This window comes from Natator depressus, chromosome 10 (genome assembly GCF_965152275.1).
Source record: "Natator depressus isolate rNatDep1 chromosome 10, rNatDep2.hap1, whole genome shotgun sequence".
In the NCBI taxonomy this organism is placed as follows: domain Eukaryota; kingdom Metazoa; phylum Chordata; order Testudines; family Cheloniidae; genus Natator; species Natator depressus.
The window spans coordinates 61,606,730-61,728,625 of record NC_134243.1 but is presented as its reverse complement, the minus strand read 5'-3'; the positions used below and the strand labels follow the sequence as shown (position 1 = coordinate 61,728,625).

Genomic DNA, 121,896 nt, shown 5'->3' with positions numbered 1-121,896 from the left:
CTCCAGAACTATCCTGGAGGGCTGGCAAACCTAATTTTGCAGGTATGTGCAGCATCTCCACTGTGAAAGTTTCTGGGTAGGGCTATACCAGGAAACCCTTTCTAGTGTAGACAGAGCCTGAGCGTGTCCATACAGAGGGGACTGCACCGCTTTAAATCTACCAGTAGAATCAAAGCTATTCCAATCACCCAGGACTACAACTCCCATCATGCCTGGGGCTGCCCTGGGCTCAGAGAGAGGGTGCGCAGGCGCAGTGACGGGGGGGGAGAGGAACCGCTTCGCTGGGGAGAGGTGGAGGACGCTGGGCGCCTGCTGGTGCCGGGGTGAGTCTGTGAGGGCAGGTGGCGGCGGGCGCGCGGGCTGCCTGTGGGCTGGGCCCGGCCGTGGTGCAGCTCGCGGTGGGGAGAGGTCCGGCTGGGGGCAGCGGGCAGAGCCCCTGCGCTCCCCGGAGACAGGGCGTGGGGGGCGCCGAGCCGGGTCTTTGGGGGGGAGCCGCGCGCCCCGCAAGCCGGGCGCGAGGCTGCTCTGCTCGGGGTGTCCCCAGAAGCAGGGGCAGGTTTGGTCCAAGGGTCTCTAGCAGCGTCACAGTTCCACGCCCTGGGAAACTTCCTCCTTTCTTTGTCGCTGCGCTCCGCGCCCCCCCCCCACCCTCCCGCGGGATTCCCTGCCGCGCTGCCTTATCTGCCCCCCCCCCCCCCCGGCTTGAAATGCTCCTTAGCGTCCCTCCACGGGCACTCTCCCCACCCCCCCCCCCACCCCCGAAACTTGATGTCCTCTGGCAATGGGAACGCAGCAACTTTCCCACTCTCTCCTCCCACCCCTACCCATTGCTCTGTGGCTTGCACTGTAATTTGCTCTGTTAGAACATGCAGCCTTCAAGAGCCTTAGGGTGTTTTCTCGTTTCTTAAGCCATTCTGTCCATCTCCCGGCCCCTGATATGTTCTGGCTTGCTGCCTTGGTCTGTTGCCTTGAGATCTCCAGCCGAGTTTTGTTAAGTACAGGAAAATAAATGCCCTGTCTGAAAACTTTCTTCATTCATGTTGATGATTAAGTATTCGATAATAAATCATGATATGTGCAAAGCGAGGTTTGGTGTTACAGGAATCATGATGTTCGTGTGTCACCCACACCTGCATTCTAAATCAGCAGATTGGAAGTGTAATGCTTTTCTGTGTTAGTCTTGGAAGCATATGTTTGTAAAACCGCTTTACTTAAAAATGTAATAGAATAATCATCACAGGTCACCGGCAAAGGGAGAAAAAATTAGGCTAGTACCCTGTTTAGCATTTTTCTGAGGTGTAAAGAAGGCCTTGAAAGGGTTTTTGTGCCCTCCCCCCCCCCCCCCCCAAAAAAAAGTCTGTGGGGTGACTTTTTAAACTTTTTTTTTACATTAGAAATGTTTAGCTTGATTCCTTTTTCATTATGTTCTAAAATTCTTTTAAAATAATACCTATTTAGCTTAGTAACATTTTGGAGAAAGAAAGCCTTTGTTAAAAATTCAGGTGTCCCTCCTCCTCTCCCCACCCCTTCAAGTGAAGCATGCAAGCTAACAATGTACATCTTCTGAAACCCTGAGCCACTCTTTCATCAAAACCATGAAAAGGGCCCATCACAATTTTTTAATAATGTTCTTCAGATCATCTTTAATATATGTGAATATATTGTTTTGAAGACATGAATTCAAACACTTATTTTTCTATCTTCCCACATAGCAGGTATGTGCTAACCTTTCTATCAGCAGTCCAACTGATCAAATAAAATAGCTACAATTTATACTTTAAAAAGTTGGCCTGCAGAATCAGAGCTCTCTCTTTTTCTCCTCATCTTTGACACAACTTTATAAATTTGTTTTGTACGTGTTCTACAACTTAAAAACTGTGCTTGTAAATAATTTTTAGAAGGCTATTTGCCAAGGAATGCTTTTCTGGCATACCTATGTTTAACAAAAGGATATGTATTATATGGAGTGTTTAATGTAGAAATCTTCCGGTAATGAAAACTGAATGTCTCATGAGGCTGTGTTCAAACAGGAAATAGAGATATGTTTACGTCAAGACATGTAACTTGAATGACAAGGCTCAGTGGGCCCCTTTGCAGTGTAAATGTGCATATACTTGTCTGTTTCCGTGTGCTCTGAGATTCTCATGAACAAGTTTGCTGTGTTGGTCTCTGAAAGGTAAAATGTGACCTAATGTATTCTAAAAAATGGTGTTCTTCAAGCTAGAAAAATAACGCTAGAGGAAGGCAGAAACAAATATTTTAAAAATATTTTTAAATAATTGCCATGTTATCAGCAGTGGCAAAGTTAGAAGATATTTGGGTAATCCCGGAATGTAATTTAAAACAGGAAAATAGAGAGCAGGCTATTTTCAGTTTAAAAAAAAAAAAAAATTCAGGTAATAGATATTCAAACAGCTGTTTTTACAATGCCCTGTTGCAGTAGAGACAAGAAAAGAAATCTGGGGAAACAAAAATTATTGTAGCAGGTGTAATTTCACATTATTGCCTTAAAGCAAACTTACTTTAACATAACTAATGTATCCTATACAATTACATTTTGCTAACTGATTGTGTATATAGATTTTTGATACACAAAGCTTTACTGGGATGAATGATTTGGCATGACTAGTCCTTCAGAATTTGGAAGGCTTGGTCTTTTGCTTTTCTTTCCATTGTTAGACTAAGAAGTATGTAGGATGAATTTAAAATAGTTTGGTAACTCCTGAAACTTGTTTTGATATTCTAGATGAAAAGATAAGAGGAGCATCTTAAAGTGAATTTCCTTTCCCCTTTTTGTTTCAGGCCCATGAGTGGGTCATCACTGCTAAATAAGCAAAAGAGGGAGAAATTATGTTGCATTCTATCTGGAGCATTAAAACTAAAGCATACTTGGTTTTTTCTGTTTTTGTTAGAGGATAGCAAATCGCTTTTGAAAATGCTACATGTGTGCAGTATGTGAGCAGGAAGTCCTTAAGTGTACACATACCTGTAACCTTAGCAAGGGATTTCTTCCCCAGCCGCTCTTACCTCCCCAGGGCAGTTGATAACTGCAGGATTTTAGCTAGTGTGTGTTGAGGCTTTTTTATTATTATTCTGGTATGCTTATCTTTCTATTCTCCAGTTCAAGGTCTGGCATTTAGCTCTGATCATAATACCTGCCCTTTGGCTAGCAAGGCTTACAAATCTGGAAATGCCTTTAAGCTGGTTGTGCTGAAGAGCACAGCTCATTCACCTGCTGTCCCCAGAAGCTCTGTGTCATTGCTACAGTGCTTTCAGCCCAGTAAATGAAAAATGCAGTGTTCTTGAATCAGTCTCCTGTGGGAAATTTCATAATGTTCTCTACTAGGTTATTTTGCTGTTCAGTCCTATTTGTCTGATTCTATAGAATGGGTGATTGCATTTTTAAGAAATAAGCATCCAGGTATAGGATCTTACTGGACAAGATTATCTGGATTAATGTAGCCATCTCTTAAAACAGCCCAGTATTGTGCTCACTCTGCATCTTTATTAATGCTATGTATTTATGGACTAAAAGCACAAGCACAAAAAGTAAACACTGCTTTGCTGAAAAGAGTCAATACCTCTTACTGATGTAGAGGGGAAAAAATAGCAGGTATTGAGCAATATAGATGCTTCCAAATGTAATCTTTGGTGGAAACATTTTTTTTTTCTTTGCAGGTATGTGGAGGTGCAAAACTGTAACATCTGAGTCTGATTACGTGTTAGGGATTCCAATTGCCCACAAAGGCATCTGTTAGTTCGAACAGAAAAATGCTCTTGGATGATTGAGGTCATTTGGCAGGACAAGTGGCATAATGTATGTACATTTCATTATAAGGTGAACTGCATTTTCTCCAACTATATCAGAATTTACAGTGAGAAAAATCTACAACTTGCACTGTAGAAAAATTAGAGTGGTATAACCCAAGATGGGAATCCATCTAATGGATATATAACTCTTTAGACCTCTAAGTGATTCTGAACTGGATTGGTTATGAAGAGAAAATGGTTGCCATTTCGGGGCCAGGCACATGAAACAAGTTGGTGGTGTAGGCTTAGTTCTTAGTAATAGGTGGCCCTATCCCAAAATTACTATAACTCTCCAAAAATGGTACTCTGATTGGATGATTCAGCAGAAATGCCAAGTTTTGGTTGGCTGTAAATCAGTGGTCACCAGCCAGTAGATTGCAATCAACTGGTTGATCCTGGAGCCCCTGCCAGTCGATTGCAATCTCCAGCTGCTAAAAGTCCAGTGGTGCAGCAGAGCTAAGGCAGGGGCCCCATGCTGTTCCTGGAAGCAGCCAGCACACCCTGAGGCCCCGGGGGAGGGGCAGGGGTCTCTGCATGCTGCTCCTCCCTGCAAGCACCACCCCCGCAGCTCCCTTTGGCTGGGAACAGGGACCTGCAGATAGGGGCAATGCATGGAGCCATGTGCACCCCCCCCCCCCATCCCTCCCCAGAGGTTGCAGGGGTATGCTGGCTGCTTCCAGGAGTGGTGTGGGGCCGGGGCAGGCAGGGAGCCTGCCTTAGCCCTGCTGCATCGTCGCCCAAGGTAAGTGCCAGCTGGTGGAAGCCCACAACCCAGCCCTGAATCCCCTCCCGGAGCCAGCATTCTGAACCCCCTCCTGCACCCCTTCCCCAGCCTGGAGCTCTCACCCCCTCCTACACCCCTGCCTCAGCCCGGAGCCCCCTTCCACACGCCAAACCCCCCAGCCCAGAGCCCACACGCCCTCCCGCACCATGACCACCTGCCCCAGCCTGATAAAAGTGAGTGAGGGTGGGGGAAGGTGAGTGACAGAGAGTGGGGGGATGGAGTGAGTGGAGCAGGGTCTCAGGGAAGGGGTGGGGTAGATCCTGGGTTGCACTTAAATTCAAAAAGTGATCTTGTGTGAGTAAAAAGGTTGGAGACCACTGCTCTAAGTAGTAGTACACAGTAATATTAATGAGGGATCCCACAACGAGAATCTTAAGCTAAGAATGTGCTGGTATTCATGTTGCCTTTATGTCACTTTAAAATAGACTTCTTATTTCTTCTAGTTTTGGTAAATGAAGATAAGTTAATAAGTCTTCATTAAAGAGAATGTGGTGTTCATAAACGGTTACGTGTGTTCTTGGATGTTAAAGTTGCTGGCATTGTGAGACTTCCTTTGGGGAAAACTTTAGATTAGGCTCCATTAAGCAGCTGGAACTGTTTCAGTCTCTGATTGATGGTGGAATGCTGATAAAATCTGCCTGTGGACCCTATTCTCCCTGCCAATTTAGATTCATCCAGGGGCTGATTGGAAGAAGATTCTGGAGTAACAAATGAGGGTAAAGTGAACTCTGTAAGCTTGCTGGCCAAAACCAGCTCCATTTGTTTTTATGATGTCACTTCTATTTTTAAAATCTGACCTAAAAAAAACACAACCAGTTTAGTGACTTCAGTAAAGTTTAAGATTTCAGTTTCAACTCTCCCCCACAAAAGTATGACTAGAGAAATATTAGGGCCCTGAGAAACTGTCCTTAAAGGTACCTGAGGTAAATTTTTCAGGGTTGTCTTTTAAGGAAAAATAAAAAATTAGGTCTTTTGAAGCATTCAGTTCCAATTCACACTTTAAGAGAACACATTTACAGAATAATTCAGGTGTTGAGGTGAGATGTATGAAAGTGGCTGAAGAGTCCTTCCGAGGCTATTAGCAGAGGTCCCTCAGCTAATAAAAGCAGTATAACATAAGAATATTTCTCTCCAGTGCTTATTTCTGTTGTTGCTCATCATTTTCCCAGGCAGCAGCAGAGTGACCTGATTCTTGTGTCTTTCTCTCCTGTCCATAGTGTTCTAACTAGTCTCATGTTTTAACTCTCCTGATGCTTAATAAACCTAGGAATAGCAGAGGAGACATTGGAGTTGTCTGAACGCAGACTGGGGCAGCACTGCATTAATTCACATTTGGAATGTAATACTCGTAGTGATGATGACTGCTAAAAACTATTTTTAAATGAAAGGTCAAATTTGTCAAAAAATCATGGCTTTATCCTCTTCCATCTCTTGTCTCCCTCCCCCCAACTTAATAAAGTTTCCTACTTGACTGGCAAATGGGAGAATAAATTCCTCAAGCCCAGCTATATTGTTCTAGTATCTTAGTTATATACTCTGAGGAAAGTGACCTTTCAGACTTCTACATGCAAAGTTTTTAAGCTGTAAACTATAAAGTTAGATCAGTGAAAAACACCGGATCCTAGATTGACAAGGGAACTTTGAGATGTGGTCTGGAATGATTAAGTCAAATAACAATGGCATTAACATAGGCTGTAGTTAAAGCTTTTGTGAAAATGAATTGTTTAGTGTAGTAAGTTTTGATGTTGCTTTGCAGAAAAAGGCACTATGTGCCCCAAAGAGCTTACAATCTAAATACTACTTCCTGCCTCCTGTGATGGAATGGGAATTTTCTGTAACATTTTGCACGAATATTGTGTGTACCTCAGTTTCCCCTATATACTATATTGTTAACTAGGTGGCAGGAAAAGATTGTTTACTCTCTGCAGAGACCCAGAGATACAGGTGTGATCTACGCCTACTGTCTGGGGCCTGGGCCCCGTGTGACAATGGTTGCCTGGGAACAAGAACAAAGGACTGGGGAAGGACAAAGTGGGGGGGTTGTTAAGTGTGAGCTGCTGGAAGCTGGACACTCTCCTGAGCTAGCACAAAAGAGAGGCTCTGGGCTAACCAGGATGGACCATGCTGTAACTTTCTGTTCTGTATGCTAACCAAGGACTTTCTATGCTGTGTTCCAGACAGCTAATAAACCCTACTGTTTTTATGATGCTAGCTGAGAGTCACTGCAGTGTCTGAAGTTGGGGGTACATTGCTCCCTTTGGGTGTTCAGTTCTCTCTCAGGTGGATTAGCTGAAGGGAGCTCATGGTGTGAAGCGGGGGTGCTGAAGGCACTGAGGTTTGGTCTAAGAAGGCAGTGAAGCCAAGTGTCTTAACAAGTGAAAGAGTGAGACCCTGAGGGAGCCTGGCACAGTGAAGGAGTTCTCCAGGGACTGTTCCAGAGCTGTTCCAAAGCACTGGACCTATGGATCTGTGACACCAATATTTTGTAGTGAATCAAATAGTGCACAAACACATTTTCAAAAACTAGCTGTTTGTATTGAATGATGGAAAGCAAATAAATGCCAAATTAAACAGTAAATTATAGCACCTTAATATAGTTAATGGGAGGTGAAGGGTTCTAGCTTAACAGGCATAACTGCATAGAGCTGCTGTTTGTCCCATGCTAAGACTACTGGAGACCCTGACAGCTTTTTGCAGCTGAGCATATGTTTCATATGGATCTTAATCTTCTTTTGCAGACCACATTCTGCAGATAATCATGATGGTCAGGGACTCTTTTTGTTCTGTTTGTACAGTGCCTAACACAGCGGAGTCCTGTTTCATGACTAGGGCTCCTAGACATTACAGTAGTACATATAATTGTCACAACATGATACATGGTAATCTTTTTTGGAAGATGCCTTTTTATTAAAAATGAAAAGTGTACTTTTAAAACTAGTTTAATACTGATCCACAGGTATTTCCTTATGGACCCAGGAATGATTTTAAATGGTAGGCTCATCCCAAATCTTAAAAGAAGTGAGAGTCCCCTTTCAAGTAAGAGTCTGTGTCGGGATGTTTAACTTGCTAAGGAGAAGATTCAGGATATTACGCAAGTGTTCTGTTAGTTTCCAATTTTAATTGAAAAGCTTAAAAAAAAAAAAAAAGTATTCTATCCCATATCCTGTATACCCACAATTGCAACTGTCACTAAGTCTGCAGTGGGTAGGGCTGGCGGTTTCCCCCTGTATTCTCTAACAGGTGTCTGTAGGTTTTGCAAATGGATGGGAAGCTTAAAATCTCCATACCCTGGAAACCTGTAGGCCTCTCAGATGACGTAATCACTTGGGAGCCTTGATTGGTTTATGATGTGCTATCAATAGAACTCTCGGGCAAGCTCGAACAGCTTCTGAGATCAATATAGTGATTATATGGCATCATATATAAGACAAATGAGGTCCATGGACTGCAAGTGGAATCTTAATATATTACCAATATTTGTCTTGTGTAACTTCCAGAGAACTTTCTCAAGGTGGACATGCTACAGACAGTAAGTGGAAGGGAGTTGTGGGAGTTCGAGTTGTTTGAAAAGTAGCACAGAGCCTGGTTGAAGAAGGCATATGGTACTGAAGCTGATCATATTGTTTTGGTGGAGGGATTAGTTACTGAGCCACATCAGGGAGGTTTTTTTTATAGATTCGAATCACTGACAGCATTGCAAATTGTTTCAAATTATAAATCTCTTGTGAGTGTGTGCATTCAAATATCACAAAGTTGAAAAACAGCTTAACTTGGCACTCAGAGTATGCAGCTTGGTGGTGACAATGCTGTGTAATTAGCTGCAGGAAATGTTTTCCTTTAAGATAGTATACTGAATGGCTTAAATTGAAAGGAAGGGGAAAAACTTCTCTGTTCTAGAGTCAGAAGTTAGTTTGTATGCATATTGTGTGGGATCCACTGTAGTTAAGTTTAATTACTCTGCAGATACTGTGAATCCTTAACAAAACATTTCAGAAATACCATCAGCCTATGGCAACTGTAGCAGTCTGTGCTAGACTATAAGGTACAGAATTTAAGTTGATGGTGTCCTTTGTTAATTTTGAGTCACCACTTTTAAGCACATACTTACATAAACCTGAACTTTCATAGAATCCTAGAAATGTAGGGCTGGAAGAGACCTCAAGAAATCAAGTTTCAGAGCAGCAGCCGTGTTAGTCTGTATCCGCAAAAAGAAAAGGAGGACTTGTGGCACCTTAGAGACTAACACATTTATTTGAGCATAAGCTTTCGTGAGCTACAGCTCACTTCATCGGATGCATGCAGTGGAAAATACAGTGGGGAGATTTTATATACACAGAGAACATGAAACAATGGGTGTTACCATACACACTGTAATGAGAGTGATCAGGTAAGGTAAGCTATTACCAGCAGGAGAGGGGGGAAAAAAAAACCTTTTGTAGTGATAATCAAGGTGGGTCATTTCCAGCAGTTGACAAGAACATCTGAGGAACAGTAGGGGCCGGGGGAGGGGGGGGGAACATGGGGAAATATTTTTCCTTTGTGTAATGACCCATCCACTCCCAGTCTTTATTCAAGCCTAAGTTAATGGTGTCGAGTTTGCAAATTAATTCCAATTCAGGAGTCTCTCATTGGAGTCTGTTTTTGAAGTTTTTTTGTTGAAGAATTGCCACCTTTAGGTCTGTAATCGAGTGACCAAAGAGATTGAAGTGTTCTCTGGCTGGCTTTTGAATGTTATAATTCTTGACGTCTGATTTGTGTCCATTTAGTCTTTTACTTAGAGACTGTCCAGTTTGGCCAATGTCCGTGGCAGAGAGGCATTGCTGGCACATGATGGCATATATCACATTGGTAGATGTGCAGGTGAACGAGCCTCTGATAGTGTGGCTGATGTGATTAGGCCTTATGATGGTGTCCCCTGAATAGATATGTGGAAGTGAGCTGTAGCTCACGAAAGCTTATGCTCAAATAAATCTGTTAGTCTCTAAGGTGCCACAAGTCCTCCTTTTCAAGAAATCAAGTCCATCCCCCTGCTCTGAGGCAGGACCAAGTAAACTTAGATCATCCCTGACAGGCGTTTGTCCAACCTGGTCTTAAACCCCCCCACAACCTCCATTGGAAGCCTACTGCAGAGCTTGACTACCCTTATAGTTAGGAAGTTTTTCCTAATATCTAACCTAAATCTGCTTTGCAGTAGATGAAGCCCATTACTTCTTGACCTACCTTCAGTGGATATGGAAAACAATTGATCACAGTCCTCTTTATAACAGCCCTTAATGAAGACTGTTATCAGGTTCTCTCCCCCCTGCCCCCCAGTCATCTTTTCTCAAGACTAAACATTCCCAGTTTTTTTTAAACCTTTCGAAACCCTTTATTATTGTTGCTGCTCTCCCAATTGTCCACACCTTTTCTAAAGTGTGGCGCCCAGAATTGGATACAGTATTTCAGCTGACACCTTACCAGTGCCAGGTAGAGTGGGACAATTACCTCCTGTGTCTTACATCCAACACTCCTATTAATACACCCTAGAACATTACCCATGTGATGCAGCTGTGAAAAAGGCTGACTCATACCCAATTTGTGATCCACTCTAATCCCCAGATCCTTTTCAGCAGTACGACCACCTCGGCAGTTATTCCCCATTTTGTAGTTGTACGTTTTTTATTTTTTACTTCCTAAGTGAAGTACTTTGTACTTGTCTTTTTTGAATTTCATCTTGTTTAATTCAGACCAGTTCACTGATTTGTGGTGATTGTTTTGAATTCTAATCCTGTCTTCCAAAGTGCTTGCAACCCCTCCCAGCTTGGTGTCATCTGCAGATTTTTATAAGCATATTTTTCACTCCATTATCCAAGTCATTAATTAAAATATTGAAGAGGTACGGGAACCTATTTCCCTGTCTAGTTCATCCATTTCCTAGTGTTTTCACAGAATATTAACACTCCCCCCTCTGGCCAACTGTCAGACTAAGGCTGTTCCTTTAAGCTAGTGGGAGACCTGGCAGAAGTCACTTAATTTAACTTTAACTTTGACATTTTTGCAGTCTCTTGAGAATTTAGCCTGTGTTTGATCATAGTAGCTCAGCATCTGGATGTCCTAGTAATACCAAACATGCAGTCACAGAAGTATCAGTGTTACAACTGGTAATAGTTTTCTTTAGTAAAATACTAAGTTTTAATATAGTGAGATCACCCGGAGAATAGTTGTAACTATTTGAAGCACTATGTACCTGTAGCCTTTATTAGTCTCTTCTAGGTTGGCAGAAATCAAAAACTGTCATTCTTGTTAGAACAATTGACAAGAAAATCTGGCTTAACAGAACTTGCTTGTAGTACTGTTATCTATAACAGAGGTTCTCAATTAGGGGTCTGGGGTCCCCTGCGGGGCTGCAAGCGGGTTTCAGGGGGTTAAACTTGCTACATCCCAGGCTAGAAAGCCAAAGGCCTGCAGCCTGGGGCCCTGAGCCCTACCATCTGGGGTTGAAGTGAAGCCTGAGCATGGGACCGGGCAATTGCTCTGCTTGCTACCCCTTAATGCCGGCCCTGGCTTTTATATGGAGAAAAACAGTTGTTGTGGCACAGCTGGGCCATGGAGCTTTTATAGCATGTTGGGGGCGGGGGTCCTCAGAAAGAAAACAGTTGAGAACCTCTGATCTATAAAGTATATTTAGTGTGCACCATAGAAATCTTAGCCTACATTCCCACTGTTTGCTCAGTCTGAGAGTGTAAAACAGCATGCTGACTAACAGTGACACATGCAGTGAACAAATAATCAGCAGGACACTTCCCTTACTGTACACAAATAAGATGAAGGAATTCAGTAAACAGAGCTGTAGACTAGCCAGGAGATAGGGTTGTTTTTTTAATTTATTTTTAATTTTGTTTGTTATGTGTGTGGGGAAACAATGACTTATTGGCCTGACAAAGATCATGTGGCCTGGAATCAATTAAAATTGCAGAAATTAAATAATGAATACAGTGTGTTATGTAAGCATCTGCAATGGCACTTTGTGCATGCATTGGACAAATAAAACCAACGTTCCTTTTGACTCTGGCTGCATGCACAGCCTCTCTGTAGATTATTCCTGCCGGAAGCAGCAGTGGGGTTCAAGTCAGGCCAGTAGTCTTGGCCCTGTTCCCAAAGTCTGCTGTGGGATACATCTCCATGACTTTACTCTTTTGGAAAAAATCAAGTAGAATATCCCTCTCTCCTTCCACCTTCAGCTGTGGTGTTTTGCATATACGTGTGTGCATATGGCTTCTGCCGCTCATTGAGGTGGAGTACAGAAATCAATGGGAGAGCGGTCTCCCATCAATTGAGCGTGTCTTCAGTAGGCCCGCTAAATCAATGCCACTGCACTGATTGTGGCAGCACCAATTTAGCGCCATAGTGAAGACAAGCCCACAGTGGTGGAAGGGGGTTCTTCTGTCACTGTAGTAAATCCACCTCTGCAAAAGGCAGTAGCTTACACCCAACCTAGCAGTGTCTACACTGGGAATTAGGTTGGCTTTATATTGCATAGGGCATGAAATTTCCACAGCCCTGAGCGATGTAGCTAAGCTGACCTAACTTTGTCATGTAGACCAGGCCTGTATCGTATACACAAGCTTCATAAGAATCGATAGCTCCTGATTGTATGAGGTAGTAAGTAACTTCTGCTAGTTATAATGGAAGTCTCTAAGTTATGTAGGTTGCTTAAAAAAATCTTGTTTTCAGAGTATGAAATTGAGAATAAATTATGTCTCTGGTATGCAGTTTGTTCAACCGTCAGATTATGTAGTATATTCCTGAACATTTTAACTGTTTTGCTGGGCAGATGCTTTTTTATAACTATCTGCTCTATTTAAACCTTTTACATTAATTTTGAGTTAGGACTTGTTGTATTAAGTCAGTCCAAGGGATTTTTTTAAATTCACAACTAACACATACTTGAGTCAAAATGAAGTGAGAGATATTGCAATGTTAGTCACTGGGCTTTAACTGGCCTCTTTCAAGTTATAGAAAGGAAAAAAGCTGACCCAGGGAATTCTTAATTCCTGATTCTCTATATATTTGGCCTCCAGCAGGCATCCAGAAAGTAAAAATTGAATAGGTATCTCTTGATCATCTGGCTACTAGTGTATTTAAGAAACTTAAAAAGAAAGAGTTGCTAAGCATTTTGACTATGTATTTGTCTTTAATCTGACACAGTCAAATGTTACTTATCAGTATACAACTCACTCAGCAGAAGTAGATGGCTAATTTCCTTTGCCGTTATTGCTGACTCATGTCTTTGTTTATTACCTAATTAGTTTGTCTCCTTTACTGTGCCTTTTCTAATCAAGCTGTAAATATGACCTCCAACAAGAAAAATATAAAAGATCATTCTTAACTACCTACGGAAACTTTTGACGTCAGTTGCTTGCAAAAACTAATGACAATAGGAGGGCTTAGACTCGAGAAATACTGTTTAGAACTATTTTTGTCTTTTTCCAATCCTTTAGTATTGTAGCTTTGAGCGTCCTATTGATATCAGTAGAATAAGTAAAATTGGCACTATCAACATTATAAGCCAAAACTTGAGTTTTTCATGATGCAGAGTGATTTGGTCTGGGGGGTTGGAGATTTTCAAATTCCTACTAGGAGCCTAGCAGTGCTTAGATAGCTTGGTAATGGACATTTTATAAAAACCAGAGGGCACTTATGATATGTGCTACTGTATAATGGCAAAAATTGATGTATACATGTGATGGAGGGGGAAACTTTTCTGGAGGAAATGCACTTGTACACTTGGAAGCAACACAGTGATTTTGAGAAAATGTCCTGAATTGTGCTCTTTTTATTCTTTCTATAGCTCCATTTAACAACAGAACTCAGTCTCTATTAGAAGTTTGAAAAGCTTAGTGACTTTCTGCTACTCAAGACATGACACTTCCATTCCGAAAAGATTTGGACAAGTACAAGGATCTTGATGAGGATGACATTCTTGGCAAGCTATCAGAAGAAGAGCTGAAGCAACTGGAAACTGTTCTGGATGACCTTGACCCTGAGGTGGGTATTGGGCAGCAAACAGCCCCTTTTGGTGGCACTGGTTAAGAAACTATGCTGACAAACTAGTGCCTCTTTCTTGAATTCATTTTATATGTACAGAACAGGTTTTCTAACCTGCTAAAGAAACACTACTAAAAATAAAGACTCATATCTCAAAGCTGTTTGGTTGTTTTCATGTTGCAAACAGGAAACAATGTAAAGCAAAATGACCATGAAGACGTTTTTGGGAATAATATATAATTATAGAAAGAAAAATTTACAGTTGGTGGTGTTCCTGAAGGAAATTTTGTTTGAAAATGTTTCTAGCTTTATTATCCTGTTTCCAACATGTATTGATCACCATCTTTTTGTACTCTGGGTGGCCTCCTCTGTTGCATGTACTGATGAGGGAAGGGTGGACTTCTTCTGCCTCCCAGTCCTGTTCTTTAGCTAGATTTGGGTTCTAGTGCCAGCTGCTAATTTAGGTTTAAGATTGATATAATCTCTGTAGACTTGTGACATTCAATCGTATTGTAATACACTAGTCAGTGTTGAATAACTTGATTTGTAGCAGAGTATTCTTGTGGGATGCCAGTAGTTACGTATGGTTGCTTACGTCTCATGTTGGTGACATGCATAATTTTTAACTGTGGGGAAACTGTCAAAATGTGTTGTTTTTTTTTGTTTGTTTTTTTTTTAAAAATGACCATCTTAAATCTCCCCCCTTACTTATGTACTGCTCCCTCCTTTCTATCCACATTTTTTCCTCCATTTTTTCTATGACTTTCTCCTTTAATTCACATCATACCAGCAGTTGCAGAGGGCCTTGAGTAAGATCAAGTCTCCTGCACAAAAGTGCTTCCCCATGTTGTTGGTTGCTGGCTGAGCTGGCTAGAATAGACAGTTGTCTTGTGAATTTGAAAGTTGTAGATAGCGTCCTGACTGAGCATCCAATGTGCAAATGGGGTGAGTGGTTTTTATTCACTCCTCCCCATGCAAGTGAAGGGCGCATGCGTATTGAAAAGGAAATGTGAAATAACTACTGTGTGAGTCTAGAACAGGGATCGGCAACTTTTGGCATGCGGCCCGCCAGGGTAAGCCCCGTGGCAGACTGGGCCAGTTTGTTTACCTGCTGCATCCACAGGTTCGGCTGATTGCAGCTCCCACTGTCCGCGGTTTGCCGTCCCAGGCCAGTGGGGGCTACGGGAAGTGGCACGGGCCAAGGGATGTGCTGGCTGCCGCTTCCCACAGCCCCTATTGGCCTGGAGCGATTGGCTGAACCTGCGAACGCGGCAGGTAAACAAACCGGCCCGGCCCGCCAGGGGGCTTACCCTGGCAGGCTGCGGGCCAAAGGTTGCCGATCCGTGGTCTAGAAGCTCTGCTACTCCTCAATCTAACTGTTTCAGTTCTTTAAAACACTAATAATGCACAATATGCAATCCATTGTATGTAGACCTGGACTCCAAAAATAAATATTGGAGGGAGGTTCAAGATTTTCTGAAAAGTAGAATAGAATGAATTTGATTTTCAAAAAGACTGAATTGAAGCTGACAGCTTGTATACCAGGACTTTTGAAGCTTTGTCATAGTTCTTCCTTTTGTTTTGTAGAATGCACTTTTGCCAGCAGGCTTCCGACAGAAAGACCAGACTACTAAAAAGGCCTCAGGTGCTTTTGACAGAGAGGGACTCCTTGCTTATTTGGAGAAGGAAGCACTGGAACAAGAAGACAGGGAGGATTTTGTTCCTTTTACAGGGGAAAAGAAAGGTAAGAATGTCCTTAGCCAGCATGTTGACACCCATTCAGGAATGAACTTTACTGGTGTGATGCGTGGGCTGTTTTGACATTCTTCTTTGGGTAGAATAGCCAGCAACTCCCCTCAGCCAGTTTATTTGAAGTGTCTTCTCCCTGTCAGTAGTTGGAAATGCTCCGGTAGCTTACACCACCAGTGCTCCAGAGAATTGCTTATGGACAATCCCATTAATAATTTGATATTACGTTGAAATATAACAAGAAAATTCTATTGAAACAACATGATCTAGTGGACTAAGCACAATACCAGGAGCCAGAAAGTCCTGAATTCAGGTTCCAGGCCTCCCACTTATCTGCTGGGAACTGCTTTCTGCTTCCCCTATCTCTAAAACAGGAATTCTTACCTTGGAAAGGTGTCATTATCATTAGTTATTATTTGTATAGTGGTTTGAAAATGTACACGTATTGTAGAGTAATAAACTGTATATATTACAAATAAAGCCACCCTTATAACACTGGAGAAGTAGTAGAGGGGTCCATCATGGTGGTGGGGAAAGAGAAGAAAGACTGTAAATAGGAGGGCCGCTAGTGGTCTTACTAAAAGCCACCTGGCATTGAAGAGATTGGATAGCAGTAAAAATGAGGGATGGCTGTGACTGATCTAAAAGGCAAAGCTTTTCTACAGCTTGGAGCCCAGTACAGCAAAAGGCATTATTGCCTTCCAATCCCAGATGATATGGTAGGATTCCTAGTAGAAAAATGGCCCAGAGCAAATTTAAACTTTTTACCCATGAAATTGTATTATGAGAAGGTTCATGCCCCATTTGTAATCTATTAGTGATTCAAGTTTCTGGTTTAAAAATATTTTTAGTACTTGCTGTTACTCTGCATTTTAGGAAAGTGTGTTGGGTTGGAATTTTATTGGGAATGCTTTAAAAAAAGACACAACACAAGACATGCTTACACCACAAAGAAAATGTTGCAGATGAAAACACGTATCTGGAGTCCATATAATAAGAGTGTATATGATTTTATATGCATACACATGCTCAAAGCTGATTCTGGTATCTAATCATTCCTACTCGCATAATTATGTGTGTACAGTTCAAATAGGATGTAACATTTGGAGATAGTGAAGAAAATTTCACTGTAAATCAACTCTGCTTCGCAATTTAAGAAAATGTCCAAGTGTCTGTGTCCTGGAGTATGATTTAGAATCAAAGTAAGTTTTCAAGTGTTTCTGACACTTCTAAAGCTTGGCTACAAATCACTACTGTAATCAAATTACACTAAACAAATGTAAGCGCAGAAAAAACATAACGGCTAATGTGAAAGTATATTCAGCAATGCTACTTACCCATAAAGCCTCTGGAACTGAAATAATAATTAGGATTTTTTTTTAAAAAAAAACAAGATTTTGATTAACAGCTCTGTGGTTCTGTCCTTATGGAACAGTTTCTTACCTGGCCCAGATTTAAAATTGAGCCTGTCAATCTGTCCCCATTCATACATTATAAATTATGATTATGTTGGAAGGAATCAATGGACTTCAATTAATTCAGTATTTTCCTTTCTGGGGGTGGGGGAGTTCCTGTCCTACTATTTGGTGCCTTCAGGCTCTGTTTTTCAACTGTATCTTGTACTCATTGGTTCAAAACACCTAGATTCTAGCTTATCTGTTGGTGAATGAACAGCTGGTTCTGGATTTTCAGACTTTTCTGTACATTAATCTGCTTAATTTGCATATGCAATTATTGATTGCGCATAGCAATTAGATGCAGATGTTTGGGTGAATATTTTCATATATAATGCCTGCAACTACAACAACCACAACCTCTTCTGCGTCTACTGGCTTGTATTTGGGTCTTCAGTATGCTACTTAACCTACCTCGTTCTGTGTGTCTAATCTTATAAGGTTTCCCAGCACACAGTGCAAACAGTTTAAGGGTAAAAGGTGACTGTGAGAGAAGTCCTCTGGGTTTCCTTACCCTAAAGGCCTTGTTTCTAGTCTAGCTGAGAAAGGTTAGACATGGCTCCCTCTAGACCTCGTGGAAGCAGTCCTTAGATTGGCTGGAAGGATCTAAGAGAGTAATAAAAGTAATGCTCGATTCTCCTTACTCCACTTACCACCCAGCCTGATAACTCTGCCTTCTCAGATTTCCCAGCTCTTGCTGGTCTGGAGAAGATGATGTTTTAAATATGGTTTCACTCAGCTAGGGGAATGCCTTCTAAAGTTCCTCTGGCTTTCTTGTTATCAGCTTTGTAGACCAAAGCTATGCGATTAATTCTGGAAAATAGAAGGATCCAGCTGTAGTATAAATCATAGTGAATAAAGATCAAATGTCACTTCCTTTATGTAATGAAGTATTACTAGTGGCAACAAGCTGTTCGGATACAGCAGTGTCATGCCAGCGTAGCCATTAAAGATCCCTTCACTCCTAAAAAGAGTGGTGTTATTTAATAACCTTCCTTATCTTTTTCCTTGAATACTAAAGGAAAAGATAAGTTTAATTTAAAAAAGGAGTAAATGGAAAGAATATATTAAAAATATTGTAAAAAGTGAAACTAGGTACTTTTCAACAAAATGAGAGCTATGAAAACAATTTTTGCAGTGTATAGTAGTGAGGAATTTTATGCACGTCTTAGACAGCATAATTCTTTGTTACTCCTTTCTCCAGACCCCCACCCTCCAGCTCTGGTTTTATGGGGAGGGAGGGAGGGAGGGGGGATTTTTTTTTTCTTGCATGGGAGAGTGATGCTGACTGTCAATATTCAACCTTAGCTTGCTGCCCCACTTAGTCTGAGATTTTCAAAAAGTTGACTGACTTCAGATACATTAATTTTTGGGTGCACAGTCTGAGACTTTAAGGGAACCTGATTTTCAGAAACTCTTCCCTTATCTTCCCAGCACTCTAAAAAAACCCCACCTTCACGAGGTATAGCTTCCAGCGCTGGGAGCACAGCTTCCAGCGCTGGGAGCACAGCTTCCAGCGCTGGGAGCACAGCTTCCAGCGCTGGGAGCACAGCTTCCAGCGCTGGGAGCACAGCTTCCAGCGCTGGGAGCACAGCTTCCAGCGCTGGGAGCACAGCTTCCAGCGCTGGGAGCACAGCTTCCAGCGCTGGGAGCACAGCTTCCAGCGCTGGGAGCACAGCTTCCAGCGCTGGGAGCACAGCTTCCAGCGCTGGGAGCACAGCTTCCAGCGCTGGGAGCACAGCTTCCAGCGCTGGGAGCACAGCTTCCAGCGCTGGGAGCACAGCTTCCAGCGCTGGGAGCACAGCTTCCAGCGCTGGGAGCACAGCTTCCAGCGCTGGGAGCACAGCTTCCAGCGCTGGGAGCACAGCTTCCAGCGCTGGGAGCACAGCTTCCAGCGCTGGGAGCACAGTCTATACTTGCGCTTTACAGTGCTAAAACTTGCTGCACTCAGAGGGGTGTGTTTTCACACCCCAGAGCGAGAAAGTTGCAGTGCTGTAAAGTGCCAGTATAGACAAGCCCTCAGTGTAACAGACAAACTTAAAACTTGAGTGAACTCAGTCTGAATAGGTGGAGTGGTGAGGAACGGGAATCTTGCTTAGCTGTTCAGTTAACCTAGCTTGACAATGTTTCCCACTCATCTTGTGACAAATCATTCTTGTCTAATGTGTGTTCAAGCTTATATTTTTACCAGGAATCTAAACTAGCTAGAATAAATTCTGATTTGGGCTGCTTCTGCTTCCCTATGTGCCGTTTTGTTGGGACAGAGACTTTACTATCAAATACAGTAGAATAGAAACTGGTCTGAGTCTTATGTCTAACTCTCTGAATTTTTACTTAATTAGATGGGAAATCTATCCAGTTCTCTCTCCTCCCAAAAATACAAACCACACCTATCCTGTTTTACAGGGGCGGGCAAACTTTTTGGCCTGAGGACCGCATTGGGTTTCGGAAATTGTATGGAGGGCCGGTTAGGGGAGGGGGTCGTGACCTGGCCCCCACCTCCTATCCGCCCCCCACCCTCGGACCCCTGCCCCATCCACACACCCCCACTCCCTGTCCCCTGACCGCCCCTGGACCCCCACCCCTAACTGCCCCCCGCTGCCCCATCCAACCTCTCCTCTCATTCCTAACTGCCCCCCGGGACCCCTGCCCCATCCAACCACCCCTGCTGCCCCATCCAACCTCCCCTGCCCCCATTCAACCCCCTGTTCCCGCCCTGACCCCTATCCACACTCGCGCCCTCTGACCACCACCCTGAACTCCCCTACCCTCTATCCAACCCCCCTGCTCCGTGCCCCCTTACCGCACTGCCTGGAGCATTGGTGGCTGGCGGTGCTACAGCCGCGCCGCCCGGCTGGAGCCGGGCCACGCTGCCACCGCACAGCACTGAGCACCGGGTCAGGCCGGGCTCTGCAGCTGCCCTGCCCCAGGAGCTCACATCCCCACCACCCAGAGCATTGTGCCAGCGGCGGAGCGAGCTGAGGCTGCAGGGGAGAGGGGACAGCGGGGTGGGGGCCAGGGGCAAGCCTCCCGGGCCAGGAGCTCAGGGGCCGGGCAGGAGGGTCCTGCGAGCCGGATGTGGCCCACGGGCCATAGTTTGCCCACCTCCTGCTATTTTATATAAATCTTCTTTACCTTCGCCAATCAGCTACCTTGATTATAGGAAGCTTTACAAAAAGCCTATTTTCTATGGGATGCTTATTTTAATGATCCCCCTTGTGCTGTAATCCTAGTGGATCTCGTAAGCTAATCAGGACTGTGCAGGGAACATGTGTCCACTCAATGGTTCACCAGTACCATTTCAGTCTGGAGTCAGTTCTGAACTGATGTTCAACATGATGTTGGGGGCTTCTGTGCTGGTCCTGAGCACTTGAGATTATTCAAGTAGTATATGATGGGAGATGTTAAATACAATGTCCTGGCCATGCACAGACCCTGGTAACTTACACTCTGCCTGCCTAAATTCCCCTGCTGTTTGAATTGAATATGGTGTTCTTCTTCACTTGTCTGAAATAATTTAGGGTTGACGTACACTGTTAAACAACTGCATGATTAACCCCAGAGTTGTAACATGTCACGATTCCTCTACAATTTAGTACCTTTAGCTACCTCATTGTCTTGTGAAACTTGATGAGCTTGAAATCGTATTGTGAAGCACTTGGAGGTAATGGGAGAAACAGGACTATAGAAGTGTGAAGCATAACAAATCATATGTAAAATGAGTACAGTATACTCTTTCTAGTGCTTGGCTTTGTTTCTAAAAGCGTACTATCAAACACCCACCCCTTCTAAAAAAAGACTTTGTTTTCAACCGGTTTTAAGAACTTGAAAGTCACATACTGTTCTGATTAAGTTTTGAAACATACAATAAGCCATTGTTGCCTGAAGAAATAATTCAGGCAAAAGATTGATGTAACACATTTTTCTTCGAGGAAGTGTCACTTTAAAAAGCTGCAGTAACTTCAGAACAAGTAGCTGTGTGTCTCCCTTCAAAAAGGCAAAAGCTCAGGGCTGGGAGTAAGGAGATCTGGGTTTTGTTCCTGGCTGTGAAACCAGTGTGTTTTTGGGCAAGCCACTTAACCTCTCATTGCCTGCTTCCCTAACGGTGAAACGTGATACTTGCCTAACCGCATAGGGTGATGTGAAGATTAGTTTATTAATGCTTGTATTCCCTCTGAAATCATCATGTGGAAGGTGCTATGGTCTTACTTAATATTTAGCTAATATTCTGTAAATTAGGCTTTGCATCTCAAAGCATTACACTTTTCTAGTCCTTCCCTCCCATCACCTCCCCACACACTGCATTCTTACTATGGCTTCTTCACCTCATGGATTGACTGGTCATACAACATTGTTTCTGCTTTAACATAACAGTAAATATGGTGGACTAAAAACTTTAGCTGTATGCATTATTTATCTGGATTGACCCAGGTCACTTGGCTTAAGTTGATTTAAATTTACTGTTGGCCTTTTTAGCATCAAGAATTATTCTGCAGGAAAATTCCCCCAATTGCAATTATACCCAATTTTGTCTTTCAGACAAATGGCTGGTCGTTAAAGGGGGTGGGGGAGGGGGACAGTGGTGTTGTGAGGAAGTTATATGCCTAAAGATGCTTTGAGTTTAAGAGGAGGTGAAAGTTTAACAAATTGACAAATTAAGTGCTGTTGTATTGCAAGACAGGTTTACATGAAAGCTAGCATGAGAAAATGGATTTATATAGCTGGGAATTGGAAAAACTACACAAGTGCCTTTCAGAATTTTATTCTAATGAAGAATATGTAGTAAATATTGTTTCTGAATGCCCCATGGCTCTGTGAGGAAGAGATTTATCACCTGTATTTTACAAAGCTGGCATTCATTTGTGCTCAAAAGATGAGTACAAGAGTGGGTGGACAAGCCAAAGCATTTCTCCGTTATTAAAATGAAGGAAAATGGTGGATACAATCTTGAATGTTGATTTGATGAAATATTTAATCCTGAAGGGCATGAAGATATGTTCAGTTTTATTACCCTTATTTTTCTTTGTTCTGCAAGGAATCATTAGGACAGAGAGTAAATACTACTCAGTTGTCCTCCGTTCCCAATAGATGCTTTGGTCCCAGGATTAGTATACAATGAAATTGATTTGGAGTCCAATCATCTTGATGTGCAGTTTGTCAATTACCACTAACTTCAATGAGTTGACAGTGTTTGGCGCCTTGCAGGATTGGCCCTTAATGAGTGGCTAGAGGGGAAACGAGCTGTAGCTCACGAAAGCTTATGCTCAAATAAATTTGTTAGTCTCTAAGGTGTCACAAGTACTCCCTTTTCTTTTTGCGAATACAGACTAACACGGCTGCTACTCTGAAGCCTGTTTTAATATGGTGGACACGTGAGTACTGATCAACACATACTGCCTCTGGCTTTTAATAAATACAGTATAGCATGTCTGAAACCTAGACTAGTTGCCACCATGCATAGAATCATAGTACATAAAATGAGATTAGAAGGCGTGGGGAAGTTAAAATACATTCTGTAGCCTGGAAAGTTTGGGTTACAGCTGATCCTAAATGCAATAGCAGGAAGCAAACAAAATAGATTGATCAAAATAAATAAGGTTTCAGAGTAGCAGCCGTGTTAGTTTGTATCTGCAAAAAGAAAAGGAGGACGTGTGGCACCTTAGACTGACTAATTTATTTGAGCATAAGCTTTTGTGAGCTACAGTTCACTTCATTGGATGCATTTAGTGGAAAATACAGTGGGGAGATTTATATACACAGAGAACATGAAACAATGGGTGTTACCATACACACTGTAATGAGAGTGATCAGGTAAGGTGAGCTATTACCAGCAGGAGAGCGGGGTGGGGGGACCTTTTGTAGTAATGATCAAGGTGGGCCATTTCCAGCAGTTGACAAGAACGTCTGAGGAACAGCTGGGGAGGGGGAGAAATAAACATGGGGAAATAGTTTTATTTTGTATAATGACCCATCCACTCGCAGTGTCTATTCAAGCCTAAGTTAATTGTATTCAGTTTGCGAATTAATTCCAATTCAGTAGTCTCTAGTTGGAGTCTGTTTTTGAAGTTTATTGTTGAAGAATTGCCACTTTTGGGTCTGAGTTCGAGTGACCAGAGAGATTGAAGTGTTCTCCGACTGGTTTTTGAATGTTATAATTCTTGACGTCTGATTTGTGTCCATTTATTCTTTTACGTAGAGACTGTCCAGTTTGACCAATGTACATGGCAGAGGGGCATTGCTGGCACATGATGGCATATATCACATTGGTAGATGTGCAGGTGAATGAGCCTCTGATAGTGTGGCTGATGTGATTTAGGCCCTATGATGGTGTCCCCGAATAGATATGTGGAGACAGTTGGCAATGGGCTTTGTTGCAAGATAAATAAGTATTTCAGTGGTGGTCAAATACTAACCATTTCTGTAATCTTCCTTTTTTTATATCATGTTGTTTATTAAATTCTGAAGTATCCCGTGGTTTCCAAATAAGTAAAGTCTGTCACATTTCGTCATGTGATCAAACCCTTAAAAAATGGAATGTTCCCAGATAGTCAAAGAAATGGTTTTCATAGCCCTCATGGGCTGATGTGCAGATGTGCCTTTTTAAAAGTGCTTGTGTTAGTGTGCGTGTATAAAGAAAAAAATATCCCCAAAGCTCTCTTGGCAGTGAGCCTCTAGTTAGATCATTGTTTCCTAAGATACAGAGGTCTTATCCTTGAAGTAACTGAACAAGACACTAAATTGTCTTGAAGTATTTGCTCATTACCTGAAAAATTAAGCTGCTTTCACATGTGCAGTGTACATATGAACAGACATGACTGGTCTTGGTGAGATGAGGTTTGTTGGAAACGTTCTCACAAAGGCTCTGTCTACACAAGTCCTCTACCTGGGTTACACCCAAAACTGCTTCTAGCAGAGTTAAGCCGGATGGATTGGACTGGGCCTAACAATGTTAGAACTGCTTTAAAAACTGTTCGCTGTTGCCTCAGCAAGTGCTGAAGAGTAAGGAAGAAGCCTGATGCTGCAAGTAAAGGGCGGGTGCAGTAGTCCTCACTCTCTGACCTCTTAATTTTTTTTTTTACCAGACCAACCAGGCACATTTTTAATTTATAAAAACAGTTTTTGTTTTTCACAAAAATTTCTCTACTTTCCTATTCTTCCCACGCTAGTGTGCAGGTTACCCTAAAGGGCTCAAGTGAGACACAGGAGGCATAGAGAATCTTCAGCAGGCCCTCTACTAGAGTGAATTTCATCCTGTGAGAGAGACCACCATCTTCTTCCTTCCTCTCTGACCTCCTCCTCCTCTTAAACGGGTTCCTAGGCTGTGGTGCACAAAGCACTTCCAGGGGTTCTGTGGAAAGGTAGCTGGTCGCCCCATGCTGGACCCCCTCCTCCTCTGCCTCTAGCTATGAGAAGCAGAAGGGGAGATGAAATAAAGAGCCAAAGCTGGGGGGTCGGGAGGGAATCACCGCGCTTACTGCATTAAAGGCAGCTAAACATCCATTCCTTACATTACTTACCATGGCAACGTTTGCTGTAGTTGCCACAGGGATGTTATGCATTCATGAATGTGCCATAAAACCAGCTCTGTTAAGAAGGGATCTAAACTATGTAAGTTTGAGAAACTGTGACTTAAATGATAAACTAACCGAAAGTTGATCACACACATGCAGGGGCGCTGAAATGGGGGATCAGGAGGCTATGGCCCCCCCCCTACTTTTTACCGGCCGTAAGGGTGAGTGATGGGGGAAGGGGCGGGGTCTTGGAGGAAGGGCAGCCCAGGGGCAGGGGAGGGGCAGAGGGGAAAGGGCAGGTGGGGGGCGGGGCCACGGTTTGTGGACCCTCCCCTCCCTTTTATGGTGCTCTCACAGCTCCTGCACAAGTACAATTTCTAGCTTTGCTCTAAAGACCTACTAACAAAAATATATCCAGCAGAAGCCAGTGTTTGACTCCTTCATTTGATAACTTTATTAAAGCACACTTTCTGAACTTCCTAGACAGAGAAATGTACACTCAACCCCACAGAGCTGTACCATCTCACAAACCTTTGCCCACTTTTCTTCCATTTAGCTCAAATCCCCGCCTCCTGATCTTAAAAAGTAGATGAGAGCGCTGACTTCCAGAGTCTTATGATAGAGTCCAATGGGAAGATTGTCAGAGGAACAATCTGTACTGGCAGTTTCAGAATATGCAGAATTAAAACTTTGAAACAAACTTATACAACTATTTATCACCTTATATCTATATAAATATGGACTTTTGTGCTGATAAAACCGGTTCAAAAATTGCATGAAGTCCTGAGGTGCCCTGGGGATTGTGGGTTTTTAGCAGGAAGTCACAGTTCACAGGAAAAGCCCACTTAATATGCGGGGGAGGGGAAATGAACAGGAAACCCACTGACTCTGCAGATCAAATGTGACATGCTTATGCATTCACTTCTTTAACAAGCCTGCAGTTACTTAGAAAACAAAACTTTACCTCCTTTCAGTTTTCAGGGTTTTTTTTTCCTTTTGGGCTCTGATGTTCTGAGGCTTATTTGCCAGTCTGTAAATGTTACCAAGTGCCTCATCTTAATTAAAATTATTTATACAAAATAACTGCAACAATAGATACCAAATACTCTATAAAATCCTGCATATCCTGCCCTGGAGGGTTACTTAAAAATGTGACCAAGCAAGTGACACGTTTTCCCATATATTAATATTTATTAGTAGATAGGGTATTAACAGACAAGCATTTTGGTTCTCAGCATGTGATGCTGACAAAAATCAAATCAGTTTATTTGAGCATGAGCTTTCGTGAGCTACAGCTCACTTCATCGGATGCATAGCATATCGTGGAAACTGCAGAAGACATTATATACACACAGAGACCATGAAACAAAACTTCCTCCCACCCCACTGTCCTGCTGCTAACAGCTTATCTAAAGTGATCATCAAGTGATCATCAAGGAAGGCCATTTCCAGCACAAATCAAGGTTTTCTCACTCTTCCCCCCCCCCCCCCACACACACACAGACACACATACAAACTCACTCTCCTGCTGGTAATAGCCCATCCCTCTTTGAAACCTCTCTTTATAATGCGCATGATAATCAAGGTGGGTCATTTCCAGCACTAATCCAGGTTTTCTCACCACCACCCCACCACCCCCCACACACACCCCCTCCAAAAACCACACACACAAACTCACTCTCCTGCTGGCAATAGCTCATCTTACAATGTGCACAGCAATAATCCAAGTTTAACCAGAACGTCTTGGGGGGGGGGGGGGGGGCTTGTAGGAAAAAAACAAGGGGAGATAGGCTACCTTGCATAATGAATTAGCCACTCCCAGTCTCTATTCAAGCCCAAATTAATAGTATCCAATTTGCAAATGAATTCCAATTCAGCAGTTTCTCGCTGGAGTCTGGATTTGAAGTTTTTTTGCTTTAAGATAGCGACCCTCATGTCTGTGATTGCGTGACCAGAGAGATTGAAGTGTTCTCCGACTGGTTTATGAATGTTATAATGCTTAACATCTGATTTGTGTCCATTTATTCTTTTACGTAGAGACTGTCCAGTTTGACCAATGTACATGGCAGAGGGGCATTGCTGGCAGTTTGTGTGTGTGGTTTTTGGAGGGGTGTGTGTGTGTGTGGGGGGGGGTGGTGGTGAGAAAACCTGGATTAGTGCTGGAAATGACCCACCTTGATTATCATGCGCATTATAAAGAGAGGTTTCAAAGAGGGATGGGCTATTACCAGCAGGAGAGTGAGTTTGTATGTGTGTCTGTGTGTGTGTGGGGGGGGGGGAAGAGTGAGAAAACCTTGATTTGTGCTGGAAATGGCCTTCCTTGATGATCACTTGATGATCACTTTAGATAAGCTGTTAGCAGCAGGACAGTGGGGTGGGAGGAAGTTTTGTTTCATGGTCTCTGTGTGTATATAATGTCTTCTGCAGTTTCCACGATATGCTATGCATCCGATGAAGTGAGCTGTAGCTCACGAAAGCTCATGCTCAAATAAACTGGTTAGTCTCTAAGGTGCCACAAGTACTCCTTTTCCTTTTTCTTTTTACGAATACAGACTAACACGGCTGTTACTCTGAAAAAAATCAAATCAACGCTTTTACAACATCAGATATCACTTAATTCCCCCAAATCTCCCATTCATTCCAAGGTTCTGTTCAGCATGAATCAGGAGTGTAACATCACTTTTTCTTGATTGCTCTGTGGGCATCAAGGAGCACATGGAGGAGTGCATTACCAACTACTATATCATGACTATGTTCAGTACAGTAGTGTAAGAAAATAGGTTTGCTTTCTACTTTCAGATGTGCACGGAACATCCCATGAGTTAATGTCCCCTATTGTACAACTCCCCAAAATGAGAATACTTAGAAATGAAAATGCTTCATGATGCTGGCACTGGTTTGTTTGTGGCTTAGGGTGCCTTGTTATACCAACTACATGTATGTGGAGGAAAACCAAAAATCAATAGACGGCTCTTTAATCTGTTGCCATGGTGGTGCATCAATGCATTATAGAGAGCACAACAAACAACCATAATCATTCGTGGGCATTTTATTGCTGCCTGTGTTCACTGTAGCATGCGGATTCTGTCTTCATGCATGAGATTCTGAATTTTAAAACCCAAGTTGTTTAAACATCCCACAATTCAAAACAAAAACACACCAATAAAATCCCATGTCACTGAGGTATTTAAAAAGTCTAAACTTAGTCTCATTCCAAACAGCAAGTTACAAATATTTATATTCAAAATGAGGAAAATATCTTGGATGCTTGGCTTGTGACCTACCTAGCCTGCCCCGGTGCACGATGGGCTGTCACAGTGGAGCTGGGACTAGCCAGCATGACTGAGGAATCTGAAAGAAAGAATGTTTTAGATGAGAATATTGAATTAGGCACATATTGCTGATGTGGAATTGAGATTTTATGGTGGGGTTACTTAATAGTATTGAAATGGTCCTAACTAAGTTCTAAGTTTGGATGTTAATGTGAATAGTATTGTAGCACTTGCAAAGGACCTAATGTCCTTTGCAAGAAGAGTGACTGAAAGACGCACTAGGTTTATGACAGGTTTATGGTGTATTACAACAATCTGTAACCCACTAACAACCCCTCCTCCCCCAAATTGCTTTTTTCCTCCCCTGCCCGCTTCCTTTTCTGCCTGTGACTGGAGGTGTTAATGGGCCACTTCACCTTGAATGGTCCCTTGAAATATGCGTTAACTACTTATACTAAACAATCTGTTCCACCTTGTAGTTAGCAATGACTAAGGTTAGGATTTTGTCAGTTATTTTTAGTAAAAGTCAGGGACAGATCACAGCTCTGTGAATTTTTGTTTATTGCCTGTCCCTGACTTTTACTAAAAATAATAGGGGGGGAGGGCTGCGGGGGGGGAGGAGAAGGAAGGAATGACAGGCTGAGCCCCATGGGAGGAGACTGATAGCCCCAACCCCACTGTGGGGAGGGAGGGAATGGGGATGGAGATGACAGCTCCTGCCAAAGTGGCAGGGAGGGGGCACACAGCCCCTGCGCCGGCTGAAGCCGTGGGGAGAGGGTGCACAGCCCAGCTCTGGCTGAAGCTGTGCGGCAGGGAACAGGCAGGGGGGCACATGGTTCTGGCCTCCGGCCAAAGCCGTGGGGATGGGGCACATGGCTAGGCATTGTCCCACCTGCTGATAGTTGAAGCTAAAGTCAGGGAGGTCCGGTAAAGTCACAGAATCCATGTCCTCCATGACTAAATCGTATCCTTAACCATAAATAAGCAGTCCCACCCAGTGAAACCCTCCGTTGGGCTGAAAGAAGGGAAATGGATGCTTAGCACTTGCCATATTCTACTAGTATTAATTGCCCTTCTGTTTTTTCCATAATTGTTTCTGTAGTAAGGAAATATGCTCTTAAGTTTTAAAAGTAAAGTTTTATATAAATTTTAACGATACCTAGTCTAGTACTAGTTTTTAATAATTTCAGGTTCATTAGAAGGGGGAAAACATCACTGAAGGCACATAACAAATCACTATTTTGTTTTCAAGTGTTTGTTTCCTTTTTCACTTAACTCCAGGAAATTTAAATGAATGTCTATATTAAATAGTGGAGAGTCATATTAGGCATATTAACGAGAGCTTTAGCCTCTGCAGTCTCAAATGTCCGGTTCCAAAGGCTCTCATTGCTTTTGGTATGTATTTTTGTGTGTAATAAATGTAATATATATGTACATATTAGTGTACATAAATAAATAAAATAGATGTAATATATGTACGCTATGTATTTTATGTGAACTACCCAGAGTACTATTTATACTGCATATCCTCTAAAAATAACTTCTCCCATCTTCTGTCTGCAATAACTGAGAAACGAGTGCGCAATCATTAGTTGCTTATTCTAACTAGTGTGTTTTTCATTGACCCTGCTACAAGGCCTACCTCAGTTTAGAAAAGAGCATCCTTGGGTATGCAAATATCTAAAAAATGTAGTTTGCCTTGTCAGTTTCTTCAGATGCTATTCACGTACGTTGCCCTTTATTTGGACTGCTCAGATAGGGGCTTTTTTTCATTTTAAAGCCCTTGTATCCAAAATCAGAAGCAGAATATGTATCACTAAAAATAAAATGAATACATTTTAATCTGAAACTTCAGACAAGGTTTGGTATCTCTCCTACCTGATGAGTCCAAGTTAGAACTCTTCCAGGTAGTGGTCTCTCCTGGTGCAGTTAGTGATATCGCAAAAAGAAAAGGAGTACTTGTGGCACCTTAGAGACTAACCAATTTATTTGAGCATAAGCTTTCGTGAGCTACAGCTCACTTCATCGGATGCACCATGCATCCGATGAAGTGAGCTGTAGCTCACGAAAGCTTATGCTCAAATAAATTGGTTAGTCTCTAAGGTGCCACAAGTACTCCTTTTCTTTTTGCGAATACAGACTAACACGGCTGTTACTCTGAAACCTGTCATTAGTGATATCAGTCACTGTAAATCCTGAAGCACTACTAGAGAGGTGAATGTAGAGAAAACTTAATATAAATGGAAAACAAAATATTAGCAAATATTTATCTTGCTTTAAAAGGTGAATATTGAGGGTTGGGATACCACATTACTTACAATGCCAGATCTTCATGTTTGTTTTTCCCATCACCGCACCCTCCAACTCTCCAAAAACAAATTAGGCAGAAATTAATTCCAGCATACTTGACCAAATCAGCCCCTTTGCCATTAGCATTCTTGGGTTTGGTGGGCTGATTTCAGTCTTCTAGCTAGTCACGGTTCATGCTTGTTTTTATAAGGCAGTAGTTCAGGCTGGAGAACTAAACTTGTGTGTGTATATGTGTAATATGGTGAGATGAGTAAAACTGAATAACCATATAATACAAAGGAATTTCAGACTCTTTATTTCTCCCCTACACACAGGGAAAATATTTATCCCCAAACAGAAGCCTGTACAGTCTTTCATAGAAGAAAAAGTCTCTCTTGATCCAGAACTGGAGGAAGCTTTGACAAGTGCCACAGATACAGAACTGTGTGACCTTGCAGGTTAGTTTTTGAAACATGGGTGTGTTTGTGCATATTCATAAAAGCCTGATCCTCTGTAGTAAATACTACTGTATCTTTGTCATCTGAAACCTGGCAAAGCCTGAAGGTCTTTGCTGCATGAAATCTAGTTGTCTTAGAAATTGAACCATGTCATGTTACACACTGGAGGCTTGTAGAAAAAGCATTGCACAAATTATCTCCCCGCATACAAAAATATTTCACCATTTTATTGTTTTTTGGGTCTGAAGTAGTAATAAATGGGTTAAGCAGGGTCTTCCCTCAAACTGACAGCTTTTTTGAGTAAATGTGTGTTACATCCCTTCCTCGAATGTCGTGCTATATGCCTTGTAAAACTAGCTTTAGACTGACAAAGCAGCAAACAATGTAATGATATATGTGGGTTGAACTGCACACTTGGCTGTGGTGTATGATGTCTATTGATGGGATTTTGATGGCTGTTTTGAAAAGGGGAGGCCAAATAGAAGTAAAAAAGCTCTGTGGCTTTAAATTATTAGAATTAGTAAGAAAATGGCAAACACTGTTCATTGAACAGCTGACATTTTCCAACCAGATGCAATTATTAATCTCTCAAATATTCTTCAGATTCTGAATTTAAACAGCAGGGAACAGTAAAATTCTTCTCTTACAGCTATCCTGGGAATGCACAACTTGATAACAAACACTCAGTTCTGTGACATAGTAGGAAGTAGTAATGGTGTCAGCAATGAAAGCTTCACAGGTGAGTATTTATAGTCAAGATCTAAATAAAAACCTGTGTACAATACCAAGTATCCAGTCATTTTGCTACTGCAGCATAAACTGTGTAATATGTTACACTTATATTCTTGATACACAAAGAGCATTTCGTTTCCAAGTCAAAGTTAAGCTTGTATATAAAATGTAAATTGTTAGATGAGCTGTGGAAAGGGTAGAAATTAATAAAAGATAAAATATACTCACTTTTTTGTAAAAGTGGAATGAATGAACATGTATTTTATTTGTGATTGAGTCTGGGTTTTAATATTTTCTTTTGTAATCCAATTCCCATCTTTTTTTTTCAAAAACCTGTTAATGTGACAGAAGGACTTATTTAAAAAAAAAAGTTACTGTGTGAAAGTATGGCCAAAAGAGGACAGCATGGTGTGATGTTTCTTGGTTTTTGGCAGGATGGGCAGAGGATAAAAGTTTTTGGCAGATGACTAGTTGACTAGATGTAATAACTAATATGTGTACCGTTTATTACACTTAATATGTCGGATGGTGTCAAGGTTCCTTCCCCACTCTGAACTCTAGGGTACAGATGTGGAGACCTGCATGAAAGACCCCCTAAGCTTATTCTTACCAGCTTAGGTTAAAAACTTCCCCAAGGTACAAACTTTGCCTTGTCCTTGAACCGTATGCTGCCATCACCAAGCGTGTTAAACAAAGAACAAGGAAAGAGCCCACTTGGAGATATCTTCCCCCAAAATATCCCCCCAAGCCCTACACCCCCTTTCCTGGGGAAGGCTCGATAAAAATCCTCACCAATTTGTACAGGTGAACACAGACCCAAACCCTTGGATCTTAAGAACAATGAACAATCAAGCAGGTTCTTAAAAGAAGAATTTTAATTAAAGAAAAGGTAAAAGAATCACCTCTGTAAAATCAGGATGGTAAATACCTTACAGGGTAATCTGATTCAAAACATAAAGAATCCCTCTAGGCAAAACCTTAAGTGACAAAAAGACACAAAAACAGGAATATACATTCCATCCAGCACAGCTTATTTTACCAGCCAGTAAACAAAAGGAAATCTAACGCATTTCTAGCTAGATTACTTACTAACTTAACAGGAGTTGTAAGGCTGCATTCCTGATCTGTTCCCAGCAAAAGCATCGCACAGACAGACAAACCCTTTGCTCCCCCCCCCCCTCCAGATTTGAAAGTATCTTGTCCCCTCATTGGTCATTTTGGGTCAGGTGCCAGCGAGGTTATCTTCGCTTCTTAACCCTTTACAGGTGAAAGGGTTTTGCCTCTGGCCAGAAGGGATTTTATAGCACTGTATACAGAAAGGTGGTTACCCTTCCCTTTATATTTATGACAGATGGGCTCTTTTGATTCATGTTCCTTGTCTTATGTTTCAGATACCGTAAAAGGTGAAAGGATGATACCATTTTCAGATGAACCACCAAATCCCACACATGTAGAGGAGAGTTTGCAAAGGATTAAAGATAATGACTCTCGTCTTGGTGAAGTTAATCTGAACAATATAAAGGTAATTGTTGGGAGGCTACAATAACTGCTTTGTTTTTCTCACCTAAAAATAACTTTTCAGTGTGTCTTTTGTAGGTACACAGATTCCAAGGCCATTGTGATCATCTTGACTGACTCCTGTGTAACACAAGCCATAGAGCTTCCCCAAAATTATTTCTTTTTGATCTAGAGCAGCGGTTACCAACCGGTCGATCCTGGAGCCTCTGCTAATCGATCGTGATCTCTGGCCGCTAAAAGTCCAGCTGCGCAGCAGGGCTCAGGCAGGCTGCCTGCCTGCCTGCCCTAGCCCCAAGCTGCTTCTGGAAGTAGCTGGCTGCTGGCACGTCTCTGTGGCCCCTGGGAGGGGGGTGTGTGTGTGGGCCCTGCACGCTGCCCCCAACTCTAGCACTATCCCAGCAGCTCCCATTGGCTGGGAACCGGCCAATGGGAGCTGCAGGGGTGGTGTGGGCAGTGCATGGAGACCCACTGCCCTCCACACACCCCCAGAGACCGCAGAGACGTGTCAGCAGCCAGCTGCTTCCGGGAGCAGCATGGGACCAGGGCGGGCAGGCAGCCTGCCTGAGCCCTGCTGTGCCACCAACCGGGAGCTGTCTGTGGTAAGGGCCTCCTGGCCGGAGCCTGCACCTTGCACCCACTCTTGCACCCCTGCCCCAGCACTCTCTCTCCCAGAGCCTGGACCCCAACACTCTCTGTCCCAAGCCCAGAGCCCCCTCCTTCACCCAAACTCCCTCCAAGAGCTTGCACCCCTCACTCCTGCACCCCAACTCCCTGCCCCAGGCTCAGCCCAGAGCCCCGTCCCACACTCCGAACCCTTCGGCCCCAGCCCAGATCCTGCAGCCCAACCCCCTGCTCTAGCCTGGTAAAAGTGAGTGAGGGTGGAGCGGAGGGAGCGGGGAATGGAGTGAGCAGGGCAGGGCCTCGGGCAAGGGGCAAGGTAGATCCTGGGTTGATCTTAAATTCAAAAAGTGATCTTGTGCTTAAAAAGGTTGGAGACCACTGATCTAGAGCATATCTTTGAAAATAAATAATCCAATCTTTGTCTTAGTTTTAGAAGTACACAACTCATCTTTGATAAGCTAATTTGTAAATGCATCAGTTTTTCCAATAAATGTGTGATCTCAAATCAGAAACTTTGACTTAAAATTTGTATTTAATTCTGTTCACGGAGGAGTGTTATCAGTTATGGTTATGAGAAACAGAGTGATGTTTGTATATAGTATCTTACTGTGTTGTCATATAAAAGATGCTGGTGGTAGTTATGGTTATTTCTAGTCATAAATGTGGCGGTCAAACTTTTAAAAAGATTAAAATAGAATATTTTTTAATCAGATAAATCAACAGAATCATAACATTTTTGGCAAGCAATAAATAACTCAGGTTTCTTATTGCTTCCTCTCAGAGCAGAAAATTGGATGGGGAATTTTGTATAGTATATCCAACATAACCCCTGGGCATTATACACACCTGTAAAATATACACAAAATGAGTTGCAAATTTCTTAGCAGTGTCAGACCAAAATCATTCTATTCAGTTTTAGTACACCAAACCATATTTCTAACTCTAAATTAGCAGTTCTTCCTGAATTAGTGTAACAGAACAGAGATAACCACGCTTCAGTAATTGGATTTACTTAGTGTTCAGAAGTAGTTTCTATTTATTAATTCCATTTCCTCATTAGTGTTTCTCAGATTGTGGAATATGAAGAACTTAATGAGATATTGATTAATATGCAGACACACATTTAGTAGAGTATTCAATTTGTACACTTTTTCTTGTTCTGGTAGCTTTTACAGATCAAGATATTCTAGTCTAATTCTAATGTGGTACTAGCTTGAGTACAGTAAAGATAGCATATAGGTGATTTGAAAAGGCAAAGAGTCGAGCATATGATTTTGCCCTTCATCCGCATCCAAGCCTGTGCTGTGGGACTTGGTTATTGATACCAGTAAGGGAGAACTGGTAGCCCAGTATATTTCTCTGTAGAAAGAGATAATGGGGAGGAGCTGAGTAGAAAAAAAATCATTGTAATGGCTATAATGTAATGTACAAAATGTGTATATTTCATTTTTAATTCAAGAACATCCCAATTCCAACACTGAAAGAATTTGCTAAGGCTTTGGAAACCAACACCCATGTGAAGAATTTCAGCCTTGCAGCCACTCGAAGCAATGACCCTGTTGCTGTTGTAAGTAGGCTCTTGTTGTGGGTTGGGAAGTGGGGTTGATTTGAACTGGGTTGTTCAATTCTTTCATTCTAGACCACTTTGTGAGAGAGCCTCATGTGGACACCGTCCCTTCCCAACAACCAGTCCACCACTGCTCAGTTGTCAGTTTCAGTCCAGGAACCTGTGGTGTATGCAGGACTCAGTTTGAAGAACCATTGTGTTAAGGTGTCACAGTTCAGGGCAGCTACACCTGTATTCCTCCTCTTTGGTCCAGCAAAAGCCCCCAGTCTAGGCTTCAGGCTCCCCTGGCTGTCATCTCTCTTGAGGGGAGACACACGTCATATTCCTTTTTAACCGGAGTATTTCCAAGTTGCATATACATCTGACTATTCTGGGATAGCCCAGCAAGAGACAAAATGGCATTTTCCAACCAGCTGTAATTATATGTACTTTATTGGCTATTGGTGACTAAAAGCAGGTCTCTTGTATTTTATATGATCAAATGGGCAGAGATTATTAGTATTTTGAAAGTCAAATCTCCTGGCTGTATATCACTCAAATCTAATTTCACCTGCTAGGCAAACAAGAAGTTAGTTATTTTTTAATCTTTACTATTGAACAGCTTGTATTTCATTGTGTGCTGTGGAGGGTTTTCTGCCAAGGCTTATAAAGTGGATTTGGGCCAATGTGCTAATTAGAGACCAATTTATATTCTGTGAAGGTTTTTAGTTTGCAACAAGTGTAAGATGCAGGCTGTTTCCTAATTGTGTACTATACAAATGAAAACTTGTTTGCATTCGAAAAGGCTGATTAAAGATTCTCTCCTCAGTCTCAGATGAATGATAAAAGGCTGGGAAATTACATTAAGAACCTATAAAGTGTTGCCAATTTTGGGCAACATCCACAGATGGTGTAAATTGGTATAGTTCCGTCTGGTCCTGTATGTTAAGTTTTCTGTAGTACAATTGGCTATTTAATTTTCATTACTTTTTTCCTGCTTTTCAAGGCTTTTGCAGATATGCTGAGAGTGAACAAAAACTTGAAAAGTCTAAATATAGAATCAAATTTCGTCACTGGGGTTGGCATTATGGCACTGATTGATGCACTAAAAGAGAATGAAACCCTGACAGAGGTCAAAATCGATAACCAGGTAAGTGAAGCTATAATAAGATTATAGCTGAATTATTTGTGGTCTCACTCTAACAGACTGATCCACCTTTAAGAAAGCAGCTGCTGATTCATGACCTTTTCAAAAAGTATTTTAATTAAAAACAAAACAGTTTTGTACCAAAATAAATGTAAACATTAGTCTCTTCCTATTCTTTCCTCGAGTGGACACTTCCATCCATTGAGGAAGGCGGACTAAATGCCTCTTGGGAAACGATGGGCTGCTTTTTTCATCACTTATTCATTAATTTCTTATCATTCAAATAGTTTCCCCGGCAAGCAATGGGGATATTTGAAAATGAAGAATTAGGATTTAAAATAGAGCAGGAAGAGATGAACCCATGAAAAATAAATGTTCTATTTCTATGTAGTTTATATGGTGATTAAGGATAGGGGAAGAGAAAAGTAGTATGTATACATTAATGTATGTACAATATTTTTAAAACCTTAGCTGTCTGGTGGAGCTCAGAGCTGGCTAGGTGGAAATCTCCTCTCTCCCCTCCATCCCCCAAACCACCCAAAATAAAAAGATCAAGGAGGGGGGGCAGAAATCGGCAATACTTAAAATAGCTGAGAGATGCCTTTAAAACACAGGATGAAATGGAAGAAGCCTGGACTGGACAGGCATTATCCTATCACACAGCTTCCCTCTCTATCTTCCAGTGGGGAGGGTAAGGATACTTTAGCGAGCCATCCCACTGGATGGGATGTAGAGAGCATGGGCCAAAGCCTGTTTTTAACATGTGTTAGCTGGGCAGGGTGAACGCTGGGGGGAAGGGAGAGGAAATCTATGGTTCACTCTGACCAGCTAAGACATGTTAAAACACAACATGCCATGTCTATCCTAGGCAGGCCTGGCTCAAGGCACCAGCAAAACAAGCAGGTGCTTGGTGCGGCACATTTCTAGGGGTGGCGTTCCGGCGCCAGCCATGCTGCCCCTAGAAATGTGCCTCAGCTCGCCTCCGCCCACTCCCTTGAGTGCGCCACCGCCTTTCCGCTTCTCCCCCCTCCCAGGCTTGCTGCCGTGTGGCAAGCCTGGGAGGGAGAAGCCGAGTGGCAGCGCACTTGGGGAAGGGGGAGGCGAGCTGGGGCAGGGAGTGGTTCCTTTCTTCCCCCCCCACCCCCCTCCCGTTACTTCCTGCGCTCCCCGCCCCCCCCCCCCACTCACCTCCGCTCCGCCTGGTCCCCTGAACGCGCTGCCTCTCCCTCGCCTGAGAGGGAGGGGAGAGAAGCGGAGTGGCAGTGTGTTCAGGGGAGCAGGCGGAGCAGAGGTGAGCTAGGGCAGGGGGTTGTGGGGGAGGGGGGGAATGCGGCACGCCTGTGGGAGGAGGCAGTGCTGGGGATTTGGGGAAGGGGTTGGGCAGGGGTGGAGTTGGGGCGGAGCCAGGGTTGGGGGGGGTGCACAAAAAAGAAAAAGCGGGGGCAGCCAAAAATTTTTTTGCTTGGGGCAGCAAAAATCCTAGAGCTGGCCCTGGTCCTAGGGTTTTTAAATGTTTGCTAACATGTTTTAAAACCAGACTTTTTTTTTATCTTTGTCTAGAGAGAGCCTCAGATATCAGAGCAAGAGATGGGGCTTATTCCTGTTCTGAGGGAGAATTCCCTAGGGTCTCTTAAACTTCTCCAAAACAGGATACCTAAGGAGGTTCTGGAATCCCTACCATTTTAGGTTTAAGTACAGATTAGAGAAGCTCCTGTCAGGGATGGTGTAGGTATGGCAGGGCATTGGACTAGATGGCCTGTTGAGGTCCCTTCCAGCCCTTCATTTCTGTGATTTCTATATAATTATAGTTCTATTTGTTTAAGAATAGACTTCCCTTTTGGGTAACTGCTGGGCTTGGCATTCTCAAGCGAGGGGCATGGAAAATTTGAGGTTAACTGCCCTGTAGATTCCATTGCTTGGAATAAAAAGAACAAAATATTCTCAAATATTTAGTTTAATATGCTGCTGGTGTTCTTTAAAATGAGTAAACAAGCTCATTTAACTAATAAGCAATACAAAGAATTTAACTGTAGAGTATATTCTGCAGTTTCTATGTGAAAAGTTTTAGCCTAGAACTGTCCATGTTCCTAGGCGGTCTTGTAATTGAAACATGTTATTACAGCAGAAAAACATAATTTGATATGTGCCACTTCTTTTTTGCATCTTAATGGAAGTAGTCAGTCTTTTTTGCCTCTTAAAATTTTGTTGACATACTTTCTTGCCAGTGCTCTAACTAAACACTGAGGGATTCTGGTTATTACACAGAATTTGTTAAACAACTGATTGCTCTTACTCTGTGGTGGCAGAGGGAGAAAACTTGCTTTTAATGGGTGAGCCTAAATAAACCTCCTTAACTGAACTCTCACACTGGTTTGAATAAATTTTTTCTGATCCATTTTACCTTTACAGTGTTAGTCCAACAGGTCCAGAAATGTCTCTAGCTACTAGTATCTTACTAGATGCTCCACACTAGGTAACATTCTGGGGCTTTCCTGTTTGCTGTGCTCCAGGACACAGTACCTTTTAGGAAACCCAAGAGCATGGGGAAACTTGCAAGAGTGCCACCATTAGGGCCAGCAGATAGGCCTCAGACAATAAAATATAGAGGGAGCCAACAATGGGAAGGAGAAGAAAGGCATATAACTGAGGCGTATGAGGCTGGGGCGCTTCATAAGTTGGATTTAAAATTCAAATAGGTATCCACTTTAAATTGGTGCTAAGTTAACTTGGTGATTGGTGCTTAAAATAGAGAGACCAGTAATCTGAACTTGTCATGTCTTTCAAATCACTAGATGTGAAGAGGACTACTTGTCACCTAAGTATACTAAAAATATTCTAGGTTTTTGTAGGAAATGAATATGAATATATTGAAGTTGTAATGTTTGTTAACAGAGGCAGCAGTTGGGAACACCTGTAGAAATGGAAATTGCCAAAATGCTTGAGGAGAACACAAATATCCTTAAATTTGGATACCATTTCACACAACAGGGGCCACGAACCAGGGCAGCTGCAGCTATTACAAAAAATAATGATTTGGGTAAGACCTCTCTGGTAGACTGTTGAATGAACTAATGGCACAGATAGTGTTTTTGCTTTGTGTTTTAATTGTGTCCCGATACACAAATAATTCTACTCCAGTTTTCTCCTTTACTTTGAGTCCTACTCTCCTACTTTTTTTCCTCTCTTAATTTCCCCCTTTTCTTCAGTTTTCACACTCTCCAGGCTAGAGTCCAGAATTCTTCAGTATTTTCTAAAACTCAAAAAAAAAATAAGAATTCGAGACAGGACATAAGCAGAACATGCCTTACAGTTTCATGTACATTTGGCTTTGCCCTGGATAAGATTCAGTACTTCTTTAAAGGATACATTGAAATTACTAATTTTTAAAAAATAAACTTTCCTTGTCTCTTCTGGAAGGGGTTAGCTCCTGGATTCCAAAAGGATGAAGAGTACTTTTGATGGTGGATTTGTTCTGACAGGCAAAATAGAAAAAATGAACAAGAACCCTGTTACTTGATCATCCAAACCCATTGATTTGGGATAGTGGGTAGTTGCCTAAATTCAAGTAAAGGGCATATCCCCTGTCTTGCAGCCACTGTGAACTGGGAGGCCAGGCCACGCCACCTATTGTTTATTACCCCAGTGGAGAGACTAAATTTAATCCCTATTGCGAGGGTGCCAGGACACATCACCACAGATGTGGCTAACTAACTGAATCAGGAAGCTTGAAGCTTAGTTATGAACATTAATGTGAGAACTCAGGTAATGCATTATATATACCTACACTAAAGCCTCCAGCTAAATAACAATAACTAAATTCCCCTCATTAAATAGAATTACCTTTTTTATTCCGCCCCCCACTAAGTGGTATTCCTCTTTCTGGTTACACATCCACACACCCCATGGTGCAGGAGGGGTATCTCTTCAGGACAGGAAGTAGGGCAGGTGCTTGCCAGAATAGTTTCCAAGGATCCAAAGAAGCTCAGTGGGGGACCTGTTGAGAGCAGAGGCCTGAGGTTTGAGAGGCTGGTGATAGGTCCAGGGCCTCCCATTGAGGAAAGCTGTTTGTGGGGAAGTTAAGCAGCTGTGAAAGACTGAGGAGAGAGGAACAGGAGGAAAGATATAATTTGAAGGGAGCTGGAAGGCACCGGACATATTACATAGCTACCTCTGAAATGGACTACATTTGAGAACAATTGATTTGATCTTTTCTCTGTATCATCGTATTTCAAGTGCTCCTCTGGTAGTTGTGAACTTTCCTGTTTTTCACCAGTTCTGATTTTAGCATTTAATTGCTGAAAATCTATTTCTATGTTTTCTATTGATATCTTGCCTTTTTTTTCTTGCTTTCTTAGTCTGGAGTATACGAGTAAAATTTTCTGAAAAAGCCTTTTCATCTCTCCAGCCCTGAAGCTACAGAGACAGGTTATTGTGAATACCCAGTTGGGTATTGAGCTCTGAAATTGAAATGTTTAGTCTCACATCACTGTCTTTGTACGTTTCTTCTGACAAATTGTCTACATCTTTTCTCCCCATGTTTCTCTCATGCTGTCCTGCACCCCTGTTCTTGTTTGCCTGAGACCCTGTGCCAATTTATTTCGAACTGCATGATTGGACTACAGTGAGATGGCCCAGTAGTATGAACCACTTCATCTGCTTTTGCGATAAAACTAAAAAAAAAATGAGTGCGCGAGAGAGAGCCTAAGAATGCAACAGTTTAAATATCTGTAGGTTACTTTTTAAATGAGTAGTACGTTTTAGGCTTTAATGGTAGGTCTCTGTAAGTACTAAAACTTGTAAACTCCATATTTGAGCATTAGTGGAGTATCTTTTCTCGCAGTGAAAAACGATTATCCCACTCTGATTTTACAATATAGCATTAAAACTTCTCAGTTCATTAATTTGAACCAAAGCTGAAGATAGACAACTTGGTTTATATAAAACTGTAACAGATATATTAATAAAAATTATAAATTTATCATGTGATTAAGTATTTAAACCACTCTTAATATTGGGTGGTTTTCTGCAAATATATAGTACCTTCTAATTAAAAAAAAATGTGGAAACATCCTATCTAACTTGAGGCTTTTAAAACTCTTAATCCACTTTCAAATCCGCTATATCTGCTCAAAAAAGAAGTTAGTTTAATTGGGAAAGAGAAAATACAAGACAAACTGATTATTTCACTTATACGCTACGTAGAACATCAGGGTTTTACTTTAAACATTAAGCGTACTCCAATCATTCAGTCAATACTGCATATTCTTTAACTGTAAATAGCATGTGAGTTTTAGTAACTTTATTCACCAATTTTTTGTTTGTCCCTTGTGTAATTTATTGTTTTAAGATATCTGAAAATTTATTCACTCTAATAATGGACTGAAGATTATCCGATTACTGAATATGAGTTAATATTGTAAAGTTTTTTTACCAAGTCTTCGAGTGTTCTGAAGCTTTTGTATATTCCTAACTAGAACTATAATTAAGCACAGTGCTAGAGAATGGTACATATGAAGTCAAGAATAACTGTTAAATCTACTCACCATATTTCAAGTGATATGACATTATTATACCCTAATTCTTACCATATAAATCTTAAATTGTTCATGAGTATCGAAATAAGGTACTCAGAGTTGCTAATAAGCAAATTTGAAATGATGAATAGTGCTAAATGTTAATTAACTGTTTGGAATGAAATTTTACATAGCTGAAAGAATTGTGGTTTTAAAGGTTAATGACTACTAATTGTCCTGTTAGCTGTTGAGATATTGTGGAAATCCCTAAGAAAGTTATTACAGATTTTATAATTGTATTTTCTCTTTTCTTATGGACACAGTTCGCAAGAGAAGGGTTGAAGGAGACTACCAGTAAACCTTGCTGCTGCTAGAATTGCATTGTGTGAAGATTTCAGAGGTCCTCAAGGCGCATCTGCTAATCATGGGTGTTGGCAATCTCAGACTTCATTTACTTGGGTAGAAGGGAAAAGACTGGAAACCCCATTCCTTTTTAGTAAAGTTATGTTTAGATCTGTGTGGTATGCATCACGTATTTCATTTTGTGACATAGTAACTGCACTAGACTTTGCAAGATCGGTTTTTTGAGAACTTTTTTATATTCAAGACTTTAGCTATACTTTCCACTAAAATAATGTAAATTTTGTAATCAGTGGAGTAGTTGTCTGTATTCAAAGAATGATACATGAAGGGATCAACGGGCAAACAATGGAGTATGTTTCTGATAGGAAAGCTGGGGATGGTTATTTAAATGGCAGGATTTGTATATTTTTGAGAACAATGTTTTAGAGAAAAGGGATTCTTAACACAGAACAATTGGACTCTTATTTTGTAGCTATTACTTCAGCCTTCTTGTTCATATACACTGAACTTAAATCTTTCACAGCTGTCACAGTTGCAGTTCCTTTTTGTCTTGATTGGCTAATATGCTTTATTGATACTTTGATAAAGCTCGAAAGTCATCCCTTTTCTGATGAAAATGTGAATTGAATAAGGGCTGTTTCTGCTCTCCAATACATTTGGAGGAGAACTAATTAAAAGACGAGGGTGGGTGTCTTGAAAAATCAACATCTGTACTAAACCAAAAAAGTCTCCAAAGTAGCTTACATTTCTGAATATTCTAAAAGACTGTACTTTGTTCTGATATGTTTAAACTGGACATCTTTAGATTGACTTAGTATGTTCATCAGCATTGTTTTAGATTATATTCTTGTATAAAAATGTATCTCTAAATATCTTAAATGACATAGGAGTTTTCTAGCAGTAGTGAACATGCATTCTTTAAGAAATGCTGATAGTATGCTTAGGAAAAGCAGTCTTGTGCAGCTCTGAAATCATATACGTAATCTCCTGTGGCGGGTTGCAACTGAGAAATTCTGTTAAACTAAAAACAGCTGTCAACCATACTTCCTGTGAAATAGTGACCACTGTACTAGACGGATCTTTACCTTCCACTCTGACGAAGGGTCCTCTTGTTCCATCATCACAACGTGTTATGCAGAAACTTAACAAATGTAGTATCTAATTTGCATTGGATAGTAGATCCATGCTGTTATTTCAAGCCATTTATTTTAAAGAGAAATATTTAGAGCTCTGTATCTAGGAAAACAAATTAGCAAACAAAAGTCACTGCAGTTTCCGTACATAACAGCTGTGGACTCCTTTGTAATATTGCGAAACTTAGGTTTTATTTTGATTGTGCTATTTTTGAATTGCACTATACTTGATTGCACAGTGTTGACCATTGGACCATAACAGAAGTAAAAGCATGTTCTAAGGAATTGGACAGTCTATTTACAGTGACTTATATAATTCAACTGACTTAACTGTCCAGTATCCATAAAATGAACATAAATACCGTAAGTTTTTGTAAAAGCCATATATAGGTGGTGTGGAGAAAAATGAGATTTTTATATCATGCTGTACGTAGAGTTTTACAATGTACAAATTTTTCTTTAGAATAATCCCCTATTATTGTGCCCACTTTTGCGCTACTACAAATCATGTTTTAGGTCTTTAAAAAATACAGACTTCAGTCTGAAAATGAATTAAAATTTTATGGCAAGTACACAGCGACTTTTAAACTATAGTACCTTCATTGAAGATATAAGTAATTAGGTTTTTACAAGGATGGAAAGATGAACTATCATTTCAAAATTGGAAATGTTGTGGTTAATTCTGAATAAACATCAGTGTCTTATGGCCTAAAAGACATGGATGTAACTGTGTAAAAATGAAAGGAAGTTGGAATGAATTCTATTTGAAAAACCAAAGATTTCCTGCACTGCACATTTTTGAATGAACAGAAATATGATGGTGTTGGTCATAAAGACTCCTTTTGCCTTTGGTTTACGATATTTAAATTTTTTACATAATTTAAGCAGACTTTGTTGTGTGAATGCTATCCCAAAGTTTAAGTTCTTATACATTTACATGCAAACATATATTAAAAGCTAAGTGTTTTTTCAAGAGATGGTGCTATTCAGGTGTGGCCAAAACATGGTATACATGTATTAAGTTGTCTGAAACTATTTTACGGTGCCTAATGTTTAAAACACCAAGGAATCATTTTTGTATCAAATAAGCAGGCTGTAAAACCTTCTCTTCCTTCTGTTGTCAAAGGGTTGCATATTTATAAAATCTAATTTTTGTAATATCTGTTTGATCAGCCTCTAGGCAAATTAGCCAGTTACTTTATATTTGTAACTGAAGATAGAGGAGGAAAATGAAAGGCGATGAGGTGGGGAGAGAATTGGTAATGAAAAGCATTTTTTCTTCTCTATGCTACTTGTTTGAGTTATATCTGGCTCACCAGTGGCATAAGTGGAAATCGGTGGTTGGTTGAAGACGTAGTGGTCAGGAGTCGGGTCACAGTTGAAAGTAATGGGCATCTTTGTGCCAATCCTTAATAGCATAGCCCCAGTGAAATAAATTTAGTAGCTCTGTTGTGAACGGCTGAGGCTAGACACGTGGTGGCAATCGTAGCAGAGAAATCAGACAGATTGGACATGGAGAATTAACCATAGATGCTTGTCCCTCCAAGTTAGGTTTGAGGCACATTTGGCAGGGCAATATGAAGATGCTTTAATTGCTGCCTGTAATTTACCTTGCGTGTGGATAAATGAAAGAATCCAGTCTCCAGAGCTGTCAAATACCATAATCCAACTCAGCAAGCAAAGCTGACTTTTTGATTTACTGGCTTCAAATATATAGTAAGGTCTTGGGTATGATGAGCTCATATTTTATGGGTGGTATTACTTTAGCAATAAATTACTATAAAAACCAGGCTGCTTTCAAAAAAGAGGTGGTGATTATGTGCTTTTTTTTTTAGTCTAATTGATTCATGGTTAATTCACTTTTTTAAAATATGCACTAAATCTGGAAAATCAAGTAACCACACATTTTGTTGATAGTTTTGGGTTTCATTCTTAATACGCAGACTCATAGACTGAATATGTTTCCCAAACATTCTGTAAATTATCTACTTTCAGTTATACTCTAGAGAAATGTCCTCATTATCTCCACAGCTTTTTGTATGAATAATGCTGTTTGTAAGCTATGAATTACAGAGTCTGTTAAGTTTAAGTTTCCGTTGAGGAAACATGAATTGAGTATTTTAGCATATCAGCACTGTATGCTGTCAAGCTGTATTACATTAAAAATTCTGAAACCTCAAAATATTATTTGTTTGGTTTTTTTAACAGAGCACTAATTTAGCAGAAAGGTGAAGCTGGCGTATACTTCAGGCTCAGGCTCCTGCTTTGCCGTTGGGAATGCTTGGGCCCAAATGGCTCTTCTGGGAGTCAACACCTGTCGTTGGCTATAATTTGATTTTCACATGGGAAAAATGTTAGCTTAGCATACGGCAGAAAATAACAAATAGTGGCAAACTGTTGTCAACCCAGTTTCATGCACGCAGCTATTTAAGCCTATGGACTAGATTTGTTTTAGCTTCTGCTGGGATAAAGTAGACTGCAGGTTCCTAGCAACACAAAATCTGTAGCCCTGCTGGGGAACAAGCTATTTGTACTCTCTCCCTCTGCCTTGGGGATCTTAGAACTGTGGGCTCTGCTAGCCAACAAATAGAGCTTGGCTTGGGACGATACAGGATCTAGGAACCCAAGCTATGCAGTATTTTCAGTACACCCCCTAGGAATCTCTACTGGCAGGCTTCTGTGTATCCCCAGCTGGGGCAAAACTCCCTCTCCAGGACAGCTGCCTTCCTGGACATGATGGAATCAGAATTTACAATCCTGCACCAACAGGGGTAACTCTAACCCAGGAGTATCTACTAAAATATAATCTATGAAAGTCCAAATAATTAAAAAGCAATCTGTTCCATAAACCTGTAGTCTTGTATGGAACTCATGGGAACGCTTCGGCAGTCTTTGTTGAGGTCAGTTCATAAAAGCAAATTGGGTAATAAGTACATTAAGTATGGTCTTGAGAGAACCTACTTAAGTTCCAAAATTAATACTTGGAAACATCTGCTTTCCAACCAAATTTCCTTTGAACTCTTGACTCATATTAATAGACATATTACATAATTTTGCCTAGTAAAAGGACACACTGTCTTGGAATGTCTCCTCATATGTAATAGTGGGTAATACCTCTCATGAGTTACATTTCTAATACTTTCCATTTCATCATGCAGAGGCCTTGAGAAGTATACCAAACACCTAGCCAGGAACAGATTAGAAAAATTTGGGAGGAAGAAGTTGCTATCAACAAATACTCCGGTGACCCAATCTCTCTCCCCACCTCCATCCTTAAACAGCTGCTGGAATCCTACCACAGGCCTGTCCTAGGCCCTGCTTGTGAGGGGGAATTCTCTCTCATCAACTACTTAATACATTTAAAGCCACCATCCCAGCTGTTGAAAGTGAAAAGCACTCTCTGCTGCCTGTCCAGGAGTGCCACTCTTTATTGTCTGGGTGATGGAAGTAGGTAGGTGGTCTCTTTCACCCCCTCCCCCCAGTCTCAATTGTTTGGATCCTTCTGCCTCCTGAATAGCTCGTGCTTTGTGCTGCTGCCAGGCTCTGAGTTCAAAGCAGCAATGAAACAGATTAAAATCAATTCCTTCATGTCAGTTTCACTGGTACCCAGAGGGTACTGAATTGTAGCAGTGAAGGGAACCCGAGGCCAGGTCTACATTACTGTGGTAAATCGATCTAAGTTATGCTACTTCAGTTACATGAATATGCTCTCCCGCTGACTTCCCTTACTCTTCTCAGAGAGGTGGAGTACAGAAATCAACGGGAGAGCACTCTCCCATCAATTTAGCACGTCTTCACCACACCCGCTAAAGAAGCGCCAATTTAGCTCTGTAGTGAAGACATGGCCTGAATCTCATCTGCTTGGAAAAAACTATAAGCTTATAGAGAGGCACTGGGCTGTCTGCAGATCTCATTTGGAAAATTATCTTTGTTACGAGGGTTAGAAATTTAACTTTTTTTTAATGAAAGCTCAAATTCTGCAACAAGGTACTTAGTTTCCCCTCCTTGCCCCTCACCCAATTTGCCAAGGAAAATGTGTGGCGGGAATGAACTGTTTCCAAGCTTTTACCGTACAATATTAAAAATGCCATGTTGTGCATTACATGTGAGAGATTTCTTTTTAAAAAGCAAAGTCAGCAAAATGGGGCAGACTGCATGAGTGGATAATAATACCTAATTTTAAAAAGTTTAATTTCTAATAGCTCTTACGGCACATCTTATCAGTAGATCTCAAAGCACTTTACGAAGGAGGCATAGATCATTATCCCCATTTTACAGATGTGTAAATCATTTAAATGCATGAACTTGAAGCCACATCTCCCCTGGCCTCTGATTTTTCCTTGTACAAATGGCTGCGCGGTGTTGGGCACCAATCCTTGCTGGCAGCACCAGCACAAACCCCAAGGCAGCACATTACGCTGCCCTTGGAAACAGCTATTCAGGAGCAACAGCTGGGCACTGCAGGGAGCCCTCTCTTCACCCCCCCCCCCCCAAAAAAAAAATCTCTGCCCATGCTTTGGAGGCTGTCATGACCACAAAAAAATCCACTGGTGGCCACATATGAGAAACACTGATTTAAAGTATTTTGAAATGTAGTTAGCAGGCTAAATTCTTTCACTATTGATTCACTGTGGTGTAAATGAGAGCAAAACTTCCCCCATTGTCACCTAGCAAAGTTTTTATACATTGTGAAGCAAAATTTGGATTTTATTTAATATTTGCGCATTTTAAACTGCCCATTTACCTGGAGACAAAGGGAAAAACAAGTCATCCTTCTGGTAGAACTCTTAAGAATGTAAGCTTCTGCTTGACCTGGGAGTGTCATGATTAGACTTACATTGTTTACCAGCGCTAATGGTGCCTATTTCTGCCACACTAGTGAAGGGATGTAACTGGTTCTCCCCAACCCAGCATCTGAGCTTGCCTCTGCCCTGGTTTCCCCTCTCTTGGTTAAGCTGGTATGTCAGCTTATAGGCCAGTGCATCAAAGTAGCTCCCACATGTATCAGTATTTCAGTCCCTTTTCTCAGGGCTGCATTTAGTGTTCAAACACACACAGTTCAGCATCCATCAAAATACAAAAAACCAGGTCCTGCTGCCTGGTTCCTCCTAAGACCTCTACCTCAAAGGGCTTCTGCTGCTGCCTGTTCCCAGCCAGCTCTTTCACCTAGCTGCTGTGGCAAGCTCTCTTCCAGCTCCTTTTCCTAACCCAGAACCTCCTGCAGAAGCCTCTTTGCAGCTCTTACCCTTAAGTGAGCTGCTTGTTCGCCTTTTATTGCACTAATCTGGGAGGCAGCCAGTCAGTTACAGGTGGGACTAAGCCCAGTCTGTAAGTACTACATGGGGAACAAATATTTAATAATGGCTCTTCAATTTAGCAGAGGTCCTGCAAGATCCAAGTGCTGGAAGTTGAACCTAGACAAATTCAGAGTGGAAATAAGGCACAAATTTTTAAAGGGAGGTGGGGGAAGAGCAATTAACCCCTAGAACAATTTACCAGTGTATCTGACAATTTAAAATCAAGATTGGATGTTTTTCTAACTGATCTGATCTAGAGATTATTGTGGGGAAGTTCTACGGCCTGTGTTATACAGGATTATACATAATCAGACTAGATCATCACAGTGATTCCTTCTGGGGTCAGAATGTTTGAATGTATGAACAGGCCATCCCACCGTGTGGCAAGGGCTCATTGAAAATGTTCGATTTCAGCTTCCATTTTTTCCAGGTCCAAAGCATAACATACAAAAGCTCAATGCTCTGCAATAGATTTTATGCTAATATTTTTTGAAAGTTAGCGGAAATACCAAAAAGCAATGATTAACAGCAAGTGTAAGAGCATGAATTGTTAAGGTGGATTGGTTAGGGTGGATACCAGGAAAAAAGTAATCCTTCAGTACATCTCTTTTCTGTCCCTTCCATTAATGCACATTTTGGGTGTGTCTCCAATAACAGGTTTTTAAATGGTACCTAAACTCATAACCTTGCTTGTGCTGTGATGCCAGAGAAGTTTTCTTACCCCAGAGGACTACGGGAGAAACTTGCAGCATAGTTGTTTGCAGTTACTATTGCTCCTGATTTGACTTGGTCAAGATTTGAAAATCATTTTATCAGGGGATTAAAACACAAAAAGCTGTTTAGTATTCTGACCTGCTGTGACGAACTAAGTAACGCTGATATTATTTGTAGGAAGATGGTATATGCCTCTCCGTGTTTATACTGCGTTACTTGCTATGGAGTTAGATCAAAAGGGATTGTTAAACCAAACAGGAAAAGTAAAACAATGTCATGGTGAGGAGCATCCCCTCAAACACTAGTCATTTATACAGCTGTGATGGGAAGAAAGAGATCAAAGGCAGCAATAAACTATTGTGGGTCTGAGGGCTTAGGGGGAAAAAAAGGGTTGAGAGAGGCTGCCTAGGACTAATTGAGAGGCACAGAGCAAGGCTTGCTGTAAGCATGCCAGGGCAGAGATCTGATGAGCTAAGCAAGGACAAGCTGACAAGTTAGAGCTGTGTTTAGGCTTTACTTCACCTCTTTAACCCAATGCACCTAAAGATGGTAGTATTCCTGTTGTCTAATAAATACTCTGTTTTGAAGAGGCTGTCTAGTGTCACTCCAATCATCTGCTGGTTGCAGACCTCCCAAGATGGTATGTTTCCAACAGGCGCAGAAGCTCATTTGGATTTGTGGAAGGAGTCACAGTGAGAAACAGCGGTGCTGACACCAGGGCCCTAGTTACAGACTTCCTCTTGAGCAGAATGGAGGCTCAAGGCCTACCGCAAAGAAGAAGGGTGCGCTCGTAGGAAAAGATTGTATACAGGTCAGAGGCAGAGTGCGCCCTGCAGATCTGTCATCTGCCAAAAGCTATTCAGAGTTAACTTTCTGCTTCATCCTTAACGCGCCCAATAGTTAAATTACAAATATGTTGTTTCTGCTGTAACTAACAGGCCCTGCTTTATTCTGAAGTTGTAGAACAGGGTTTCCTTGTTTGCATGATAGAATTATAAGGCTGTCCTATCAGTGTTGGACAACATGTAGGTAATTCTAAAATAGCAATGTTAGACATCTTAACAGAAATCTCACATTACCTTAGGGCATTCCTCTTTAGGTTCAGAAGTGCATATTTGATTGTAAGCATTTTTCAAACCCAATTATTTAATTCTGCAAGTGGTCCTTGTATTGAAATTAATTATTGCAGGGAGTTTTCTTATTTTGGAGTCCACAGTACTTTCCCTCTCTCATGGTAGCGTAGTGCTGCAGGCTCTGGCTATATGGGACAAACTGGCTGACCAGTATATATTTTAATACCAGCAGTGTTTTATGTCAAGTGTCTGCTTTCAGTTAGAGCACTTTTACCTCTGGCACAAAAGTTTGTGTTTAATTCTCATGCCAGAACTATGGCTTAACAAAATGCTGATATAGCAGTGTCCTTTGGGAAGGGGGTGTTATGATGTTTCCTTTGCCTATTAAAACACAACTTAGCTCAGCGAGACAAGTACTCCCAGGGGTCCAATCCTATGCACACTTACTACAGTGGACAGTTCTTACAAATGTTTTTGTTGACATTATTTGAGCTACCTTATTGCTAAGCACAAAAGGATGGCCATATGTGCCTAATTACTCACTGCTCTAAGGGCTTAAAGAAAGACACTTGTAAATTGCTTTGTTGTGTACTACTTCTAACAGAAGATATTCAAAACCAAATTCTACTTTCAAATTAATGAAAATGTGGCAGAGAAGAGAATTAACCCATAACTATTCACTCCAAAAATTGAAGTTGCTATGTAATTTTAGTATAGGCCAGACAACATTACAGAATGATTTGATAATCTTCACTAGTGGTAGATGTGCTCACCAATCTACCTGGACAGATTGGCTAATAAAAATTAGAGAGAGAAGAGACCTACTCTGTCATCTAACTTATCCTGCTGTTGATGCAGAATTGTTCCTTATATGTGAAGTTCTGTGTATTCTATGATTCAGCGGCTTTAGAATTTGATTCAGCAGACTTAGAATTTGATCCCTTACCACACAACTATGACTGAGAATCTCCACTTTCATTATAAAAAATAAATTTGTTTCTAGGCTTCAGATTGTGAAGAAAAGCTGGAAAACATGCACTGAATGTGATAGCTAGGCTGTCTGCCTGAAACAGTTCTGAGAGTGGTCAACCAATCCCACTCATCTTAATGGATTGTTGGATCGGAGACTGAAAGCATCTGCAGTATATTGTACAATAAAAATGTGGGGTGCAGTGCAAAATTTAAGGAATTTAATATCAAAGTAAAAAACATCTGGATGACTCCTATTCCCTATATTCAATATAATTATTTGTTTTACAATTAAAAAAGGTAAATAGAGTAAAATATATGAAAAGCAGAATTTGTTTATACCTTTTCAAAAGGTTGAATGTTTCTGAGAGAAGCATACTAAGATTCCAGAACAAAAAGTATCTCAGCAGCTTTGTTCCAAGAGATTTATAAAAGGATTAGTAAGTGTCGTGGGGAGAATTTCAGCAGAAAATTACATTCTCAGTAACAAAGCAAGAGAAGAAAATGGACAGAAAATCAGGGTAAATCTGAAAAGAGCAACCAGCCCATTCTCTGCTGTCTGTTCAAATGTATCTAGTAGACTGGAAAATTCCCAGCTCTTTGAATGTTATAGTTCATCACTATAATTGGAGCCACATAGACAATTTGCAGCATCACCTGGCCAATTTAAATCTAAGTTTACTCTCTCTTTCTCTCCCCCAGGCTTCTTCATTTTGGTGTCATTTATCCTCTTTCCACCAGACAATGTGTCCCTTTTCCCTATTTGGCTTATCATGGCAGGAATCTTCAGGGACTTCATTGTTTTTAGGAATCCTGACCCAAATGATCTCACTGAGTCAGTTGGGTCAAGATACGTGATTCTCCTCTGTTTGGTCCCTGGAAGTGGAGTATTTGATTCTGCCCCATTTCAATTTGGGTTTGCGGGACAAGGAATGCTCTACTATGTGGTTCGCTTGAGATAGGATGCTCAATCCCACCCTGTATCAGTTTAGTCCAGTGGTTCTCAAACTTTTGGACTGGTGACCCCTTTCAAATAGCAAGCCTCTGAGTGTGACCTCCCCTTATAAATTAAAAACACTTTTTTATACATTTAATACCATTATAAATGCTGGATGCAAAGCAGGGTTTGGGGTGGAGGCTGACAGCTCATGACCCCCCACATAATAACCTCTCCAGGGCCTGAGGGGTCTTGACCCCCAGTTTGAGAACCCCTGGTTTAGTCACTGGTAGGGTAAGTTAAGGACAGTTATGAAAAATATGGGACAGAGTTTACTGTAGGACTGTGGGGCGTAACTGCCTGAAAATAAACTTTTATGTGATCCACTTTTACTTTCAGAGTAGCAGCCGTGTTAGTCTGTATTCGCAAAAAGAAAAGGAGTACTCAAATAAATTTGTTAGTCTCTAAGGTGCCACAAGTACTCCTTCACTTTTACTTTGTAACTCCTTAGTGGAGATGGATTGTAGAACATGAGATATGAAGAAAGCACAAAACCTTACTGTGTAGGACCAAGACACCAGTTGTCATAGTGTGGATCCCCTCCTGCAAAACACTACGCCTTCGGGAATTCCAGAGGATTCTGGGAAATGAACATTTTTCCTTCCACCACAACCTTAACAACATCCCTCACCACCACTTAAAGTCACATAAGCCCTTTTGGATTCAGACATTTAACCTACAACAATGCAAATTCAACCTTGATTAAACTTGGAAAGCCAAATGGAGTTCACAAGAAGTCACAAATAAACACCCCATGAAAGACCCAATGCAGAAGAGCCTTGGCTTCGATCTCCCATGGAGCTCATGGGCAACCCTAAACTGCATCTGCACAAACCATGGCAGAACAGAACATGGAACATATAACAACTCAATGCCTGAATCACAAATACAAAGGAGGCATCAAAGCAATCCACTCTGCTACTCCAGACACAATTATCTGGCTTAACTATCTAAATGTAAAATTATAGTTGTTGTTCTACATTTATATCAGCCATACAAAGAAGAGAAGAAAAATGGATGCCTGAGTCCTGGGATGAGTGGTCACTGGGGTGGATGCCCTGACCCCCATATTGCAAGTGAGGACAAGTCCGTAGGCTGGCAAACCTAAGTCATTTGTCCCCAGGCTGGGTAAATGCCAGATCCTGTGTCAATGTGAAGCACCTAGGGGGATGTGATGATAGTCCTGGGAAGAGTTGTCCTATGTGGGTCGGCAGGAGGGGTCACTGGACCCTGTGTCATGGGGTTCCTATGGTGAGGCAGATCACTGGCCCTTTTCTCTGGGGCTGGGGCCAGTGGGGAGGGGTGGTGGTGGGGATTATTAGCCCCTCACTCATAGATTTCAACGCTAGAAGGGACCATTGTGCTCATCTAGTCTGACCTCCTGTAGAACACAGACGTCCCCAAAATAATTCCTAGAGCATAAATTTTAGAAAAACAGCCTGTCAATTTAAAAATGGCCAGTGATGGAGACTCCACCTTGTCCCTTCGTAAGTTGTTCCAATGATTAATGACTCCCCACTGAAAATGAATATGCCTTCATTCCAGTCAGACTTTGTCTAGCTTCACCTTCCAACCAGGGCCTCGTGTTACACCGTTCGCTGCTAGACCGAAGGGCCCGTTATTAAATATTTGTTCCCCCTGTAGCTACTGACAGGCTGTGCTCAAGTCACCCCCGGCTCCTCTCTCGGTCAGACTCAAGCTATGGAGTTTAGCACGCTGAGGCTGAGGCACGTTTTCAAACCCGTTAATCGTTCTCGGGTTCATCTCAGCTCCCTCGCCAATGTACCAGCATCCTGCTGGCCCTGTGGGTACCAGACCCGGCCCCAGCATCCCAGCAGCCATTGCACCCGGCCCAACTCAAATACTCCACTTCCCAGAGCCCTGGGGTGGGTGTGGAATCCCTGTCCCCCGTCCCGGGTGCGTCCTGGTGCCGGGGATCGTGGCCAGGCCCTGTGCAGGCTGAAAGGGCGAGAGAGACTTGTGGGCCCCTGCCGTGGGGGAATTCCGTTAATGGGACGCTGTCCCTTTAAGGCTCCCCCCGCCCCCTCCATCCCCATGCCTGGGTCGGGTCAGCACAGGCGGCCCCACGCCCCTGACCCCGTACGGAACCAGTCGCTCCGCACGTGCGTCACTGGCTGGCGCCGCGGCCCTCCCCAGTTCCTAGTGGTGCGGCAGCGCCGGAAAGGAGGCGAGCGAGGCCTGCGCTTTGCGGTTGCGTCGTGCCCGCCCCCGGTGAGCCCGCGCCATGGCGGACATGGAGGACCTGTTCGGGAGCGATGTCGACTCTGAGCCCGAGCAGAAAGGTACCAACGCAGGGTCCGCAGAGGGGAAAGAGGCAGGGCAGGGCCGGGCCGGGCCGGGCCGAGCCGACCCCCGCTCCTCCCCTGCGCTTCCTGTGGTTAACTTTCTCTGTCCCTTCCCTCCCCCGAACGACTGGCCCGTCCTCCTGCCCCTCCGGGGTCTCCCCCTCACCAGAGCTGGGAGCTTCCCCTCCCTTTATCCTCTCCGGCTGCTGGTTCCTTTCAGTCTCCACCAAGGCTTTGCCCCTTTTCGTAACAAGTGTCTGTGGTGGGTGGGCTTTGCCCTGCGGTTTTGTACTTGGCCCACCGGGGCTGACTTTCTGCCTCCCGCGGTGATTGCACCCCTGGGATGCCCCGACAAGTGCTGCAGCCAGGGGAGGGGGGCGTGTGCCCATGGCCCCTGCTCTGGGCCCGAAGGGTTTCATTACTAGCAATACCCTAGTATCGTAGCCTGTTTTATTACAGCTGCTGTTAAAGGTGACCAAGTTCTCTAGCCCCAGTATTCGACTGTGGAGCTGACAGGGAAATTGCTTAACCCGGCATAATGACAGGTTTCAGAGTAACAGCCGTGTTAGTCTGTATTCGCAAAAAGAAAAGGAGTACTTGTGGCACCTTAGAGACTAACCAATTTATCTGAGCATGAGCTTTCGTGAGCTACAGCTCACTTCATCGGATGAAGTGAGCTGTAGCTCACGAAAGCTCATGCTCAAATAAATTGGTTAGTCTCTAAGGTGCCACAAGTACTCCTTTTCTTTTTGCTTAACCCGGGTGGTTCTACTGATTCTGTTGATAGTAATCCCCTTACCTCCGTTTTTTTCTGCTTAATAAGTACTGTATTGTAAAGGACTTCAGCTCTTTAGTGAAGCAAACAGATTGCCACAGCTTGGGCACAAGTGATACGAATTTAATGCAACTAGATTTTTGTTCTGTGTTTAATTTTATAAACTGTATAAATAGGGGCAAATATTTGCTTCATATAAACTATTATTTATGAATTTCTTTGGGTTGAGATATTGTTATTTGGATTTTTTGGCAAAGCATTTTTTCTTGGGTGCAGAGCTAAATTAATATTTAATAAAGGAGAGGAGAGAAAGAACGCACTTTTCATCACCTGTCTTTTGGAAAACTGTCTTTTTTCTGGTTTAGTCTAGAACTCTTTTTCTTATTATGTTAGTTAAACAAGTTTTCAATTTCATTTCCTTTTCAGTACATCAGTTCCAGTTAAAATACATCTAAAATAGAAAGTACATGTTTTAGGACTGAGAGTTTAGTGAATGTGCATGTCATGGTGTATTAGTTTCCCTTTAGCATGATCTTGCATAACTGACTTTCATGAAATTGCTGCAAAATTGGTTTCTGATTATAAATTTGATAATTAGCCTTTTTACTCTTTGAGTATTTTTATGTTTAGATATGTTTGTATTCCATGAGTTTCCTGCTTGTTCTTTTTTATCCAGAAAAATAATCTGTTAATATAATTTCTATAACTTTTTCTTTTTACATATATTTGTGGTGATCACCGTTCCTTAACGTAATTCATACATCACAGTTGTCATCAACAATTCAAAGAAAAATGCTGAAATAATTTCTTTATGGATATTGTCCAGATTGGCTTGTCCAAAATTTGAGCTTTTTTATCTTTGCGAAGTTCCTTTCATTTTATGTAATTTACTCTTCAAAACAAACCCTATGTTTTTTCTTGAATAAAAATTAGTGCTGCAAGCCCAGCACTCATGAGTAGTTCTACTGTAACTAATTTGTCTGTGGGCATGTGTTGGGGAAAGGCAAACAAATTGGATTTGAAAACAATTTCAGTTTTGAACTCACAAGATGTTATAAACAGAGTAAAATGTTAGAATAAAAAAGGTTTTTTTAAACTATCAAATTTATCTTTGTCTTCTCATTGCCCATATAAATGTACAGTTTTTCTTTGACTGCTAGTAGACTTTTGGTTTCAATGATGCCTTGTGACAGGATCACAGACCAGTAATCTGTCCTTTAAAAAGAAAAAAAAAAAAAGAAAAAAAATTCCTTTTAATGTCACAACTTCATTAGCTGTTTTTTTTTATTCTTATCATGTAAATAAGAGCATGCAATTTACTTTCATTATTTAGATGCGTGTCTCATGTCCCCTCTTATTTTTTTCCACTCTGTCTTAAGAAGTGCTAATCTTTTTGTTATCTCCTCATCTGGCGATCTTTCCCCCTAATCACTTTTAAGTGGGTAATATTTATTTTCCAGATTCTGACTCTGGATCTGACTCTGACTCTGATCAGGAGAATGCTGGCTCTGGCAGTAATGTTTCTGGAAGTGAGAGTGACAGAGATGATGACAGAGAGGCAGTAAAGCCCAGTAATAAAGAATTATTTGGAGATGATAGTGAGGATGAGGGAGCATCCCACCATACTGGGAGTGACATTCGGTCTGAAAGATCGTACAATCACTCTGAAGCTTCGGGACATTCTGAGCATGAAGATAATGACCAGTCAGATATAGATCAGCATAGTGGTTCAGAAGCTGCTGATGACGATGATGACAGAGGACACGGATCAGACGAAGGTAGCCGTCGCTCAGATGCAGATGGATCTGAAAAAGCAAATTCGGAGGATGAAAAATGGGGCAAAGAGGACAAAAGTGATCAGTCAGATGATGATGAGAAGCTCCAGAATTCTGATGATGAGGAAAGGCCGCAAATCTCTGATGATGAAGAAAAGGTTCAGAACTCTGATGATGATGAAAGGCCTCAGATTTCTGATGATGAGGAAAGACTACAAAACTCCGATGAGGAGAAAATGCAGAACTCAGATGATGAAGAGAGGCCTCAGATCTCTGATGAGGAGAAGATGCAGAATTCTGATGATGACGAAAGGGCCCAGCATTCTGATGAGGAGAAGATGCAGAATTCTGATGATGACGAAAGGGCCCAGCATTCTGATGAGGAGAAGATGCAGAATTCTGATGATGACGAAAGGGCCCAGCATTCTGATGAAGATCACAGGCGTTCAGATGATGATGAGGAACAGGAGCATAAATCTGGTAGGATTGAATACCAGGATTGTTAATGATTTGACTATAAATAGACAAATTAAAATATCCTTATCCTTGACCTTCACTGGGTTCTTGTAGTCATTTCATAGTTGAGATAATTAATCCTCATGTTGGGTGACCTTTTCTCAAAGATTGATTCTAGTGTCTTTTCATAAACAAAACCAAATCAAATCTTAATGTTGAACAGACTGAACTGTCACCGTTACAATGAGGACCCTAAGTCATGTGTTTTCTTGTTGACTTGTCCATAACAATATCACTTCTGTTGTCCTGGCTTGAAATGATTCAGATTTGGTTATAAAATTATTTATTAATTCCAGTTGACTTTTAACAATAATAGTTTTTTAATAAAGCTTGATTCACCCAGTAAATGTCAATTATTTTTTCATTGTTTGAATTAGTTTACTTATTAATACAAGCTGTGGATAGTGTGAGATGTAAAAAGATGCAGAATGAAATTCTTAACTTGAGGAGATATATTCTCTTTGATAGAGTCTGCAAGAGGCAGTGACAGTGAAGATGAAATTTTGCGAATGAAACGTAAAAAACCAGTTGCATCAGATTCAGAAATGGACAGCGATGCAGAAGGACAAAAAGGTAATTAGCTGTTTTTTCAAATCCCTTCTACTTTATCTGGCATTAAGCATGCATCCACTTTAAAACTCTGTATGACTGGAAGTATTAGCTGAGGAAAAAACTAGTATTGGATTATCTGATGAGTTGCAGAGCATAACAACTAAGGTGCAGCAACAGAGCTGCGTGGGGAAGCTTGCACATTTCGAAGTCATCTCTTCCCAGTGCTATCACGCTTTCACTTTCCTTGGCAACAGACTGAACTAATTTTTTTTAAATGAAAAATCTGGTGACGACATTATATCCTAATTTCTTGCTGCAAGATCCTGGAAATTAGTGAGTCTGTTGTTTGATTATGGGAGACTTGGAGAATATATATTATTACCTACCACACTTTGCTTGAATGGATGGAGGTGTCGAATCTGCCTTTGTCCAATATGTTAACACCAGTTTAACTTCAATGATTAACCAAAGTTTAAATAATCTAATCCAAAATCTGTCCCTCTCAGTTGCTCAGCTTTCGTTCTTGGTCCTTACGATGTCATTGTTTCAGTAGTATCCTGTCATAGAGTCTTTCCAAGGTAGATGTGACCTGAATTTTTAAGTTTAAAAAACTTTTTTGTGAGGGAAGAGACGAATCACCTTTTCCACGCCTCTTTGAACCTCCTAGAGAAATGCACAAAATAGGAAATCAATTTTTTTTTTCTCCTTTGCAGGTCACTTTTAATGATCTTGTAGATGACTTCTAGTGGTAGAATATAACAGTTTCTCTTTCTTCCTATATAAAATAATTTTTCTATTGAAGATCACAGAGATTCGATAGATCTGTTTGGAGGTGCAGATGACATTTCTTCAGGGAGTGATGGGGAAGACAAGCCACCAACTCCAGGGCAACCTATTGTAAGTCCTTCAAAAGAATTTGCCTGCTATGCCTCTTACACCTGGCCCAGCAGTCTAATATAGAGTTTTAAATCCTAGAGGACTCAGTTTTAGCGTGCTTTAATGAAAGACTGATAATTTAATGAGAATTCATAAATGATATTGCCCAGGCAGAAAGAATCACTATTAATGGTTTCACCTCTTATACATGGCAATGTACGATAGGGTCGCTTGTTTTTCTGCTGTTGTAACTGTGGTTATATATTTTGAGTACGTTCTGATTATGTCAACAAGTAGAATATAGTACTATAACTGTTCTAGATACTTGTAGTAAGGCCTGTTGGAAAAGTACTTTGGGGAGTAGATGGCAATGGATTCAAAGCCCTTTACATCTGAAGGCCAGTTTTAGTCTAGGCAAAGTTACCACCATTTCCTAGCTCCTTGTAGGAGACCGATTTATTTGGATCAGTCCCATGCTTTTTATTTCCATTCTCTCTTGGTATCTTGAGCTAACATTCATAACTGAAATCACTTTAATGCTTGAGTACTGTGTGTGATAATTTTGTCTCAGTAGTGTGTGCTTTGCACAATCAATTCCATGTGGGTGGGTGGATGGACGGACAGAGAGAGAGGTTTTCCATGCGTTTCAGAGCAAAAATTAAGTGGTCAGTGGAACAACCTGAACAGTCTGGCTTTTTTCACCTGCATAATGTAATGTGGTTTTGCTACTCCATCCATTAGGATGAGAATGGACTGAATCAGGAGCAGCAGGAAGAAGAACCTATTCCAGAAACGCGAATAGAAGTAGAGATACCAAAAGTAAACACTGACTTAGGAAATGACTTGTATTTTGTGAAGCTGCCCAACTTCCTCAGTGTGGAGCCCAGGTAATACTGCATTTGAGTCTTTGTTAAAGGTGTTAATTATTTATACTCACACTTAGTATTTCCCTGTATTGCTTTTGTCTAGTAGTCCAATGAAATTTCTGTTGGCAACATTAAATATAATTAACACTGGGGTGCATACATTGATATAGTCGATCAGATATTCAGATCACTTTTCATTTTACCGTCTTCTTGTGAACTAAATGTGTAGGTTCAGCCTGTTAGATACATGTAATGCATTTCATAATTTTAAATAACTCCTTTTATTTTGTATTTATTTGACCCTATGAGATTAGCCATTTTTAGCTGGTCTACCTATAAAATTAATCATCTCACTCTTGTCTAAATCAGTAAAAGAACTAGTGATTTTTTTTTTTGTAAGCTTGGTTTGCAACTCAAATGAGTAGCTCTGTCCTTTTTAATCTATTTTTTTTAATTGCCTGTGGCTGCATTGCACTATTCTCCTGAATTTATAGCTATCTTGCCTTTCTTCAGCACTGCTTTAGTTTTTGGTGAACCTTGATACTTTCATCCTGAATAATGCACCATATGTTGTAAAAGCAAATGATCTTCCTTTGAGATTTAATTCAGAGTAAACAGCCTGTTCAGGGGACCTGAGTATTTCCTAAATCAAGGAAATCTGTTTTGATGGCATTTAATTTTATCTGTATGACTCTTCTCAATAGGCAACCTTGTTTTGCAAATCCAAAAATGATGTACTGAACATAATGTAAAAAGTAGCCTAGAGAGACTTTGAGTCTCACAGTTGTGATGTATTTACTAGAACTGTGCATGGTTTTCAGGTTTTTAGTTTAGTATGTATCTTTACAACGCATCAGTTTTAAAAGTCTAGTGACTTGAAACAGTAGCATGTGCCTAATGAGTTCATAGTATTATAAAGACTAACTTTTAAGATTATCTGTTGAGTTCTAAACATGTAGTTTTCATATTTATTCAGTTTGAGGCTTAATCTTCTAGTGTATTGTAAGCCATTTAATTTAGCCAAATGACACAAAAATGTACTTTTGAATAATAGAAGCACTACTTTGGATTTAGAATAAGCTTGACCTCATCTGTTTGCTAAATTACTATTTTTTATTCATTGAAGTCAGAAGAAACTATATTATGATCATTCAGACTGACCATCTGTATAACACAGATCATAGCATTTATCCAAAATTTCTAAGAAAATAAATTTCTTTAGCTCCTTATAATACTACTCCGTGACTCCAACTGCACATCAACCAGTTACAAAAAATGTTTTGAATATTGCTTTTTCTAAACCTACCACTGACTGGGGACTTATATTATTGGACCTTGTAAAAGGTGTCCATTTCCCTGTAAATCTAGGCCTGTTCCTGACGTACTCTAGTTTGGTGGTTCTCCCATTCTCCTGCTGCAGACCACTTTTAAAGAGAACTCTTCTTTTGGACCATCTCTATCCCAATGCACCATTGCATGATTTTCAAAATGTTCTGTTCTGTGGCCTGTCAGGAAGTATTTATGAGCCAATAGCCTTTATGATTGAAAAGATAATGTTCCAAATGTGAACCTTTGTGGGTCAGGATGTACAGACTTTGAAGGTCTACAGACAGACTACTGCAATGCTTTGCAGCAATTGACAGCTTTCTCAAAAAGCAGAAAAGTGAAGCCAACAACTCTGGTCGCTTTCGCTGCTTCTCCTCCCAACATTATTTGCAGCCATAAACAACAGCAAGGGCAGATACTGGAGATTTTAATGGGTCAGTACCCAAAAATGGAGACTAAGGGCTTGTTGACACTTGAAACACTACAATAGGACAGCAGCATTGCTGGAGCATTTAAATATAGACACTCCTTATGCTGATGGGAGGGGTTCTCCCCATTGGCATACATAATCCACCTCCCTGAGAAGTAGTGGCTAGGTCGACAGAGTTCTTCTGTGGGCCTAGTACTGCTGACACGGGGACTTAGGTCAGCTTAACTACACTACTCGGTGATGTGGAGTTTTCACACTCCTGACCAATATAGTTAAACAAACCTAAATTTTTAGTGCAGGCTAGGCCTAAAATAGCAGTAATTTAGCAGATTAACAGCTTCTCTCTCACCCACTTTCTTTTCCTTTACAGCATCTGGGAGAGGAAGTGAGAATGGCAACTCCTCCAGCTGTCAGGCATAGTGGAGAAAGAAAGAAATTTGTGTTTCTGCCTCTCCCTTCTCTCAGATGGGTTAGGTGTGGGACTGTGTCAAATCTGATACTTATTAGAACAGTGGAGGGCAACCTGTGGCCCATCCAGGTAATCTGATTGTGGGCCGTGAGACATTTTGCTGACGTTGACCGTCAGCAGGCATGGCCACCCGCAGCTCCCAGTGGCCGCAGTTCGCCGTTCCTAGCCAATGGGAGCTGTGGGAAGCGGCGAGCCGCAGGGATGTGCTGGCCGCTGCTTCCTGCAGCTCCCATTGGCTGGGAATGGCGAACCGCCGCCACTGGGAGCTGAGAGGCCATGCCTGTGGACGGTCAATGTCAGCAAAATGTCTTGCAGCCTGTAATCAGATTATCCTGATGGGTCACATGTGCCCCGCGTGCCGCAGGTTGCCCACCAGTGTATTAGGCTCATATGAAAGATGGTTCATCCAAACGTTGTCCTGGCAGGAATTCCTGCATCCTAACCATAATAATTCACAAAATCTTTATCACACTTTAAAACTCACTGGACCAGGGTGATCATATCAAGTCCTAGACTCAGGCCTAACCTCTTATTTGCCACAATGGGACCTCAGGGGAGGATACCACATTTGAGGTAGACTTTTGTTCTTTTTAAAAAAGCTATTCAGAGATTTAAAATGTTAGAAGTGGTTGCAGCTGATATTATTGGGAGACTTTAGGGTAGGTCTTCTGTGGTTTAAAACCTCTCCAGTTTATTACATGGTGGCAGAAATAAATGTACGTATACCATGGTAGTAATGTCTACAGTTGTGTGTAATATATAATTTAATGGAATCACAAATTTATTTTTAGCAATCCTCGAATAACATGGGTTTGCTTTTTTAGAAGATAGGTGAATAAAGAATACATTATCTAATTTTGTTACAGACCTTTTGATCCTCAGTATTATGAGGATGAATTTGAAGATGAGGAGATGCTTGATGAAGAAGGTAGAACAAGGTTAAAACTAAAGGTATAGCTGTAATTTTCTTTCTGCATCTCACGTCTTTCCTGTTAGGTTCTTTCAAACTACTATATAAAACAAAAAGCCTGGGGGGTTGAGTGGTGATGGTTTGAGTCACACTTTTCATAGATATCCCCTGCTTCTTGTTCTACCAAGAAGTAAACAAGTTCAGCACTCATAGAAATTACTTAGCTCTTTTCTGTTGTATCTACTTTTTTCTTTAGATGCAGTGAAGATTTGTAACTGTTCTGCAAAAGCTTTTCTTTTACCCTGCACGCAGAAGATTCAGCTAATTACTGGCACTTGATTCTTGACCTCCCAATTATATCTTTTTTCAATATTCCTTTAAGCTAGTTCACATTTTACTTTATATACATGTTTACAGGCTTTCTGTTCCAACAGGTGGAAAACACCATACGTTGGCGAATGCGACGAGATGAAGAAGGAAATGAGATTCGAGAAAGCAATGCACGGATAGTCAAGTGGTCAGATGGAAGGTTAGTTTAGGTTTTTCTAGACTAGGAAAACATAGTTGTCAGATGTTCTTGCATATAAAAGTGAGGAGTGAGTGAAATTTGAAGTTCTTGCACAATTTTTCTCAGATCTTTGAGCATATATTGTACTACTTAGCTAATAATATTTCAATCCACATTATGCATAAAAAGGAGGGAATGAGAAGGCTTCCTTCATTTATATATGGTGTAAAAACAGAATGAGTCACTAAATACGAAAATAACTGATATATGAATCTTTTTTCAAGCATGTCGCTGCATTTGGGCAATGAAGTCTTTGATGTGTACAAGGCACCATTACAGGGAGATCACAACCATCTGTTTATCAGACAAGGAACTGGTCTACAGGGCCAGGCTGTGTTCAAGACTAAATTAACCTTCAGGTAAACATACAGTTCATTAACAGAGCTTGAAGTCATAGTACAGCGTTTTGGTATGAAATATTTGGGTATTAAAAGGTGGAGATGAATTAGTAAAGTAATAGATCATTAGTTTGTCTTTTACTACACCTTGTATGGAAGAGGGTTTTTTAAAAAAAACCCACTATTTTTAAAAGAATTTTCTGTCCCTTGAAAAGTAAGGCTGGTGTTGATGTATACACCTAACTATGGCTCAGTCATGAGTTTTATAGGCTTCCTTTTGACTTCAGTGCTGGCCATTTTGGGATCTGAATATCAATTGTACAGAGACTGCCAAATTGTTTGTTTATACTGTTGCTGAAGACCAAGACTAGCATGCTAGCTACACTTGCGACCTAAGTACATTTCTCTAAAAAGTGACATCTTTGGGATGCCATGTTTGTCTCACCTTTTTACAAGTATAAATGAGGTCAGAATTTGGTCCTGCAATCTGGATTTCATTGATATGTGAGCCAGAATACAGGCCAGCATCCTCTTCTCTCCCAGAGCATAATAGGGAATAAATAAATACAAATACTGTTTCACTTTCACTGAATACATAGGGAACAGAAATGTTCAGTAAGAAGCTGCCATTTTTCAATATTCACTTTTCAGAGTAGACCTGCACATTAAGGTAGCTAGGTCTGAGACCAAATCTCCAGGCTTGAAAGGCCAGTGTGCTATTTATTGCACTATCTAGGCTGACTCTAGTTTTGTCTGTAATTTTAATATGTAATTTAAAATTTTAAAATGAGAAGTTTTGGTGCGAATCAGGAGGAATGTTGATGTTCTTTGGAAAAAAATCTCCATACCGTACTTCACTGCTATGAAGATGGTGACTATGACCAGAAGCATAAATGTAAAGTGGAAGGAGGAATATTTAGGTGTGTAAGAGGATGTGGAGGATTTTTTGGAGGAAGGATGATTTTGCTAAATATTTTGATCTATCGGATAATTCTTGTGTACTGTACACATTATCTATTCTGTTTAATTTTTTTTTGCTTTTGTATGGATGAGTCTTTGATTTTCCTGGTTGTATTTGTGGCATGTCTGTAATTGTTCTTGGAAAGCAGAGGTGTCCTTGTGAGAAGTGTTTAACCTATAACAATTTTCTAACAGGCCTCACTCTACGGACAGCGCCACCCACAGGAAGATGACTTTGTCTCTTGCAGATAGATGTTCAAAGACCCAAAAAATTCGTATCTTGCCCATGGCTGGCCGTGATCCAGAGTCTCAGCGCACAGAAATGATTAAGGTATTAATTATGATAAGGAATTGTATTACTCTTTAGATCAAAACTTAGAACTAACGTTGTTCATTTCAAATCGCAAATATCGTGTCTGAATATTCTTGGGTATTTATTGGGTTTTAGTAAAATAAATTAAGATGCAATCTCTGGTGCTGACATAGAAATCACAACAATATATTCTATCAGCATCCATTTTTATGCTCTGTGGATATGGCGCCTGGTATAGTAGTTACCTTGTAAACTAGGAGGAGAAATTGTAAGAGTGTAAAGTACCCATTTAACAAGAGATTTCAGAAATAACAAAATTAAAAACAAATATTAAGAATACAATAAATGAAGGCCTTGGAAGTAAAATTTTGAAAAGGCTTTATTTTTAAGATGAAATAAACATTCATTTTAAGGTGATGTGTTGTGTTTTCCAGCAGTCACTAAATGACTCAGACTTTCTAGTTCATATTTATCTGGACTGTGTACACTTAATTTGCATATTAAAAATTATATCCCAAATTCATCAATGGCATAGGCAGCTGCCACTCCATTGTTCTACAGGGCCTAGCACAATGGGGCCCCAGTCCTGACTGAGGTGTCTAGGTGCTGCTATACTCTAATATGGAAGTTATCATGTATTTGTCAGTGGAAATTTATGTATTAACTTGCATTGGAACTTCCTATATGCATGCATATGAAGAATTTGCTCCTTTATCATTTTTCCCTGCTGCTTTCCCTTCTTGGTAAGAGACAGACTTCCATGGCTTGACCTTAATGTTAGGAAGCAGAAGTGCCCTTATAAGAAGTGTGTTTAACCTAGAATGATTTTCTAACAGGCCTCACTCTAAAGACAGTGCCCTCCACAGGAAGATGACTTTGTCTCTTTCAGATAAATGTTCAAAGACCCAACTGAAGGTATTTCTTCATGTATATTCTGTAAAGTTGGTTGCCAAGTGTGTGAACATAGCAGCCAGTTGTATAATAATCACAGTAATTTATGCCTCTGTTTTGTGGCAGAATTAATGCCCAAGTCTGCCATTCCTAGCCTGGCCTGCCAGGGGGACTAATTCTTCTATTCAGCCCTTCGCTGATTTGTTACCTTCCTCGTGAAATGCTGTGCCTCCTGTATAACATTCTAGAGCCTATTGTAATTTCATAATTAAAGAAACTAGCCCTATTCTAGTCTATCCCCTTTTATTTGCCTTCCAGTCTCTCCCTGTCACCATTCCAAATAATCCTTTGGCCTGAAAATTCCCATGCTTAGTCTTAAAGCAGAGGGGCTAAGAGATGGTTGTGGAGTTTTTGGAAGCAAATCAGCCAAATGTCTTTATTTATAAGGCTGTGAAAATTAATGTTTTTGACTTTTAACAAAAGTAACTTTTTTTGTTCTGCTACTAGTCTTCTCATGCACTTGAGGACCATTACACAGGCAACTGTGCAAAAGATTTCACCCCAAAGTATACATTTATTAAAAGCGTCCTTGCATTCTGACTGTTTACATGTCACTAGTGTCAGCAAAGATTACAATTGCTATCAAGGTGTAGCTGTCCTAAAATAAGCCCGGTGAATGGAGTATTTACTATTACCTACAGAAACAACTCTGCAGAGCTGCGGTTCTGAGGTGCTCCGCAGGCCACAAGGGAGCCCTGAAGAAGGTGCTGGCCCCTATCCTCACAAGATGGGGAGTTTTTCCAAACGTTCAGGAGTGGGGGCAGAAAATCGTAGTGTTTGCTTCAAAGCATGGTCCCCTTTCTGCTTCTGGGATTTGTATTACTCCTTTGTTACAGCTGTAAATATGTTATAATTCTTAATTTTAGTAAGAAAACAAAAATCTAGAGATGGACAAATTTACTCAAACATTCATTTAAGTACGATGCTACAGATGTAAATATTTTTCAAAATTTTGTATTAACTGAAAATAACAATACAGTGCTACAGGAAAAGTAGTGCTAATTGAAAATGTCATTCTTGGCACAATGGGGTGAACAAATCAGTGTTTATCATATTTGTTCTGTATAGGAAAAATTAAACTTACACAGCGATCCAGAAACAAGAAGTAATGGTTACCTTCGTTACATTTTCTCCTAGCATATTATGATATTGTAGAGAATTTAAGTTTAATCATAAGTACACATTGTTGCCTCTATTTTTAAACTGTTTTAAATTCTTATAACATTCACAAACCTGATTTTGTAATCTTGGAAATTAAGCCTTTGACTCTGATCTGCATTAAATAAAAAAATAAATAAGGAAATGTAAAGCTATAAATGTTTCAACCAAGAGAAATATCAAATATAAAAAATACTTTGCCTGATTCTCCATAGTCCTGCATTGTGTGTAGTCATTTACGTCAGTGCAAAGTGAGCATCAAACTGTACCATTCTGATTTGGTAGAATTTGACATTTTCTTTGCACTGGTGTAAAATGACTACACGAGGTGCAAAGCATTGGAGAAAGATGCCCTCTGGGTATAATTCCTCAGAGTTCCTTACATGCTGCTGCTTTCCTGGACAGAAAGAAGAGGAGAGGTTAAGAGCTTCTATTCGCAGAGAATCCCAGCAGCGGAGAATGCGGGAGAAGCAGCATCAGCGTGGGCTGAGTGCAAATTATTTAGAACCTGATCGTTATGATGAGGAGGATGAAGGAGAAGAGGCAATCAGTCTGGCAGCTATTAAAAACCGCTATAAAGGTGGTATAAGAGGTACAAATAAAATCTGAATGTAACTTTTTTTTGATAATATCTGATGAGTGCAGCCTATCTAATTCAAATTAACTGATTTCATGGGCTAGACCTGATGAAATAACAGTTTTCTCAGAGCAGTGCATAATGAACAAGGAAACTACAAAGAAGGCTCAATCTGTTTAATTATACTTTGTGTATTTATTTATAGTTTGTCATGAAGATGGTGAGATCTTGGCACATTATTGAGAGAAATATGGGGGAACAGTATATGTGATGGTATAGTTCAGGGATTGGCAACCTTTGGCATGTGGCCAGTCAGGGAAAACTGCTGGCTTGCTGGGACAGTTTGTTTACCTGCTGCTTCCGCAGGTTCGGCCAATAGCAGCTCTCACTGGCCGCGGTTCGCCGCTCCAAGCTGATGGGGGCTGCAGGAAGCAGCGCAGGCTGAGGGATGTGCTGGCTGCCACTTCCCATAGTCCCCATTGGCCTGGAATGGAGAACTGCGGCCAGTGGGAGCTGTTATCGGCTGAACCTATGGACGCTGCAGGTAAACAAACTGTCCCGGCCAGCCAGCGGTTTTCCCTGACTGGTCATGTGCCAAATGTTGCTGATCCCTGGTATAGTTCAAGGTGCTTTGGCAGGGATTGGCATTTGCAGACCAGTCTTTACCTGGGTTAATTTTTTTTTTTTTTTTTTTTCTTTTATAAAGAGGAACGTGCTAGAATCTATTCTTCGGACAGTGATGAGGGATCAGATGAAGACAGAACGCAGAGACTACTCAAGGCAAAGAAACTAACTAGTGATGAGGTGAGAGAAGCATTTTATTTTATGGTGAAAGTTGGTTGACTGAAAATGAACGATTTGTTTTTATAATTTTGAGTATTATTGTGAAAAATGGCTACTACTCTCTGCTTTAATGACTGGATACATCATATTTATCCAGCTAAGTTCTTGTAAATTGAGATTTTTTCAAGGTTTTATGGACCCAGGGATTGAGGTAAAGTTAAATTTGATATGCTTTCCATAATAATAAAGCCATATATAAAAGCTAGGTATTTCTTTCAGAGTTCTCAAAGCCTTTTGGAAAGCATCATTCCCATTTTACGGATGGAGAAACTGAGGCACAGAGCAGTTGACATGATTTGCCCCGGTCACATAGTGAGCCGGAAATAGAACCTAGGGCTCCCGAGTCTCAGTCCAGTGCTCTATCCACCAGGCCTTACTGTCTGCACCACCCTCCCCCCCGATAAACTTATGACAATTCTGTTGTGGGGGAGGGGAAACCTGTTTCACACAGCACTATTTGTAGATCATTGCTTTTTAAGGGGAAGAGTTAAATACTAGTATACTATTAATCCTTTGATAAAAGGAGGACTGTGGTACTTACAGCTCATGTACTGTCCTAGGCATAATATGAAGGGAAATACTGGCTACAATATTAAGGTTTCCGCCTCTTTTTTTTTAAATTCCCTTTAAAATTGTGATGGCATCTCTACCTCTAAACAATGGAAATTCCATCTAATATTGCACTGCAACATCATAATTTATTTGGAGTCAAAATGCTGGTGTAGGATTCAAACACAGAACATCCTTGCCCAGTAGTAAGAGCTGATAAAATTCTACTGACAATTACATGATGGCTGCCTTGACTCTGTAGTAGATATATATTATATGTAGGTCAGATAATATATATCTCTAGCACTTCTATCTTAATGGATTTTCAAGTTACTTTGTTAGAGGTAAAAAGATGATTATTGCACTTGAATGACATCTTGCTTAATCTTACCTTCCTAATTTCCTGTTGATGTCCTTTATTAAATTTAAATCAAATGTTAGTATATACAGAAGCATAATCTATGGACGTTTAAAAATGAAAGACCTATTAATCAATTTAGGATTGTTGCCTACAGAATGTTTTCCCGGGCTTTGTTCAGTCCTGATTTTAAACGAGTCAAACAGTGAAGCTTCTACAGTTTCCCTTAGGAGATGATTTTATCATTGCAAAATTTTTTCAGATATTCAGTTTCAAATTTTTCAACTAAATTTCATCTCATCAGTCCTTGTTTGTCCCTTTTGTACTATTCTAATAATTTAAGAGACTACTGAAGTAACTATCAGTGTAAAGTCTTAGACTCTCATATAAAACATTATATTCTTTTCTTTAATTAGTAGTAGTTTTTTGGTATATATTGATTTATGCTCACTAAAGTGAGACAAATATTATAATTCCATAATGTCACTTACTGAAATGTCAAAATTATATCTCAAAATGACTCTTGAGTTCTATACAGTATAGCTTGCAGTGTGATGTATGGGACCTTATAATACGGAAAATCTTTAATTCATTGAAAGATCAAACTTGTATTCCTCCAAAAGTTATTTCAATGTGTTTACTGCACATATATAAGTTGTACCATGATGTATACCCCTGATCAGTAAAACCCTCATCAGGTGTATTTGTTTCCTAATCTTGTCCAAACCCAGTGGCTAAAACTGGGATGTTGGTTAGGATTCCATTCTGTGTTGCTGTGTCTGAGATAATTCCAATTACAGTGTTAGCAGAGTGGCATTTGTATTAAATAATTAAAAGGAACTGGAGTGTGGTGAAATAACTGAAAGCAAATCACTGAAAGTTTTGTTGTGTTAAAAATATTCCAATAGTGTTTATTTTTGAATTTGTTGAGTGAATTTAGTGTTCTGGAAAGTGAGGCACTGTAAAAGCGTTGTCCTTAGTTACACATGGTCTGGGTATGTCCATATGTGCAGGTAACCCCATTTAATTATGCTAACGCCCTTACACCTGAACTGGAATTCCAGTCCCTTTTCTCCCTTGAGCAGATGTTAGCAATTGTTTCTTTTGTGATATATGAACACCAAAATCATTTTCGTTTGTGATCTCAATTAGGCTTTGATTCTGGTTCATCAGAGGTGAGAGTAGTGAGCTAATCCGCTGTGCTGCTTTGAGCTACATCTTCCATTTTAAAACAACTTCATTTTAAGGCTGAAGTTCATAACATTGCCACATAGGGGTGCTCAAGCTTAAAAAAAACATAATGTGGCAATGGTGAGTTATAGTAACCAACACTCTGAATGTATATAAATAGAGACTTGGAGGTGTTTACCAGTATATATCTTCATACACAAAGCACGGCACTCATCTGTCAAATACTGTAATACCTTAGTGATTTGCACAAGGATGCTGGCTATCTAGTCAAACACACAAACAAAAAGGTTGTTGAGAGCTGGTCCTCAATGCTAAAGTGCTTTGTCCAGCATCAAAACATCAAATTATTAAGTGATGCAGCATACTGATAAAAGGCAAGTTGTATTCCCATTGATGTAACTTTGGGAAATTCTGTTGTACAGTGTAGTGAGCATTTTTGAAATACCTGTACTAGATAGATGTCTTTTCAGATGCCTAGTGCAGATAGGGGCTGCCATTGAGATTCTAGGTTATAAATATGTTAGTTTGTCGTATTGGTTAAAGTTGAGCAGAAATGAGTCTTGATAGAATTCTTAAATCCTATGTTAGCTTTCACTACTTTTTAAACATTAATTTTAAAATAACAGTGGTCCTTAAGTATAATGGAGGAGAGGGGTAAAATTATTATTTAAGTAAGGAGCTTTCTCTTCCAAACAAGAAATTCAGTTGTTATATCAACAATTTTATTTGTTCTTTGTATCAAAGTTAATTAAGCTCCAATGTAAAATGTCTCCTATGATAGAAAATTCATTTTTTAAAAACTGGTTAACACCAAATCAGGGAACATCATAAGAGCAAGGAAAAATACTCAAAACTGATACGTAAATGTCTTTCAGGAATTAACTGGTTGTAACAATGTCAGCAGAAAAACTGCACAACTGTTGGACTCATTTCTGCATTTCTTATTCAGGCAAAAGTTCTTTGGTTGAATGTGAGTTTTGACTGACTAAAGACTGCAGGGTTAGATACTCTCACTTGTCAAGCTCGTGCACTAAACTTATTCTCTTGGGCAGTGCTTCCATTATTCTGTCTCTTCTGTTAATTGTGGTGTTAAAGATGTTCATAGGAAATTGAAATGAGATGCTGTCTGGAAGTCTAACTTCAAATATTTTAGACCTGATCAGTTTTCCTAAAGTCAAAACACAACTTACATTCAGCTTTGTGTTAGGGTACTAGAAAACTGGATATCCAACCTCTTTCAAGACATTATTTTGTTACTTAGCAAACAGACCAAAATGGAAATGCGGCATGACAAAACAAAATAGCTGAGTCGTAGTGTACACGAAAAAGGTATTTTTTAGGACAGCCTATGGAATAAACTAGGAAACAGTTGGGAAAAATACTGGTGATTGCTTGACTAATCAGAATTCATGCTCTTTTTTTTTTTTTTTTTTTTTCCAATTCTGAGATTAAAGAACAGTTTTAATTTTGCAGGCATAAATCCAGTTTTTGACCTAAGAACCCCACACTCCAGGTCATTTTCCACATTTGATAGTGATAATGTGCTTCAGAGGCTGGCACAATCCAGCTTGATGATGCTTTACTATATTTCAGATGCAGAATTTTTTTTATTCTTTGTAATTCTATCTGATGGTTTAGAACATCCTATTGCATAGTAGTTTCTGACTTGTAAAGATATTTCCCTTTTTCCTACTGTATCTAATATTGTACTGATTAAAGTTTAAAAATCCTGTTTTTATTCTGAAATAAATTATTTTGAAGCATATATTTGACCAAAATGGTACTTATGTTCAATCTACACTGTAAAATCAGCCATGTTTGCAGATTTAGTTAAAATTGTTGTCCAACAATGTTACTAATGCATAGTTCTGTATTGCTGTATAGATTGGGACCTAACCATGTTCTAGAGCAGGGGTGGGCAAACTATGGCCCTTCAAACGTTTTAATCTGTCCCTCAAGCTCCTGCTGGGAAGCGGGGTCCAGGGCTTGCCCCGCTCCACATATGCCATGGCTCTGCACGGCTCCCAGAAGCAGAGGCATGTCCCCGTTCCAGCTCTTATGCGTAGGGGCGGCCAGGGGGTTCCGCATGAGGACCCCGCCCCAAGTACCACCCCCGCAGCTCTCATCCGCTGGGAACTGCGGCCAGTGGGAGCTGCAGGGGCAGCGCCTGTGGTCGGCGCAGCATGCAGAGCCTGCTGGACACACCTCCGCATAGGAGCCAGAGTGGGGACATGCCACTGCTTCCGGGAGCTGCTTGAGGTAAGCGCCACCCAGAGCTTGGACCACTGACCCCCCTCACGTGCCCCAGCTCTGATCCCACTCCCACCCTCTGAACCCCTTGGTCCCAGCACAGAGCACCCTCCTGCACCCCCAACCTCTCATCCCAGCCCCACCCCAGAGCCTGCACCCCCAGCTAGAGCCCCCACCCTCCCCACACACCCCAACCTGCCCCAGCCTGGAGCCCCCTCCTGCACCCTGAACTCCACATTGCTGGCCGCACCCCAGAGCCCACCCCTCCAGCTGGAGCCCTCACCCCCTCCTGCAACCCAACCCCCAATTTAGTGAGCATTCATGGCCCACCATACAATTTCCATACCCAGATGTGGCCCTTGGGCCAAAAAGTTTGTCCACCCCTGTTCTAGAGTGTCTCTGAATTGGGGCTTTAGAAAAATTAATGCATGTAGTTAAATCCTATTCACACTGCAAGATGCCATGTCAGGGGAGAAGTGGAAACAGTGTTGTTTGAGATGGTTGACTTTACAATGTGAATGAGACTTTTATCATACGGTTATATACTTTCCTCCAACATCCTTAAATCTATAGCTTTAAAATAAAGGAATATATTCTATTATTTCGTTTTTTACTTTTCGTTTTAAGCTGTAAGTTTACAGAACATCTTAGATGACTGCTTGATAGAATTTCTGGAAGTGTTGTGTTTTAGTGTTTGAACCCAAAGACTTGATAGATTGAAAATTAATCTGTTTATGAAGTTAGATTTTTATTTGTATTGGTTTACCCTTGTGCCAAAGGAACAAGCATTTAAACCTACAGTAGAAGTACATAAAGTGGGAGATATATATATATTTTTTTATAAATTTAGGATATTATAGTAATGATATGGGATTGCTTTTTGTATTTTCTTACTATATTTATTGATTTATAATGTCCATAGTTAAATTAATTAAATTAATTAAATCCAAAGCTAGTTATTTCATTACTATAATATCCTAAATTTGTAAAATAAATACCCACATAGAATCTACAGTTCATGTAAATCAAATAGGAATTAGTACACAGTAGCCCTCATTTTGGTGTGCTATGACTCCACTCCACTAAAAATTTTAAAAAACTTTATGCTTAGCATGTTAACTATTTTAGCTTGATAGTTAAAAGCAAAGTAGACAATGCATCATCAGACACATAACAATACAATCAATGGTCACGATAGTGAATCTTTGTATTATTTTGATTAGCCACTACTCCTTTCACTATAGACTGATCAGAGGGCTTTGTATCAGCTTTGCTTAACTTGATTCCTTACTCACTTAAGCTTAAATTGATTATATAAGGTACTCTTAAACTGATTGTCCCCACAAGGAGGTTGCGTTGATTAGCTGCATCTATGTCTAAACCAATTTAATTAAATTGGTACAACTTCCTTGTGTTGGGGGCAGAATCGCTTCCTATACTTTTTCCCCTCCTTTGCCCAACCCAACATTTTTCCAGTTCTTCATGGATCAAATCAGATTCCCTGAATTCAAATGATCTGAGCCTTCTTGTAAAAAGCTGTACTGAAGTTGTCCAGAATCTACTGTAGCTCCATGATTTTAAACAGGTATTTAAATACTGGTTTTGGGCCATCAGTATTAGTGGCATCTCTGTAAAACAGGAAGAGACTTGTTTTACTGTCAGATAAAAATCATTTAACTTGCTTGCATCCTCTAATACTCCATCAAATTTTGGTTCATCATCCAAACTAGTTAATTTAAAGGTGGACCTTTCCTGTTTGTCATTTTACAGATTTGCAAGAAATGGCCTTCTCTCTCTCATAGGGGAGTTATTTGATTTCAGTTCCTTATACTTTCTCATGCTCGTGCTGGGACTTACAAAACACAAAAGTTTTGTACCCACTAAAAAGAACTCTGCCTAACAAAGCAGAGGGGGAAACGCAAAGCCCCCTACCTTTTGGGCTCGATCCTTCTACGACCGAGGGTATATTCACCTGTGCAATTTTCCCCCCGACAGACGGGTAGGAGCGAGGACTCTAACCCTCCCCATTATGGCCCGGTACCTCTACGACCAGTGGTGTATATACCTAGACAATTTGTATATATCTTATCTGTATAGTTTTCCCTGACAGACGGGTCGGAGTGACTACTCTAATCCTCCCCCTGTTGCCCGGCACTTCTATGATCGGGGCTCTGCGCACTTGAATGGTCGATCACCTTATTCGTATAGTATACCTGTTAACAATATTTAGCATTATTCGTTATCCTTCATTCTAAATCATACAAAATACAAACACAAACTCCTACTACTACACTGTGTTCTGTCTATGGGACAGGAGCCATAGGGCCTTTTTGGGGGCGGGAGGAGGGGTAAAGCATTGTGATATTAGCACTTTCTGAGGATATTAACTTTTTAATGTGCATCTAAAAACACCCAAGTGTTATAACTCTAGATGCTGCTTTGGAGCTTGTGTGCTTAATTCTTAAATGTGGAAAATGAAATTCAGCACAGCAAAAGTCCATGTGTAATTGGACAATTGCAAGGCAATTGCATCTTTGATATGATTCTGTAAGATTGGAGAGTGTGGTGGAGGTTGGGAGTAATGTCAGGAGTACTCTCAGTACTACTGACGATGTAAAAATAAATCTTAAGTCTGAGTACTATGAAAGGGGACTGAAACTGGAAGCAGTTTCGTTTTTCTTCACAGAAATGAACTTGGTGAATTTTTCATTTTAACTTGAAATATATTATGTTTTGCCCTCAGGAAGGTGAACCTTCTGGAAAGAGGAAAGCAGAGGATGATGACAAAGCAAGTAAAAAGCACAAGAAATATGTGATCAGCGATGAAGAGGAAGATGATGATTAAAATTGGGGAAAGATGAAAGCTGATGGCTTTTTATATATATATTGTACAGTTCTTTTACAGCAAAGATGTAAGTAAACATAATGAGGTTATTTTGGTAAAGGAAACTTACACTGAGATCTGTAAGTCAGGTGTGAATAAATTCTTCTCAACGACATTTTAAAGATATTTTAATGGTATGGGTATGTTTGTGTGTCCCGAAACTCACTACTGTTTTTTTTTTTTAACCTGGTATAGTACTGAAATGTACTTTTTAGAGTATTATGGTAAGCAACTCCTCTGTCAGTTACATTGTTGATGTTAGCACAGTGGAGTCCAGGTCCATGACTTGGGCTTCTAGGGAGGCACTATGGTAATACAAATAATAAAAAATTGATTCATCAGGAGGAGATTACTGAGTTCAGCCTTGTTGCTAACAGTCTACTTGGTAAGTTTCTGATACTGGTATTTTAACTTTTCAAGCTGTTATTTTGTAATTAAAAGTTGGCAGAATCTGCGAGTATTACAGCTGAAAGCTGGCTTTTCTAAATATTCTTTGTTTACAGGACTATGGACAGTAAATAAGTATGCTGGTATATTTTGATGAATTCAGTTGTTAGCTCATTCTAGTATCTGTTAAAGTACTATAATTATAAGCAGGATTTATCCCTGAACTTAGGTCTGTAAATTGAAACATTGAGGTTTCATGAATTAATGGATATAGCAAAAATCTCCAGCTTGAGAGCAAAAAGTCTGTTTGTTTGGTATGTTAGAGGAGAGATGTCATTTTTAAAGAATTCTTTGTTTATATGTAGATAGCAAGAGGTTAATGTTTTCCAAACTTTAGATGTAACTAAAAATTAGAAGATACAAGAGTGAAAATATAAGAATTTATATACAACAAAATAGTTGTTTTGTTCTGTAAGCTCGTATAGTTTTTGGGGAAACTAAACAAATAGGCCTGAGCAATAATCACTAGAGAGAGAGCTACATCCTGCTAGGAAACAAAGGAGAGAATGTGTGTCTTGGATAGAGCAATTAGACTTCAGGTTTTAATCACGGCCTGTAAATACCTTATCTTTTCTCTTTGACTACACAATACCAATTGTGGAGCCATGAAAGAATACAAACATAAAGACCATCTAGAACTTTTCTCGCTTCAGTTTTCTAATTGGGTACTTTGTGCAGCTGCCTGATATTCCATATAGCTGTTTGATGTACAGAATGTGATTTTTTTTTTTCTAGTGTATGAAATGGTGGTAGATGTTTATCTATGTGCGATGCTCTTTCTTAACTGACTTTTCACGGAATCTGGTAAATGTTGAATGTGATTGGAAGAGAAAACCGGGGGGGAAAGGACTTGCTTAAAACCTTTCTTAACCAAAATCTATTAAATAATAAACCTCGCATAGCAGCAGGCAATCTTGTTGTAACATAAATCCACCTAGTAAAGCAGGCACAGGTTTATGAGAGATTTAGTGATCTATTTCTTATTCAGTGAGATCCTGACTTGGTATTAAGTAATAGAAGGAAGAGGGTACGGTCTAAGGAACATTGTGCTTCCTGAAATTGTCCAGTGTCTTCTAGATACGAACTTTTAAAGATATTTTTGTTTCTCTCATCTTAATCCTTAACCAGTCTAGCACTCTGAAAGTTTTCCCCCACATTGAGCATCCTGTGCTTTTGCTTTCTAAGTTTAAAAAAAACCCACACACGCCAAAATTGCTACTTTACACACAAACTTTTGAGAACTTAACACATGGAGAAACTGTTCTAATGACTTTTCCCTTTGTAATTGTAATGCTGCCTAAGAGTTCATTTGTTCCCTTAGGATTTTTCAAAATAATACCTCTTTAAATCTGCTAAAATTTTGATCTGGTAATCCTTTTTAGCTGTGTGACCCCAGCAGAGAGATTAAGTCTCTCCATGGGGTTACCTGGCTTTCACTTGTTCCTTTCTCAGAATAGAAGCCATCTGTAAAGGAGCAGTAGCTTAATTACATAATATAGGTATAACATATGCTCTGTTATAAAAACTTCCCAATCTACTTTCTCAGAGTACCATTTCACTGATGTAGTTTTGCTTTACTACCAATTTAACGTAAAAGTGTGATGGATATTTTTATCTTTACTCTTTAGAGTGTACACTTTTTAATTTAATCACAGTCTTAGACTAAATGCTGATGAGGCTTTTAGTTGTAATGTGGTCCACTTCAGTTTCCAAAAGTGCTCTCCTTACGGTTTATTGTAATTTTAAATATAGGGATTTTTAAAAAAATCTCATAACCCTATTTTCTATTGTCTTTTCATACGTCTCCTTTATATACTTATTAAAGCTTCGTTGTCTCTGTTCTGCTTAGATTTTTTTTTTTAATAACCATATGTAATTAAGGCACTTTAGTGATGTTAGTCTTGTCCACAATGTCCATTAGTTGTAAGTCTTTCTTTAGCTTACATGGAGGCAATCTTTTCCCATTCCTACCCTCTACTTCCATGTATGTGAGTATGCTGCTTCTCCCTCAGACTTTGAGATGTTCAAGGAGCGTGAACATAGTTCAAACTATGTTGAGTCTGTGCTACCTGGTCAGTATCTTATTACAGATAGGGTATTCAAACGAAGACTTGAGCCACATTAAGATCAGTTCTTGAAACTGATTTTTTAAGCTGTGTCAGGGTACTAAGCTTTTCTAGTGAGTGTCAGGTAGCGTAGATGGGGCATAACATTTAAAATGATGGTTGAAAATGTCTGTCAGCTGTTTGGTGTTGTGAAAGTTATTCTGCATTCATTCATGCTGCCAAACTGGACAGCAAAACCTTATTACCTACATCATTTTTCGAGCCTGTTTCCTTTGTTGTAACCATTCTACTTAAGGGTATGCTGAGTCACGAAGTGGTGACTTTCCTAAGGTATCATGGTGACTTAATGCAGAGCGGCAAACAGGATACAGGAGTCCTGTCTTACTCCCATACCTTGCTTTCTCCCAATATCTTCATACCATGACACAGCCTAAAATCAAGTCTTCAGGCTCTGACTATTGTTGACTCACTAGAATTCTACATGGGAATAATTGGGAGGGAAAACTCTTCTCATTTTCATAAAGGAAATGTTCTTATATTTGCTAGGCAGAGTGTGCTAGGACCATGTGACTTTATGCATGTAGGACTATGTGACTTTAATACTTAATGTTGCTCAGTGATGCCCTTTGATTTAAGCCATTTTTTTATACATGTTCAGACTTGAAAGGCTTTCAGAAAAGCTGCAGACCAGTACCGGTCACTAGCCTAAGTCTTAATTGCTTTAAAATTCTTGGGCATTCTGGACAACTATGTAAGCCAAGTAGATAAGAAAACAATGTAAAATCAGTTCATTACTGAAATGGTTCTCTAGTAGAAAGTTACAGGTTTTAACTTGCCTTAAAAAAAACAAACAAAAAAAAAACCCAACACACCTGATATTTTGCAGCAAGTCTCTCTCTCAATCTAATAGGCCCACGTGGGGGGAGAGTCATCAAAAGCAGCTGCTTATGTTTTTCTTGCATTATAAATTAATGTTTAAATGTAGAGAGAGAAACTTAGAGGCAATTTACCACTTCAGGTAACTTCTTTCCCTGTGTCTTGGATATGGGTCAAAATTCCATGGATGAGATAGCATTTAATGTTGCTATTAGGGCTATCAGATTACCTGACTACTTCATTTTATATGTACTGTAAATTGGCAAGGTAAATATAAAGTGTCTTGTTATTTAAGGTTATGGGAGTATTGTTAGCTAGCAGAATTCTGTGTCCAGTGTTGACTGAATCAGATTAAATATAACTTATATTTAGTTTCACACTTTCCCTGTTCCTCTGTGAATATTTCATTTCAGAATTTTTATTCTATTGTGTTTGGAAAAAGCCACTAACAACATCCTGGCAAAGTGTGTATGGGTTTATATTTATTTTTTGTTTTTTTGTTTTTGTCTGCTACTATATAAAGAGACGAGGAAAACACTGTCCCGCCAAAGGGACGCTTCTGTAATAGAAACACTTATTAATCTGCAGATTCAAGCCATTTGGAGATTTAGGGAAAATTGCTGATGTATGGAGAAGGCATGCCTTTATTTTCAGTAAGTTGTAAGAATTTATCATTAAAACTTTTGGCATCTGAAAGCTAAAGTGTGGATATTTAAGTGTTTAATACATTAGTAAAATGTACTAAAGTACTAATAAAGATAATACTAATAAAGATATATTAGTGCATGGAAATCCCAGTTGCTGGCCCCAAAGGAGTTGCATGTCTGAGACAGAGAATCCGTCTGTAACTACTAGTCCACTCTAGATGCAAGTCCCAGTTTTGTTTTTTTTGTTCGTTTGTTTTTTGCCCATCACTTATGCAGCCAACAACTTGGATTTTTGTTTAAACAAAAGGCGTGTGATATGATGATCTCATTTAAATTGTGTGAACTTGCTATCTCCCTTTCTTATTTTTTTTTAGATTATAACAACGTGCTATTTGGGTCACGTTACACTTTTATGTGAAGGGAGGTGTGCCTTCCAGAGAAGGGAATGAGGGCCCAAGCCAAAAGGGCAGGGCTCTAACATGCATTTTTCACAAGATTGCCTGGGAAAAAAAAAACAAATGCCAAAATGAAGTTGTGTAACTTAAAACTGACCTTGGGCAGTTCTAGCTTGTATGTTCCACTATTTGTATCTGATAATGCTAGAGAAATTCTTTGCTTTCTCACAAACATGCCAATCCTTATTATCTTAAGGGACATGGCTAACCTGTTTAGGGCCCCCACATTTGCCTTTCTTTAAATGAAGATAAATCCCATGCAGTTTTCTTGGAGAAGGCCTTATTTTTTTAATTATATATTATTAGCATAGTGCCCAAATAAACCTTCCATTATATTCCATTTTCACATGCTTATAAATTTATGAAATTTACATCTTGGACTGATACTTTCCATGCTTGAAGTACTCCTTTTCTTTTTGCTGAGAGTGACTCTTTTGGATGGGGGAGGGAAACGGGCAGGATTTTTTTCTTTAGGATGGAAGGAGGAATTTGTACAGAATGCTGTCAGCCTTTGTTTTGGGTGTTCTGGATGATACTAAAATGCTGCTTCTGCACATGTTCTGTAGTCTGGAAGGTGAAATTGGATTCTGAATGAGCAATGGTAAAAATAGTTGAGTAGTTCAGTCAGGTATGCCAACTTCCATCTGTAATTCTTCCCAGGGATTCTGTGAGCAACCTTTTGGCTACAGTTGGTACTGGTTCTCTCTTCTTGGAAATTAAACCAGTCATTTCTTTGAATAGGCAATGGAACTTTAGTATAGTGTAATAAACACATATTATAGGACTGTGTGGAACTAGAAATCTTGGCCTAAATGTTTGACTGATTTCTGTAATTCAAAAGGTACCAGAGGATGTAAGACTTCTGAAAACAGCTGAGTCCATTTCCAGCACAAACACAGACAAAACCTATTTCTTATACGTGGATCTTAACAAGCGAACATTACTGGGAAATGTCAATTTTTTTTTTTTTTTAGTAACATAGATTAAACTTTGGTCATGCAACACATAGGGTAAAGGGACTTAATCCAGTTGCAGCAAACTATATTTTTAAAGCTGTATTGGGCATAAGAAAATCTAGACTTTGAGATTATAGTTTTAAGAAAATACCATTAGCATTTTTTCCAGTCAAGACATGTATAAAGCTTGTATGAAAATCTTATAATGGGACACATTTTAGTGGTTTAGGGTTGAGTGGATTAGCAACTTCAACAGACAGTGCCACAACTTGGAAGTCAGTCTCGGAAGATAGGAGCTTTCTGTTGTCACTAATGGACTTGGTGATGGACGCTTTGAGGTGTCTAGTACTTTTGGCTAAGACATGTGCCAACCCAAGGTACAGTTTGCTGAGATAAAGCAGTGAGCTACCAAAATAAATACGTGAGATTCCTAACTCATTGAACTTTTGGCATTCAGTTTAGCGTGTAAATTACATCCTGGAACAAAATCTGGGTACAGATTATAAGGCATATTACATCTTCTAGTGAAAGTTTATGGCGGAGTTGTAAAAGGCTGAAAAATGTGGTTTATGATGGAAACACCAACTTAGCCTTGATTTATTACTATGTGCCTAGGCAAAGCTATAAAAATGAAAGGTTTGTTTTAGATAGCAGGAGATACAAGTCCTTTTAAAACACGGAAAAATAAGATTTTATCCTCTCTTTAAATCAGATCTAAGGATAGAACATTCTGTTGATGGGGGGACAGAAAAGTCAAGTAGTCCTTTCAGTGGAAAATATGAAAATGCTAATCCTTGTAAGGTAAAGTGTGTTGGTACAGATCAATGCCAGCTTTCCATTTGCCTTTTCTCTAAATCTGTGAAAACAAATGGGTCTTCTCAGCTTCAGTTCTCAAAACTGGACATCTGTCCGTGTGTGTTACGACGGACGCTGCTCATTATCATCGTCTCATTAATAGGCAGCAGGTTTAAAACGAATAAAAGGAAGTATTTCTTCATACAACGCACAGTCAGCCTGTGGAACTCTTTGCAAGAGGGTGTTGTGAAGGCCGAGACTATAACAAGGTTCAAAAAAGAACTAGATAAATTCATGGAGGACAGGTCCATCAATGGCTATTAGCCAGGATGGGCAGGGATGGTGTTTTTAGCCTCAGTTTTGCCAGAAGCTGGGAATGGGTGACAGAGGATGGATAACTTGATGATTACCTGGTCTATTAATTCCCTCTGAAGCACCTGGCATTGGCTGCTCTCAGAAGACAGGTTACTGGGCTAAATGGACCATTGGGATCTGACCCAGTATGACCATTCTTATGTTCATATCTGAAGGCAACCCCACCAGAATTCCTGACCAACCATAGAAACTAGAATTTCAGATCCATGTCTACATTCCCAGCAAGTTATGGTATTCAGATCTGGGCTTTTGGTTTGGGTCCATGTCTAATGCAAATTTAAGTTAAACACTTAAAGTTAAATTAAGCATTTGTATGATGTTATGATCCACTATGGAAAACAAATAAGCTATACCACACACAGAATTCTGGGTACTATTACAGCCCATTACATAGTCCTGATTGTTCTATAGGATAGTAACTAGCTGTAAATAGAGAAGTGTATTTTGGCAACTATTGAAATTTACAGAGCTAAAATGTTTAGTTGTAACCCACATGGGGGGAAAGAGACACATTCCCCATATACTGTTTACTTATATTTACTATTTTAATAATGAGCTTTGCTATTTTTCTATATTTAAATTAAGTATAGAAAGTTGAGGCAGAAGTTCAGGAATAAAAAAATCAAATATAATTTGCAGGCCAGTAAAGGATATTCTTTCATTACTGGGCAGGACTTGCCCTGTGGTGGTGGTATATGATCCAGCACTTTTCATACATCTAATTGCCCTTGCTTCAATAGCAGAAATAACTTTCCATCTAACTGTTAGTGGTGCTGCTGTGGCTGGTTGTCAGGTATGTGTGTGTAGGGCCATATGTGTCTGTATAGGTAGCACAGGTCCAAGACACCCACTGGCAGTGGGGTTCTGCTCTTGGAGTGGAATAGGGACGAGAGTGTAGCAGGTGATGCTGTCAGTACCTAAGGCCTGGTCTATGCTGGGGGGTGGGGGGGAAAATCAATCTAAGTTACGCAACTTCAGCGATACGAATAACGTAGCTGAAGTCGACGTACTTACATACTCACCATGGTGTCTTCACTGCAGTGAGTCGACTGCCGACGCTCTCCCGTTGACTCCGTCTGCGCCTCTCATGCCAGTGGAGTACAGGAGTCGACGGGAGAGCGCTTGGGGGTCGATTTATCGTGTCTAGACTAGACATGATAAATCGACCCTCGCTGGATCGATCGCTACCCGCCTATCTGGCGGGTAGTATAGTCATACCCTAAGAAGATGTTTTCAATGGTTAGTGGCTATTTGCACATCTTCTGTCTGATCCACAGGCTAGTGTTTAGTAGTAGATCTAGTGGAATGTTTTTGCTCTCCAAGCAGAAAGGGCTTAGCTTGGAGCCCTTGCACTCACAAGTAAGATGGGTAGAAGTTATTACTCTTGTGAAACAAATTATACAAGTATTCCCATGGGGCAGATTAACAAACTGCAAGACTCCCTTGAAGTTTAATACCCAAGAGCAAAGCTCTGGAACTCTCCCATAAAAGCCATGCTTTCATAAGGAATTCTTATGAATGTAGAGTTAATTGCGTGCACACGTTAGGTATGCAATTTCATGCCCATTTCCAGAATCTCATGCCATTATATTTCAGATAATGAAAATTGGCCAGTTGCATGGTTTTAGATTCAGTATGTACTCATTATAGATAATACAAGTGTGAACTTTGGCTGCTGAATAATCAACCCAGTGACCAATATCTTTAAGTGTTTTGTTTCTCCTGGGTATGTCCAGCAACCTACAGTTCTAGAGAACAGTTATGAGAAATCTCCCTTACTGAGTGAGAAATCCTGTGACCCATCCCTACTAAAGGGCTGATACATTCCTTTTCTGGCAGTGGCTTTTGTTATGGGGAACTTGGTCTTCCAGCTTCAATGAGCTAATTTTAAAATTGTGGGGAGAGGAGCAGGCAGAAGTGGGAATGGTGTTTTGTGCATATTTCCAATCCCACCCCAGATGTTCCAGGTAAATCTTAAACTCTGTAGAACATCAAATAGGTACTAATCGTGCTTGACACAGACAAAAGATTTCCCTATGCCTAATGATAAAAATGTGTTATGACATGTGATCCCCAATTGACTGGGCTGGAGTTGAGAACATCTCACTACTCTGTCCTGTTTGATCTCTCAGAATGAAAGAGGATTATACTGGTTCCAGCCTCTGGGCTACTACTTTCCAAACACTGTAATATCTGCATTCAATCAGTCAGTAGTATATAACCAGTGGCCTCTTGCTTATGCGTGCCTTCTTCAAGGCACGTGTAAAATAATGTTAGCCACCTATACGGTGTGAGGCAAGCCCTCTTCAGTGTATGCTGAAATACCTGATGTGAGACTTGAGCTATTTGGTAATGAAGCACTTTGTAAAGAATGTGGGGCTAGCCATTTGTCATAGAGGCCTTTCGTTCCCTTGACTCCTGTATAGTACATCTTACTTTAATTCTAGTTCCCTATTCTCCCTGACATCCGCTGTAGTTTTGTTCAGATAGGTAGGACAATATGAGCTGCTCTATAATCTGAGAACAAATGTCTATTTATCAAGTTTGCTTAACGTATTTCTGGATTCACTCCAGGCTGACTATGTAAATTAATATTGTGCCCTTTGATACTACAGCAGTACATGCATTAGAAATGCTTACAGTTATTCATAGCAGGGACTTCATAACAACCTAGATGTTCAGTTCAGACAACTATTTTCCATATGATACCATATTATACAAAGGTGTAATGTACATACAAACTACATTTGACAATCCATATATATTTAATAGAACATGAAAGTGCCCATTTTTGCAACTTGTTATACAGTAGATGTAAAATCAAATCTCTGTAATGGGGATGTGAAGGCCTTTCAGAGTGAAAAGGAAAAATCCATCTGGGTTGTAAACACCCCTTTTTCCATACCTCCCACACTTTTTGGAAATAAACTCCATTACCTGTGTATCTATTGTAGGGATGTCCACGCTGGCCCATCTGGATAAAGGAGTAGGGAAGGTGAGGGGAGAGTTCATAGAACCAAGCCAAAAGCCTGCACAAAATACTCTTGCTATAAACGGTCAGGGATAGTTGGGACTTGCTTTTGACTATGTTCTTGATTTCTACAGTTGGTGCATGATGGAAGGAGCATCTGGCCTGTGACCCTGCTAATGGAGGGCTTGGTTGATTGTCCTGGTTCTGTTGAACACCAAAAACCATAATCCCCCGATAGGGTGGGAGGGAACATACTTAGTGAACAAGTTATTTTGATGCTTGCTTGGTAAGCCGTCTTTGAGCCAGCCTTTATCCATTTTTTGCCTTGCTTTCCCCAAATATCTTACTCAACTTCATCAGATTTTCTAAGGCTGCATTTGTTTTCAATGAAACTTTTTGTTCATGTACATAACAGTAATTAATACAAAATTAAATTGCTGCAGGGTGAGCGACAAATTGTTTTTAATTTGGTTAATGTTGATTCTACTTATTTCCTTTCTTCTGAATTAATTTTAAGATGGAAAGTCAAGTAGGACAGTCCCCTTATCTCCTGCACTTAATGTTGATTTAACAATGAGAAGAAAAACATAATATCCATTTTAAGGCAGTGATGAGCATTCAGTCAGGTCACTCTACAGGCTAGACTGATAATAGACACTTCATGTTCATGTACTAGGTTCTCTAACAGTGCTTTTTTGTAGGGGAAATCTTAATTTTATATAGAGATTTTTTTAAAAATATTGCACCCACCTTTGTATACAGAGAATTTTTAAATACATGATTCCATAGCACCGATGTCCAGGAAATAAATTCTCGCAGTACATCAAAACTAAAATGTCTGTTGGAAGAGAGCAACTTCCAGAGGTCAAGTCCTTGTCTTTATTAGGGAAATTGATCTCACTTGTTCAGTTTTTATGATTTAACATTTATATTGCAATACTGCCTGCAAGCCGAAGGTCATCACCCTACTTTGCTAGGTGCTGTACAGATATTTTCAGCACTTTTCACTAAAACTCTGATTAAAAACTGGTTCTGGTACTCTGCACTAGGGCTCATTTCTTTCAACAGTAGCGAAACGGAAACTGTAGAGGTTTTTTGTAAACTTTCCCAGTATGGAGATGGTCCAAGGATCTTTCATTAAAGAAGCTCTGCTTCCAGCTTTCTCCTGTCTTTAAATGTGGTAGCTGTTGACTCAAGATTTTGACTGATTTTTCAGTGAGAGAGGAACCAAACAGCAAGGTCATAGATCAAATCAGCGCATTGAATTGCACCTGGAAACTATTACAGACTATGAAGCGCAGGTGTGGCATATCCCATGCAGTAACTAAGTAAGCAAGTTGCTTCATTCTGCGTAGTGGTTTTCTGTCAGGCATGTTGCTGAAATCCAGTCTTGAGGCATGAATTAACTATGGGGAAAATAAAATATCTGAAATAAACTATTCCATCCAAATTCAGATGGAAAAAAGAACTTGACTAGTACTGGTATCTGGGCTTCCAAAAGTGCCTGAGGAACCAACACCTCCCCCCGTTTGCAAATTTGGATTTAAAAATGGAGGACAAGATTTTCATATGTGATTAGAGATTTGAAGTGTATTCTGCTTTTGGGTGTCTAACTTGACACACCTTTTGAAGGACCCTAATTTTCAGATGGTGTGACATGTCCCCAGTGTACACTCTGGAACTGTGGGACTGCTGTGCCCCCTTAACGCTCCAGCCTGGGCTGTCTCTAACAATGCTGTGCTAGTGACAAGCAGCAAAACTCCTCCAGGTGCTATGATTATTCAGTCAACAACATGCAGGGACACACCCAGCTAAAATTGCATGAATGCTCTATCAGCCACTTATGAATTATACAGAGGGAGACACCAGCAAATCTCCCCAGCCTTGTACTCCACTGATGTCCCATGTTATACTGTTTCAAGATCTTTTCTTGAACAGTGCAAGCACATTAATTAGTCCGTCACTTCGTCAAAGGAAAGTGGCCGTGCACCAGCCTTTGTAATCTGAGCAGATTCCCCAAGCTCTTCAATCAAAAACACACTGTCTTAGATAAAATATAAAAAATTTATTAACCACAGAAAGATAGATGTTAAGTGATTATAAGTGTTAGGTACAGAGGTCAAAGTTGGTTACATAAGAAATAAAAATAGAATCACAGTCTAAATTCTCATAGACTAAGCAAGATTTGAATCAAGCGGTTTTTCTCACCCTAATAGATGTTACAGGCAGCTCACAGTTCTTAATACACAGACTGAATTTTCTTCTTAGCCTGGGACCAATCTCTCAAAGTCTTTGTCTTCCAAACAATTTTCTAGGTGTTGAGATGGGGGAGGAGAGAGGCCAAGTGGTGATGTCATTGACCCTCATTTATACTTTCTCTCCAGGTACTAGAAAGATCATAGCTGGGACATGGGTATTAGGTAGCCCCCATTGTGTATGTGCCCTCTCTGAGGAATCTCTGGGAGAATCGATTCTTGATGGACCATCAACACCTCTCTGGCTAATCTAGATATAAATCTGTCATGTCAGCGTGTTGCTCCTTTGTTGCCACTGAAAGGCTACCTGTGGGCATTTCCCACTTACCACATTTTTCTGAAACAAACGTATCGCAATACTTCATAACTTTACTACCCTGTTGAATCGTATATACTGTCATTGCATGTGATGATCAACAGATCAAGGCTTTTTAAATGATACTTCGCAAGGCATACTTTGTACAAAACATACCATAATCCTATCATAGTGGTGAATAAGGGGGCTCCAGGTTACTATTTTGTGATACAGACTGTCACAGTGGGTGCTCAGCGCTTTCTGAAATTGCATCTGTTTGAGGTATGGCAGCTTGGGCATTCAAAAGCTAAAGCTAAAGCACCCAAAGTCACTAGACACTTGAAAATCTCGATCTACATCTTAGTGTGTGCATGCACACCAAACCCAACTAACTCCTGACATTCTCTTCTCCATATGCCTTCTAGTTATGGAATTCCTTTTAATATATCCAGTCTCACCAGCACACGGATCCACTAAGTTCCTATTGAAGAGTCACAGGCACCTTGTTTGGAGGCGTGTTCATGGCTATACAGTACTGCATAGTGTTAACTTCTTTGCTACTCTGTTATTGGCTCAGCACCTGAAAATTGGCGGAGCTCTGTGCAGTGGTTTTGCTGGGTGTTTTATTACTTTCTTGATATGCACAATCTCATGGTTTAATTACAATATACTAAGAGTATTATGGCTGCTAGGGTAGTAAAACTGTGTTTTTTCTTTTAGATTTTCTTGCCAACACCTCTCAAAGGGGCTTTCTGTTCCTACTCTCTGCCTATAATTGTGCCATCGTTCAATGTAGCCAGCTTTTACCCTCATGACAAAAATGGATCTCTCTCCCCTGGCACTTTAGTTCTGGCTACAGCAGTCTATAAATCCTTTCCAAATCCTGCAAAGCATTTGAAACCAGTAAATTTTGCTTAAGGTTAATAGACCTCCAGTCTCCATCTGGCTAAAGCTCAAGTAGTAAATATCTTATCTCAGGGGAGTGGCTGAGTGAGGTGATGGTGTTGGGAATCTTTGGCTCCCTTGTGCTGGGGACTGGCTGGGCGAGGGGTGTCTCCATTATTGAGTGAGCTGGTGAAGCCCAGTTGTTAGAGCATATATAGTACCTTGACTACAGGACTCATAGAAGGGCATATAGAAAGGGGTCTTGTACTACCCAAGGTTGAGAGACATTGCCCATTACTTTTCACTGCTGAAAAAACGTTACTCTTGGTGGGAAGGGAATTAACTGAGTGAGGTGGGATAAGGAATCATAAATAAATATCCAGGACCTACCCATCTAACTAGATTATAGTGTGATTTCAGATATTCCGAAATATAGTTGTCAAACAAAAGGATTTATTTTGGTGATATTTCAGGAACTGATCCCAAATAGTGGTTTTATTAAAATTAGACTTTTTCAGTCATTTTTTAACAAAAAAAAAAAAGCTGCAGAAAACAAACTGAAAAGCCAGAACTCTCAACAGAAGATATTAGCACATTTAGCAATGCTGTTTTAAGGTGGAAATGAGAGGGAAGATGAAATAAACCAACAACCTAAGCAAGTTTTTTTGAAAAATGAAATGAGTGCAAACAATGATCTGTGCCAATGTGTGTAAGCGCACACATGATCTGTGGACTTTCACCCTACTGAAACTATTAAGCTGTGTGCATTACCTACCTAAATAGCCTCATAACCTTACTTTTGTTTTTGTCCTCTTCTCCCATCCCCTCCCAGCTCTGTTTCCTTCCCAGTGTCTTTTTCTGTCAGTGCATTTTGTCTAAAAGCTAGATTGTAATCTCTTTACTGACCCAAACTTGTGACTTGATCATGATTTGCTGGCCTATTTGAAATGAGTTTCTAGGTCTGACTCAAATCCGTAATGGATAAGTGTTCATCTCACAAAACCACTCACCACAATTGACATTTACTAGCAGCACTGTTGGCATGACAAAAATTGAGTGGGTGTACAGGCAGCTCTGACTCCCTTTCTACCCCACTGAGATTATATCTCCAGGGCAAAGTGGAGGCACATGGCTTGGATAGTAGAGAAAGCTGCATTGCAACTGTCTGTAGTGAACCTGTGTTTGTGGTTAAATACAGGCCAGCACTCTCTAGGACTGTTATGGGTACTAGATTCCTCATTTCGCATAACGATAAAAGTTAAGAAAAGAAGGACTTGTGGCACCTTAGAGACTAACCAATTTATTTGAGCATAAGCTTTTGTGAGCTACAGCTCACTTCATCAGATGCAAGACTAACCAATTTATTTGAGCATAAGCTTTCGTGAGCTACATCCGATGAAGTGAGCTGTAGCTCACGAAAGCTTATGCTCAAATAAATTTGTTAGTCTCTAAGGTGCCACAAGTACTCCTTTTCTTTTTGCGAATACAGACTAACACGGCTGTTACTCTGAAACCTGTCATGATAAAACTTAAGGTCTGTCAAGAACAGTTCGGCTGTATAAAGGCAGGAGATCTAGAAGTAACCATGCTGGAGAAGGGTAAGCTATGTGAACGCTCAGGGTAACTGAGGGTGAACATGGTGGAAGGCCTCTTATAATTCATAAACCATAAACATGGACACTCTGGTATGGGAAGGTGGCAAGCTAGCCTTAGTTGTTAGTCTTGGTTTGCTTGACCATTTAAATAGCTAACCTTTTTTACAATAATGGGTCTCTTTTTGCAGATTTCAAAGCCAGAAGGGGCCATTGTGATCAGCTAGTCTGACATACTGTATATAACACAGGTCACCAAACTTCCCCAAAATAATTCCTAGAGTAGATCTTTTGGAAGAACATCAATCTTATTTTTAAAATGGCCAGTGGATAAAGAATCTACTATGACCCTTGGTAAATTGTTCCAGTGGCTAATTACCGACATTGTCAAAAATTTATGCCTCATATCTGATCTGAATTTGTCTGGCTTCAACTTCCAACCATTGGGTTGTGTTATACCTTTCTCTGCTAGATTGAAGAGCCTATTGTGAAATATTTGTTCCCCAGGTAGATACTTATCCATTGTTATCACGTCACCCCTTACTCTTCTCTTTGGTAAACTAAATAGATTGAGCTCATAAGGCATGTTTTTTAATCTTTTAATCATTCTCGTGGCTCTTCTTGGAACCTTCTCCAATTTATCACCATCCTTCTTGAATTGTGGGCTCCTACTCCTACTCAGGATTCCCCTGTTTATGCACCCCAGGATCACATTAGCTCTTTCGGTCACAGTGTCACATTGGGAACTCATGTTCACCTGATTATCCACCATGACCACCAACTTTTTTAGAGTCACTGCTTCCCAGATAAAGTCCCCCATTCTGTAAGTATGGCCTACATTCTTTGTCCCTAGATGCATACATTTATATTTAGCTGTTTTAAAATGCTTATTGTTTGCTTGTACCAAGTTTACCAAGCAATCTAGGTTGCTCTGAATCAGCAACCTGTTCTTTTCATTATTTACCATCTCCCACAGTTTTTGATCATCTGCAAACTTTATCAGTGATGGTTTTATGTTTTCTTCCAGGTCATTTTAAAAAATATTAAATAGCATACAGCCAAGAACCAACCCCTGTGGCATCCCACTTGAAACACATCCACTTTATGACGATTCCCTGTTTTGCAATTATATTTTGAGGGCTATCCATTTTAATCCATTAAATGCACCATATTAATTTTATATCATTCTAGTTTTTTAATCAAAATGTCCTATGGTACCAAGTCAAATGCCTTATAGTTGTCTAAGTATATTCCATAAACACTATTATCTTTGTCTGCCAATCTTGTAAGCTCATCAGAAAAAGGTATCAAGTTAGTTTGATGTGATCTATCAACAAAATCATGTTGATTTATGTTAATTACATTACCCTCCTTTAATTCTTTATTAATTGAGTCCCATATTAGCTGCTCCATTATTTTGTCCCGGGGTTGATGTCAGGCTAGCAAGCCTATAATTACCTGAGTTATCCTTTTTACCTTTTTTTAAAAGTGGCACAACATTAGCTTTCTTCCAGTCATCTGGAACTTTCTGAGTGCTCCAAGGCTTATTGAAAATCAACATTAATCAAATCAGCAAACTCCTCAGCAAGCTCTGTTTTCGGATCTCACATTTCCATATTTCTGAACTGTACTTTTTCTGCATATGACGTGCTGGAGATTATTAATATTTATAAAATTCCAAAAGTCTGGAAGGTGCTTTACAGACAAAACTCCTGCCCCAAACAAGTTAGTCAAGCCTGCAGTTGGATCCAGGCATGAAGGCCCCTGTGATTGCACAGAGCCCCATTGACTTCACTGGGATCCAGAGTCCCATAGGATCCACTTATGTGGATCTGATCCAAAGATGAAGACATGACTTAACAAATGAAGACCAGGTAAAAGGGACAAGGTAATGGGATTGGGTGCTACAGTTTTTGGGTGCCCAACTTTGAGACACCAAAGGTCTGAATTTCAGAAGTGCTGATCTCTTTTGGGTCCTATTGACTTCACCTGCAGTTGTGAATTGTCAGCACTTCTGTAAAATCATACCTTGAGGCTTACTTGGGACTTAATGATGCTTAAGTCTTATGCCCTCTGCACAAGGGTGAATTTCATAGTCCATGTTTATAAGTATTAGGGTGGGTAGCGGGGGGTGGATTGGTCGCAACACAGAAAAAGGAGGTCATTTGGAGTTGGGGTGGGACACGTGAAATATCTTTACACTGTTGACCTGACCCAGGTTAATGGTGTTGGCAGTGTTTTGATGTGAAAAAGCTTAGATCGCTGCCTTGGGCCGGTTGCAACTAGTCCGTGTCGTTGTTCATCAGTTTTTAGGGCTTCAGAAGGGAACAGGGCAGATTAGGAGAAGCTTTTAACACAGAAAGTTCTTGTCTTTGTTCAGCTTTTTGGTTCTTGTGACCAGTCGCCATAGCAGGAAGCTATGCAGCTTTGGTTAAACCTGTTACATGTGACTGTATTATTGTATGTTAAATAGTTTCTGCAATAGCAGCAGTGCTAAGCAGGCGTGAAATCTGCCATTGTCAGATACGAAGCTGGTACGGCGCCAGTTTGTTCATGCATACGGGAGCTGCTCCTGCAGCTGAACAGCAGCTGGCAGCTTTTCGGCCTTGTCATGTGTGCTACAGCGTTCTCTGACTGCCCTGTGAACTGATTCACAAGGCCAAAATAATACACAGGGTTTATTAAGGACACTGCTGATATATTGGTATGATCATGGGATACAGAGAAATCACCACCTGCATGCAGTTCTGAGTCGGGATTCAAGTGTTGTTCATGCTACATGTGAAGGAAATTCATATTGTGCTTTAAGGGCCCTGGAAACAATGTATTAGAGTCTGTACTGAAACAACTGGTGAAGCTGAACAGACAGTGGGTTTCAGCCAACATTTTAACAAGGGGATCTCACAAGATGTATTCCTTGTAACCGATGTCAAAGGGCAGGAGTGCTGTACTGTGGAGTGGGGAGGTGAAGAAGTGGGGAATCTATCCATTTGTTTTTCCAGTTCAGAACAAACCAGGGGTGGCCCTATCACTGATCAAATAAGCTTCTGTTCTGCTGCGCTTTTGCTGGAACTATTTACACTTTGCTCCAAAAAAATACATTGAGTATGTGCAGGGTTGGGAATGACCCACTGTTTATCATTTGAAGATGGCCAGTGGGGTGAGGGGGGAAGAGATTTAAGATTCTTGGGGACTTGGGGTTATTCTCTCCTGGGAATATGTGGTGGTTTGTTTTTTGTGAGGTTTGGGGAAGGGGGGAGTTTTTCCAAGTTGTCTATGGTGAACTGCTTTCCATAGCAGGATATGTCACATAAATCCTCCTTCCATGCTAGACCTGTCAAACTATTTGTTTATGAATGTTTGTTACTTACAAATGTAGCTCCTTTTTTAGTTATCGAGTCATTGCTGAACCAATCTTGACTTTCCCAAAATATATTTATTCATGGGTGTTTGTTGAAGAGTTTGGGTGAATAACTTCCAGTCTGTAGCTTTACAAGTTCTTCTTTTGACCATTCGATGTTCAGGATATATGGTTAGTTGCTTGAGTCACAGGGCATTGTTTCCGCTCCCTGATTAGGTGACTGAAACATTTTTAAGCAGGAGAATAATGAATAGGGATAACACTCATTCTGTATGTATTTGTGGATGAATTAATTATTTGTATTACAATTCATGAAACTTCTGGGGTTCAGAGACACTTTCACAAGCACCACAGAGTTGTCTGGATACTTACAAATAGTGAATCGAAACATGAATCATAGTGGAAAATAAATGCTAATTTGGGAATATTTTTGTGAACAAAACTGCTATTGCCCAAATTTTTCTCCTCGAACCTCTGACAGTCATGTATGCCTTTTTTTTTTTAAACAATGACATTTCAAATGCAGGAGCCATGCTCCAGTAGCAATAAGGAGTGGCACATTATGGATGAGAGGGGTATTGCTGCACTCTGCCTTCAGCATTACGTATCTCAACACCCTGTAAGTACATTGCCAGCTGGCTAATGTATACCCTGTTAATAGCTACAGGAAGTCACATACAGATCTGTTCCACTTTAGAACTCCTGACATTATCCAGTGCAATTTCTTCCTTTCCTGTGTTTTCTTTTATGTAGTCCCATTTCTTTTACATTTGATTCCCCAAAACTTATAGTGGGATCAAAGCTATTGCCTGCTTTTTCATACTGGGTATCAGCTTTTGGTCTAAGTTTGTATTCATCAAAGGGTTTAATCACATCAATTCATTCCTGAATCATAAAATCATAGAAGTATAGGGCTGGAAAGGACTTCAAGAGTTCATCTAGTCCATCTTCCTGCACTCCGGTAGGACTAAGTAAGCCTAGACCATCCCTGACAGCTGTTTGTCCAACCTGTTCTTAAAAACCTCCAACAATGGGGCTTCCACAACCTCCCTTGGAAGCTTATTCCAGAGCTTAACTATCCTTGTAGTTCAAAAGCTTTTCCTAATATCTAAATCTGAATCTCCCTTGGTGCACACTAAACCGATTGCTTCCTGTCCTACCCCTACTCTGCTTTCCCCTATTTCCATTAGTAACCAAAAACCTTGTGTTTTTTTTCTAACGTTTCTTCCTTCCACCATGCCCCACCCCTCCTGGCCTCAGTGGGTCATGGGTTAACAGTGCTCCCAAGTCTCACTGTTCATGACTGCCATTAACTGCTGGTATTTAGAGCAGCAGCCTTTTGCAACATGGACTATGATCTGTTTCCTTTCCTTGCCTTTCTGCTGGTCTGGCCTGTTCTTTCATTTTGATTTATAACAATATATGAGTGTGCGTTAATGGAAAAAACCTGGAAGGGACAGATTGTGTATGCACAGACAACTGCGCTCAGGAAGAGTGTGCATCTAGCTGCTTAGATTTCCATGTACGTACTACATAAGGGCTTAGAGGAGGAAGTGGAGCATGCATTTAATTTATAAATGTCCTTTCTAACCCATCTCAGTGTTGCTTGTTCTCTCTAGAGCAGTGCTACTCAAAGTAGTGGTCCACGGACTGGTGCTGGTCCGCGAGCCATTGGCTACCGGTCTGCGCCCACATTGGAAAAAAGTTGCCGGTCCCCACATCAGATAGCTTGAGAAGCACTGGTCTAGAGAATATGCCCTCAAGGGGCCCCTTGACTCAGCAAAAATAATGGTGGTCATCAGAGCGGATCTCGTACTCCAAAAATAATCCATCCAAATAAATTATTTAGTGAACGTTGCTGTTGCTCATCACATAACGTAGTAGACCAGCTTTGCTAGCTGGTGCACCGTTATTTAGAAGCTTGCTAAAGAGGTGACTTTGAGATTTGCTTCTCCTAACTAATAGTTATGGCAGAGTGCAGAGGCTTTGCCTGAACGCCAGCCAGCAGAGTTAAATCTCCAGGTACGTCACTCTCTGGTGTACAGGGAAGAGCAGGGAAGCGGGGCTGGGGTTGGAGGTTGGTCAGGTGTTCAGAGCACTATAACAGCATCTGCCTGGCTGTCACAATAGGGAGGAGCTGGTAAAGAGGCAGAGCTTCCTAACCAGTAGCTTAACGATAAGGTTGTGGCCAAAGGCAGGGAGGGTTGGGTGCACCTCTGTCTCTTATTCCGTTTGTGTTATAAATGGCTCACGCTTGCTTCAGAGTTGTCAGGAGGAAAGCTTCTGTGATGAAATAGTGTTTTGTTGTTGCTGGTCAAGCAGGCCAACAGAAGAAGAGCCATGTGTTTGCCTATCAAAATGAAGCAATTGTATCAAAGGACTCACTGTAGCATCAAGCAGCTGTGTTCTTTCCCTATGCAAAGACTCTAACTGACTTCATAGGGAGCAGGGCTAGGCGCATAGAAATGCGGACCTGAATTCTCCCCTGCCTTGCCCTTGTATAGATAGTCATTTACATCTGTGCAAAGCGGATACTGAATGCAACCATGTAACTGCAATATACGCTCATTGTCATACAAAGGTAAAATGTCAATAGAATGTGTGAGCAGTGTTGTTGCTGTGTCCATCCCAGGATCTTAGAGAGACAAGGCGGGGGAGGTAATATCTTTTGTTGGGCCAACTTCTGTTGGTGAGAGGGTCAAGCTTTCGAGATCTTCACTAATTGAGTGTAACAGCTAAATACAAAGTAGAACAGATTGTTTAGCATAGGTAGTTAACACATTTCAAGGGACCATTCAAGGAGAAGTGGTCTGTTCATGCAGTTCCAGTAATGGGGGGAAAGGAAAGGATAGAAGGGAAAAGGCAGCTGGGGGAGGAGGGTTGGTGGGTTACAGATTGTTGTAATAAGCCATAAATCCTGTGTTTCTATTCAGTCCATGATTTTTAGTGTCTAGCAAAGTTATGAATTTAAGCTTCCAGGCTTGTCTTTTGAAAGTGTTGTGTAGGATTTCTTTGAGGATGAGGACTGATAGGTCAGGTATAATGATCACTTTGTGAAAGGGGTTCTCCCACAAGTGTTTTTTGTCTTTTATCATTTGCCTGTGCGAGTTCATTTGAGAGCATAGTGATTGTCTGGTTTCACCCACATAGGTGTTGTTGGGTCATTTAGTGCACTGTATGAGGTACACCACACATTGTGATAGGCATGTGTATGACCCAGGGATCTTAACCTTGAATGGTCCCTCAAATATGTAACTACTTACGCTAAATAATCTGTTCCGCCTTCTGTTTAGCTGTGACACTCTGAATACATTTTCCAGACCTGGAGAAGAGCTCTGGGTAAGCTTGAAAGCTTGTCTGTCTCTCTCTCACCAACAGAAGTCGGTCCAATAAAATATATTCCCTCACCCACCTTGTCTCTCAAGGTGTGAGGCAGTGGAGAATCAGGACCCTAGTATCTGTGACCATTCTCAGTACCTAACTTGGGCAGAGGGAATCTACACAAACCATCTCTCCTGCCTTTTATGTTCTCTCTAGGAGATTTGCCTGCTTGCAGTATGTGACCAAATATTCTATCATTACTTTTGGCAAAGGAGTTGATTTTATTTGAAAGAGCCACAGAGTTACGTCATACCACCAAAACATCATTCATAAATATGTTTTAACCCAGATAGTTGGCATATTACCTCCACCTGAAAGTACCATGTCACCATGGAGGCAATATTGGAGCTGCTCTGTAGTCCTAACATAACTATGGTAAGATCTGTGTTCATTATATGCTGCATAAATGCTGGCTGGCTAAGTTAAAGCAGCCCTGATTCAGATCCAGCCTACCTGATTTGTGCAGCTTTCTGGGTAACTGCAGGTTTGGTGTGGGGCCTGAACCCCCAGTTAATTCCAAAGACCCAAAGGAAATTTTGCAAGGAGAGCCTGTTACCATTTCCTGTACCGATGTTAGTCTTTCCTGTGTTGGAGACCATCTGATTTGTGTATTGCTGGCTCAGGTGAGTTTTGTCACTGAATTCTTAGCCTTAATCAAAGCATATTGAATTGTAGGGACCCTGTGCGAAATCATGTGCACTTGAAAATCCCTTATCTGCCATTCATCCTGAATCCATTATCGCCCACATGATTTGGAGTGGGTTTTCCATGGCAGTGGCACCTGGCCTTCCATGGTGCTGAAGTCACAGACTGCTCACAGATACGGTAATATCCTATCCTGGATCCTTTTTAGTGCTCCTGGGTGTTTACCTAAGGGGCACTTAGACAATGGCGTGGACACATCCTCGTGTTTTAAAAAAAAAATCCCTAAAGTAGAACTGTTCATCTCAGACACGGTTTCTGCTGAATAGACTCTAAAAGAATTAGGCATGGCCCATCGTCTCGGTAGTGTATTGTGACTGACTTACGGTTAACTTCTTAGAAGGGACCCTGGCAGAGAGAGGCTTCAGGATAGTTTTCTCCCTCCTTTTTAGCAGCTGAGTAATTTATACTCTAATATGGATAAAATGACCCAGCTGTGGCTTTGCTAGTCTGGAGAGGCAGCATCAAAAGTAAAGCCAGGCATTTCACTGCCTCTCTCTATAGGTAAAGCATTTATATGGCATGAAAATAGGATGAAACCTGCTGCATTCCCACCCTGATCTTTAAACAGTACTGACAGCATGATACTGAGATGCCATACCAAATAGGTTAGTCACAGGTAACCTAATCCTGCAATAGTGAAGGGGAACTGACTTGAAAATGAGAAGGTCATGCTGAATTGCTTCTCTGGTTTCCCAGCCTTTTGAAATGGGGTTCTAACCTCAGGCCCTGAGTCCCAGTGTGCAACTCTTCAAGACCCAACTAAAGCTAAAATTAATCCACTCTGGTAAATATTTATAGTAGACAGTGTCAGATTCTAATCCTCAGCAGGTCCTATTGCTCACACCTCTCTCATTGCTCTACCCGTGCTCTGAAATGGTTAGGAGTTTTAATTTCGCAGAAGGGGGAAAGAATAATAGCACTATAAATAAAATCAACTGTAGTTAAGTCATTACTTTGGAGAGTGTTTGTGCAGTTTCTCAAATGACTAAAGTTGCATCAGTAAAAAGCTAACGGAAGTGGAAAACTAGTAGAATGTAATCCCTGTGGAAAGGATACTTGAATTGTGCAGCGATTCATGATTATAGCAACAATCAGGTTTAAATTCTTGTGCATGCCGTTCATTTTGGTAACTGATGCAGGATTTGTACAGGCTAATTATGCACTTGTGCCAGAGCTTTCGTCAGAGGTGTCTAGGTCATGGGCTCCGACTTAGCAATGCTTCCTTTTCCTCTGGATGAAAAAACAAAGCTGCCACAAGATGTAAAAAGTCAAAACGAACGATTAGTTTATTTGCATCATGTTGGCCACAACATCACAGAACAAACATCCTCCTAACCTTTCATTTGTGTCAGATTCTTCTATATATAAATAGAAAAACAGGGCTTTTTCATTGCTCACTTTTTGGGGTGTTCTGCTTTGGTGGTGGTAAGGAAAACTGCAAGAACAAAAGTCCTCTGGGGAGAGCACAGTGTGGGTGCTTCCTCTGTAACAGTCAGCAGCAATTCTGAGAACTGAAGGGCTGCACATGGGAGAGTGCATAGAAAACCAAGGGATTACAGTTTCCTGGTTGCACTCTTCACAACTTCTCTTAGAAAAGCAGCAGGGATAAATTGCCACCTCTTAGGCCAGGAGGGTGGTTCAAGCACTCTGCTGTGTCCAAATAAAAAGCAGAAACCACCTGTTAAGTGGTGTGATCATTCCTCTGACAATGGAGGAGAACCAGGTTGGGCACATCTGGAGCCAGGAATACAGAAGGAGGGAGCAGCTGCTCTGGAACATGCCCTTTACCCCATTAGAGATCCTGCAGAAGCCCTGTGCTTCTGCATATTGAGGTTCAGGGTAGATGGAGCTGTTCTCCAAGCAGAATGGGAAGGAGGAAACTCTGCCAATTAAACTCATTTTATTTTTCCCTATGGGGTTGTATACACAAAGGGATGCAACTTTCATACAGATGACTCATGTCTGGGGAAAACTGACTCACTTCCAATTGTATAAACTAAACGAATTAACAGAAGATGATTTGGGGCCTCTCATCCTGGTATAAATCAGAAGCAACTCCACTCAAATCAATGGCATTACACTAGTATGAGACTGGAGCAAGGGGAGTATCAGTGAGCTTGTCATCTGTCCTGTTTGTTCTGTGCTACTCTAGCTGGGGTTCTGTACCCTTGCTCCTCAGTTTCAATATGCAGCTAACCTCAGGGTTTCACAAGCCCAAGGAACATTCCAACATCCCAAGCTGCTTAATACCCAGCTGCTAGAAGTGCTCCTTAGCCAGCATTCAACAATAAAGTAACACAAATGCCTTGGTGTAAAAGCAAAATAAAAACCACAGCACACTGGGTTAATCCTGAAGCCCTTCCTCAAACTCCCCTCGACTTCCCCGGGAGTGGTATTAGGGAATTAGCCTGAAACCTTGTTCTGCCGATGACAACCCTGTGCATAATTTTTGATCTTCAGGAAATGTATTTAGCAAGGAATGTGCCCCTTAAAAATCAAACAGAGCTGAAAGGTTTGCTGTGTCAGAGCTGATGTTCCTCTGACATTAAGGACACATAATTTGCTGACATACTATAGCAAAAAAAAAAAAAAAATCTAGCAGTAAGAGAGAGCGCATCACAGGTGAACCACAGCAAAAGCTTCCTTTCCTCTTTTATAAACAAATCCTATCTCTTTACTAATTGGCCTTCTAGAGGGGACAACAAAATGAGCAAACTTTGCTATACGGGCTCAACATTTTGTTTGTTGTAACTGAAAATAGCCAGGGCTCTCTCTTTCTTCATGTTTGTAGGCGTTCATGTTTTCTGCTGCCTTATGTCCCTCATCTCAAGTTGTAGGGTTGTTGTGTGCTTTTACTTTTCATGGGAGTCCTGAATTGATTTTTGTTTTTAAAAATAAACCCATCTCTTAGCATTTAGCTGACCAAATGTCATTACAAACAGCAGTTATGCTGCAGCCTTTGGTAGCTGCAGCCAGTGGATTATTGCATTAATCATAGCAAGGGGCAAGAAAATGGAATTTCTCAGATTAGTCAGCAAAAGAGAATTTGCTGAGAGTTTGGTAAAACCTTGAGGGGCTCTTTTTCCACTTCCCTTCCCATCTCTGCTGGCCGCCTTTATGGCTCCTTTCTCAGCCTGATCCTATTTTCACTTTACAAGTTAGTCTTAGGCAACCTCATTTCTTCACCTCCCATTTCTAGGCAGCCAGATCTGACATCTACCTTTCGATTCCTGACTTCTCCATTTCTTCACAGTTTAACTCCTCTAACTGCTTCTCCAAGGTATCAGGCTGGATGTCCCACCACCAACTCAACACCTGAGTCCCACTGACTTGCAGTGGAACTTAAGTGCTTTTGAAAATTATCCCCTGGATCACGTTACCTGCTAAGTGCATATGCAGTCTCATCAGTCATGTAGAAAAAGATTACTTCCTCTCTGCTCTGTGATATCTCTGTTCAAAATTACACTGGCTTTTTTTTCCCCCTGCTGTTATTGAAAATTAATCTCATTTGCTGCCCACTAACACTCTTATATCTCCTTCAGCATTACTTCCTTCCAGGTTTTCTCCTTCTGTTGAATAACTGTTTTTCAGTTATTTTTCCAAGATGTATTGTATTAGCTTTTTTTTGCCTTAGATGACTCTCATTTGATTTCCTGCCTGTATGTCTAACCACAGTCCCCAATTTATTATTCTCTTGTTGTTCATGTTATCTTCTGTTTTAGTATCATCTCAGGATCTTTTTAACACACTGGTGAGGGCTCATTAACTTTCAGCATCAGACGAATGTTCAGTGGGAAAGTGAAACTCTTCCAATGTCTTTCCAATGCAATGGAAAGATTTTTGTGGAGCTCTGTTGGACTAGTAAATAGGGAAGCAAATGCCAGAGTTTGAGTACCCCTGCCCTCCCCCTGCCAGATTTTCAAACCTAAGGTCTGTTAACAAGCGTGCCCCTGACTATTCTCAACTGTCACAACAAGAGAAAGGTCAGAACTGATCTTTCAGGTAGCCAGGATCCAAACCTCCAGAGGACTCAATAGATTAATGGCAACATATTCAATTGCTCCTAGAAGAAGATGGGAAGGGAATGCAGTCTTGGAAAATTAGGCTGATGTGTTCTCTGGGGCTCGCCCCTTCATGCAGCTGGGTTCTACGCTGAAGGCAGGAACGTTGCCCAAGCTTTTGGTAATAGTTTTATTAGACTGATTCAGAGGGTATGTCTACACAGCAAACACTGTGCATAGGCTACTCTACCTGGCCTAGCTTGAATCCAGCTACCCTGGGTAACAGTGGCAGTGAAGGCTGCAGAGTGGGTTTCAGAGCAGGCTAGCGAGCTGAGCATGTACCTAGGGTCCATGCTGGATGCATGCTGCCTGTGCTGCCCTGTTGTTACCTGTGCTAGCTGGGTTCAAGCCAGCTCAGGGAGGCAAGCTGGTGCGCGGTCTCTGCTGTGTGGTCCTACCCTAAGAAGTATGCACAGCTACCATGTAAGGCCTCAGAGAGACCTGCATAGTTTGATCCAAAGGAAACCTAAACATTTCCCTGGCAAAAAGAATCCAATGCTGAAATAAACCCATCTAGCGGTTCTTTGATTGCTGCTTTACTCTGTGCAGATAGTAAATGGGCTATATTTAGGGTGGTGACTATATTTAAGTTACCATGCTTAAACATCTGACAACCAAAAGGCCTGGGTTGCGAGGATTTTGTCTGGCTTTAGGGAGTATCAATAACAGAGAGAAACTGCACCCTAAATCTTTCTTTTCTGGAAGCTGTGTTTGGGCTACATAAACACAGAGGGATTGTTTCCATTGGCGTTTATCATTCTTTCTATGCTGCTTTTCGTTTGTTTTCCCTCTGTAATATTGTGAGCTCTTTGAGACCAGAGGAAACAAATAGCTTCCCTTTGCTGCAAACCTAAAAAAGCAGCAACCATATGGGGCATATAACTGGACAAAAGGAGACTCTGAAATATGTTCTCTGTATCCCCAGCAAAAGCCAAGGGGCTTTGACCAATTCATGAGTACGGCTGCAGGTAGATATGTCAGTCAGTCATATCATAGAATATCAGGGTTGGAAGGGACCTCAGGAGGTCATCTAGTCCAACAACCCCCTGCTCAAAGCAGGACCAATCCCCAATTTTTGCCCCAGATCCCTAAATGGCCCCCTCAAGGACTGAACTCTCAACCCTGGGTTTATCAGGCCAATGCTCAAACCAATATATAACAATGTACGATGCCACCCAGTACCTAAAGATTTTGGATCAGTTTGGTGTCTATATTTATGCTACTTTCCTCTCCTATATATATAGTGCCACTGTATCCCTTGACTTCTCTCTTGAATTATTACCCAGTCTGCTAGCCACATGATATGTGCTGGCTGCCACATGCTGCATGGTTACTAGAGCTGGTCAAAACCTGGAATTTCTGTTCTGGGGGTAATTCTGACATTTTGAAAAAGCTTTTTCAAAGTGTTTTTGTTCCAATTCACATATTCAAACTAGAAATTTCCCACAGAAAGGCAATTTGGAGAAATTATCTCTATATGAAATGGAGCGGTTGGCAACCCAGCCCCCAGGGGCTCCCCAGGTTGCTCCCACGAGTCCCTTGCTGCAGCGTGGGGAGCCTAGAAGTGCCAAAAGGCCCTGAAAGCTTGTGGAGCTGGGATGCTCACCTATAACAGCCCTTCCTAGAGCTGAGGCTTCTGGAGGTCTGCATGGCAGGGCTGCCCTGGAGCGGGGGATCCTGGAAGGCCAGGCTCCCAAGCAGCCCACAAGCAAGCTAGCAGGAAACCAGACAGGTTTTTGGTAGAAACCTCCCTGTGTTTTAGCCAAAGTTCATCAGAATTCAGACGTTCCCACAAAACATTTTGGTTTCAACGAATCGGCATTCTCCATGGAAAACCTGTTTTTGTCAGAGAATTTCTGGTCAGCTCTAATGATTACGAAGGGTTTTTGTCTTCTGGAAGCCAGCCTGTGCAGGACTCATGACCTGAGTTTATGTAGCCTGGTGTGCTCAGTCCCAAATATTGCTTCTCTTTAAGCGTTTCCTTTAAAGGAACTAGTCAGTACAAAGAAAGAAACTAGTTTTCAGCACAGAGGGCACTGACTTGTACAGAGACCTAAGCTCTTTCTCTATAAATGAGTCCCTAGAGTATCTTTACAATCACTGTACACCAAGTACTCCTGTATCACATATGATTTACATTAAAGAAATGGATACTGCCTCACATTCAGCTTCCTAGATTATTTTTTCTTTGACACTCATTTTGGATCTTTCTCCTGCATTTGGGCTTTGCTGTGTTGAATAAGGTGCCTTGGTCAACAGCAAAAACATGAACCAAATGCTCCCATGCCTGGGGAATGTAACACAGACCCCATGTGCTGGGACTTGGCTGTGCAGAAACGAAATTCTCTCTTCTGTTCCTCCCCCCCCCGCTTTTTTATTTTTTTTGGTCTTTGCCAGATGGATAGTAAAATCTCTGTTTGGGAAAGAAGAAGCTTTCAAACCAAATCCTGTAGTCCTTACTCAAGCAAAACTCCCATCGAAGTCCATGTGATTTTGCCAGAGAACAGAGATTGTATGAGTACTTTGTGACTTGGCTTCTAGTTAATAAAAGTATTTGGAAAAATGAATAATGGGATCCTCTACTAAACGTACGTATTTAAACTTTCAGCGTCTGAAGGCTGTATTTACCTGACCTCATGCAGCCAAACAGATTTTCATTGGCTTTTCTTCCAATATCAAATTTTAAGATGACCTGGATGCTGTTGCCAATAGTATATAGACTACACCCAGCTCTGCATGCCCTTTCTGTCGAGGGTCAACAGTGCTGTCTGCCAGCTAACCAAATGTTTGCAGGCATCAACATCTGGATGAAGAGCAACTGGCTGAGACTAAATTGGGCTAAGAGGGAAGTTCTGTGGTGGGGTTGGAGAAGCACTCTTGAGAATTTTCTGCCTCTGTCCAGGAGGGGATACCTCAGATCCTCAAGTCTGCAGGAATCTACCAACCTTGAAAAGACTCCAACTAATTCCCACCTGCTTAGTGATCCAGGCCTCTGAGAGCTCATCAGCCTGGTGCTGTACTCCCATACTGGCTTCCTGCTGAATGCTGAGTTAGATTTTAGGCTTCAGTTCTGACCTTCTAACACTTTCCCAAAGCTTTCCACCACCTTTGTAAACGTTGTTTAGCCATGATTTGTGCTCCCTCCCCTCCTGGGTCCCTCACACCTCCCCTCTAGCTGCTCCTGCACTTTCTCTGCTGCTGCCTCTTCCTTTGTCTTTTTTTTTTTTTCCCCTTTCACTTTCTTGTACGGCCCTGCCACAATTCTATTTCTGCTTTTTCCTGATTTTGGCCAGTTATGGGGCTCCTCACTTAAAGAATCATTGCATTTAGAGCCATCGTGATGTCCACTTTGACCGTAGACTGGATATGCTATTTGGTCTATCATTTCACTCGTTTACTGCCCCACTTTGCAGTGTGAGATTGACTATAAGTTATTTTAAAATTAAGCCACAAGACAAGACAGGCTGTGCGTTTCTGGATAATTAGAATATGCCTATGGCAGTGGTAGTTCTAAGGCACAAAGATTAAGTGACTTTAACCATAATAATCACTCACCCTGAAGTGCGTTGCTACAGCCTGTGGTGTTTTATTTATAACACTACTTAATATTGAGCACTTAGTGCTTTTCATCTTCAAAGCACCTTACAAACATTAACTAATTAATCTGCACCACTCTTCTGTAAAGGAGGTGAGATTAGACAGGGAAGTTTAGGAACTTGAGCTAAGGGGAGGCAATATTTTTATTAGACTGGCATATCATCACTGTTTTAGAATCTGAAATAGAATTTTGTATGCATTTAGTGAACATTCTGGACTGATATAACATGACCCATGACCAGTACGTAAGCGCCGACTGCGTCCTGAATTTTAAACCATTTCATAATACAGACATTCTCCTGTAACATGACTTGCACAGCCTGTTATTACGGGGATGCTTGTACTTGTTCAAGCTCCATGTTACAATTCCTTTTGAGCATTGAGGAAAGTCAGGATTCAGACCTGTCCTTGGGAGATGCTGCAGCTGCACATAAAACCCTGGGTGTGACAGCTTTGTACAGGTCCAAAATAGTTCTCTTTCTCCTGTTTGAACAAATACCATGTAGTGTCTAGCAAAGGGTCTGTACTTAGCCCAGATCCAGTAGCTGAGGCACCTTGACTGTCCAGTTTTCTCTGTTCATTAGAAATAAATTAGCCTTTTTTCCTCTGCAAAATGAGCTTTCTTTAAAGGGCAGCTTACTATTGTTTTCCCGCTGAAACTCTGCCAAAACATATTGATGGTTAAAGTCTATGCAACTGTTTAAAATTATCTTCTGCTTAAGCCTAGGTTTGATTTTACATGGAATTATGTTGATTTAATTTACTTCTTTCCCATACAACAAATGTATGCTGAAATACAGCATGTTTTCTTCAGTAGCAATAGGAGGAAACCCATTTGTCAAACTAAACAAATGTGCATCTTCAGTTGTATAATTTATGCTTAATTAATTTTGACACCAAGTATCAATTACAAAGCTAAATCATTTCCTCTTGGTTCCGTACACCTGAATCAGTTATTTCCAAACTCCTTCCAGTCACACTGAAAGATCATTATGCATTAAATGACTTTTGAAGCGTAGGCACAAGCTCATTGCAAGTGTTATTGGATCACCTGCCATGATATCCATTACTACTGCCAGAGATAAATTTGTGTTGCCAAACCTTCAAGTATCTAGTGTTGGGTGTGGATAAGCATCCAAAATGTCAGACTCTTATCCAGACTTTTGGGGGCAATCTCAGCCTCCCTCTACATCAGGCATCCTGCTTTGGTCAGTCGCCTTGTACAGATACTCTGGGGAAAGCCTTTCACCCTATATCTTGACACATCTGCTTGTCCCCTTGAAAACTAAAAATGAAGCATTACTTCAAATGTTTCCAGCCATTAAAAAATAAAGTTTTTTCTCTAAAAGTAGAAGAAGGTTGGGAAGATTAATTTTGTTTCCTGAAAGGGTCACTCATTCTAGATGTCCGTGGAGCTATGCTGATTTACACCATCTGAGGATCTGGCCCATAACTTGATACATTTGCAGCAGACTGCTGTTCCCGTGTTGGAGAGGGTAGGGGAGCAGGGAAAATTGTATGTAAGTTTTAATACAATATTATGTACACGTAAAAATGCACCCCAAGTCAAAGCAAAATAGTTCCCTTTTGAGAGTGTTTCACCACTTGTCAAAGGGTGCAAATTTTAGCACAAAAGGCTTGAAGGGGTGGTTGATTTTGCCAAGCATATAACGATGACCTGAAAATTATTGAGGTCTGAAGAGAGCTATACGGCTTCTATATTAGTAGATGAGGTATAAAGGAATGGAGAAAACAAGAAGTTAAAGGTAAACTGGTTCAGAGGCCTCAGTATGAGAGTACGACTCAAAGCCTGTTGATGTCCACAGGATTTGGATCCAGCGCTAAAAGCCCAGTTCTAGCACAGTTTAAAGCCCTGAGAGGGACAAAGAGTGTGTGGGTGGACGGGTGGGAGAAACGGACATGCATACACCTCAATCCTTGGACATACTCATGGTCATATTCTGGTTAGAAGCGTGAAATAGTTTCCACATTTCACTTGCTTGTGCAGAGAGAAGCATTTGCTGTGAGGAAGTCCTCAGTGTGTGTGTGCGAGATAGGACAAGGCTATCACAATACAAAGCAAATGATTAGTGGGTTGAGAAGAGAGGCATTTTTTGATCAAACTACTTTCTAGAGGACCCATTTCCAGCACACATTCGTTCTCAATGTACATGAAGTACATAGGCTGTTCACACAGCTCTACAGTTGTTTCCATAATGCCTTGAAGGCATGTCAGAGCAGTAATCCTGGCCTTGCATATATTTTTCTGTCCTAATGGACTCCAACAATATTGGCATCCTATACATGCAGTGTGTGCACTGACAGTTCCACTTGTGCAATATGCTAAGGACTTTGGGTAAAATGCTGCAATCTTTAATTGAGCAAAATTCCCATTGGCTTCAGTAGGCATTTTACTTAAGGACCACAGAATTTGAGTTTAGGCAACTCTAATGCAGTGAAGGATTTTCTCTCTTTTGCAGTATGTTAGAGCCAGGTCATGGAGAGGATTGTTTGCTTATAGCCAGACTTTCTAAAGAGATCAGTTCTTCCACTGCGAACACTAGGAACTAATGGATGTTGAGCTCTTTGGAAAATCTGACCTTTTGTTGTTTTTCTTTACATACTGTCCAGATAGTGATATCTCTGTTTCTTTCCCTGTCAGCAATTTTCACTACTTTCCGTGCCTGGTTAGTTCGTCATACAGGGCACGTCAGTAGACGTTCAGTTCTTTGAGCTCAGACGCTAGGAAAATAGCTGTGAACTGGAAGAGCAAATACTCAGTCGTGGATGACCTCCTGGTGACATATGACAATCTGGTGTCTACGCCGATATTGTTAACCCTTAGAGCTGCTTTCAATCCTGCTGATTGTTACATGCTGGTGATCCACCTGTAGACCTTGGGGTTAATGGGTTTATTCTTATAGTATGTCTACACTGGACTTGTAATTTCAAGTGTGAGGGGACATAACTGCGTTAGCTCTGATCGAGCTAGCTTGCTAAAAATAGGAGAGTAGCTGCGGCAACACAAGTGGCAGGAGAAGTTAGCTGCTTGAATACTTCCTGAGTGCCTCAGAGGGGTATGGACACAGGGCGGCTAGTCCCTCCTGCCACTCGCACTGCAGTGACTATGCAATGTCAATGAGAGCTAGCACAGATAAATCTCTTCAAGCTGGAATTTACACCTCCAGCACCAAGTGTAGATGTACCCTGAGTTAGTCCTGTCCCTTTCTGTCTGAAGGATCCCAGAGGGTGGCTTTGGACAGTTGTTCTTCCCAACCGATGGGCAGCCCGGGTGAGGGACCTAAAGGTCCATCTTGCCATCCCTCTTGCTTAATATGTATCTAAGGCTGTGAGGCGAGTTAGTTAGGAGACGTGAGTTTTGGTGCTTTCAGCATGATGATAACCAGCTTTGTGTCTCCTCTCCCCACCCATCTGGAATGGTCAAGTATCTTGCCCAGTATCTGAAGGCGATTGAGGCCTGGATGAGAAGAAGGATGGTCCTGTGCTTAGGGCACTTGCCTCGGACTTGAGAGATCTGGGTTCAATTTCCTTCACCACCATCACCTAGCCTCTCTGTAAAACGGGTAAATCCCTCCCTCACGGGAGTGTTGGGAGCACTGTTCCCGCTAAGCTGTGCACGTGCACACAGACCTTAAATCCCGCGCGCACGGCAAAGCACCGCGCGCAGTCCGCCTTCGATGACGGCTTTTTTTATTATTATTTTTTTTGCGCACACGGCCTGTTAAAAATTAGAGCGAACATTGGTTGGGAGGATAAATACATTAAAGATTGTGACGCACGCAGATACTACAGAGATGGAGGGCCATGTAAGTACCTCAGATAGAGGAGACCTAGCTTGGTGAAGGTTACTCTAGAGAAGACTGAGATGCTTCTGCTGAATCGGGGAAAGTGCCTGGAAGATGTGGTGTGGATTACGGCCTCTCCCACCCACAAGTTGTCATTCAGGTTTGCAGTTGAGGGGCCCAGCTGCTGTTAGATGATCAGGCAGTGGCAGCCAGGGCCATTTATTGAATCTTATGATCATTGTTTTGTATTCGTATTACATCAGTGCCCAGAGGCTCAATCAGGATCAGAGGCCTGTTGTTCTGCGTGCCGAACAACCACACATTCAAAGCCCCTGCCCTGAAGAACTGACATTTGTGCTTCACTAAGGTGTTGTAACCTCTTCTTCTGGATGCAGATCATGGAAATGTCATCCAGGCCTTTATGACCCTGAGATTAAACTATTGCCATGGACGTCACATCGGGCTACCCTGTAGTTCACTGGAAGCTGCAGCTGGTGCGGAGTGCAGCTGCCTGCCTGCTGAGCATATGACGCTAGTGCTGTGGCATCTCCATTGGCTGTCTGTTGAGTTCTGGGTGGAGTTTAAAGGTGTTGGTGTTTACCTAAAAACAACAACCTTAAAATGCCTGGGACCTGCCTTCATTGGAGCCAGAACTTCAGCCTACATCTCTGGCATGTGATTCTATCATAGGCAGGCATACTATGTATATAGTGGGGGTACTGAGAGTCATTGAACAAAACTAAACCCTGTATATGATGGAAACCATTTCAATCCGGGGGGGCGGCAGCACCCACTGCACTCTAGTTCCAGCACTTATGGCCGTAGGTAGTGATCACTGAAGGTGCCTGAACGGGATCCACTTCTGTTTATGTAGGAGGGAGCTACTGGCAGGGTTTTTCTGTGAGGGGCACTCAACTTTGGAACTCACTGCCCTTCTTACAAAAGAAATATCCTGAATCTCTTGACTTGCAGGACATGCTGCAAAAGCTGTATCTTTGTTCAGGCTTCTAAGGAGCAGGGAATGGAATTAAGGCCTGGTATTTAGGGGAGAGCATGGGATAGTATTTTATGAAGGTTTGTCTTTCTGGCTGGTTGTTTTTTCTGTGCTGGTAATTTTCTTACTTGTTTACTATTTTTTAAAAGATTTACCAAGAGCCCCTGGAACTGGGAATAGGTGCCCTTTTATTTCAGTTAAAATTAAAAAAAAAATAAATACTGTACTGTGATGATCATTAGCCTACAGCTATTACACTCTTTGTACTTCCATAGTACCTTCTGTCTGAGGTTCTGAGTGCTCTTTGAACCCGAATGAATTTGCCTCCTAGCTCCCTTGGACGTAAGTATTGGTATTATCCACATTTTACAGCAGAGGAAATGCCCAAGTGACTTTCCCACACTTTCACAGGAAGTCCACGGCAGAGCTTGGATTAGAGCCAAGATCTCCTGATTGCTAGTCCTGTCCCTTAACCACAGACCATCCTTGGAAGGGTACATTTAATGGTTCCATGTTGGTTTTGGATTCTCATATCCAGCTAGGGTGACCAGATAGCAAGTGTGAAAAATTGGGACAGAGGGTGGGGGGGGGGTAATAGGAGCCTATATAAGAAAAAGCCCCAAATATTGGGTCTGTCCCTATAAAATCGGGACATTTGGTCACCCTATATCCAGCACTGACATAACAAGAAGCCATTGAACTAGAGTAGGGTTTATCCAGACATCTGATTTCCTATCAGTAGTCATGTTTGAGTTCTATGAACAAACAGAAGGGGTCAGACTGTACGTGGGGATGTCTGCATACCTTCCGGAATGCTTTCCAAGCCAGAATTGTGCAAGGCTTATTCTACTTTACCTCTTAGTATTGGGGGAGAGATGGGGTGGGAGGAGAGAGGAAAAAATGTGGACGTCAGTCTTCTCTCTTCAGTCACATGTGTTTTGGTGTACAAATATTCCCATTGTGACCTCAGCATTGGTAAACTCTGTCTTCTGATGTGTAATTGTTTGCAGCAGCCTGCTGACAGAGGAGGGGAAAATATGTCAGCATATGCAGGAGGCGAAGTAGCCTCTGACATTTCAGTTAACTTGTTTAAACAAATACATTTTGAATCCAGTTTTCTTTCAGAGGGCACAAGGCTTAACTCTGTGTGCTGTTGAGCAACACACTGCAAGTATTCAAGTCACCCAAACTGCCACCTCTGATTCAACTGAGTCCAACGCAGATCAGTCACTTGGGAATGTCTGTACTACAGCACCAGGATGGAAATGCAACTTGAGTAGACATACCTGCGCTAGGTTTAATCTAGGTAGTTTGGGTACTGGAGCAGTGATGCCTCAGGAGCCTGCACTTCAGCATGGAGTAGCCCTGCAAATCATTACCCAGGGATTTTGGCAGGTTTATACAGTCTATGCTGAAGCACATGCTGCTGCAGCTGTACTGCTTGTTAGATTAAAGCTAGCTCGGGTATGTCCAATCAAATTGCATTTATATCCTGTGATTGCAGTATAGACATATGCTTAAATAGCCATGGAGTTGATCGTGCTCTCTGTTAACAGTTATTGCTGCAGCAATGGACCAGTATAATGTTTAATACTTGACATTGCTATAGATCCTTCCATCTGAGAATCTCAAAGTGCACAAATGAATAAGGGCTTGTCTACGCAGTGACATGCAGGAAAATTAATCTGAATTAATTTAAACGTGTGAATTTGAAGTGGATTAGTTAAACTGCTTCGTGAACCCCCTCATTCAGAATTAAAATGGCCTTAATTCAGTTTAATTCATTTCCAAAGTGAATAAACTAAACTAAAACAAATTAAGGCTGCTTTAATTCTAAATGTGGGTGTTCACAAAGCAGTTTTATGCATTTTAACTAATCCACTTCAAATTCACACTTTTAGTTAATTTGGATTAATTTTCTTGGATGTCCCTAAATCTCACAGCAACTTTGTGAGGTAGATAAGTAATATCATTATATTATTTTTTCTAATGGGCAAACTGAGGCAAAGAGAAGTTATGACTTGACCATGGTCACAGAGCAAGTCTGTACCAGAGTCTAGAATAGAACCCAAATTTCCTGGCTCCTACTCCTGTGCTTCATTAACCAATGGACAGGTAAACCTGCTTTCCCCTGACAAATTTAGAGTATTCTTCAGTCTCAGAAACCTGGAATATGTATAGTAGATGCCATACACATGCCTATCGGAGAGATTAAAAGGAAAGGGTATTCAATCTACAGCTGTCTGAAAAATGAAGGGGGAGGGAGATTTAGTGAATATTTTATTTCTGTTTTCTACCAACATTTTATTTTCAGTGGAATTTTCTGACCAGCTATATTTCAATCACCCACTAAACTGCTGCAGCCTCTCAAGGGCCATGTAAAGATTGAATATCTGAAATAATATGCTTCATTTAAAGCCATAGATATGTGCAGTGATGTACATATCTCATGCTCCTGGAACAACATAATGTATATCTGGATGTGTTGCAGCAAGCATCAAAGCGAAATGATGTCTAGCCATGTACTGTTACTGAGAGCCAAACTACTGTTTGCACCTTCGCACTACAGATATCTTGTGAAACTCGGCAGCCCTGTGCTGTACACTTTGTGAAACTGGTATGGTGACAACTGGAGCAATTCCTGCTTTGCTGCATAGAAATCTTAGAATGGCTTTAAGGTGTGAGGTTGGTGAAACTGCAAGAAGGAGCTGCAGAAAAAGATTTTTATTGCTGAATTTAGAAAAGTAATTAGAATCAAAAGCTGAGCATAAATTGCTTGTTAAAGAGACTTTGTTTTGCATAATTAAATTGTCACATGACAGTTTTGTTTTTTCAGTGTGCATGTGTGTTCAATGCTGACAGGTGTTGACCTATTTAAATCCTGGGAATGGTGGGTGGAGCCCACCAGAATAATGAAAGGCTGCCTGTTCAAATGAGGGCAGGGCCACAGGACCCTGAAATTAACTCGGTGGGGGGAAGAACAAACAGAGATGGGGAAAGCAAGTGATTAGGTCAAAACAAGTGAACCAGAAGTGGACACTGTAGAGAACCCTAGTCAGTAGCCACTGTTCTCAGAAGGAGTCCATCGAGTCAGTGAATGTGACCCAGAGAAACTCAGCCCAGATGGATGAATGGACAAGGGACCGGAAAAAGACCCACAGTCACAGAGAACTCCCCCAGCAACCCTCTTCCATCAAGCTTTCTCCTGATGCAGGCTGTGCTTATCTCTCTATCCACAGAGCAGGTTTAGAGTGGCAGCAGCCACTTCTGCAAATGACCCTGTGTTTAAAGGGACCCCCTCCCAAGGTGTAATCTAGTAAAGTAATCTTCAAGGCCTATCTGAGCCTTGGCCTCTCCACTGAACCTACCAACAAGAGGACTAGTTGTGACATAGACCCTAGGGTCTGGACTGAGTGCACTGAACAGCTCTCTGATGGTAACCGTAGTCAGTCACTGCCAACCTGGGCTGCACTTGACTTTTGCACCTTGGTCCAGATACTTATAAGAGCCAGATTTTCAAGCTCTCAGTACCCAATTGCCTCCTATTGTGACACTTGTGGTCAGATTTTCCAAAGACCTCCGTACCCAAGTTGTGTCGCTCTGAAAGTCTGGCCACTTTGATGCCTAAATGGGAGCTGAGCATGCTTGAAACCCCGTTGCCAACTCTTTCCACATATCTATTTAAGGGACATCATCATAGGACCTAACCACATAAGCCACACCATCAGGGGCTCGTTCACTTGCACATCTACCAATGCGATATATGCCATCATGTGCCAGCAATGCCCCTCTGCCAGGTACATTGGCCAAACCAAACTGTCTCTACGCAAAAGAATAAATGGACGCAAATCAGACGTCAAGAATTATAACGTTCAAAAAACAGTTCAACCTCCCTGGACGTTCAATAACAGACTTAAAAGTAGCAATTCTTCAACAAAAAAAACTTCAAAAACAGACTTGAACGAGAAACGGCAGAACTGGAATTAATTTGCAAACTGGACACCATCAAATTAGGCCTGAATAAAGTCTGGGAGTGGATGGGTCACTACAAAAACTAAAAACTAATTTCCCCATGCTAATTTCCCCCTACTGTTAAGAAGGTGTGAGTATCAACTGTTTGAAATGGGCCACCCTGATTACCAAACAAAGTGATTTTTCCTCCTGTTGATGATAGCCCAATTGAATTGAATTGTCTTGTTAGAACTGACCCCCCACTTGGTAAGGCAACTCCCATCTTTTCATGTACTGTGTGTGTGTGTGTGTGTACTGTATTTTCCACTCCATGCATCTGATGAAGTGGGTTTTAGCCCATGAAAGCTTATGCCCAAATAAATTCGTTAGTCTCTAAGGTGCCACAAGGACTCCTCGTTGTTTTTAGGGTGGAAATATAAAGGCTCTAGGTTATATACCAATCCACTCAGTGCTCTGTTGTCATTACTTTTACCCAGAAGTTGTACCTCTTCCTCTGCCAAGTCACAAATCCCCTGTGGAATAATCCTAAATCCCACTGTCAACATTGCCATAGAGATTTACGCCAGCCGCTGTGGATACTTATTTCTATGACAATTAATTGACTTGGTGTGGCTCTGAAGGACCTTGAAATGGGAAGAAAGTTTTGTGCTGCTGACTGTCTTGCATGCGGGAGTTGTGCACTGTAAGCAACTCAGAGAGGTATGAGATTAAAGAGAGAGAGAGCCTGAGAAGGGAGGGGAACCTTCACAAATACGGTTCAAATGAATTCATTTCTGTCCAACCAATTGCTGCAGGAAGATCCAAAAGGCTTACAAAGCAAGCTGTGTGCCAGAGCATGCCTGCATGGATGGTGACGCTGATTTCAGAGCAGCCACTCCCAGCCCGGCTGCTTTGCTGTTATAATTTAGACAGATGCAGTTAATCAACCACCAGCTCCCCTGTCTTTTGGAGAACTGCATCAGAACTATGAACTTTCCACAGTTAAGCTACTAGGAGATAAACCTGGCCTGAAACCAGCCATTCCAAATCTATAATTAGCATTAATTCCTGAAGGATTTCCCATGTGAGAACCCCAACTACTTGACCTGTCCCTGCCGTTAGAATCAATTCCCCAGCTTCATTTTCATGAACTATAGCTATAAAAAGTGCAGGTACATCACTCCACTTGTCACAGGAATTCTTTCCTTCCCCCTCACTGATACTCTTCACCTGGTTTATTAATTAGATATCAGCCACAAGCAAAGAGCTGGACAAAAGCTTTGTTACTCCATTGTCTTTGTGCTTTGACACATTCCCCGGTTCAGGCCGAGCCACGATTAGCTAGCTAAGCTTGAGGGTTGTGCTCCTTCTGCATTCAGGGCCAGGTCCTTAGCTGGTGTAATCTGGCAGAGTTCTATTGAAGCCTCCTCCCACCCCTGACACAATGCCTATGCTGAGGGGGGAGCGGGTGATGTAAATCTGGCTGTACTGGCTTTATGCCAGCCAAGGATTCCCCCAGCAAGCTGCTTGTTAAACACAGTTTTAAATCCCCTTTGTATGTAGACCGGGCCTAAATTTACAGGCAAAAGCTTTACCAATATAACCAGTTTTAAATTAGTATAAGGGAATGGCTACACTAGAAACTTCAAAGCGCTGCTGCGGGAGTGCTCCTGCGGCAGCGCTCTGAAGTACAAGTGTGGTCACGCGCGATTACAGGAGAGCTCTCCCAGCGCTCCTGGTAATCCACCTCCATGAGGGGATTAGCTCGGAGCCTGTCCACACTAGCGCTTTAAAGCGCTCAGACTTGCTGCGTTCAGGGGGGTGATTTTTCACACCTCTGAGCCAGCAAGTTAAAGCGCTATAAAATGTAAGTGTAGAGAAGCCCTAAGTGTGTCCACTCAGTGGTTGTACCAGTTTAACTAAGGGCATGGCTACACTTGCGAGTTAGAGCGCATTAAAGCAGCCCAATGCGCTGTAACTCATGACGCGTCCACACTGGTAAGGCACGTAGAGCGCCCGGACTCCGTGGCTAGAGCGCTTCTGGTACTCCACCTCGGTGAGTGGAATAACATTTTGTGCGCCCCCGCTGGAGCACTGTGGCACCAGTGTGGATGCCCTGGTCTGTTGTTGCGCTCTGATCGGCCTCCAGAAGTGTCCCACAATGTCTGTTCTAGCCACTCTGGTCATCACTTTGAACTCTACTGCCCTGCCCTCAGGTGACCAACCATAAGACCCGCCCTTTAAATTCTCTTGGAATTTTGAAAATCCCCTTCCTGTTTGCTCAGCCAGGCATGGAGTGCTCTCAGTGACTCTTTCCTGGTAACCATGCCTCCACGCACCAGGCGATTTCCAGTATGGGCAATGGCGAGGTGCTGGACCTCATCAGTTTTTGGGGGGGAGGAAGCTGTCCAGTCCCAGCTGCACTCCAGCTGTAAGAATTACGATACCTATGGGCAGATATCAAGGGCCATGATGGAAAGGGGCCATGACCGGGACACACTGCAGTGCAGGGTTAAAATGAAGGAGCTGCAGAATGCCTACTGCAAAGCCCACAAGGCAAACAGCCGCTCCAGTGCTGCTCCTGTGACCTGCCGTTTCTACAAAGAGCTGGACGCAATACTTGGGGGCGACCCCACCTCCACTCTGAGTACTACCATGGACACTTCAGAGCCCAGTGCAATAAGGCGGGAGGAGGAGGGGGAGCAAAGCGGGAGCAAGGGTGCTGAGGTGGAGGAAGACACCCCGGAATCCCTTGATGCACGCAGCCAGAAGCTGTTCTCAAGCCAGGAGGAAGGTAGCCAGTCGCAGCGGCTGGTGCTTGGGGAAGGACAAACACCAGAGGAGGTTCCCGGTAAGCGGCTTCTATTTTGGGAAGGAAGTTATTCGGTGTGGGCTCTTGGGGCGAGGAGGATTAGGGCTGCATGCATGCCTAGATGCGGAATAGGGCGTTGATGTGCTCTTTCACATCGCGGTAATGGGCCTCAGTGATCTCTTCAAAGGTCTCATCCAGAACTTGGGCAATGCGCTTGCGCAGGTTTCTTGGGAGAGCCACTGCGGTCCTTGTCCCACTAAGGCTAAGATGTCCACGCCACTGTGCCGTGCGGGGCGGAGGGTCCATTGCTGCACACAGGCAAGCTGAATATGGGCCAGGGTGGAAGCCGCATTGTAGTAGAAGACCCTCCCTTGCTTCCCAGGTCACCTCAGCAGTGAGATATCTTCCAGGACGGACTCCTGTGGAAAATGTGAGGAAAGTGTTCAGTATAGGGGCTCCCTGCAGCTGTTGGCTCTCCCCAAGGCACATAAACCAAGAGGACAGTACAGCCATGAAACAATCATTCCCCCTGGACCCTGTGCTTACTCACCATTTTGGGGCTCCCGTGGGTTATGTGCGCTCACTTTGGGATGGGCAAATTATGCTATTATGTAGACTGTGCTTGCCCTCCTCAAGTACGGGGGAATCATTGCACTGTCTGGTGTAAACAATGCTGCCTCTGTTAAGTGTTGCATTTTGCCTTTACAGATGCACCCGTGAGATCTCAGCCGTCTGTGTTATCACTGGCCAAGAGACTGCAAAGACTCAGGAAGAGGCCATGTAGAAGCAAAGAAGACATGCTGCATGAAGTAATGCAGCAGTCACTTAACAAGAATCTAAAAGCGCTGGAGTGGAGGGAGAGTGAAAGGAGGATCTGCCATCAGAATGCAGATTGCTGACACAAAAGCGCGGAGCTCCAGCAGCAAAGCATGGATCAGCTGATAAGCATGATGGAGCGCCAAGCGGACTCGATCCAGGTGCTTGTAGCCATGCAGGCGGAGTACTACCGCGCCCCCCACCCACCCACCCACCCACCCCGCAGCCCTTGTCCCTGTCCCTGTCCCAGTCCCAAAACAAACTCTTTCCCTTGTGCCCCCATGTCACCACCAACCCACTTTCCCCAACATCTGGGTTCTTATCGCCACCAGCTGCCTCCAACATCTGTAGCTTCACCACCCAGCCTTGAAAACTATGACCCTTACCCACTGCACTCAACCCCCATCACCATGCAGTATAGCCATCCTGAAGTGTAGCACTCATTGCAGAGCACTCCAAACAGGAAGGCTGATAACATGGACATACACAAATTTGTCATTGTACGGTTCCACACCTCCTTGCCCTTTCTGTTTCCCAAACAGTTGTATTTCTTTTCAATAAATGGATTTTTTGGCTTTGAAAACAGTCTTTATTATTGCATTAAATAAAAGATACCTTAGCCCAGAAAAGCAACAGGACTTGCTATGCAAGTCAGCATAGCAAACACAGATTCCTGCTATCATTGGAACCACTGCGCTTCACTCCCGTGCAGGGCACCAGACATTACTGGTGGCTTTCAGCCTCAAGTTGCTCCCTCAAGAAATCCTTAATCCTTATAGCCCCGCCCTGGGCCCCTCTAATAGCCCTGCTCTCTGGTTGTTCAAACTCAGCCTCCAGGTGTTGAACCTCCGAGGTCGATGTCTGAATGAAGCTTTCACCCTTCCCTTCACAAATGTTATGGAGGGTACAGCACCAGATATAACAGCGGGGATGCTGTCATCGGTCAGGTCCAGCTTTCCCTACAGAGAGCGCCAGCAACCCTTTAAATGGCCAAAAGCACACTCCACAGTCATTCTGCACTGGCTCAGCCTGTTGTTGAACCGCTCCTTGCTGCTGTCAAGGCTCCCTCTGTAGGGTTTCATGAGCCACGGCATTAAGGGTAAGTGGGGTCTCCAAGGCTCACAACGGGCATTTCGACTTCCCCTACAGTGATCTTCTGGTCTGGGAAAAAAGTCCCGGCTTGCAGTTTCCTGAACAGGCCAGTGTTCCGAAAGATGCATGCGTCATACACCTTTCTGGGCCAGCCTGTGTTAATGTCAGTGAAACCACAAGCGTCTGGAGAACCATCGAGAAATACACCTTCTGATTAACGTACTCAGAGGCTAGGTGGGCTGGTGCCGGAATTGGAATATACATCCCACATATCACCCCTCCGCAGTTAGGGAATACCATTTGTGCAAAGCCAGCCACAATGTCATGCACGTTACCCAGAGTCACGGTTCTTCTGAGCAGGATGCGATTAATGGCCCTGCAAACTTGCATCAACATGATTCCAACGGTTGACTTTCACATTCCAAACTGGTTAGCAACTGATCGGTAGCTGTCTGGAATTGCCAGATTGCAATAGCCACCTGCTTCTCCACCATCAGGGCAGCTCTCAATCTCGTGTCCTTGCACCGCAGGGTGGGGGCGAGCTCGTCACACAGTCCCATGAAAGTGGCTTTTCTCATCCGAAAGTTCTGCGGCCACTGCTCGTCTGCTCAGACTTGCATGACGATTTGATCCCACCACTCAGTGCTTGTTTCCCAAGCCCAAAAGCAGTGTTCCACGGTAGTGAGCATGTCCATGAATGCCACAAGCAGTCTCATGTCATATGCGTTACTCGAGTCGATATCATCATCAGAGTCCTCACTGTCACTTTAGATCTTAAAGAGTAACTCGACTGCCAATCGTGACGTGCTGGCGAGACTCATCAGCACATTCCTCAGCAGTTCGGGCTCCATTTCCACAGAACGAAAGGGAAGAGAGAGCGAGCAGCACAAAAAACATTGAAAGACGGCGCCAAATGTGGACGGAAGCAGAGGGAATGCTGGGATGCGAACCGATGCATCACGGGGCGTTGGGACAGGACGCAGAGTGCCCTGCCCCCTTCCCACAAGCCACAGCGCCAGAATGGGAAGAGGTGCTCTGTGGGATAGCTGCCCATAATGCACCGCTCCCAATGCCGCTGCAAGTGCCGCAAATGCGGCCCCGCCAGTGCGCTTGCAGCGGTCAGTGTGGACAGACTGCAGCGCTTTCCCTGCTGCGCTGTACAAAGGCTGGTTTAACTCAAAGCGCTCTACATCTGAAAGTGTAGCCATGCCCTTTATCTGTTTTAAAACCAGTTTCAGTTAAACCAGTGCAGCTCCTGTGTGTAGGTAAGGCCTTAAAGGTTAAAGCGTCTGTAATAACGTGATCTCCTATTACTACTGTGGGGTTGACTCACAAAGCTTAGCTCTCCTTTGTACGAATTCTTTGCCAGTCCCTTAATATTATCACTGCCGGATGGGCAGCAACTTGGAGTCAGGTTCAGAGGCAGCACTTTTTGAAACTGGTGCTTTAATTTCTGATTTCCAGTCATTGTGAGTGAAGTTTCCAGCTTAGTGCATTAGAAATAATCACCTCTTTTATTTGATCGGTGCTTCAAAGCAGGGCATCGTGATGTAAATCCTGTTTATGCAATAAGGTTCCATTCAACCAGGACACCCAGCAGAGAGAAATACAAGTATTGACCTAAATCCAAATAATAGTTATTTTCCTGCTTGCTGCAAATAACATTTACAGTGTGTTATCACTTCCATGATTATCCTAACCCAGTTTTTCCAAGGGATTTAGCTCAGGGATGTGAAGCTCATTTTGTGCAGGGGGATGTATTGCATTTTTCATTATGCTCCATGGACTATGGTATGACTTTAGAATTCCATACTCTCCCCAAGTTGCTACAGTACTGCCACTAATTTCAGTTGGGACCTTGGACAAGACACTTCACCTCTTTGTGCTTCAGTTTTTCCATCTGCAAAATGGAAATAATTATGCCTTTTTCACTGTAGTGTTTTGGGGATTAATGTCTATTGATTGCAAAGCACTTTGAAATTGACAAGTGCTACATAAGTGCTGATTTACACCTGTTACAGAGAAGAATGTGGCCCCATATGTTGGTAAAGATTTCTGCCTTGTTGTTGTTCCACTGAGTGAAATTCTGTGTAGTGCAGCGAGTCACTTGTAGCACATGTCAAAGCAAGCAAAGGGAGAGAGAAGCGGCTAATATTTTGGTGAATCAGCAGATTTAAACTCTGGCAGTCAAACTTGCTCCAGTAGCTCCTGGTTTTCTCTGTGTTTGTGATATTCCACTGAGAGCAGGTAAAATAAAATATCTCCAGTCTCTGATTTGTTCACTATTTTTCATCACTGGATGTCTCCTGTTTTTCTATTCAGCGATGAATCCCAAGCCTGTTGCTCCCAGTCGGTTTAAGCAGCCAAATAATTGAGATGAGAAAACTCACATTTTTCTGACACTTCCAAACACGAGACTACCAAATAAGGCTTTGAACTATTCTTGTCCCAGCTAGCCGAGCATTATTCCACTCAGTCAGCCTTCACACCCATTGCAGAATCCATGCCAGTGCTCCCACCCATAGACAGCAGTTACTGTAAATGCCCATTGTTCCCAGGTAATTGCTGCATTTCTTTGAACTGTAGTACAATGTGACACCAGTCAGCACGTTGCCTTCTGCCTCACGCTCACGTGACAGGTAGCAGTCTGATATAACTAGAAGCAAAATAGTGCACATAGTTATTAAGGCAACGTGACTTTCCTTTGCTTCATGAGGGCATGCAAGCCTTGAGCAGAAAGCCATTAGGATTATGCACAGATCTTGACCCAGCCTTCATCACTGTTTGAATTAAGTGTAAATGGAGCTCGGCATGTCTCTTCTATCTTTGTCTTCTCCTCCTTGCCTTTGGACCAAACTATTAATCGCTTTGCAAAATGTACACAGTGCGACCTGGTGTGCTTTCTAGAGACCTAAATGCAAAAAGTATAGAAATGATTTTCTCAGAGAGTCATCTTAATCTTTACAAGCTTGATTTGAGCTGACAAA

At 41.4% G+C, this 121,896-nt stretch overlaps 2 protein-coding genes across 6 annotated transcripts; both read left to right on the top strand.

The window, feature by feature from the left end:
• Positions 1–252: 252 nt before the first annotated feature.
• LOC141995266 (tropomodulin-3-like) lies at positions 253–45,065 on the top strand. 4 transcript variants are annotated; one of them, XM_074966335.1, is made up of 12 exons: positions 268–323; positions 3,679–3,817; positions 13,425–13,621; positions 15,209–15,365; positions 30,232–30,354; positions 31,004–31,093; positions 32,478–32,608; positions 34,685–34,792; positions 35,778–35,921; positions 38,811–38,955; positions 40,274–40,343; positions 41,755–45,065. In XM_074966335.1, exons 3-11 carry the CDS (start codon positions 13,496–13,498, stop codon positions 40,327–40,329), a joined length of 1,080 nt encoding a protein of 359 aa, XP_074822436.1. In that variant the 5' UTR covers positions 268–323; positions 3,679–3,817; positions 13,425–13,495; the 3' UTR covers positions 40,330–40,343; positions 41,755–45,065. The 4 variants fall into 4 exon arrangements, with proteins under 4 accessions (XP_074822435.1, XP_074822438.1, XP_074822436.1 ...); XM_074966336.1 differs by lacking the exon at positions 268–323 and adding an exon at positions 2,152–2,176; XM_074966334.1 differs by lacking the exon at positions 3,679–3,817 and having other exon boundaries at positions 253–323.
• A 9,056-nt stretch (positions 45,066–54,121) lies between these two features.
• LEO1 (LEO1 homolog, Paf1/RNA polymerase II complex component) lies at positions 54,122–77,457 on the top strand. 2 transcript variants are annotated; one of them, XM_074966333.1, is made up of 12 exons: positions 54,122–54,280; positions 56,519–57,313; positions 57,818–57,922; positions 58,704–58,798; positions 59,519–59,664; positions 62,735–62,819; positions 63,213–63,307; positions 63,571–63,705; positions 64,840–64,975; positions 67,472–67,658; positions 68,350–68,447; positions 75,582–77,457. In XM_074966333.1, exons 1-12 carry the CDS (start codon positions 54,223–54,225, stop codon positions 75,648–75,650), a joined length of 2,004 nt encoding a protein of 667 aa, XP_074822434.1. In that variant the 5' UTR covers positions 54,122–54,222; the 3' UTR covers positions 75,651–77,457. The 2 variants fall into 2 exon arrangements, with proteins under 2 accessions (XP_074822434.1, XP_074822433.1); XM_074966332.1 differs by having other exon boundaries at positions 75,578–77,437.
• The last annotated feature ends 44,439 nt before the right edge of the window (positions 77,458–121,896 follow it).

Bases quoted from the DNA above. Each gene is read 5' to 3' on its own strand.
- LEO1 (XM_074966332.1), top strand. From the start codon at position 54,223: ATGGCGGACATGGAGGACCTGTTCGGGAGCGATGTCGACTCTGAGCCC. The intron at 63,308-63,570 runs GTTAGTTTAGGT...TCTTTTTTCAAG, and splicing joins GTCAAGTGGTCAGATGGAAG to CATGTCGCTGCATTTGGGCA. The intron at 64,976-67,471 runs GTATTAATTATG...TTTCCTGGACAG, and splicing joins AGCGCACAGAAATGATTAAG to AAAGAAGAGGAGAGGTTAAG.
- LOC141995266 (XM_074966334.1), top strand. From the start codon at position 13,496: ATGACACTTCCATTCCGAAAAGATTTGGACAAGTACAAGGATCTTGAT. The intron at 32,609-34,684 runs GTAATTGTTGGG...TTTTAATTCAAG, and splicing joins TTAATCTGAACAATATAAAG to AACATCCCAATTCCAACACT. The intron at 34,793-35,777 runs GTAAGTAGGCTC...CTGCTTTTCAAG, and splicing joins GCAATGACCCTGTTGCTGTT to GCTTTTGCAGATATGCTGAG.